Source organism: Crocuta crocuta, unplaced genomic scaffold (genome assembly GCF_008692635.1).
Source record: "Crocuta crocuta isolate KB4526 unplaced genomic scaffold, BGI_CrCroc_1.0 scaffold131, whole genome shotgun sequence".
In the NCBI taxonomy this organism is placed as follows: Eukaryota; Metazoa; Chordata; class Mammalia; order Carnivora; family Hyaenidae; genus Crocuta; species Crocuta crocuta.
The window spans coordinates 15,176,032-15,319,768 of NW_027528977.1; the positions used below are offsets into that span (position 1 = coordinate 15,176,032).

At 45.7% G+C, this 143,737-nt stretch overlaps 2 protein-coding genes and 1 long non-coding RNA gene across 4 annotated transcripts; 1 reads left to right on the forward strand and 2 right to left on the reverse strand.

Annotated features, from left to right (window-relative positions):
- Positions 1–50,869: 50,869 nt before the first annotated feature.
- On the forward strand, positions 50,870–95,727 carry LCP2 (lymphocyte cytosolic protein 2). 2 transcript variants are annotated; one of them, XM_077757333.1, is made up of 21 exons: positions 50,870–51,185; positions 55,504–55,566; positions 61,577–61,623; positions 69,831–69,896; positions 70,322–70,353; positions 70,990–71,027; positions 73,850–74,051; positions 75,504–75,601; positions 77,042–77,108; positions 77,213–77,296; positions 80,054–80,079; positions 80,183–80,202; positions 80,301–80,408; positions 82,497–82,527; positions 84,733–84,745; positions 85,425–85,554; positions 86,936–86,985; positions 90,331–90,425; positions 91,033–91,110; positions 92,532–92,687; positions 94,988–95,727. In XM_077757333.1, the coding sequence occupies exons 1-21, from the start codon at positions 51,108–51,110 to the stop codon at positions 95,108–95,110; spliced, it is 1,605 nt and encodes a 534-aa protein (XP_077613459.1). In that variant the 5' UTR covers positions 50,870–51,107; the 3' UTR covers positions 95,111–95,727. The 2 variants fall into 2 exon arrangements, with proteins under 2 accessions (XP_077613459.1, XP_077613460.1); XM_077757334.1 differs by lacking the exon at positions 69,831–69,896.
- On the reverse strand, positions 65,632–67,411 carry LOC144226006 (uncharacterized). The gene is made up of 2 exons (XR_013333498.1): positions 67,068–67,411; positions 65,632–66,184 (listed from the first exon to the last, which is right to left on the reverse strand). It is a non-coding gene; the product is annotated as an uncharacterized LOC144226006 (long non-coding RNA).
- Positions 95,728–97,147: 1,420 nt separating the features above from the next.
- On the reverse strand, positions 97,148–105,096 carry CUNH5orf58 (chromosome unknown C5orf58 homolog). The gene is made up of 4 exons (XM_077757338.1): positions 105,042–105,096; positions 103,621–103,693; positions 102,523–102,616; positions 97,148–97,428 (listed from the first exon to the last, which is right to left on the reverse strand). Exons 3-4 carry the CDS (start codon positions 102,614–102,616, stop codon positions 97,277–97,279), a joined length of 246 nt encoding a protein of 81 aa, XP_077613464.1. The 5' UTR covers positions 103,621–103,693; positions 105,042–105,096; the 3' UTR covers positions 97,148–97,276.
- Between the last annotated feature and the right edge of the window lie 38,641 nt (positions 105,097–143,737).

The following is a 143,737-nucleotide window of genomic DNA, read 5'->3' on the forward strand; positions in this document are numbered from 1 at the left end:
CCCTGGCCCCAGAGTACCTATCTGAGAGATGATAGTGACGCTGGAAGAGCGTGTATGTAGACGTCTTGCTGACCTTGGCCTGCAGAGTGTTCTCTTCCCCATAAAGCTCACTCCTTAACCCAGGTCATGCCACATTAAGGAATTTGTCACAACCCTTTAGAACACCGGTAGCTTCCCTGAAGAGCCCCAGCGGGTACAACAGTTCTTGATGAATCCGCCTACAAAATTAGCTGGAAGCTGAGGGCACTCTTTGCCAGTGACAGATCTCCTCTGGGGTGTCTTCTCCAGCTCTGTGGTGTGGAGAGGCAAGTACCTGGTCTTGGCCCCAGTGGGACCTGGGTTCCAATCCCAACTCTGCCACTTACTGCCAGCTGGGCCACCTGGCTTAATTAAAGGTCAGTTTCCTTATCTGTTAGAATGGTGATTGCAATACCTGCTCCGAGGGTCAGAATTGGGGCAAGACAGGAGAGATGCCTATGGCACAAAGGTTAAGGAGGGACTCATCCTCAGCTTCCTCCAAGTGCAGGGTCGCCACTTGCCTTGTCAGCTGCATTATCCTCACTGAATTAGAAAACAACCTTGTGCCATTGATACTGTTACTACCTCCAATTAAAAGTGAGGAACCTTGGCTGAGGGAGGCTGCGTACCTCACCCAAGCTCACACAGCTGGTAGATGACAGAGCCGGGACTCAAGCTGGGCCTGCCTGAAGGCAGAGCCAAGTTCAAGGTCAGTTTCTTGAGGGGAAGAGGCAAGAGGAACAGTATGTCTCTGACAGGTCTGAAGCACAGAGAGAAACAACCAGTCTGCATGGGAGAACAGAGTCGGGGCTCCAGGGCATTGTCCTTGAGATAAATCTTACAAGGTCAGCCCTGCCACCCCCTCCCCACCCTGCAGCCATACGGGTGGCCCGGACAACTAGAATCTCTCCTGGAGTGGATTCTTCCCTCCTGTTGGCTTTGGCTTCACCATCTGTGCCTGGGGTGACAGATGAGTTTCCAAAGTGCAGAAGGAGAAGGGCTTTTCAACCTCCCCAACCAGAGTGGAGCCTGAGCAACTTCTGTTCCCACCCGTGGCTTAACCAAGCTCTCAAGCTGGGCTTCTGCTCAATTAAAGAGCCGGGGAGGGCCTGGCTCTGGGTCATGCTATTAACATCTAATCTAGTAAGGTAATCGGCTGTGGGAAATGTCTCAAAGGTCAGTCTTAGCACGAGGTGGGGCCGTAGGAAAGCAAATTCTGGAGAGGGGAATCAAATGTTCTAGAGAGGCCACTCTGAGAGTCTGTGCCAGCTCTGAAGAAACAAGCAGTTAGTGAGATGGAGTCCGTACCCTGAGGCGCTCACAGTCCCGAGTATCGGCTAATAACTGCAGTCACATCAACAAACATTTCCCGAACACTTAATATGCAGGGAGCTTTATATACACAGCCTTGTTTAATCCTATAAGGAGGATTTTGATTCCATTTTATAGATTAGGTCACTGAGGCCAGAGAAGCCAAGGACCCTGCAGGAGACTTCCTAGCCAGTTTGCAGGGGACTCAAGGATGTCCCAGTCTGGCAATCAGTTGTTACTTCCTCTGCATAACTGGCTTGCAAACTTTTTTTTTTAAGTGAGAGAAACTCGTTCTTTAAATTTTGAAGAAATTCAGTACGTAAAACAAATCAAAGTAGGACTGAAGGGGCAGGGATGAGTGTCCCAGATCACCCCCCACACAGCTTCCCCTCATGGGGACAATTAAATGCCCTTCCTGAAATACCGAGAAAGCTCAGGGAGGTTCCAAATGATTTGTCTGGCTAGAGGCTCACCCTCCGGCCACAGATTCAGGTCCTGCAGCTGGACAGAGAGCCTATGCTGAGCACCTCTGGGACAGGGGCTTGCACAGTGAATTCTAGAAAGCTCCCACTCTAAAATCTTCTTGGGACTCTCAGCCGGTGTCTGTGCGCTGAGTTGCTGCTTTGTCCATTTAATGCTTTTGGTGAAGGGCCATGGCGGGCCAGGTGCTGGCACCGTGGTGAGCATGTGATCCCTGCCCTCACAGGTCTGACGTCCAGTGGGGAAGGCAGCCTTTAGCAAACATTTTTTTTAAAAGGAACAGGGATTACAGATTGTGGTCAGAGCTAAAAAGGAAAAGCTCAAGGTCAAGGAGATGAATGAACAAGAGGACCCGATCAATTCATCTCTGAAAAGGGCACCTTTGAGAAGTCTGGGCGACCCTCAGCTTAGACCAGTGGGAAAAGAATTGCTAAAGTCAGGGGCAGGTGGCTGGGGTCCAGGAATGGAAGGATGGGGAGGGGTGGTCGTGGGCGTTCCCTGTTCTCCAGGTATTTCTAAGGCAGGTAAGGAAATAACGAGTTGCCCCCACAACCAGCAGCAGGTACCTGGTCCTATAGAATCTTTACATTCCTCAGTTCTTTTTAAAAAATGTTTATTTATTTATTTTGAGAGAGCGAGAGAGAATGAATAGGGGAGGAGCAGAGACAGAAGGAGGAAGAGAATCCCAGGCAGGCTCCACATTATCAGCCTGGGCTGGACCTGAGCCGAAATCAAGAGCCGAACACTTAACTGAGACCCCAGGCACCTCTACATTTCTCAGTTCTGGAAGGGAGAAAGAAAAGTCCTTCTAAGGGTTGGATTATTGCAAATTGAGGACTCAGTACAATGAGTGATGAGTAAGGGAAATCACAAACCCAACAAGCATTAAACTAATGTAATGTGTCCACGTAGGGTCTAATCTATAGTCACCCAGGGCTGGCCTATGCATAAGAAAGACCTTTCTTTGCTCCCCTGCTCCAGTCCTGGCCCTGCCCCCATGGTTATTTACTTAACAAATATTTAGCAAACACCTGGGTTGGGCAGAACAGCAGTTTCTCAACGTGTGCCTGGCGAGAAGCCAGGCTGTGTAGACACTAGGTGTTCTCCGCAGACTGGAGAGACACAATCCTGCCCTGTCACCCACTGGGGACCACCCCCCTGACCTCTGGCTATAGGAAACTCACTAGAGATGCAGGTCAGAGAAAGGCCAAGTAGCCACTAGGTCCCCAGTGGGGGTCCCCGTGGAGCCCTTTCCATGTCCCATGGCTCTTAGTCTCTGGGATTCTAGGGGCATCCCACCCTGCAGTCTGGTTTCCTCTGCAGAGGCCGGCACTCCAGTGCTGCTCGCTCTGCTAAGGCCAGCCTGCTTCCACCTGCCCAGTCCTGCAGATGGCTGTGCATTCAGCCTGTGCCCCCCCAGCATGCACATTTCTTGATGGAGGACTTGTATCATATTCTCCATGTGTCCAGTGTCTAGCAGTTAACGTGGCACAGCGTAGGTGTTAAGTGAATAAATGTTAAACAAATGATTGTAGGCAAATATGGAGAAGACCGTATCTCCCTGCTCACTTATTCAAATAGCCATCTAACCACTCTCTCCTTCTCTCTCTGTCCCCCCCCCCACCACCACTTTTGCACATGCTCTCTCCCTGATTGATTCATTTTCTCACACTTACCCTTATTACTGGCATCTCTCTCTCCCTCGGGTGCTGCCTGGAGTGCACAGACTCACCTGTGGTCAGCTACATTAAAAGCCTTTTGACTTGAGTCCTGCAGATGGCATGGCCTGGGTCACCTTCTCCAGACCCATGCCCATCTCAGTCCCTGATGGCTCCCTCCCATCTGTGCAGGGATCCCATGTCTCAGCTTCCCTGGGTCCTTTCGACAGCGCTGGGAGGTAAACAGGTTGCAGGTAATGGACTCATTTTACAGATGAGGAAACTGAGGATCAGAGAGGCTGAGGCTTGCATGAGGAGCAAAGACGGAGTTGAGACCTAGGTTTCCTGAGTCCGGGCCAAAGCTCTTCCTTTCTGCTAAGCCTCTGGGACGCCGAGGTGGCCCCTTAGCCCTCCTCCCCGGAGATCCTGGAATCCGTGACGCAGGGAGAAAATCCCATTTCTCTGGAAGGACTGAATTTCGGCAAGAACCCTGCTCCATCCTCTAAGCCTGCCTCTCTCCTCCTCACCTCTGTCCATCTTCCAGGGGCCCTAGTGAATCTGCCCACGGCCTGGGCCTCGGCACTGGGCGTTCGGTCTCTGAGTGTCCTGGAGGGCAGCGCCCTACTTCAGAAGCATAGTGGGGACAGAGCAGGGATGATGACGGGCCCGAGAAAGGAGACAGGCAAACCTCACCATCTCCCTCCCACACCCACCTGCCGTACAGGCTGCACCTGCCGGGCCCGAGGTACCTGCCCCCTGTCATCAGAGCTGGCCACATGCAGCCTTTCTCTTCTTTCCTTGTCATTAAAAAAAAAAAAAAAAAAANCTGCTGCTTCCAATGCATCTCCCCTAAAGACTCTTTCCCCCTGAAAGAGGGCATGAATATTTAAAGGCTTTTTTTTTCCAGCCAGTGTAGCCACATCATGCTGCTGCTCTCTCTTTAAATTTTATCTCCAGAAAGTTTGCCAGAGTGTCTCTGAGCGCCTCACCCTCCCTGGCACAGTGTCATCCGGGGCCCCAGGGACAGGAACGGCCCTGAGAAGTCAGCTTTCCCTCTCCAGCCTGAGGCTGACTTGTGTACACACAGTCCGAGGTCTGGCTCACAGTCTCCCTTTCTGGGCTGCCTTGGGAGTCGAACCTGCCAACCCCCTGCCACCCCAGTTCTTGGAGAAGTAGAGGAGATAGACGTTGACATAGGGGACCTTGACGTTGCAGAGGAACGGGGGTCCCGGAAAGCAGAATGATGTTCAAAGCCCCAAAAACGCAGGACACTGGAACCCAGTGAGAGAAAGCTCTCGGCACACCAGACCCAGAGCTGATCCGAATCCGAATCCCGTGTTTGCTGGGGCGTGGTGGGTCCCAGCCCCGCTGCCGCCCCCGGCTGGCCTCCTCAAGCGCCTCTGCGCTGCAGAATTACTCACGGCCCACAGCGTCAAATCTCTCCTTTATCAACAAGACGCAACCCTCCCTGGATAACTTCTTGAAACTCTAGTCACGCCAAGCAGCTTCCAGTGCTCGGGGAACGGTTCTGTCCTTCTGCTCGCCTGCACCCAATCAGCCACACACCACCAAATCCATTCCCAAAGTTCCAGGCAATTACAGCCGGCTGAGCTCCCTGGCGTGGTGCCTGCCTGCTCAGAGCCAGGACCCAGGTTGTCAGCGCCCCCACATCCCAGCCACCCATTACCCCCCACCTTCCTCTGAGACCCCAGCACACCAGAACAACCACAGTCACCACACGACGGCACTTGCCACTTTGGCCAGCCACCACATTAAGACAGAAGATGAGGGTCAAGGCCAGGCTCCCTACCTTTGCTGAGGGTCCCAGTGATGAGCTTAAAGATGGTCTGGGCAAATTTCACGAACCCAAGCTTGCATCTTTTGGAGCAGCCGCTCATGGTGGCAGAGGGAAGGCAGGCTCTGCTGTCAGCGCCCAGGAGGGGAGGCACCCACCTTGCGCGGTCCTGGAACTTGGAGCCTGCCTAGGCAACCCCTGAGAGACGGATGGATCCCAGAAGCTCTGGGAACGGAAGAGCCGCCTCTGCAGTGAGTCCGGCTTCTGCATCCAGAAAGCCTGCAGGGCACGATGTGTGCTCCCTTCCTCCCTCCCTCCCGCCACCCCCCCTCCCCCCGCGCTGTCCACTCAAGTCCTCACCAGGGGAGGACCCCGGGATGCCAGGGCTGGGAGCAGGACGCACTGCCAGGGCACAGGGCGCTCCGAGGGCACCGAGGAGGAGTGAGGCTGAGCGGAGCCGGCGGGAGGAGTTGGAGCTCTCCCTGGCTTTGCTGTCTTTCTTACATGGCAGTGGTAATGTAGCAATTAATACTCGAGTCAGAAGGGAGGGGACAGCTACGCAAAAACACTCCGCTCAGCAGCTCCTGCTCGCTCTCCCGCTCTTTCCTTCCTGGTTAATCTAATAGATCAATTCTCCCTGCCTCGATCGGGATGTGGGAGAACTCCCCACAGAGCCGAAAGCCGAGGCTCGGCACTCAGTGGAAAGTTTGCAGGCGGCAGCGGAGGAGCCCAGTTTGCATCATGAAGTCAGGCTGAGTGAGGAGCCACGGGGGGGTGGGGGATGGTGGTGGCCTGTGCAGTTCCCTGGGCACCAGCAGCAGGGGTCGTCTGCCTCCGTGACTCAGAAGGCCAATGCCTCCAACGGCTTCTGGCTCCAGGTGCCCCGACTCAAAGTCGACTGCTCCAAGCCAGCTCGCAGCCCCGCACAGCAGGCCAGAGTCTGTGCGCTCTCGTTAGGACAGGAGTGCAATCAGGGCTTTCCTTGATAATGAAAGGCCACAGGGGAACAGGATTTGATTACAGTATAATACTCTGAGAAGTAAAACTGCAAGGCCATGTGCAAATATCAAGCCCAGTGTGCAAATGTGCTTAATAAAAAGTCTGGCTGCTGTTCAGTCCCACAGACTGTGTAGGTCAGAAGGGACCTTGGCGGAGGTCTCATCCCACCCCAAGTACCGGGCACAACCTCCCCCATGACATTCACACTTTACTTTCCTTGGGGACCCGGAAGGTCCTTCTGGGCCATCAGCATGGGCACCGTGAATGCACGGTGGCCACGCCAACAGCAGACAGGAAATCTACTTTCAGCTGAACTAGGCTATGCCCTTGGAAAGCCTTTCTCTTCTCTCCATCGGTCCTTCTCTCCCTCTCTTGTCTCCCTGTCACCTGCTTCTCTGGGATGCTGAGAGAAGAACAGATTGCTTAAGAGCCAGAGAACGGGCCACCAGTTGAAAAAATGCCAGATAAGTGGAATTCATGCTCCATGCCTGGGTTCTTCCATCTTAACATGAGTCTCGTGGAGGTGAATCTTGAAGCAAACTTCAGCCTTGGGGGGTGGAGGGGGTCACCATCCAAAGTCAGCTCTAAGATCAGGCCCTGGAGACAGCCCACAGCACAGAGCCTCAAAGTGGCCTGCGTGCTCTGACTCACCAGCATGGTATGAGTCACAACATATACAGAGAAAGGCATTGTGACAGAAAATACCCTATTGTGCTTGATGTCTCAGGGCTTGAAATTGCCACATTATTCACTCTTTGCCTTAAGGTATTGAAGGTCCCAGTTAAAATGCACATGGTATTTGGGAGTCTTAATGTCTTTTGTTCACTTCTTCATGTATCCATTATTTACCAAGCTCCCAGGATGTAGAAAACACCAAGCCAGGCCAAGGGGACACACAAAGTCAGTGCCCTCCCCACCTTACAGTGGATTCATCATCAGGCCCCAAACCCTTGTCAAGAATCCGTTTGTCTGATTAACTTTGTCCACTTTGCAGAATCTTAGTGGAATAGAGACACAGGGCAGGTAGGTGTGAAGGAGAAGGAGGGGCGCCTGGGTGGCTCAGTCGGTTAAGCATCCAACTTCGGCTCAGGTCATGATCTCACGGTTTGTGGGTCTGAGTCCTGAGTCGCGTTCTGTGCTGACAGCTCAGAGCCTGGAGCCTGCTTCCGATTCTGTGTCTCCCTCTCTCTCTGCCTCTCCCTGGCTCATGCTCTGTCTCTGTCCTCTCAAAAATAAATAAAAAATGTTTTAAAAAAATTTAAAAAACGAGAAGGGAAGAACTAGATCACAGAACACACCTGGTGGGCAAGGAGCAGGCAAAGAGCCATGCTACCTCCACCAGGGAGGAGGAGAGAGTTTAGAGAAAGACGGAGGAAGGCGGTGGTAGCTACCTGGTCACTTGCCGAGGAAAGTACTACCCTCTGAACTTCGGAGGACAGAGCTCCCGGCTAGATCCTCGTGCTTCTCTCTCCCATCCCACATGAGGCAGGGATGCCAAAGACTGAGAAGCCAGAAGAAAAGTGCCTATGACTTTAATGGCATGAGCTGACCCAAGACTCTGTCTTCGGCCTCAAACCTGGCCAGCAATCTGCGGGAGGAGAGACTCCCAGAAGGCCATGGGGCGCCTGGGTGGCTTAGTCGGTTAAGCATCCGACTTTCGCTTAGGTCATGATCTCGCGGTTCGTGGGTTCGAGCCCCGCGTCGGGCTCTGTGCTGACTGCCAGCTCAGAGCCTGGAGCCTGTTTCAGAGTCTGTGACTCCCTCTCTCTCTGACCCTCCCCTGCTCACGCTGTCTCTCTCTCTCTCTCTCTCTCCTAGAAATAAATAAATAAAAATAAAACATTTAAAAAAAGTTTCTAAAAAAAAAAAGGCCATGCGGTGCATCTGTTACTGAATGACAGGAGATGTGTGTGTGTGTGGTGGGGGGGGATTTGCTTTTGGGCTCCAGCTCCAAATTCTGGAATCCCAGAATTTGAAACGTAGCGGGGAATAAAACAACAGCACTGTTTGTCTGAGGGAGCTGGCAAATCCCAAGAACCCCTACCTCATTCCCTCCAGGTAAGACAGGTAATGGTTAAGAGCACCGCCCTTTGCCCCAGGCATTGAAACACGGGGTTCCACGCTATGAATGTTGAAGACTCACCACCTTGACTTCTGCCCCAGGCACTGAGCACACAGTGAGGAAGGAAACAAAGTCCCTGGGCTTACTGGGGTCACATTCTTGTGGCGGAAGGACATTGTGTCTGCATAAAAGACTGTGCTGTGAAGGAAAAGAGAGCTTATTGAGTGGGTGGAAACGGACAGGAGCTTCTAGCTTACAGAGTCATTGAGAAAAGCTTTGCTCCACTAAATGACATTTAAGCAGAGATCCCGAACCAGCCACAAAGCCCACAGAGTAATCACTCTTCCATCTGAAAGAACAGCAAGTACAAAGGCCAGTGACAGGCGTGAAATTCTAAGTTCTGCGATCTAAGGGCCTCAGTTGTTCCTTCTGGAAAATGGGAATAATAACCCTTATCTCATTTGGGGAGGCTACAATGAAATCAATGTGCTTAATAGAGTGTCTGGCAGAGTAAGCCACTCTGTCAGTGGCCGAGGTCATTATTACTGTGTCTATTGTGGCCACTCTTATGGTGCTGTCCCCACCCCTGCCCCCAGCCCCTAAAACAAGTCCATAAAAGTAGAGACCATATACATAAAGCTTTGGATTACCAAAAATCTGAGAGCCAGGCTCCAAGTTTTAATTTCCCCTCATAGTAACTCAAACACTAAGCATTTCAGATTCTCCTCTGATCTCAGCAAGGATCAAGTATTTGAACTCTCAGCGTGAGAGAAACGACGCAGGCCCAGAAGGGGTCAGCGGCCCCCAAACTGTCACATGGCAGAACCCCCAGAAATGTGGGCAAGGTGTTTAGTGTGCTAAGAATATTCCCCGCAAAGGAAGGCCAGTTGCATCAGTATTAAATTCATGATAGAAGAGTATAGGAAGGAATCGTTCTCTGCCCAAGGAACACACTATTCTGCAAATAAGGAACAGAAAAGGCCACACAGTAATGGAGCATTCAGGTGGCACCAGGGAAATTAGATCATCAGCAGGTGTGTAATTAGTCAGGCTCCCTGTCACAGCTGTGCATTAGCAGAAGGAACTTGGGAAGACAGAGTTATTGCCCTGCCTGATAGTGTTTACAGGAATCCTCACACGGCACTTCCAGGGGGAAGGAGGAGAGGCAGATGGGGGCTCCAGATGCCGTCCGTGCCCCCAGGAGTGCGCTGACCCGTCTGAGAGCAAGGCTAGAGAGGACAGACGTGCTGTCCTTTAGAAGGTTGGAAGACTGTCCTCACGAGGAGGAGAGTGACAGTAGTGTTCACCGACAGTCTTATGTGTGGAGTTATCTTCACATATGTAATCCTTACAACACTGTGAGCAAAGTATTATCATGCCACCATGCTGTCATGGGAGACGGGTCCAGAGAGGGAAAGGAACTTGTTGACGGCCACACAGCTAAGGCAGAATTTGAATCTAAGACCACTTGACATTTGATTCTAAAATTCATGGAAATTTAGGGCCCCCGGAGTGACTCAGTGGGTTAAGTATTTGACTTCAACTCAGGTCATGATCTTGTGTTTCCCGGGTTCAAGCTCCATGTCAGGCTCTGTGCAGATAGCTCAGAGCCTGGAGTTGGCTTCAGATTCTGTGTCTCCCTCTCTCTCTCTCCCCTACCTCACTCACACTCTATCTGTTTGTCTCTTTCAAAAATAAATAAATAAACATTAAAAAAAGTTTAATATTCATGGAAATTTACTTCCTATCTCACCAGGTCTCAAAATTAAAGCAACTGGCAGCTTGAGGAAGATGTATTTTGCCTTGATTTGAAAGAAACAAGCAGCTATTGTAATCATAAGCTCCCTGTTTCTGGAAGCATGATGGAGTGAGTTGAGACAAAGGTCCAGGGAGGAATTCTGTCCCCAGCCATGGCTGTGGGGGTGGGTGGAGAGGTGGAGAGGGGTGTCCCAGGCACAGACACAGTCACACGCAGCCAGGAGACACAGCCACACCAGCTAGTTTGACAACAAGAATTTCACATAAAGCCTTTATACGGGTATTGGAGGACTGACAAGACAGAAGGGGACACTGAGAAATCACAGAGGTGGTGACTAGAGGAAGCAGCTGCCAGGTGTAGCCCTGGGCAGGGGACAGACAAGGAAAAGAACTGGGATTCTCAGACCCTAGAAGCCTGGGGGAGGGGCTCCGTGCGGCCAAGACCCGTTCCTCCGAGGATGGGGTGCTGGCTGGCTGGTGCTGGTGTCTCTGAAGCGGAATTATGAGGTTGATTCTGGGAGTTTAAAAAATACATATCAGAAATGAACCAGTTTCTGGCACCGGAAACTGATACCACTGCTAGTTGCACTGGGGACATGGGCGGAAGCAGGAAGCCTCCTGGAAGGAACATGGGTCTCTCCTCCAGCCTGCAGCCACCTTGTTCCCCTGCTGGCAGAGCCTACCTTGGGGCTGCTGGCACAGCACGAATGTGGCTTGCAGGGTCCCAACCAGGCGTCAGTGAGCAGGACCGAGAAGGGAGCCCTTGAAGCTGCAGGTCAGTAGCTTAACCAGCTCAGTCTCGGTGCCTTCCCTTCCAAATGTGTAGAATCCCACCTTGTGCCAGGTACTGAGGATACACCTGTCAATAAGGCAACATCCCTTCCCTGGTGGAAATTTCATTTTAGGGGTGGAGTGGGATAGGAGTGCTCAGACTATAAACAAGCAATCAAACGTATAAGGTAAAGGATTTCAGAGCATGCAAATATTTGAAGCAAATGGTGACAGTCTGTATTTGCTAATGAGCAGGATAGAGTCCTCTCAGAGCTCACTGAACAGTTCTTGATAGAATAACCATTAAGATGAAAAGGGCAGATTCCAAGGGGGGTCATGGCCATTATAAAAATAATCACCATGATTTGCTAGTCTGTTACCAGACGCTGTGCTGGGTGTTGTATTTGGATTACCTGGGCATTACAACAAGCACTTGAGGTCAATATTATTTATTACACCCATTTTACAGATGAAGAAGTAGAGGCTCCGTCAGATTTGGTAATTTACCCCAAGGGAGGAGGTTGAGTCAGTAGGACTGGTGACTGATCAGAGGGAAGTCTGGAGAACAGGATGGGGTCAAAAGCCACCAGTAGTTATGGAAACAAAACCAGGAAAGATATAAAGAGGATCAGGTCTGGGGAGGGCGATGATTACAGATTTCACATGTGTTGGGGAGAGACACATCCAGATGGTAGGTGAAAATGAAAGTGAGGAGGAAGTCAGGAGAGAGGGCCGGGAGTCTATAATTCTCATAAATAAATGATTTTTTTGTTGTTGCTGCTCAGGAAAAAAAAAATAATAAATGTGTTATCCCAGCAGGCCAAACATATTAGCATTTAAATACGGGCTTATGCAGGTGGGTAAAAAGGCAATTTCCTAAGAATTAAATCAGATTTTATTTTTCCTTTAATTCTCAGGAAAAAAATTCCCTTCTGCTTCCGTGGACCCTCAGAGAGTGAGGGGCTCGCCTTGCTCTCGGGGCATGCCAGCCCCATGTTCTCTGTGGACCCTGCTGTAATTATGAGAAAATGATGCCTGAGGGCCAATGGAAATTCATCGATGCTGCTGGCTGGGCATCCTCGGGCTCATTTGCGTGGAGGGCAGGGCAGCTGGCGTCTGGGTCCGATGCCCTCTGCACTCATTGTGTCAGCAGATCTACAGGGCCCGGCTGTGGGGTGCGGGAGCCAGTTTTCTACAGAACAGGCAAGGAACGGTGTGCTTCTTGCAGGTAAAAACGGAGAAGAGACCTAGTTGGTCCCTGAAGCCACCGCTTCTCCCTCTGTGTCCCCAGTTGCTGCCCTGTGGCTGCCCACGGGCATGTCCTGCCCATTGTTGTCTTCTGCTCCCACAGTACACTACGCTCACCACTGGACTCGGTCCTGGAACCCCATGGGGACCCCTTTATTTTGTAATCATGGAAAGAGAACAATCAGTTGTAACCGGATACCGAAGGCCACAGGTGTGGGCTGTGTTTGCTCCAGGCTGACCAACAGAGAGCCCCCTGAGACAGGCCAATTTAGGTCTCAGGGCTGCTTCCCCACTGTGCCCCAGAGTCACTGAGAGCAGCCCCTCAAAGTGCAGAGATTAGAGCTCGGGACCCAACTCCTAGATGGGTCCTGGACGCTTCTGTTCTCCTACTTTCTCGTCAACGTATACCTGTCCCGTGTTCCTGGTAGTCAGGGTCCCGCTCTTTGCAAATAGCCCACAAGGCTTTTCCATCATTCTCCAGCTCAACAGACCACATCGCCAGCCTCTGGGACAGCTGGGCCGTGACACTGGGAATCATTCTCAACTCTCAGACCTCATCCCCTACCTCCCTGCATCAGTGTGCCGTGTCCGCTGTAACAAATCACCTCATGCTGAGAAGCTTAAAACAGCAGGAAGCTCACCTCTCACAGTTCTGGAGGCCAGAAGTCTGAGATTAAGGGTTGGCTTTGGGGAGAAACTGTCAATGCCTTTGTGGCATTGAGGTGAGGTGTCAATAATAGCAAAGGGGAAATCAGTCATGGTGCCTGGTCCCTTTTGTTTTTGTGATTCTTTCCCCCCTTCCCCCACAAGTCAGGTTTTATCTGGCCAGGTCCCCTGCAGAATGGTGGTGGGTGGGGGGGCGGGGGCTGGCCTTAATGTTCACAGCCAGGCCAGAATGTCTGGCCACAGGTCCCCTCTACCTTTAAGGCCCCACACCTAGACAGTGGAGAGAATGGTCACATGACCATTCAACAAGGCCAAACCACAGGCAGCTCCTGGTCGAAGTCAGAACAATCTTTCTAGAATCCATCCAGAGACAGTGATGGAGGGAATTGGAGAGGAAGCATTTGCCGGTTAAATAACAGTCCCTTTAAATATTCATCTTCTTATTGGTAATTACGTCAGCGTCCAGAGGGGCTGGCAGAGTCCTGGGTGGCTAATGGGCAGGCGGGAGACAGGGGGGCATTCGCATAGGGCACGTAGTGGGGTCCCAAGGAGGGGCTATTTCCCATACTCTTGTGCGATGCTCACTGCGGATCCGGGATGACCGCCCCTTGTCACTGTGCCCAGTGCCTCAGACAGCAAAACCAACTCAACTGTTAGAAGAATTCAAGCCAGTGCCAAGCTGGTGTGTTCCGGGAAGGGCAAGAGGCAGTAGCTGCCGGAGGTGACTCTAAGCCTCCTTGGGTGGTTTGTGTCATTTTTCTCCATCCAGCCTATAAGCTTCCTCATGCTAGGGAAGGTGTCTGTCACTTGTTTTACACACACCCTCCGCCATCCCGGTCCTCAGTCAATCTCCCTACTGCAGAATCAATACCCCTTACTTTTGCATCACCCTCATGCTCCTCTAAGCAAAAGAAAGGCAGGCAGACCCCTGTGTCTGTTTCAGCCTCAGTTTCTTGTCTGTGGTATGGTTGTGAAATACCTTCCAGGTTGGGTGTATCCAAATGAGGATAAATGAAATAATGCGTGAGAATTTCATTTCTAAATTGCAAATTGTACACAAGCATTAGAAGGCGTAGTGCTTAAGAGGTAGTGCCCACCTTCTACATCTCCAATTTATGTGACTTTAGATAAAGGAAACCATTTAGACCTCAATTTCCCCATCTGTAAAATGAGGGTAATAACAGTATTGACATCATATGGTTATTGTATCTAGTGAAAAATGTGGGTAGGATCTGGCACATAATAAGTGCTCAAATAATGGCAACTATTATTATCTGCAGTCACTGTTGTCATTATTGTTGTGATGCTAACCAGAGAGCACACTATAGAGATGAAGAAACTGAGACCCATAACTGGCCTGTATGGGGTGTTCTGATCCCACATGGAATTATCTGGAATCTTCAATTATTAGAAGTCTTGCCTCCTTACTACTCACAGCTCTTGTCTTTCTCTCTCTCTCTGGCCAGGAGACTGAGAGCTAGGTGTCCTTGGCCTTCCGAGTTCCAGAGCAAGTGGACAAAGGACTGGACGTAAGGTGAGTTTCCTGGGTCCCCTTCCTTATGTGACTTCAACTTAGGTTGGAAAAGGTATGGGTCCTGCATCCATAAAGTATCAGTGAACTATGTCTTCACAGGGTACTCCTTTAAGAAGATGCTGCCCTGTAGATGGAAAAATGCTTGAGTTTGATTCTCCGACTTTCAGATGGGGAGCAGAGACCCCTCAAAAATAACTGTGCAGTGGACCAAGGAGAGGCAATGGAGCCCATCTCTGGGGCCTTCCACATCTCCTCTCCTCTCATGTCCCTCCAGCCTTCATTGTCTCCTCTCTCCGGTCCACATGAATGGGGAGCCCAGAGAGAAATAAAAATGTAGCAGAGAGAAAGAAGTCATTATCCCATCAGCTGGCACCTAAACTCCTTTAAAGGAAGGACTTGTCTTCGTTGGGGTCTGGGTCCTGAATATCTCCCTGATAATCAAAAGTTGACAGAAGACACAGAAAGAAGTGTTTAAACTTCTCTGTTATAGGAACAAGCAGGAATTGGGATGGGAGAGAACTGATTGATGAGGGATTAGGAATGAGAAGAGGGAGGCTGACCTGAAGGTACCAGAAGTAGCCAGAGGAAGTCTTGGAAGAATCACGTCTGACATTCAGCTCCCGGTCGTCTGGGCGGCTCTGAGGTAAACTTCCTCTGTCTCTTATGAAGTTGGCTACACCCAAGGCACTTGTCAGACTTTTAATGAAAATTAGGAGAAGGGGCTATATTACAAATTCAGATAGATTTGACATAAAATAGGTCCAGGGCACATAGGAGACCAAGCAGGTCCCTAATCTGGCTTAATTAAGTGGAAGCAGGTGCTCTGAGGTCCAGGTGACTGGGCAAAACTCTACCCTACCCATAACCCCCCACCTCTGCATAATATCAGAGAGGCTGAGAGGAGAAGGGGTCTATTACTTGGTGGAGGGACATTCAGGCAAAGCCCATTTGAGTCTTGAAGGATAAGGCATCTGAGCTGACTTCTCTGTTTCAGACATAATAGGAACACCAACAGCTGCTAGTGTATTATCTTCCCAGAATGCTTTCCCATAATTTGTCTCTTTTAACCTCCATCCTTTCAATTTTTAGACAAGGAGACCGCAGCCCTGAAAGGTCATGTGACTCGTTCCCAGGTACCCTGGCCAGGGTCTGCTCCTCGCTGCTGTTGGGACCTCTGTTGACTCAGCAGAGCCTAGGCATCTGGTCGCAATAGTTTGCTAATCATTAGGATGCTAAATGGCTCCAAAAATACTGGGTGGTGGCTTCCAGGAGGCAAAGCTGAGCCTGGAAATGGGAGTCAGGACCAATCTTTGTCATGATCCATGCACCCCTGCCCCGAGCTCAGGGGTGGTAGTGGTGGTGGTGGTGGACAGGCTAGGGTCAAAGACCCCAGAAGAAGAAGGAGTATGTGTCTGGTGTGGCAAAGAGGAAGGTGAGGAGGCCACCTCCAGCGGAGGCCTGGGGGTTGAGCTTCACGTGGCTAGACCCAGGGATCCGTATATGTACAGCTGGGGAAAGTTCAGGTTCAGTCAGAGGCAAGTACCACAGAAGAGTGAGCATTCCCGACAGCTCCACTGCAGATTTGTTGCTGTCCTTGACAGCCACAGGAGGTGCCATTTTTGACCAGGACTCACTCAGCTGCATCATCTTGATGGGAAGGAAGTTCTGTGGGGGTTGCTTTGTGCCTAGGATGCTGGTGTTTTCTGCACTGCCCCAGTGGCTCGGTAGAGGGAGCCCAAGTTCCCACTCCTCACCTGCCACCCACCAGGTTGGGTGTGGCCTCCCTTCTACCCCAGAGAGGATGTGGGTCTGGGCAGCTCTCCCTCTTGTATTGGGGAGGTCGCAGCCAACTGGAAAATGTTTTCAGGAAGCACGGGCGGCAAAGGCTAGGTTTGACTACAAAATGAATGCAGTTTCTCCTCAAAGTTGGCGAGAACTTAGGACCCCACACTGAACCTTGTGGCCTTACCCTAAGCCTGTTCCCCCATCCCTGGATCAGAGCTCTTCTTAGCAAGTCCCACCAAGCACAGAATCCCAGAAACCCTAACACAGGATGGGGGATGGGAGGGGCTCGGCTGTGTGCTTGACAACAGTGATACAACCTATCACCTGTCAAGGAGGCAACTTGGTGGCCAGACCCATGGGCTCTGGAGGCAGACGATTTTGCTTCCAAATTTCCCCCAACTAGACTTGATTGCCAAGAGGCTAGGAACATTGTCTAGCTCATGGACCACAAAATCCCCGATGCCTGGAATAGAGTCTGGCACACAGAAAGCAGTCGATATTTTATGAATAAACCAGTGGCTCTGACCTTCCTGCTTCTTTAACCTTGTGCCAGCTACCTCATTTCTTTGAGCCTCAGTTTCTCCTTCTGTAAAGCGAGACAAAAACATACTAACCAGACAGGTGGTGATGAGGACCCATGAGTATGTGTGTAGTATCTAGTAAGCCTCTAACAATAAATGGCAGTGACTAGCAGTTCATATGTGCCGGCCACTCTCTGAGGTCCTGTGTGTGCCTGTGTGGCCTTCATGGGTGTACACGTGCTTTTGTGTGTGCACACAATCTCATGTTGTCCTCCCAGAAGAATGGTTCTATTATTATCTTACCTTTACAGTTGAGGAAGCTGAGGCATAGAGCGGGGCTGTGTGCGTCCAAAGTTCTTCTGCCGGTAAGTGGTGGTGGAAGAAGATTTCTAAGCTGAGCAAGTCTGACTCCACAGCTTGCTCTCACACTTAGAAATTGCTTGCTTCAAGTCCTTCTGGATCTGGCATTCTGTAAACAATGATGTAGTTTTTGGGTTATTTTGTGCAGGGGACAAGGCAAGTCTCTAGCCGTCCTTTCCTGCACCTGACACTTCTAAAGCCTGTGACCACAGGCACCCAAGAGCTGATGAATTGGGTTGCCCAAGGACGAGATGATCAATCACTAAGTGTCAGACATGGGACCCAGCCTTGCATCTTGCTGCTGAGTGGAGACAAGATGGGCTCAAGGAGTTTATTGCCGACTCTAGGGGCTTTCAGCTTTGGGCATCCATCAGAATCTCCCAGGATGTCAAGTGAGGATGCCAGTGCCCACGCCCAGCTGGCAGACGCTGATTCTGTAGGTAGACTTTGGAGCCTGAATCTTTGACAAGCACCCCGGGTAATTCTGAGCCAGTGTTCTTTCTACTTTGGGAAATCTGGAAAAAAAAAAAAGATCTACTAAATGGGTATGTACTCAGAAGGGAAGGAATGAGCAGGCTTGTTTTGGCTTTTCAAGAAAGAGGGAAATGCCAAAGAGATGTTAGTCTATGGATAGTTCCTCCTGCCCCCATCACTGCCAGCCCCGTCCCCCAACACCGCCCAAGCGCCATTCCCACGGCCCACCCTCCAGGGGAAGTGCTGAGTCACCTCCAAGGCAGCCACCCAGCCCTACCAACAGGCAGAGAACATTAAGCCCAGATGAAGGGACAGAGTGGGAAATCTGAGCTCCACCCTCTGTCCTGCTCTTCCACCTCCCTTTGCTTCCATTGGAAAAAAGAAAATTGCCAAGTAATTGCTCCTCGACAACCCCCGCTGGTCCTTGGTCTTCTTTCTTGCTGAGATTATAATTAGGGAATCAGTAAATTTAAATAGAAAATCCATGAGCAGCACAGAACTTTCATTTTTCAAATGCTGTTTCTTGTACCTTGTAAGTGCCACTTGCACTTGGTTGTGGGCATGGGGCAGGGAGGCCCCAGATCAGGTGGGGGCTGGGAGCTAGGGAGCCCCTTGGCTCTTTGCAAAGGCATGGGAGCAGCACCAGCAGCATGGGGACAAATTTGCTGTGTGCAGGAGGCTGGGCCAGGTGTCTTTCCAAGCTTTGTTATATCCAACCTTGGAGGTATCATTAATTTTATTCCCGTTTTACAGGTGAAGAAACCAAAGCTTAGAGAGATAATGACTTGCCCAAGGTTACACAGCTATTAAGGGACAGAACAAGGACTTGAAGTCCCATGCATCTGAGCCCTTAGCCTATGCACCTACCCTGAAATTTGGCCGCTTTCCCAGTGGAGTGTTGGCCTAAATTCCAAATTCTAGTAAATTCCAATTCCAGGTTGCATGGTCCCTCTTCTTCCCCCACCAAAGCCTGGATGCAGCCACAGCCTGGCTTCTCCCTTGTGCCCCTGGGCTCAAGTCAAAGCCAGGCTCCTGGAGGGGCTGAGACAGAGGAGAGGAATTTTGTCTGTCCAGTGAGTTGCAGTTTCTCCCTGGACTAGTAACACTGGGTCCTTGAAACAGCCTCTTTGAGCAGGACGACCCATCCTGCTACCTCCATCTCTAGTTTGGAAATGAGGGAATCAGAGAGCACAGCAAGATGAAATGACTTTGCCCAAGATGCTTTAACCATTAGCTACTGGCCAATGGAGTCGGGATTGGGTGCTGCCTGGCCCCTACCAGGGCCGAGACGCTTCTCCAGGGCTCTGTAGCTGTGCAGGGCTGGGCTCTGGTGGCAGGCAATGGGCCTGTCCAAACAGAAACCCGAACAGGTGACAGGCAGGGCAAGGAAAGGAAGCTCACATTTCTTGGTCATGTGCTAGCTGCTAATGAGAAGGGCTTTGGGAGCCATCCTGTCAACAGTAGCTTTTGGCTGTGACTTTCTATGTGTCGTGTAAACAGTGAAGGGGTTTTGTGGTCCTCACCTGGTGGAGATGATGTGAGGACCACTGGGATGATGGATGTAAAGCTCAGACTCAGGGCAGTGCTGAATACATGGCAGTTGGGTACAGAAACCATTAGCTGTTTCCTTGTTTAATATTATTCACAATTCCTATAATAAGGCTGTGAGATATTAATATCTCCATTTTCCAGATGGGAAAACAAGGCTCGGAAAGATTAGGTGATTTGGTTCAGACACATATCTGGGTTCCGACTGGGGGCTGTATGATCATGTCCCCCTTCCTTGACATCATCTCCAGCTTGGGGACAACAGTGGGGCAGGGATATGCAGGGACCAGGGGACCTGAGGTGCCCCAGACAGATCAACCCACAACTTGGCCTCCAGGACAAGCTTCTGTGTCTTGTCTACTATAGTTCTCAACCACCTTGCACCCCAGAAGAATGCAGAAGGTATAAGTCGTCTTATAGGACAGGAACAAAGGCCCTGGGGCCCTTGCTGCTGCTTAACTGGCCCTGGTTCCTATGGAACTTTCCTGGGTCGCCAGTGATCTGCTGCGAGGATTTTCTGTTTAGTAGTAAATAAGGACAAATCCTCCTTTAAATTCTGCTCTCTTCAAAACTTATTTATGATTTAAAAAAATATTTAAGAACTATCTAACATTTTTCTTTCCCTTTACCATTTTGATTTTTAGTCTTTCTCTCTCTGTCTGTTTTTATCATACGCTGCCTCCCACTTTCCCTCTTTGCTTCTGTCTTTGTTTCTTGGCTTGGGGACACTGAGTGAATTAGTCCCTGAAATCAGAAGGAGCGTCAGGCCTCCTCCTTTCTGACACTCCCCTCCCCAAGCCCAGCAGCCTCCTGGGCCCAGCACCAGCTCAGCACCTTGGTGAAGGCAAACCCTTTTATGTATGGCTGTAATTTTCCCCGGCCTCAGAAACTCACAGCTTAGCTCTCTCCTCATATTCCTAAATGTAAATAAACATCGTTCCCAGCTGGGAAGGGCAGGGTCATAAATTGGCTACACTTCTGCAAAGCAGGACTTCTTAACCAGAAAAAGGCAGACTCTGGTCTTCCTGCCTGGAGGGGGCATAGAGGAGAGAGGCCAGAGGACCCAGAGAATGGGAGGAACAAAGAAAGAGTAAGTCGAGGCAGGGAAGGAGAGAGGGCAATGAAGGGGTGGGGAGGCTCCAGAAAGGCCCAAGAGAGTCATCCCTATTTCTCTCGCATCAAAAATAAAGAATTTAAAATTAGCTTTTCCATTTCACTGATGAGGAAACTGAGGCCACGGGAGCCTCAGCACAACACCAGGAGAAGGCAGAGTTTTCTCCACAATTAACAGCGGGGCAGCAAGGCAGGGACAGAGGGAGTTTCAGAGCTCCCGAGGCCCCAGGAACTGAAAAACCACGTTCTGCATCCTCTTTCTTCCAGCGGAACGGAGCTGGCTCTCCTAGTCTAGACCTGCTGTTCTGCTGATTTAGCTTTGCATGCCAAACGCATCCGGGGCTTCCGCAGTCTTCCAGAGAAACAGCACATTTCCTAGGGAGCAAACACTGCCGTTGATTCTTGTTCTTTTCAGTTTGGGGATCCACCCAGCGAACAACACTCAGACTCTCTTTGCTGAGAGGTTGTGCAAGGATGCAGCAATCTTCGCAGGAAATGGTGACCAGGCAGGATCTAACAGGGGCAAGGGTGTTGATTCAGGGTTCAGGAGACACCTCACCATATAAGTGATGGAGGGAAACCCCAGGGGAGAGAATCCAGACCCCTGGACGTTCCTGTGCTTCTCCTGGCACAGTCAACAGCATGCACGAAGCAGTAGCATTGGGATCTTCATCACACAGGCCAGCCCAGGGCTCAGGAGCTAACCTGGCGTGCAGCTTGTGACCCCTGGAGAAAGGCCACATTTTGGCCAAAGAGCATTTCCTGTAGCTGTGGACAGGGTGGTGGCGGGGGAGGTGGGAGAAGAGAGGAGTGCTGCTCTGCCCTCTGCCAGAGTGAGCACTATCAGATCTCCGTGGGGCGGGCACAATCAGATCTCCACTAAACCATGGCCCGGGGAATAGGCTCTCGTATCTCTCGGGTTTCAGAATATCTAAGAGGAAACCCTTGTGAGCCCCACGTGTTGTGAGTGGAGGAACCTTTGAGACGTTGCCTGGCCATCGTGGAGTCTTGGCACTGGGCTTGGAGAAGACAATGACCAGAACTCAGAATGGCCTTGCAATGTTCCCTCCCCAGCTCTTGTGCTGTAAGAAGTTTTCTTTTCTGATCAACCTTCACTAACAATATCTGTCTGTCATGTTCTTTTTTCTCCTGAAAGTCAGGTGTAGGCATCTACCCCATCTCTGGGTTCAGTGAGGTGTCTTCTGTTTCCCGAATGACTATCTGGATTTCCCTTCTTCCTGTGATTTGTCTGGACAGTGCCATTTTGCATTGACTGCTTGTCTGGGGTGAATGGCGGGGCACCCGAACATCCTCAGCCTCAGAAGCCCTCTGTGACCTGTGACAAGTGCTGGGTTTGGGTCACCAGAACAGCCCTGTGGCAGCCTCCGAGTGACCTGGGACGGAAGGGCTGCAGGCAGAGCTGGTCCCCAGGGCAGTGCTCACCATCAGAGCTAGGGGTGTTTTCAGAGTCTGTTGGCTTTGCTTGGTTTGTCTCTCTCCTCTCTGTCTCTGTCAAGGACAAAGGGGAGCCTGCAGGTGAGTCAGAAGAACATGGGGGCATCATTTTCACCAGAGAAAGGAAAAGAAAGGAAGATGCTTGATCCAAATCTTCCTGAAGACTCATCTTCCCCATCCTTAAGGAGCTGTGGAAACATCCCTCATGGATTCTGGGGTTCCCCTCCTCAGCACGCCCCTTTCCCGCCTACCACCATGATGCTTTATGAAGAGAGGGTCCCTGCCCCACTTCTTTGATTAGTCTGAGCTGAGCTGAGGGGAGAAAACACTGCTTTGTAACACAACAGACCTCCCCACGGTCCCTCACGCACCGAGGGTGGGGGGCGGACTAGGTGGAGGGGGCGGCACGCAGGGCTGGGAGCATGCCATGGTGTTCTCATGTATCGTCTCCCCAAAGGGAGCAGCTCCTGAAGGAAAGTTTGAAAGCACCAGTAACCGGCTGTGGTGCCGGATATGCATGGCCTCAGTTTTCATTCCCGTGCCTTCCCTTTGCACTTAAATGCAAGCACATACATGTGCAGACTCCCCTCACCACCCGTGGAAGAGTCCACACGGTTTGTACCAGCCCCTTCTCCCATGCTCTGCCCCCGTCCATATGCCACCCCAGTGGCACCAACCCCAGACCTAGGGAACATGGAACCTTTACCCAGGAACAAGGGCATGCTTACCCTTTGAGAGAGATGAGCAAAGGGACCACGGTCTTTCCAAGCCACGGCACAGATGTGGGAATTTCCCTGTGGGTCAGAACCTCCTCTCCTTCTCAGCAACTCCTCTTGGCCTCAAAAGTAAGAGGGCGGTCTGATGCCCCCAAACAAAATGGAATTGCCTGTGACTCATATCTGGCCTTGTTGGTTGAGAAACCTACTTCCTGGGGTTGGTTGGAGGATGGGGGAGCTGTGAGGAACTGGGACCAGGATGTGTGTGTGTGTGTGTGTGTGTGTGTGTGTGTGTGTGTTCATAATTGGCCTCCTAGGAAAATGATCTGGTGAGGCCCAAAGTCTCTTGGGACATTTTTGCAAGAAGAAAACAAGAACTGAATGAGAATAAAAACTACTTCAGTGTCTTGAAGCCACGCTGTCTGCTCCCATTCTGTTGGGAGGGGACGGCACTTTAGAAGGCAGGTTCCGAGGGCCCTCGGAGGAGGCTCCGTGGGATGTCATCCCAGCTCCCACATCCTTCTGGGCCTCTAAAGCCCTGAAAGAGGCCACACTGCCTCCTTTCCTCTGCCACTTGTTTTGGCAGGCTGATCTGCTTCAAGGGCATGGGAACTGTCATCTGGATCTTGAGGGAACAAGAAGTGAAGCTGTTTCAGTTTCTGTTTGCATTTCTTTTGTTATTGTCACAAATGGGAAATATCAATTGACTTGGATATAAAATGGGGAACTGAGACACACTGCATGATTTTTGCCATTTTCTCACTCTTGTAGAACAGGAGTGAAGAATGAAGGTGCTTTCTAATGGTACAACTTCTAGGCAACAAGGTCATTGTTAAAGGCAAGAAAAGGAGAGCAAATGATGTTTGTTGAAATTATTTTACCAAACTATCTTATTTAATATTTCCCCCAGACTCAATGACAAAGGTACTTACGTCCCCATGCCATGGTGGGCACACTGAAGCTGAGAGGTGAAGTGACTTGTCCAAGGTCTTTTAGAGATAAATGCCAGAGAAAGGATTCAAAATCTGGGCTGACTATTGCCAAACATCATCCCTGGTTTCCCAAGTTCTCACATCATCCCTGGCTGTCTTCCCCTCATCCCCACCCCTTGCCTATGATCACCCTTCTCCCAGGATCCTGAAGAATTACAAGAGAAACAGCACTGGACCAGGAGCTAAGGGCTAGCCTTGGAATGCTTCTAGACAAGGCTGCTCTCTGTCCCCTTGTTCTGGTTCTGAGACGGGGCCAAAAATTTGTCCAGCAGCAACCTGAGTGGAGCTCAGGACAAAGGTGGTCTCACTGGAGACAGGTGGTCAGAGGAGAGGACCAGCTAAAGGTGGCACTGACGGCTCAATGCAGCGACAAGCTACAGACAAACTAAATTCAAAACAACACACATGTGCCGTGTTTATGTATTCACTTACTCTTTTGTTCACTGAAAAATTAGCTATGCCTCTAACTCAGAATGAAATCCAAACTCCTTTCCATGGCCTGCAAGATGCTACATGATCCTGTCCCTGTGGACTTCTTCAGACTCCCCTCCCTCCCCTCCACCTGCTTACTCTGCTCTTTTCTGTCTCTCAAACACACAAAGCTCACTCCCATATCAAACTTTCTGCCAGTCTTTGTGTGCTGCTTTCTCACTACCATTTGGGTCTCGTTACAAATGCCACCTTCTTATAAGGTGCCCTGCCCATTCCTTATAAAGCAACATCCCTGTGACACCACTCTGGTTAATTTACTTTCTAGTAAGTCTCGCTCACCTACCTTGCTTTTTGTTTCTCTTATTTCCATATTCTGTGCACCTCTCCCGCTAGAGTTAGGGTTAGTGAGAGCAGGCCTTCATCCATCTTATTCCTCTCTATATCCACAGAGCCTAGAAAAAAAGCTGATACATGGAGGATATTCAGAAATATCTGTTGGATGGATAGGTGGATGGATGGACACAAAGTTTGACAGATGGGTATATAGGTGGATGAATAAATAAAGCGATGAACTGATAAATAGATAAATGGATTGATAAATGGTATCTACTAGGTACCAGGTCCCAATGGGGATGTAGATATGAATAATATGCTGTTTCTCCCACTAAAGAGTTGACTGTGAAGTAAGGGAGATCTTCTCATAGTCAGGTAGATGTGACTAGGTAGAGTAGATGTTCTGGGAGAAGAAACAAACATATCTGGGATAAAAAGGAGGAAGAGATCTATTCTTGCTGGTGGATGATAGGGAGGTGACACTTCCAGCCATGAAGGATAAAATGGCGATTAACCAGGTGATCAGTAAGTTTAAGAGTTTTTTTTTTTTATACCAGGAAAAGGTAAAGAGGCTGAACCCAGTCTTAGGTAGCCTAGTAACTGCAAGCTGTTTGGTGTGGTGAAACATGGGGTGTGAAAGATCTTGTGTTGTTCACTGCCGCAACTGCAGTGCTCAGCATCTAGTTAGTTACTCTACTATTGGCACTTGATAATAGTACTCAAGAATAGGTGCTCAAAAATTATCTGTTGAGGAGAGGAACAACAGGAGAGCACAGTGAGAAGTAAGCATGGCAAGGCTGACCAGACTAAGGAATTTAGACCTTAGCGGGAGGACAATGGGAAGTCACATAAAGATTGAGACGATGTAGGTTTCTGATAGCTACTCACCCCGCTGCAGCACAGGAAGTGTGCTGGGGAAAGCCCGTGCTGAAACAGGAAGGAGGTAGACTATCGTAGTGGTCCAAGTGAGAGATGAGAGGTGGTCCAGGAGAGATGAGAGGTGGTCCAGGAGAGAGGTTGAGGAACTGAGCTATGAGAAGATGGTTAGATGAGGAGGTAGAGAGATGCCCCAGAGATGTGAGGAAGAGAGACTTTACAGGATTTCATTCTTGATTCCTTATGGATAGGGAGGGGAAGGAGGTGGGAATGGAAGGAGAGGAAGGCTCCATTCTCCAGCCAGGATGACTACATGCTGGTCATTGAAATACACAGTGTAGGGGGGGGGGGGGGGGGGCNGCAGGGGAGGGTCAGAGAGAGAGGGAGACAAAATCTGAAGCAGGCTCCAGGCTCTGAGCTAGCTGTCAGCACAGAGCCCGACATGGGGCTCGAACCCACAAACGGTGAGATCATGACTTGAGCCGGAGTCGGACCCTTAACCGACTGAGCCACCCAGGGGCCCCAGGATCCATCACTTTCATGGGCCACTTTAAAAACCCTGAACTTGATTTGGTATTAATTGCTTTAGTTTTCTCGAAGAGCCTTTCTCTACCCAATTATAGAAGCTCCAAGCCTCACCAAGCCTGGGTCCTCTTCTGGAAAAATAATGGAGATAATTTGGGGGATTATAAATTTCAGCTGGAGCATGTGGAGTTTGAGATGGACAAAAGGCCTCCAGGTGGAGGTGTTCTGCAAGGTGCATAGTGTGGTGGTTAGAGGTCAGGATTCAGATCCTGGCTTCAAGCTGAGTGAATTTTGCAAGGTGTTTGGGAATCTATCTGTGCTCAGTAAAGTGGGACAATACTATCGGTAGCACCTTCCTGAGGTTGTTGTAAAGATCAGGTGAGATAATGTATGTAAAATGCTTAACAGTGCCTAGGTCCTCCCTACAAGCTATGTGTCAGCTCTTGGTATTAGGTGGGGCGGTGCAGATCTGAGGGTCACCAGAGTGATGGAAGCTCTGGAAGCATCATGCAGGAAGAGTGTGTGTTAGGGCATGATAAGAAGGCCGAGGACAGAGCTCTGATGTTTATCAGGGTGAGAGGAAGAGGAACCAGCAAGAGAAGCTGACAAGGATCAGCCAAAGGGGGAGAGTTGGGGGGAAGGCTGAGTCCTGGAAGCCTGAGGAGGAGAGACTGTCCAGCAGGCACTTGGTCATGAGTGTCACCCGCTGCTGAGCGTCAAGGCTCTGGCGTGGGGTTTGGGGAAGTCACTGCTGAGTTTGTCAGAGACATTCAGAGTGGACACTGAGAAATGAACGTGCATGCAGATGGCAAGTGTAGACCATCCTCCAGAGGACCCTGGTCATGGGAAAAAGAGAACAGAGGGAAGGGGAGAGAGAGAGAGAGGGAACTTTGGGAGTGGTTGGTTGCTTTTGTTTTTGGAGGACACAAGTTATTTAAAGATGAAACTCACAGGCTTTGGAGGCTACGAAGAAAAGCTGGGTCAGAAGATTCGAAATTTAGGAAAACAACGAAATCATTGATGGGAAATGTGAATGATCCTGGAAGGATCGAAGACAAGGGGAAGGCTGAACCCTGAATGGCTCTCTGAGTCTAGAAGGAAGGGGGGTGAGTGGGGAAGTTATAAATAAGTGTGTATGTAGGAGGACAGGAAGTGGGGGGTTATGCCTGTTGGCCTCAGTTTTATTCTGTGATAACTGCAGGGCATTTAGGAGAAATTGTGATTAAGAAACGTAAAATCTCAAGGGGGAAACCAGGGCTGCAAGAACCAAAGCTGACGATGAAACTATTAATAATGTCCTTATAAATTATTTCATATCGAGTAATACAAAGCAGTAAACACCGCATACCAAGAGAAGACAACTTCAGAGGCAATTTGCACATCTTTATTAGTACTGCGCGGTTCTCTGTAATTTACAATCCTTTGTTTGCTTGCTGCCTGCTTGAAGCTTTTAAGGCTCTCCCTACCCTGCAGTTTAAACAAAATGCTTACAAATTTATTTTGTTAATTATGAATAATTTCAAACACACAGCAAAGTTGAAAGAATTTTATAGTGCATACCAATGCTTCTACCATTAACATTTTACTAAGCTTGTTTATTTAAATAAGCTTTTCATTTTAGGATAGTGTTGCATCTACAGAAAAACTGTGAAGAATAGTGCAGAGTACCCATATCCCATGTACCGCTTTCCTCCATCATTCACATCATACAATAATATAGTACATTTGTCACAATCCGTAAACTAAGAGTGATGCATCATTATTAGCTAAAGTCCACAGGTTTTTTTTTTTTTCCGGACTTCCTTAGTTTTTACCTAATATCCATTTTCTATTCCAAGATCTCATCCAGGACTCCACATTACATTCTATTGTCCTGTTTCCTTAGGTTTCTTTCAACTGTGACATTTTCTTAGGCTTTCCTTGCTTTTAATGACCTTGACAGTTTGAGAGATAATGGTCATATATTTTGTAGAATGTCCCTCACTTGGGATTTGTCTGATGAATTTCGTTTTTAAAACATTAATTAATAATTTATTTTTCTATCATTATTGAGATATAATTGACATATAACATTGTGGGTGCTGAAGGTGTACAGTGTGTTGGGTTGACACACTTACATACTGTGAAATGATTACCACAGTAACTTAATTAACACCCCAGCATCTCATATAATTAGCATTTCTTTTTTATGGTTAGAGCATTTAAGATATACTTCCTTAGTAACTTTCATGTATATAATATAGTATTGTTAACTGTTACCACCAAGCTATGACTGACATTTCCCTGATTTTCCCCATCCCCCAGATTCCAGCAACCACCATTCTACTCTGTTTCTCAGAATTCAACTTTTTTAGATTCCACATACAAGTGAGATCATACAGTATGGGCTTTCTCTGCCTGACTTATCTCTCTTACCAAAATGCCCTGCATGTTATCACAAATGGTGGAAATTCCTTATTTCTTTTTTTTCTTAAGTTTACTTATTTATTTTCAGAGAGAGAGAGAGAGAGGCAGAGAGAGAAGAAGGGAGAGAATCCCAAGTAGGCTCTGTGTTGAAGTGCAGAGCCTGACGCAGGGCTTGATCTTAGGAACCCTAAGATCATGACCTGAGCCAAAATCAAGAGTCAGATACAACCAACTGAGCCACCCAGGTGCCCCAGAAATTCCTTCTTTCCCATGGCTGAATAATTTTCGTGTGTGTATACCACATTTTCTTTATTTATTTGTCTATCGATGGACCCTAGCTTGTTTTGTACCTCACTTGATATGATAATTTCCCCATGATTACAATGGGGTTCTGGGTTCTGGGAAGAAAGATCACAGAGGGAAAATGCCATTCACATCATGTCATATCAAGGGCACACACTATCAACATAGCTATCACTGTGGGTGTTGGTCTTGATCACCTGACTGAGTTAGTGTTTGCCAGGTTTCTCTACTGTAAACTTACTCTTTTCCCTCTCTTTTCCTGTGTCCCCATTGGAAGGAAGTCACTAAGTGCAGCCCACAGATGGAAAGGTGGAAGCTGGCTCTATCTCATTGAGGGCTCATATTTTTTTTTTCTCATCCACCAGTTAGCCACCCCTCCATCCGTCATTCCATATTCTTTTTAAAAAAATATACCTCAAAATAAATTTGCAAATTTATTTTCTTTTGTTGCAGGTGATGCGCATGTGAAGAGATGATTGTTTCTGCACCCTGTCTGGTCCTTATCCGAAGTTTCAACTGTATGCACCTTCTGGGTCCCACTGGGATCCCTAAATCACAAAATACTGTCAATCATGAAAAGCAAATAAGCACAGACTGTTGAATGCATTTGTTTTCATGCCAAGTAGATGTTTCTCAAGGCCATTGCCAGTCTCTGCTCTGCCCCGGCACCATCTTGCCCAGCATGCATGGGCAGTACTCTACACACCCGCTGACTCTGGCCTGTTTCATTGCTTATAGGGCTTCAATGCAATAAATAAAGAGAAATAAGTAAAAGGAATACATAAGCCTCTGCTGACCTTCTTTCTGGTTTCATTCTTATGACCTAATTTCCTCTTTTGCTAATTATCCCCATCGAGAGGGACACTAGATTCACACACTGAAACTGAAATTCCCCAATTCCCAACACAGATGCATGCATTAGATTTTCATTTCACATGAAGTGAGCTTGAAGACAGATATGTTGTGTTTAATAAGATATATACAACAGAACATAACTACCACACATTTTGCAAATATGACAAATTAGATATTTTGTGCCATTGTGCAAATAGCTGCATGGGAATAGCCCCATGGGAAGAATAATTGAAGGCTGTCAGATTTGATATGAATTTGGCCAAATTCTTGCTTAAGCAGAAACTACTTCAGAATCTCTTCTGTCAGCCATCACTATACTCCTCTGTTGAGACTCATCTCACTTTGTCCTCTTTGCCATCTCTTCCATCTATGATATCCCATGAGCACTGGACATGTGCTGGTCAGAACAACCTCAGATGATTTGCTGGTTGGATGGATAAATGTAATTTCTAAATATGTTCTAAGAAATGCCTGATCTTTTGCTTATACCACTCGGTCTTCCTTCCTTCAATTCAGACGTATTAGTAGTGATGGCTGACAACCTTCAAAGTATATGGTTGCTTCTAGGATTTAAAACAAATTACATAAATGAACACACAGTAATACTGACATTTATATGTGTATAGTTCTATGAATTTTAATATCTAGGTGTGTGACAATCACCACAATAAGGACATAGAACAGGTATTAACACCCTGGAAAAAGCCCTTCTGCTACCCCTTTGTAATCTTACCCCCAACCCCACCCCCACATCCCTAGACCCTGGTCATCACTGATGGTTCTCTATTACTATGCTATGCCTTTTTGAGAATGTCATATGTATGGAATCTCATAGTATATAATTTTTTGGGACTGACTTCTTTCACTCCAAATAATTCCTTTGAAATGTTGCAGTTTTCAGTAATGGTTCACTTGTTCACTGCAGACTAGCCTCCCCTGGTATAGATGTACCGCCATTTGTCTACCCATTCACCAGTTGAAAGACATCTCGGTTGTTTACATTTCTTGACAATTATAAATAGAACTGTTATAAACATTGGGGCACCTAGGTGGCTCAGTCCGTTAAGCATCCGACTTTGGCTCAGGTCATGATCTCACAGTTTGTGGGTTTGAGCCCCATGTTGGGCTCTGTGCTGACAGCTAGCTCAGAGCCTGGAGCCTGCTTCAGATTCTGTATCTCCCTCTCTCTCTGATCCTCCCCTGCTCATGCTGTCTCTCTCTCTCTTTCTCTCAGAAATAAATTTAAAAAATTAAAAAAAAAAAAGAACTGTTATAAACATTAACGTACAGCTTTGTGTGAACATAAGTTTTCATTTCTCTAGGACAAATACCTAAGAATGGGAATGCTAGTTCATATGGTAAGGGAATATTTAGCTGTATCAGTAGTGGCCAAACTATTTTCCAGAGTGGCTGTACCATTTTGTATTCTCACCAACAGTATGACAGTTCCAATTGCCTTGCTGGCCAGTCTCTGATAATGGAGCAGGCTTTGGATCTGGGACTTTGTTTTGCCCCTTACTAGACGAGCAGTGCAGGCCCCCAGGATCGAAGCCAGCCTTAGCAGTGTGTGTCTGCGCATTTGAGAACTTAGTGCCCTGGCCCGGTCTCCTTCCCCCGCCTCATGGACGCCTGCACTCTCCCAGGAGCACAGAGCACTCCTTCTTGCTTCGGGACTTCTTCTGGACTTTTGCATGCACTGTGAGTTTTGATTTGTATTTGCATTATTTGTATTATTTGACTGCTACTCTTTGAGATCTCTCTGGCAAGCACTTAGCTGAGCACTGTCTTGCTTTTTATCATTGTTAAATATTTCAAACACAATACATGATGATAAATCCCAATGTACCCCTCACTCCAATTTGACTAATTAACATTTTGCCCATTTCACTTGAGAGCCTTTTGTTTTAAAAATTAAAACATTACAAATACATTGGAGTCTCCCTTCCCCAAGCCCATTTCTCTCTCCCTTCCTAAAAACAGTTGCCTGCCAAAAATTGGTAGGCAGTCTCCTCCCATGTTTTTATACACTTACTACAAATGTAAATATTCATAAAGAGCATATGGTATTGTTTGCTTTAAACCTTTCTCTTTTTTTAAAAAAAATTTTAATGTTTATTTCTGAAAGCAGAGTGAGAGAGGGGGAGGGGCAGAGAGAGAAGAGGCACAGAATCTGAAGGAGGCTCCAGGCTCTGAGCTGTCAGTACGGAGCCCAATGAGGGACTTGCTCACAGACCGTGAGATCATGACCTGAGCTGAGGTCAGACGCTGAACCGTCTGAGCCACCCAGATGCCCAAGCCCTTTCCCTTTTATTATGATACAAAACATAACATGAAGTCTATTAACAAATGCTCATGCATACCATACAGTGGTGTCAGCTACATGAACTTTGCTGTACAGAAGTTCTCTGGAGCTTTTCCGTCTTGCAGGACAGAAACTGCAGGCCCACTGATCAGCAACTTCCACTGCCCCTTCCGGACCCAACAACCACCATTCTACTTTTTTCTGTTGCTAAGTAGTACTTGACTACTTTCGATACCTCAGGTAAGTGGAATAATGTAATTTACCCTGAGGATGGCTTATTTCATTTAGATTAATGTCCTCAAGGGTCATCTTTGTTATATAATGTGACAGGATTTCCTTCTTTTTTAGGAGTGAATCATGTGCACCCCCATGTTTACCCTGGCATTACTTACAGTATGGGGCACCTGGGTGGCTCAGTCAGTTAAATGTCCCACTTCAGCTCAGGTCATGATCTCACTGTTTGTGAGTTTAAGCCCTGTGTTGGACTCTGGCTGACAGCTCAGAGCCTCAAGCTTGCGTCAGATTCTGTGTCTCCCTCTCTCTGTCCCTGCCTTGTTCATGCTCTCTCTCTCTCCATCTCTCAAAAAGAAATAAAAATGTTTAAAAATTAAAAAAAAAAACAATAGCCAAAAATGTGGAAGCAAGCTAAATGTCCCTCAATGGATGAATGGATAATGAAAATGTGGTATAGCCATATGATTAAATATTATCACATCTTTTCTCTGTTAATATGTTACCTAATTTAATCTCTTTGCATATTATTATTCCCATTTTACAGATGAGGAGACGAAGACCCAGTTAAATTAAATGATTCATCCAAAGATCAATAGTAAATAGAAGAGACTTGTAAATACTTGCTTGACTTCAACGTGGCCTCCCCCACCCCTCTTTACCTCTTTTGTCACACTCCCCCCCAACACAGAGAAAGGTCAGCACTCCTTAATTCCTTTGCCTATGCTAACCAGTGCCACTGCACCAACAGCAGTGAGCCACAGGGATGGATTCCCTGCCTATCTTGCTCAGGAGGATAGGGACTCGGGGCTAGTCTACTCTGTAGTGCCAGCACACAGCGCAGCGCCCGGCATCTGAGAAGCGGGTAAAAAGTTCTCAGTGAATGTTGCAAGAAAACAATGAACAAGCAGAAAGTGGCTCAGGTCTGAACTCCAATGCGAGGATAAGCTTCATCCATGACCTTGGGTTAATGCCAGCGGAACCTTTCATTTTCTAATTCATGGGCTTCTCAGAACTTCCCTTTACATACAGTAAAACCCCAACTTGCTTCTATCATTTGCTCGATAGAGCTCAACAGAAAAACCTATCTTTCTGGCCCAGCTTTGGTTTGGATGATCCTTCCAGGTAAAGGCTATTTGGCCAATAGCAAGTGGAAACTTAAAGATCACCCATCACAAGTGAAGAAGAGGTACCAAGATTCACATCCAGGACGAGAATCTGGCCTTAGACTCTTTCCCGAGGTTCTTCCCATGCTACTGGAGTCTTGAATTTCAGATCCTCATATCTACGATCATGGTTTTTGTTTTCTCTAAGATTAACCACAGTTACTTCTATTTATTTGTTTATGATTTTATATTAACACAATTAATTTTTTTAACTTTAAAAAATCTTCTCCTTTTTCTGAACAACATCCATGAAATCATGAGTTAGGTGAGCTCACGGTATTTTTCTAACAAATGACCGTACATGTGTGAGCACTGTGCACAATACTAACATCTGTCAAACACGTATATTCATCTGCGTCCTAAGTCACAGTGCTTTGTATGCCATGCCAGTAGACCTCTGCACAATACCAAGCCACCATTCTGGGGGTGCCCGGGTTTGACCACCCTGACTGCACAACTCAGGAAATAATCTGGTGTGTAGGCCTCAGTAGGGAAATTGAACCAAAGAGTCACGCTCTGTTTAGGTGCCAGGGCTCCAGACCCAGTATAGCCCAGGCTGTGCTACCTTTTTCCTGATATGTGAGTTGTCTAGGAGGGGAGTTTCTGCTAAAGAACTATAGCCCAGAGCTACATTTCCTTATCCGGAAACTGGGGTCAAAAAATGCAGAATTAAAAAAAAATCCTTCTTCTTTCCTTAGTGTTTATTTATTGTTGAGAGAGACAGAGGCAGAGCACGAGTAGGGGAGGGGCAGGGAAAGAGGGAGGCACAGAATCTGAAGCAGGCTCCAGGCTCTGAGTTGCAGAACCCATGCGAGGCTCGAACCATGAACCGAGAGATCATGACCTGAGCCAAAGTCAGATGCTTAGCAGACTGAGCCACCCAGGTGCCTCAAAAAATCCAGACTCTTAAATACAGAGAAAAAACTGGTGGTTGCCAGAGGGGAGGTGGGTAGGAGGTTGGAGAAAATAGATAAAGGGGATTAAGTACACTTAATGTGATGAGCACTGAGTAATGTATGCAATTGTTGAATTACTATATTATACACCAGAAACTAATACAACACTGAATGTTAATTATACATCAATAAAAAAACTTAAAAATTAAATAAAATTTCATAAAAAGAAGAAGAAGGATCTCTGGAGATCAGATTAGGTTTTTAGTTATAAGCAGCAGATACTGGCTCTGCATGAAGAACAAATGACTTGCACTGAAGAGCTTGGGGCGCTGGGGCTCAAAGAACTGAAGGGACTGGGAACAAGCTGGGAAGTGGGCAGCCGCCGTGGGATCTCAGAGGCCCAGGCGATGTGAGCCAGGCCAGGCAATGCATGCATAGTGCTCCAGATGGTCCGGCGGAAGCTATGTCTCTCTTCATGCCTCTAGCTCAGAGCTCAGAATCCCGGGACACAGCGTAGGATGGGCCGCATCAGTAGGGGAAAGGGATAGGGAAGATTGACCCCTGAGATTCTACAACATAATACATACCCCTTCCACTGTGACTGCCCTGATGGAAGTGGTCCCTGAGGGATGTGCTAAGCACGAATTGGAAGCAGGGAGGGGACCCCGGACAGTAAAAAGTGGCAACCAACAGACACTGACCAGTTTAAATTGTTTCAAGAATTTAAAATAATTTATATAAAGTGACTAACAGACTGCCTAGTACCTAAATGATTCATTCTATGGCCTGGGAAGATATATGGAAACCTGTAATGAAAGGTAAAGATAGGAACTCTTTAGAATAGAATAGAATAGAATAGAATAGAATAGAATAGAATAGAATAGAATAGAATAGAATAGAATAGAATAGAATAGAATAGAATATGGAATAAAATACAAAATAAAGTAACATAACATAACATAACATAAAATAGCATAAAATAAAATAGCATAAAATAAAATAAAATAAATTAGTAGTTATCTTCTTGGAAGGACGTGAAAGAACCAGTGTAGAACTGCACTTAAAAACTCCCTCCTTTCCAGGGGCGCCTGGAGGGCTGGCTCAGTCAGTTAAAGGGTCCAGCTTTTGCTCAGGTAATGCTCTCATGGTCCATGGGTTTGCAACCTGCATCGAGCTCTGTGCTGACAGCTCAGAGCCTGGAGCCTGCTTTAGATTCTGCATCTCCCTCTCTCTCTGCCTCTTCCATGCTAGAGCTCTGTGTGTCTCCTCTCTCTCTCCCAAAAATAAATAAATATTTTTTAAAAATTCCGTCTTTTCCAGACCAAGCCACCAGTTATGAACAGCGGTTTCTAACACAAGGCTTCTGCAGACAGAGCCAGTTGGAGGCAGCATTGATATTGCCAAAGGACAGTTAAATGGAAAACAGCACGCACTCCAGAATGCCTGTGTCCTCAGGGATGGAAGGGGGCTGGGCTATGCTGCTCAGCCAGCACTCTGAACCAGAAGGCACGCTTCACAGGCCTCCTGAGAGGCTGGTCTAGGATAGAAAGAAAAATATAACATCAGAAGAGAAGGTTTAAAACTAAGGGATGACTGGGGCATTGGGGTGGCTCGGTCGGTTGGGCATCCAACTCTTGATCTTGGCTCAGGTCATGATCTCACAGTTCATGGGTTCAAACCACATGTCAGGCTCTGCACTGACAGCATGGAGCCTGTTTGGGATTCTCTCTCCCTCTCACTACCCCTCCCCTGCTATGCTCTCTCTCTCTCTCTCTCTCTCTAAGTAAATAAACTAAAACAACAACAACAACAAATCCAAAAAACAAACAAAAACCAACTAAGGGCTGACCTTGTTAAAAGACCCAAAACCATGTTCTCTTTTGGATACAGTAGAAATGACATTTTGGTAAGTGTTTTTGCCAGAATGAAACAAAAATAGCATCCTTTTTTCTACAAGTTTCCAAACTTCCAGTTTATGGGTACCTTCTGGCATTTCCAATGCCAGTTTGCAGTCTGGGGCTCAGCTGGCTCTAAGAGTTACCTGGGAGTCTGCTAATGAGGCCGACCTCTGAGGTCCACCTGGACACCTGAGCTGGGGCCCTCACTGAGACCACAGGATCTGTGTTTCCCCAAGTACACCCTGCAAAGGAGTCTTTGACCTGGTGGCCAAGCTTGAGTGAGCTTTTCCTTTGCCATAGAGAAGTCTTGCTAAGGCAAGCTTTATGAAAATACAGTCTGTTAAGTCAAATAACATTTCATAGGGCATATTAAGGAACACTGAATTACACAACAGAATACAGTAAATATTCAAGGAAATTAACTTATCTCCTCCCATGAGAATAGTTGCTACATTAGTTAGAAATCATTCTTAACAGTTTAACAGCTTTCTTAAGGGTCTCAACTAAACAATTTATTATTTTGGTTCAAATCATTGTGCCTAGTTAATAATAGTTCCAGCTACTATGTGCTAAAGCCTCACTTGGTACTCTGTAGTATGGGTTTTAAACACCGGATTGCATTTAATTCCCAACTAAATGCATCATCACATAATGTGATATGACTCCATTTCACAGCTGAGAAAACTGAGGCTCAGTACAGTTTTGCTTAAGTCAAAGTCAAGATTCAAACCCCAGAATCTGTTAACCTCTATGCCGTGTTTGATAGTATCACTCTGGCATTTTAAAAATCATTGTTCTAAGTGTGGTGCTGATATTCCCACCAGCCACCCTTGGCATAAACCAGATGATTGATGTTTCTCTGCGGCTTTTCCCAGGTGGGCCCTGGGGCACCATCCACCATCCCACTGAAAACAGGTTGAGTGAACACCAAGGGCAGCCTTGGCAGGAGGAAATGGCATAAGATGATGATACATACCCCTCTCCCCTGCTGCCAGGAGCCAAAATGAAAACTTTCTCAGTAGAGATCAGTGGGTGAGGTGTAGCTAAATTATAAAAGTTCATATCCTCCACCTAAGCAAGTGTACATCTAGCAATTGATCCCAAAGAAATAATTACGGCTGTGTGTAGCAGTTTAGCTGAAAGAATGTTTGCTTCTGAGTTGATTATAATAGTGAAATTTGGAACCCACCTAAGTATCCAACCATGGGAAATTATTGAAATAAATTCTAGTACCTGCATATCACAGGACACGCTGCAGCCATTTGAAAAGCTGCTTTGGGATGATATTCAACCATATGGAAAGTTGCTCACAATATGTTGCATATATTTAAAAAAAAAACCCAAAGAGATTATAAAGAATTGTATGAAGAGTGTGATCCCGTTTTCACAGCGTGATTTTTTTAAAAAGGCAATAAATTCTAAGCGTTTAATTTTTATTATTTTTATTTCTTGCATGTATTTTGTTGTTTCCATAATGACTGTGTTTTAACTATGTAGATAGAAAAAGTCATAACTTTGTTCAAACAAAATAAAACATGAGGGCAACATGCAGTTTGAAGGGATTTGGGTGGTACATGTGTATAAAGGCACTGGCCCCGCTACGGGCCCCTCTGGCTACCTCCCAGCCCTCTGCCTTCTGACTGGCTCAGCACCCCAGACAGTGCCAGGGATTCACAACATTCTAAACAGGGGCACTCAGAGTCTTCCTGGAAGTGCAAAACCCCCACAGGCCATGTTGGTTGTGCCATAGGAAGTCTGGCTTCCGTGCTTGTATCACAAGGTGCTTGCGACACGTGTGCTTCTGACCCTACAGCCCTGGCTAAGCCTACAGATCCCCCCAGTTTTTTCACTTTTAGGAAAAGCCAAGGAGAAAGCAAGCTGAAAAGTCAGCTTCTGGAGGGATTCTCACACCTTGGATAATAAGAAATGGAAATGAACATGCACTCTGGTTTTCTATGGCCCCTGATGATAGGCTGGCGGCAGCCTCATACTTGGGCCAGCTGGACCTCATAAGGCTTGTTCACTTATGTGTGCCAAATACCCTGTCACTCCTAAAGACACCATGGAGACCTGCCTTCTCAGAGACCCTCTTCTAGTGGGAGAGAGGAGCAGTCAGATGACCACTCTGGTTGGTACTAATGAGGGGTAGGTGCAGCACACCCTGGAAGCATTTAGGAGAGACCTCTACCTCATATTCGGAGGCTCAAGGAAGTCTTCCAAAGGAGGTGATGCTCAGCATTGATAGGGAAGAGACTTAGGAGGGGACCCTTTACACATTTCATAGAAGGGACAGGATAATGTTCTTAATTTGCATTGAGTCTTCCGGAGTGATTCTGGAGGTACTTTCCAGACAAGTGGATTCGGGAGGCTCTAAGTCTGGTCACGGGGCCCTAGAGCTCTGGCCAGGTGATTAGAGAAGAGCTGAGAAGAACCAGTATGTCTGGGGGTGCAGGGGAAGGGCAACCAAGCTCAAAGCCAGGCATCAGGACCTACTAAGCTTGGATCTGAAGGGGGTGGGGCAGAGAGGGAGAACGGAGGCCTCTGAGGCTGGACAAGAGGGAGGGGGCAGCAGAGGCTAAGAGGCAAGCAGCTCGGAGGAAGGCCCCCAGGGGGAGCTCGAGGGAGCTATTGCTGTCAGCTCTCTCCACAGTGACTGCGGCTTTAAGCTTCCTCAACCTCTGGTGCCAGTAGGAGAAAACTGTTAGGAAGCCCAACCAGAGAAAAGAGGAACAAGGATATAAGAAGAGCTGATTGACGTTAAGCCTAACAGGGGAGATGGAATACACTACTCAACGAAGAAGGGCTGGCGATGAGAGGCAACAATGCCCCTACGATGTCAGTGGTTAAGGAGCCCTGCAACACCCTGTGATTTCCCCAAGGTCGGCCATGCACCGCCCCACCCTCGAGATGGCCTGACTCAACCCACAGCCGCTTCCCAGCCTGGCCCCGCCTCCCAGGGACTTGCTTCCCCCTGCTGTCTCTGGCACCCACCAGCATGAGGTAACCTTCCCCAACCACCCAATGGGGAAGATGCCGCCATTGTGCTTTCTCACACACTGACCTGTCTCCATGTGTCCACAGCATTCATCCCTCCCCAAAACGGTCTTCTTGCTGCATTCATTGTTTTCTCTCCCACTGTTCTCTGAGGGCAGGGCCCTGTCTGTCTCGTTCATCACCATAGTCTAGAGCTTAGAACAGTGCCCGGTACATACTAGGGCTTGATACAGAATTGCTGAATGAATGAATGAATGAATGAATGACAAATGAGTGAGTGGTGATTGCATCTGGGGGAAAGAAAACTAGCTCCAGGATCAGGCATGGACAGGCCCAGGACTGAACTCAACTCCATCACCGACCCCTGGGGTAATCTTGAAACCCAGGGTCCCAGTTTGTAAAATTGGCCATGCAAGGATTGTGGATTTGCAAAGTGCCTAATATAGCATAAGTGTTCTAAAAGGTAGCTGTTTAATTTTTTTACTACGATAAAGAATGAGGAGGAGAATTTTGCTGTTATACCAGAGGAGGGATGGGTAAGCGTCCAGAATGGCCAGTGAGTTGGGGAGGCACACTCCCTGCATGGGTCAGGAAGGGGAGGTGGGAAGGGGAAGATGCATGGCCAGCTCTAAGGCCATCACATAGTGGGAAAGAAAGGCTGAGCTGCCCGGTGTCTCAGCTCTCAAGAGCAGATTGAGTGTGGTTTCTTAGCACATCCCTGGGTGGGTACCAGGGCAAACTCATGCCCCACCATAATTGCTCCAAAGCATAAATATTTCAAGGGAGGGTGCTGAGCCAGCTTGGCTCCCCCACCACACGCCCCCATCAGGCCCCAGCCATGGGGCTTATCTGTGCACCTTCCTGTATAGGCTGCCACAAGAGAGAAACCAAATTGGACATCTTGGCGTCTTGTTCCCTTTCTTTCACATGATGCATCTGACTGTTCAGATACTTTCATTGAGCCAGGACTGCAGAGAAAGTAAAATTTAGCCAAACAGAAGAATACAGCCTGGAAAAAATGGGGAAGTGAGGAAAGACACTGGTGGGTCATTGGGAAAAGTGACAGCTGAGCACAGAGAGAAGAAATGCTCATCCAGAGCTCTGAGAACAAAGGGAAACTTGCATGAGGTGGTGGGGAGCAGGGTAGAGTATGGGACCAGTGTGGGAAGTCTGGGTTTCTGATAGGGACTCTGCCCTTAGCTGCTATGTGGGTTTAGAACAGTGGCTTCCCCTCTCTGTGCTTGAGTTTTCTCAGTTATTACCTGTTTCTCACTCCTTACCTTTATCATTCATTCACTGATTCACAAATACTTCCCAAGTACCCAGTTTGTGCCGGGACTGCTGTAAGCACTGGGGATTCAGTAATGAGCGAAGCTGACAAAAATTCCCAAGCTCACATTTACCCCTCACAGTAAAGAAAACCAGGAAAATATGCCGTATCTTAGTTTAGGGTAGGTGATAATGGGGAAAAAAGTAGGGAAGGGGGGCAGGGAGCCTCTTCTGAAAGGGTGACTTACTTCAGTCTAGGGTGTCAAGACCTAAGGAAGTAAGGGAGGCAGGATGTCACCTGGGCAAAGTGGGTACCACGCAGAGGGGACAGGCAGTGGGCAGGGATGCCTTGAATGTGAAACTCTCTCATCGTCATTTCTTTCACTGTTACTAGCTGGTTTGTTGTCTACAGCAGCCTCCTTTGGGGCCTCCTTGCCTCTGCCCATGACTAGGGTGACCCTTCAGAAAGGAAGTCAGACCCCATCACTTTTCTGCTCAAAACTGGCCAGGGGCTCCTACCACATTCAGAGCAGATGATGGTCCTTCACTCTCTCCTGAGCCTGGCTCTCTCCTCTTTCCTTGGTTCACTTCTTCCCGGCTACTCTAGCCAGGCTGCTGTTTCTGGAACACATCAAGCAGCTACAGCCTTAGGGACTTTGCCCATGGCCTCTGACTTTATGCAGATGCCACCTTCTTCAGAGAGCCACCTTCACCAACCTGCCCACACAGGCAGCCGTCCCTCACTGCGCTTTGTCTGTTTTATGGCATTTATCACTCTATCGATAATTTTTTATGTTCCTAGTAATAGCTGTGATTGATCAGATGGCTACTGAGTGCTGAACATTGTTCTAAACATCCAAGAATTAATTTAACTTCTCCCTGAAGATGGCGTTATTATTAACTACATTTTCTAGATCAATAACCTGAGATACAGAGAGGTTAAGAAATTTGCTCAAGGCTCCCAGCTGGAGAGTGTCAGGAAAAATTCAAACCCTGGAGCTTCCATTAGCCATGACACGCTAGACCAGCACTACCCGAAATAACTCTGTGATGATGGAAACAGTCCTGTGCCCATAATGGTAGCCACTGGTTATAAGTGCCTGTTGAGTGCTTGAATTGTGTGTAACCAAGGAATTGAAATTTTAATTCTATTTCATTTTAATTTTTAATTTAAATAGCCACATGTAGCTGGTGGCTACCATTGGATAGTGGAGCCTTAGAGCCTCTTATTTGTTCTTTTGTTAATGTCTACTTCCCACATAAGGAAGGAACTTCTCTGTGCCTCAGTTTCCCTATTTTACAGTGGTAAAAATACTATATAGGACTGTTGTGAGCCTGTTATGAATACATATATTACACAATTTTATTACATTTTCTGTCTAGGCAGGGAATGTAAATGAGTGAAGAGGGATGATCTAAGATAGTGGGGGAGGACTGGGGACTATGGCAAACTGAAAAGAACATGCTTTCAAGATCATTTTCTGGGGACGGGGACAGCAGGGAGCACTGTGGTCCCTTCAGGACACCCATAGCTAAAAGGCACACATGAGCTGCCACTTTGGGGGACTTTGCTGCTCTGTAATATAAGTGTCCAGTTCCCTTCCCCCAAGATTCCACTCTAGACATTCCAGTCTTGAGGCATTCTTTCTTTGTATATAAAGCAATCCTGGACCCAGGGCTCAGAAAACCAACACCAGAGATGGTTCTGAATGAAGACATATTTGTTCATGAAGGTTGTCTCAGAAATTACATGTGGTTGGAAAGAAAGAAGGAAGGAATGGAGGGAGGAAGGAAGAAAAGGAAGGAAGGAAGGAAGGAAGGAAGGAAGGAAGGAAGGAAGGAAGGAAGAAAGAAAGAAAGAAAGAAAGAAAGAAAGAAAGAAAGAAAGAAAGAAAGAAATGTGAATGGCCTGCAAAACAGGAACATCATTCTGGGAAATGGCAGCTGAGTTGACAGCAATGACAAGAAAAAGATTCAGCACAATGCCCTGTGTCTAGAAAGAAGTCTTTTTTGGGACAGGATCTGAGATCTGAAAACAGTGCCTGTAATCGGCCTTCTTGAGCTCATGGGGACATTCATTTCATTGTTGTTGTTGAACAGAACAGTCGGCAAAATGGCCTCCACCATTTGAATCGCCATTTCTTTCTCTCTACCAGCCACGTATAGTTGTGTTTATGGAAGGCATAAGTACATAGGACACACCCGAATGCTATCCTAAAAATGAGCATTCCTAGTGTGAGTCACTACCATGTGACCCTGGGCACCTCTCAGATACGAATTAGGTCAGCAGGCACGTCCAACATAAAAAGCAATAAATATATCATTCAGATTCTAAGTCAGAAGTTGCTTGCAGGTACTCTGCCTTCAACATGTGTGGTTTGTTTGGCCCACGTGGTTTTTTAAAAGTTAGTTGATATATTAGTTTTCTATTGCTGCTATGACAAATTATCACAACTTTAGTGACTCAAATCAATACAAATTCATTATCTTACACTTCTGGAAATAAAAACTCTGACATAGGTCTTACTAGGCTAAAAAGAGGGCTGTGTTCCTTCCCGATGGGTCTAGAAGAGAATCAGTCTCTTCCGCTGCCTTTCCCCGCTATCACTCATGTCCCGTGGCTTGTGGCCTCCTTCCTCCATTTTCAGAACCAGAGCATCACATCTCTCTGTGCCTTTCTTCCACAGTCACATCTCCATGGACTCTCTTCTTCTCCCTCCCTATGCCATTGTCAAGGACTCTAGTGATACATTGGGCCCACCCGGATGTTGTGGGATAATCTCCCCATTTAAATGTCAGTAGATTAGCAATCTGAATGAATTCCTCTTTGCCATGTAACTGAATATATTCACAGATTCCAAGATTAGCACATTGACTGAATTTCCTTTTTTTTTTTTTAAATCTTTATTTATTTTTGAGAGCGAGAGAGAGAGAGAGACAGAGTACAAGCATGAGGGGAACAGAAAGAAAGGGAGACACAGACTCCTAAGCAGACTCCAGGCTCTGAGCTGTCAGCAAAGAGCCCAATGCGGGGCTTGAACTCATGACTCATGAGATCATGACCTGAGCTGAAGTCAGACTTAGCCACCCAGGCACCCCCAGACTGCATCTCCTTTTTTTTTTTGACATAAAATCAAGTTTTCTAGCTTTTCCTATGTAAACTATCTGGTGACTGGTGACACTGGGCCCCATCTTGCACCATCAGGCCCTCATTGCAACAGGGCAACAATTAGCTTGCACCAAGCTGCTCCCTCTTTGCCCTAGACTTCACCCCTCCTTATCATTTTTCTGACTAATGTCCAGAGTAAGTTGCCTACCAAGCTTTTGTTACTGTTTTTCCTACCAAGCTTTTATTACTCACTTGCATGTCCCCCTGCCCATATCAGCCCGTGAACTTGCAGCACCTCTTCTTAATTATTAGGAAAGCTCAACTCTGTCACTTTTGCTATCTATCTCCATCAGAAGTATTACAGAGTAATATATGCAGTTCATCCCTGCTGACATGTGATAAGGGGGGCTTGGTGTTACATGCAACCTGGGGAACTCACGGCAAAGGAGAGCTAACCGCCCCTCTGGGCCGGCGCTGGGGAAGGGATGAGTTGAGTCATGTGAGTTCCCAACACTGGACAATGCCGGCAAGGACCAGCATCCACAGTGTGCCAGGGACCGCACTCTGTGCCTGTGACATCCTTTTGCTGAATGCTCCCGATCGCTCACGAGGTGGGTGTTATTATTTAGCTTTCCCTCTCCCCTTGTGACAGCTGTGGCATGGAGAAGTTAAGTAAGTTGCCCAACGTCACACAGCGGGAGAGTAGGTGTTGGGCTTCAGACGTGTTATTCTGACTCCAGAATCTGAGTCTTGACTCCCATAGCTTCTGTCAGTTGAGAGAGAGAGAATTGCATGTGGCGTCAAGCTTTTGAGGGCCTAGACTTGAGGAGAGGCTGGACCACAGGGAGCGTGCCAGCAGGTCCCCAGAACGGACTTATCTCACATTCACTCAGGACATCCTCTGTCAGGGGATGCTGCAGCTCGGGGAAATTGTGGCCTCAAGTTGCCTTGGTGAAGACTTCCTAAATCATAAGCCCAGTGGTATGGGGGTACGAAAGGCCTGTGAGAGGGAGGGAACTCTGTAACAGTTTAACAGGGAACAGATAGGGCCAGGGAGGGAGGAGGGAAGCTTGTTGTGAGAATCTAGCACTTCTGGTTAGTTTTTCACTCCACTAAAATTAGAGCTGTGAGCCTGTATAGTTTCCCGGATTTGAAAATAGAGTGGCCCCTCCAGGTTAAGGGAGTGCTCTGAGGAGGCCCCATTGAACAGCTGGGCAGTAACAGCCACGAGGTTCATGGCCATATGCTTGAACATACCTCAACCTAGGTTACATTTGAGGCTTCTGCCTGTGGCACATGGGACTCTGACTTCTTGCTAAATGCAAACACAGTCTCCATTTGCCAGGACAAGTAAGACATAGGAGATTCTGTTTGACCAGGGCAGATGACACTTTGCAGAAGACTGGCCAAGGCACCAGTATAACTGCGATAACTGAATAGGATGCCCATGTGCAGGATGGCTGCCAGTGATGGATGCCTCCTGTCCTGGAATAGTTGTTTTTCTTTAATGTTTATTCATTTTTGAAACACAGAGAGACAGAGCGTGAGTGAGTGGGGAGCAGAGAGAGGGAGACACAGAATCCAAAGCAGGCTCCAGGCTCTGAGCTGTCAGCACAGAGCCCGATGCTGGGCTTGAACTCACGGACTGTGAGATCATGACCTGAGCCAAAGTTGGGCGGACGCTTAGCCAACTGAACCACTCAGGAACCCCTGAAATAGTTTTATAGTGTCCCTTCCACTTTCAAAAAGTCCCAGTTTAGCTGATACTATAGATGATCATCCTCTGATGATCCTCTGTGAAGGCTTTACAAAATAAATCCTCTGTATCAGGTTATTGGTGTCTTCTTTGTTTCTGTCTCCAAAGAGAAAATGGAAAGGAAATTAATCAGCTACAGAGAAGTATCGTAGAAAGTTAGAGCTGTGAAGAAGCTCTAGAAAATGTATGGGGAAACGAAACAAGCATACAGCATCTCTATTATAGGCCAGACACAGTTCAGGCACGTACATGAGCAACTTCATTGCTCACAAAATTGCCAAGAGGAATGTTAAGTATTATTAGCCTCTTTTAAAGATGAGGAAGCTGTAAGAAGGACTCAGGGTCAGACACCTGGTTGATGGCAGTACTGTGATTAGAATCCAAGCCTGGGACCTCCCCACCTCCAAGCCCAAAGCTCTCATCCTTACCCCAGGACATAGCATTTTCCTCCTCTTGACATTTCTTTGGACAAATTAAAGAGGTTCATGTATCCTGAGAGAGTTATGGATTTTTTATTGTGCTATGACCTGAATGTTTGTGTCAACTTCATATGTTAAAATCCTGATGCCCAATACGATGGTATTAGAAGGCAGGGCCTTTCAGAGGTGCTTAGGTCATGAGGGTGGAGCTCTCCTGAATGGGATTAGCGCACCCCTACCCATCCCCCACTCAGCCCCACCCAGCTGAGCTGTGGCCCCATGTCATGTCTCCCTACTTTCAGGGTATGTTTAAGGGATTCGGTAAGCCTTAGAATTACCAAGGCTGTATTTTTTTTTTAACAGAGAAAAACATACACATATCAAGATCCATGATTTTAGGAGAACTGAAATAGAGAATAATCTCTCTTGCATAGCCTAATAAATATAGTTGGCATGACCTGTGCTGGGTAAATACTAATTATTCACCTAATAAATTTTCCATCCTTGGAAACTGTATCTTTCAGAGGAAAGAGTCTTAGTATCAACAGATCTGCTTTCAAATCCAAGATTCCACTTCTGATTATCTGTGAGGCCACAGACAGGAACCTGTTCTCTGCAAATCTTTCTCTGCCATCTGTAAAAGGGGTATATATTCTCCGTCTCCCTTTCCCAAAAGCATCACATACGTGTACGATTCTAGCATTCCTTTCTCTAAACCCTTGAGGTCTCATGGAAGAGTTGGGTAGATGTAGTATGTATTTTCTAGGTCTTCTTCTCCCCAGACTCCTAACCCACTTCTTCTGAGGGACACACTGGCTATTCCAGGAATGTGCTCACCGGGAGGCTCGGACACTCACACGAAGTAAGGAGTAAAGGACTGATAAGGACTACCAAAGTGGCCCTCCTACGACAGTGTATTGGAAGGTGCATTCTGCCTGAGTCAAAACTCTGGAAGGTTGGATAGAAGCTGGTGGCCAGGGCACTGATATTTTCAAGGCAGGTAATGCAGGCAACACCAGCAGCTCTAGAAATAGCAAGGGAGCCACAAGCACCAAGGCCGCAGGTGAAGCAGGAAAATCCAGACTGAAAGTAAGTCAACAGCTAAGTGACTTGCCCAAGACTGAAGGGACAAATTATAAATGTAGAAGAATAAAAGGAAATCCACCCAGTCCTGAGTTGGCATTCCTGCCCCACATTTACTAGCTATGGGGATGTGGGAAAGTGAATTTTGGTCTCTCAACATCTGTAAAATGGGAGCACTGCCTTCTAGTCATAGGACTTTTGTGAGGATCAAAAAAGCTGCCCTTCCCCCAACTCCGCCCGTCTACAGCATGCCCGATGAGGGGGGGCAACACCTTTTCTCTTTTATCGAGATGAGAAGCCTGCCTTCCCCTCTCCTGCCCATGCCCACATCCCACCCACCCCTGTGGGCGCTTGGGGAGTTTCCCTTGGTGGGGGAGCTATCTGAGGATAGGCTGCTGAAGTCAAAAATAGGGCAGATGAAGAAGGGAGGCTTGACAGGAAGTCCAAATAAGCACTTCCTCCCACCCACTTTCAAATTTCTGAGGTACCTCAGTGAAAACAGTGGAGAAAGAGATAGAGAGGATGAAAAAAAATACATGTATTCTTTCTGAAAAGAATGAAATTGTCAGCTCTGAGGAAGTGGAAAATATTGCTTCTCACTGTCTCTCATGCAGCAGCTGATTCCTGCTTTCCTCAGCATCTCCCGGAATGGGGGAGGTGACGACGGTATCCAGCGAGGGGTGGGAGAGAGGAGAGACCGGGGGCTGTCCAGACAGAGCACAGCATGACCTGGAGAAGGGCTGTGGTGCGCTGGCACCAGTCTCTGCCCACCTTCCCCACCCTGCAGCCTGTGGGAGCACTGGGGAGCTCAGGTACGTGCATCCCCGGAGGTTGCATGGCAGGCCCGTCCCTCCTGGGACAGGATTCGGTGCCTTCGTGTGTGGCCACTGGGTGTGTGGAGCTGCCCTGCCCAGGGAGGTGGTCAGGGCCCCTTCCTGGCTTTCCTGCTCCCCCTCCACACAGGAGGGAGGATTCCACACAGACGAGGCTTTCACCACCAGCCTCTGACAATGCAGGGAAAAGCTGTCCCCTCCTTGTGAAGGTGATGGCTGTAGCCGTGTTCCCCTTCCAGGCAAACCCGCCCAGGCCCTAAAGAAAGTTCAACAACAGTTCGCTTTAGCTGTACCTCACGTCAGGTGGTACATGGAGCCATAAAACGTTGGTGGAGGTGAGGCCGGGGTGAAGCCACGTGAGGGCATTGTCTCCACTGCCCACAGTGCTTCATGTCGTCACCCTCTCTGGGCCACATGCCACCACCATTTTCTCTCTCCCAGCCAAGCCTCTGTACGAATCAAATCCAAATAAGCACATCCTCCTACCCACCATCTAATGTCTCAGAGACCTCTCCTAGGCAGGTCAACACACTCTTCGCTCCAAAGTCCCTACCTTCCATTCTCTCCTGGTGTCTAATGACAGCTGCCCAGACCCCTGCACCTGCTCTACATGAGGGAAGTGTAGCTCCCAAGTCTCTTCTAACAAGTTGCTAATCTTTCTCACCCCTAAAATTAGCTGTGAAGAAGATAGTGATCTTCCCCACCTGATTCTGCTGTGGGTTAGTGGCGGGGGGTGCTTCAAGTCCGGATGGGNCCCACTCTGGGTTGTGGTATGAGGGTCATATATCTGCTTTTTGTCCCTAAGGTCAGAAATCTGACACACCGCTGCCTACAAGTATTGCTCTCTTGTCCACAAGCTCATTGATCACACATTTAAAATCCCTATTCCATGAGCCCGTGTTCCCCTATATCAGCGTGTCATTCTTACTGTGTTGTGCTGTGAGGCCGTTTGCCCCCTTCCTGGTCTGGAGATAATATCGTAAAGCTTTAAGAGGCCTCTGCTAAACTTCCCATTTGCTCCTTCATGAGTCCTGGGTTTCTCCACCTGGTTGAGGGAGAGGGAGAGAGGGGAGAGGGCATTCCCACCCAGGCCCTGGCTTTAATCACTGCGCCTTACCTGCCCCTCTCTCTGCTCTGCTTCGTGCTTGAAGCCAGGACTGATGTCCGTTAGAGGGTCGGCATGAGCTGGCCTGGCCTTCACCACACTGTCCCCTCTGCTGTGAGCTGCACCCAGAGGCTGCTATGATGCCTGCCCATTTCACAGGCAAGGAGGCTGAGGCTGGGCCAAGTGAGCCAGCCTGCACGGGATCACTATGGTCTTCCTGGCATCCTGAGCCTCTCTTGGGGACTAACTGGCCCTGTCCCCTGAGCTTCTGGAATCCTCTGCCAGAGACAAGAGATGTGAAATTCGGGAGTGTTGAGAAATCACCGAGGGCTGAGGAAGAGGAAAGTCGTCAGGCCCGAGGCAACTTGCTTCCCCTCATGTCACCTGCTCTGGCCGGCCCAGCTGCCTTTGTGAGGAAGGGGCTGTGGTTCTAGAGGGAGGGGTCACCAAAGGCCTGCCTCCAGAAGCCAGTGGCTGGATCCTCTTTCTGACTCGTCCAGATTGGCCACCTCCTTGCTCTTCTTTATGGAAAGGAGACCGATAGAGTAGGACAAAGCACAGGCTCTGGAGACAGAGCTGAATTTAAATCCCTACTCCCCCTGGGTGATTTATGTAATATCTCAGAGCCTTGAGGTGGCAGAGAGGTAAAGACCGGGGCTCTGGACCCAGAGAGGGTCCCAGCTGAGATCCGGCTGTACAACCGACTTGCTGGGTGTAAGGCAGCAAGTAGCTTTACCTCTCTGAGCCTCAGTTTTCTGTTCCATAAAATAGAAGAGATAATAGTGCCGGGATACCTGGGTGGCCCAGTCAGTTAAGCATCTAACTCTTGATATCAGCTCAGGTCATAATCTCACGGTTCATAAGATCAAGCCCCTTGTCAGAATCTCTCAGGATTCTCTGCCCCTCTCCTATTCACGTGCATGCTCTCTTTCTCCCAAAATAAATAAATAAACGTTTAAAAAAATTAGTGCCAATATTTAAATAAGACAGTTAGTGGCAAGTCTTATCCTACTCCCTGGCTTCTTATTGTCATCATCACTGTCATCCACGTTTCTTACCTGCTGTTCCTCTCTTCTAAATGGGCTCCATGGACTGTCCATCTTGACCACATTTAGTGGATATCTCTTTCAAAGGAGCCTAATGTTCAGCTAGACCCTAAATCATTTGCTGTGTTTCTGTAGATATTTATTCTCCTGAGTGGGAGTGAACATGTTTTGAAAATGCTTCTATTTGTAAGGATGATCTTAGATATTCCTTTCCACAGGTGCCATGTGTTCTGTTTACTCATGAAACACACCAACACACACAACACTCTCTGCTCCATCTTCCAAGGGTCTGCTTTAAATTCCAGCTAATTCCATGGCATTCCTTGACTACTCTACCTGGAAGTGATTTCTCCCTCCTTCTCTCCCTCCCTCCCGCTCTGTCTCTCTCTCTTTTAAAATAGCTTTGTCATTTGCCTCTATTCTGGTGATCTGAAACACCAAGTGACCTCTCCCACCAACACAGAGCTTTTGAATAGCAAGGCCGTACCCTGTAGAGCAGTTAGTTGTTGAGAGATCTCAGGTGCCAGGCCCTGGTGCAGAACACTGGCCGGGCTGCCTTGGTTGATGACTGACGACCCCAGCACCCCCGGCAGCCCATGTTACAGGCCGCTTCTCAGGTGCCAGTCCTAGAATGAAATGTGGATCCCCTCTAAGCTCACAATGACCCGGAGAGGCTGGTGCAGTGACAATGGGACTCTTTAGATTGTGTGGAAGACAAGAACTGTGCATGGCCAAAGCTACCCTCAAAATAGTCTTCAAGAAGTTACCTCCTCAGGCACCAACACAGTGTTACCCAGTTAAGTGCAACAGAGCTTGATCCTTTCCTCAAGCATCAGAACTGATGGCTGTGTGTGTGTGTGTGTGTGTGTGTGCACGCGCATGGAGCATTGGCTGAAGTGGGGAACCTGTATTTAAAGACTGTGATGTTGCACAAATATATTTGCTTTTATACACCGGATTCACCCTCTGCTGATGACATACTCATACGATGAGAAGAGCACAAAGTCTGAGACCAGCTAAGAAAGCAGCAGATTCCTCTGTCCTGTCACAGGGCTACTCCAGCGAATGTACTCTTTGGGTAGAAGATATGGAGGACTCAATGGTGACTACAATCTATGGTGGAAATAGTAGAGAACAGAATCTATGGCAGCATCAACAGCGACCATTATTTTTTGCTCTTAGTTTTTTTCCTTAAATGTTGTCTAGTTACCTGTATCTAAGGTTTATGTGTATAGGAAACGCTTTCTCTGTTTTACAGATACAGAAGACTGAGATTCCTAGATTGGTAAGCCCTTGTGTGAGTTGCACAGAGTGGGAAACAACCGCATCAGGAGTTAAGCCTGGGTGGCCAACTCTCTCACCGAGAATCCTCTAGTAACTGTAAGGAGGTGGCTAAAGGGATGTCAGTCAGCATTATCCTTTCGGCAGAGACTCGGGGATGGTTGGAAAGCACTAAGAGGCCATGCTCCTTCCCCCGGCAGTTTGCTGATATGGGAGATTATCTACATGTTAGGTCAACCGTCAAAATAGATTTTCATCTGCAAAGACCCAGCCACGCAGGACTGTGGTATAAACATCTGGGGGCCGGGGGTTCTAATGGAAACACTCTTGGACTCACACTGGAGTCTAAGTGCTTTTCACTGCCCCTCCCACGGGGCTGGGGTGGCCAAGACCTGGGCTAGATTACCAACCCTGTCGCTCTCTCTACCTCTCCAGCCCCCAGAGCTAGGCTTCCTTGTTTACTTATTTAGAGCCTAGCAGAGGAAGTGGTAAAGGAAACTTGCTGAGTCGTTTTCTGAGAAGAGACCATATTTGTTCTCAGAGGAAGCCGTTGCTTTCTGGGATCTGGTTACAGCAGAAAAGAGATCTGCTCCAACAAGGGTGTTCCAGACGGTACCTGAAAGTTGGAAGAGCCAAGGACCCCTCCACGCTCTGGATGTGGGATTCTCTGTCCATGGGTGCAGCACTCGTGCTCAGCTCGTGACTTCTGTCCTGGGAGAGCAGCCATGGCATTGAGGAATGTGCCCTTTCGCTCAGACGTCCTGGCCTGGGACTCCGACAACCTTGCGGACTATTTCAGGAAGGTGAGCCTTGCTCTTTTGTTGGTGGTGAGGCTGGCTGGATGTGGTGGGCTGGGCAGAGCTTGAAGAAGGAGCCAGAACGTGAAAGTGACAAAATATAGCAGAGGAACTTGCAGCCCCATGGCAGTCTTCCTAATTGAGCGGGCGCTGTGTAGATTTATGTACACCACTGAGTGCCCTGGCAACAAGTTCTGGGGAGAACGGGGGCCCTCAGATGGCTGTGTACCTACTAAGTGCCAGGGCTCATGTTTGTGTGCTGTAGGCACTGTCCCATTTAACACTCCCCAGTGCTGCTATCCTTCTGGCTCAGCTGCAAAATAGGCTCTGGGAGGTTAGATAACCCAAAGCCCCAGGGACTGCATGGAACAGAGGTAGGATTCCGGTCACACCTGCCTGGCTTCAACGTCCATGCTCAGAGACTCAGAACTACTGTAACCACTAATGAGATCAAGGCTGCTTACTAGAAAGGGGTGAATGGAGCCCTGGGCCTGGGAGGAAGAAACGGCAGGGCAGGGGGGATGGACGAGGTAGGATGAACAACGCCAGAGAGGGTGTCTGGGCAGTCATTGCTCATGACCTGAACGAGGGCTCCTCAAACCCTTACAGAGAACAGAATCTCTTTGGAGCTTTAGGAGGGTCTTGTGAAGCAGGTGGAAAAACTGCTATGAGCTCCAGCTGTGACTGGTTGAGATAGCTAGGGAAACTGAGGCCCGAGAGGAAGAGTTTTGCCAGCAGGGTCAGACACCAAGCTTGCGGCAGGCCTGGGACTTGATCGTTGCTGTCCTGCCTTCCAGCCTTGGAGGAGCTGCTCAAGGACCCCGGTGCTTGGTCATCTGCTGGGGGGACCACAGGTCACACATCTGCCGGGGCAGATCCGAAGCCACCCAACTCGGGGACTCCCTACCCCGTTTCAAGGGATAAGAAGTCTGGCAAGGGACATCTGAGCTTCTAACACCCCCATCCCTGGGATGGATTCAGTTGACACTCTAGACGGTCGTAAAGATGAGATTTTAAAGTCAAGACTTTAGAGTTCATTTAAGTCAACTTTCTGTTTTCCCTGGGGGTTGGAATGGGGCTCCCTGGGACACAAGACACATGCAGTCTATATAGTAGGTAACTGTTCCTTCTCAGCCTAAAGAAGAAAGATGTGAAGATATAGAATCGGGTGTGGCATGAGAAAGGCACAGCCCACAGATCCTGTTACTTGCTGTTTTGTGTGCATTGCATTTTTGTTCTTCTTTTCTCTGAAAGGTCACAATAAACTTAGGTGTTCAGCACTGTGGACGCAAAGATGATTGGGACAAATGACTTTTGAAGGATTTTTCTAAACATTTTTCATAAATGTAGAACAAATAAATTAGGGCAAGAAGGTGAAACCTGCCAAGATGCTATAAAGTGGCATGTTAGCTCAACTGAAGAAAGGGGAAAATACTTGAGAATTAGTGAGAGGATCCTGGAAACATACCAAGATGCACAGACAGGCCCCATCTTCCGTGGGGGGAGAACTACAGACCCTGGTTGGGCAACAGCTGGATCCACGGACAAATCTTTCCTTAGTGCAGGGAGACGGAAAACAGATCAGGGTGATTCAGGAAGATGGCCATCTGCTGGAGCTAGGGGATGAGAGAGAGCTAGGGGACATGTCTGCAGCACTGGGGCACATCCCTTCTCCTGACGTAAAACAAAAAGCAAAAAGTGATGATAGGATGAGGAGATGGCAGGGATTCTGTGATCCAGGAAATCCCAGCCTCAGACTCAGATGGACACCCTTCGAATCCTGAGCACCTCAGTTCCCCTGGAGAGAAAATTTCAAGTGAAATGACCATAGAGACATTTGGGGATGGATCTTAGTCATCAGATATCCTATCCAGAGGATCGATGAGCAGGTGCAATTTCTAACGAAGCAGAGGGGCCAGGCCCCACTGGAGACACCTCCCAGCCAGCTCTGGAGTCAGACGGTTTGGTTTGAATCCTGGCGCTACCACCTGTTAGCTTGGTGTCCTTGCCCTAGGTTACTCTACCTCTCTGTGCCTCAGCTTTCTCCTCAGTAAAATAGAGATACTAACAATAACTACCCTCAAGGGATTATTGAAAGAATTAAAGGAAATACAGCATGTGAAGCATTCCACAGATTGAGGGGCCAATTCATGTTTGATATTCACTTTTCCCTGCTCTGTTTACTGGACCCTGGCTGGGGAGGCCCATGCGGATTGGTGGGCCTTTGTGTCTTATGTGTTAGATATGTGTAGTTCATCCTCTGTCTGGAATATAAGACCCTGAGGACAGAGGTCATGCTTTGGGTTTTTTGAACCCCTCCAATTTCTTTGGAATTGGCAGGAAAGCATCCCTTGGCAATGCAGTGGAGAGGCACTGGCTCAGAGCCATGAATTCTAATCCCAGCTGTGCTCCCAACCCACTGTGGGACCTTAGGCCAATCCCTTCCCCTCTCTGGGCCTCAGCTGTCCCATCTACAACACAAGATACCTGCTCTAGACCACTGCCTACCAAAGCCGGGTGCTCATAAGAATCTTCGGAGTGCCTGCTAAAAATACAGATTCTAGCTCCCAAGCCCAGGTATTACTGGATCAGAATCAAACTTCTAGGGAGGCCCCAGTCTTCAGGGCTGTCTGTCTACACAGAGTCAAAGTCAGCAGACTGCAAAATCAGAGCTTATCTGATAACAATGACAGCAACAATGACGAATTAAAGGCAGCTGAATGTTATAAGAACTACCCTTCTCCTCTGCATGAAAATAGAAAGGACGCTCAGGGTGCCTCCGAGGCTGCCTGTGTTCCTTGCTGACCTCTAAATCAGCTTTTGCTGAGCTTTCTAACATTTATTCCATCCTTTCAAGCCAAGAGACTACAACAATTATATTCACGCTTTAGACTGGTTGACCATAAAAAAAAGACCATGATTTGCCCCCAAAAGAAGGCCACCACAAATTGTGAGCCTCACAATTGTGCTGAGAACAGAAGAATCTCTAGGACAAACATTTAACCTTAAATACTCCAGCCTGAAATATCACATTTGGAGATACTTCAAATGCAAATTCTTATGCTGTTGAAGACAAGGTGAAACAGAAAACTGATAAGATTGTCAATTAATGTGACTCTTTGGGAAAGCAACCAAGAGAATTCCTGTTGATCTTAGAGTCTACTCTGAGAATCCAGCTTAATTTATCTTAAATAGAGGTGTGCAAAAGGATATCCATGATAGTCTACAGTTTGATCTGGATGGTGTATTAAGATACACTAAAATCTATTCACTGGCTATAAGTTATACTGCTACTAACAAAAAGGAGAACATTCCTAACAGAGACATTAAAGCCTTGTTCTGAAGCCCAACTGTCCCCTCTGCCACCTGCAACCTATGGACCTCCTGCAAGTTACTCTCCGTCTGGAAGATGTGAGGGTTAAAGACTTAAGGCTGGTTTAAATACATAGAAGAGTGCCTGCCACGTAGCAAGCACTCAATAATTACTAGCGGCTTCTATTACCATTATTGGAACAGCAGTTTGGTAAGCAACCTAAATGATCAGCATTAAGGGAGCAATTTAGGAAAATAATTGTTTAAAATAAGTTTGCAATAACATGAGGCAGTGCCGATATTAATCACTTTGAGGCAATTTTAAGAGAAAAAAGCCAAGATAATAAGATTAAATATGAATTATAACCTCAGTTACATCTAGAAATATGTTTAGAATAAAGCATTATGGGGTGCCTGGGTGGATCAGCGGGTTAAGCTTCCAACTCTTGATTTCGGCTCAGGTCATTATCTCAAGGGTTATGAACTTAACCCATTGGGCTCTGTGCTGATAGCGTGGAGCCTGCTTGGGATTCTCTCTCTCTCTCCCTCTCTCTCTCTCTCTCTGTCTCATTCTCTCTCTCTCAAAAATTAATAAATAAACACCTAAAAAAGAATAAAGCATTGTAGGAAACACATTGTAATGTTTGCCAAGGTTGTCTTTGGGTGACAAGAAAATGGATGCTATTTATATTCTTTCTCACCTCTTCTCTACCTGCCTGAGGAACATGTGGCCGCAACCTGTATAGGCTTGAAGCCACTCCCTTTCTCTAAGGGCTGGGCCCCAAACCTTAGACTGAGACAGTTTCTCCATTTCAGAGAGTCCCAAGGGGCAAGTGAAAGCAGGGTTGAGGTAAGGTTGGGGCCCCTCTGTGAGATAGTGGGGGGAAGGGTGGGAGGGGGGTCTGGCTAGCCACAAGTACCACAAATTGCTAAGCTTCTGGGGCAGGCAAACGAGGGGAACCAATGGCCTGTGCCTGCCTGCTACTGATAGCACCTTCCCCTCTCTTTGCAGCTGAACTACAAGGACTGTGAAAAGGCAGTGAAAAAGCACCACATCGACGGGCAGCGGTTTTTGGTAAGTGCTGTCCAATCTGACACATTGAGACCAAAGCTGTTTCATAGGTTAACTAATTATAGCAGGGCCAGCTGGTCTACCCTCTTCCTGGGGATGCCCAGGGTCAATGCCTGTCTTCAGGACCCCTACACAGCCCTTTGCCTTCTTCTGAGGTTTTATATGTCCCCTGCTGTCATCACTTCTCAGGTTCCTACTATTCAGGATACCTCCCAGTGTTTCACTGATACCAAGGTACCTTCTATAGTCAAAATAGAAGGAGGAATCCAAGTATAGTCCTTACCCCAAATCTTGAAAATCTATTCAAATGCCATCCATACTTAGAGAAGTCTAAGGGGAAAAAAGACCATAAGGGAGAAGAAGAGATTCTTTTTTCTTATCTCATTCTGGAGTACATACTCACTGAGTGAAATAAAGTGTGAAAGCACCCTCGTTATTTCATTCCATCCCTCTTTCTCCGTACCAAATTCACATAGTTGGGTTTTTGCCAATGCAACACACATTCATTCTCTCTACTCCATTGTATTGCAAAGGGTAAGACTAACATGAAGCTCTACATGGGGCACTAAGCCATTAAATAGAAAGGGATGCACCTCTGACCATTAGTGAGTGGCTGGGAGGTGGTCTGAGCATTTCCCCTGAAAAAGCACCTTTGCCTATAGGCAAGATAGAAACTGACTGTAGCAATCCAGCCCTTCCCAACTCATGTTTCCTCATCCTTCAAAAAGGAGTGGGAACAAGACTTCAAAGGTCTGATGGGTAGGTGGTCCCAATTTGGATTTGGAGTGAGAAGGGCAAGATAAGTTGTGTTTCTCTGCAAGGCATGGTCAGTAGCAGTGAGGGAACTGGGCCATGAGACTTCAGGGTTAAAAGGGGCCAGAGAGGTCACGTGCTCTGGCTTTCCACCCAGCACTCTAATCCGTTTCTTATATAGTCTCCCTGCCACTAATATCTTCTTGAATTCTTTTAGTGATGGTGAGCTCACTACCACACATAGTCATCTGCCCCTTTCTAGGCATCTCTTAAGTTTCATGCTGAGACCAAACTGTGCCCTGTTGGTCTGAGTTTTGCTTTCATGTGTCATTTAAGACACATTTATGCACTGCTTCACCTAAATCATACATGCATTCACCCGTTCATTCACTTCACATGCATTTTCTTGGGCTTTCTTTACATACTAGACCATGCCATGTCCTGAGAATATAGAGGTGGCTAAGATGTGATTTCTTCCATCCAGAAGCTGGTTTTATAGCAAAAAAGTACTTTTGGAAGGCTCTAACCACCCCCTTTGCAAGGGAGGAAATGAATAAGGAGGTGTGATGTGAATGTGTATTGAGGTGTGATATGAACTTTCTAAGTCACATACCTAGTAATTGGACTAAAGCACACACTTGATGTACTCTAACATTATATGAGGGTTTTTTTTTAAGTTTTTTAAATGTTTATTCATTTTTGAGAAACAGAGTGCAAGCAGGGGAGGAGCAGAGAGAGAGGGAGACACTGAATCTAAAGCAGGCTCCAGGCTCTAAGCTGTCAGCACAGAGCCTGACATGAGGCTCCAACCCACAAACAGTGAGATCATGACCTGAGCCAAAGTTGGATGCTTAAACAACTGAGCCACCCAGGTGCCCCAATACTGCATGAATTTTTAACAATGTTATTTCCTCATACTGAGCCTTGAGTCTATGAAACACCTTGAGTTCTGTTGTTGCTTTTGCACATTAGTACTCAACGTGTTTCCTTCTGGTGCCTTCAGCACTGAGGACTGAGATTGAGACTTATCAGTGCTGAGTGGACGGGGAGTAAGACATCTTTGAGGATGGTCCTCCTGATAGCCCTGATGCTCTGGGTCACCCTGAGCAAGCACTTGACTTTTGTGAGCCTCTCTCCTCTCCTCTTGCGCACAAGCACTTCGGATTGGGTTGCAGTGGGTGACAGTCCCTTCCAGTCCCCGCAACCCTCCCTGTGTGAACTGCAGGCCTACTAGCACAGGGTTGTTTCTGCGGCTGAGAGATGCTGTCTGAGCAGTGATGTCTCCTCTGCTCTCATACCTAGGACCTGTCAGTCCCTGGAGACTGCTCTTTTATTTATTGTGTGAGCAGAAGGAAGTGGAAAGAAGGGGACCAGGAGAGCAGGGGAGCAGAACTTGGTGTCTGACCCCACAACTGGGGTATTTAAAGACAGCTTCTGCTGATACCCACCCTCCACCCCAGGTGCTCTGGGTATAGTGTGAGCTCTGATCTGAGCTCGAATTTCTCATCTATCACTCCTGGTTTTATAATATCCAGGACCATTCTGCTACTGAAGGCAGAAGCGGAAGGCCATAGTCTCTCTGTCTCTCTCTTCATTGTTGGAGCTAGGGTCCCTTGAATCTGTTGTGCTGCCATTTTGGTTTCCCAGTGAGAAGAGTAGGACCTTGTCTGGTGAGGAAGGGGTGCCACACGTTCAGAAGTTTGAAGAAGAGGATGAAATGTGTTCGGAACCCGTGTCAGTTTGGAAGGCGTGTGACTGCCTGTAACAGAAACCTGACCACAGTGGCTTAACCAAACAGGGCTTTATCTTTCTCAAGTGATAAAGAATCTAGAGTAGGCTGTAGGGGCTGGTGAGTTGCTGAAAGAAGTCACCCAGAACACAGGCCCCGTCTAGTCATGGAAAAAGCTTGTGGCTTCTGTCCTACTGGTTGTAAGTTGGCTGTGCCACCTCTAGACTTGACATCCACATTCCAGGCAGGACAGAGGGGGAAGGGCAAAGAATAGAAGGCAGAAACGTACATGGGGAACGCCTCCCCTTGTTTTCAGGAAAGTAGTAACTTTTCCGGAAGTTCCACCCCATAGATTTCAGGTTATATCTCACTTGCCACAAATGAGTCCTATCACCTCCGCCATCTCCAAAGAACTGTGGGGTATTAAATATTTTAGACTCGGCACATTTACTGCCCCAAACAAAATCCAGGTCCAGTCAGTAAGGGAGCAAGAGAGAGGGGATACTGGCTGGGCAGCAGCAGTGTCCACACACGGCCTCCCCAGGTGGGAGCCATCTCGAGAACACACTCGCCATATAATAACACTCCTGCAAGGGCACAAGTGATCATACAGGTAACCCAGACTTGCTGGAGGTTTCAGAAGGAGGTAGAGGAGGGGTTACATCACACCGCAGAGCTCTCTGAAAATCCTATTTAAACATCTCTCATCTTTCCACCCAGTTTCTGTCCTTGTTCTAAAGGCCTTTCTCTTTCCCAACATTCTGCTCCTCTGTGTCTCCAGCCCTGCTCACAATCACTTTCTCATTCACACTTTTCCTCAGATTCCCTCAGCTTACATCATCACCTTGGCCAAGCAGTCAGTGGTCAGCCCCCAGCTCTCTGGAGGCCCCCAGGAAGTCCTGCACTCTGCATGCCACTCTGAACATGAGTCTTGGTGCATCCCTGAGAGGGAGGAGAAGCCACTGCATAGGGATGTTAAAATTTAAATGAAAAAAAATTTTTAAGTTCATTCATTTTTGAGAGAGCATGAGGGGAAGGTGGCAGAGAGAGGGGGAGACATAGAATCTGAAGCAGGCTCCAGGCTCTAAGCTGTCAGCACATAGTGCAATGTGGGGCTCAAACCCACGAACCGTGAGATCATGACCTGAGCCAAAGTCAGAGGCTTAACCAACTGAACTACTCAGGTACCCATAGGATATTAAAATTTAAAAAAGAGAGAAGTTAAGAAGCTTAATCAAAAGCCTGATTGTCAAAATGGTGCAGCCACTCTGGAAAATAGTATGGGGTTTCCTCAAAAAGTTAAAAATAGAACTACCCTATGCCCCAGCAATTGCACTACTCCATATTTACCCAAAGCATACAAAAATACATTCGAAAGGGCACATGCACCTCGATGTTTATAGTAGCATTATCAACAATAGCCAAACTATGGAAAGAGCCCCAATGTCCATTGAGTAATGAATTGATAAAGAATTTGTGATACATACACACACACACACACACATGCACATGTGCGCACGTGCACACGCATGCGTGATGGAATATTACTCAGCCATGAAAAAGAATGAAATCTTGCCATTTACAACTCTGTGGATAGAGCTAGAGTGTATTATGCTAAGCAAAGTAAGTGAGAGAAAGGCGAATACCGTATGACTTCACTCATATGTGGCATTTAAGAAAGAAAACAGATGAACCTCGGGGAAAGGACAAAAGAAAGAGGGAAGCAAACTGTAAGAGACTCAATGATAGAGAACAAACAAGGTTGATGGAGGGAGGGAGGTGGGGCATGGACTAGATGAGTGATGGGTATTAAGGGTGATGAGCACTAGGTGTTGTATGTAAGTGAGGAATCACTAAATTCTATACCTGAAACCAATTTTACCATATATGTTAACAAACTAGAATTTAAATAAAAACTTGAAAAGAAAAAAGAAGCCGGATTATCTCAAGACTCTAGGTGAACTCCCGCCCCAACCCGCTGCCAGGTCTACTAAGGGGGCTGCGTCGGACACTGCTCCCGAGAGCCGGAGCTGATGAGCCCAACAAACATAGCTAAGATGGCCCCAGCCCTGTGCCCCTGGGCTCCAAGGGGAGTGTGCCTAGCTCTTACCCGTAGGCAGCAAACAGCCTGCCAGGCTCCCAGACCAGAGCAGAAGAAGCAAAAACCTCCAAAAGCCAGCCAGACCCCAGCTTATTATTGTTTATTTTCACATTAATTATTCACATAAGGTTTATTATTCATATGGGGTGTGTCAAGCCCTGAGCCAAGCACATGACACGTATCATCTCATTCAGTGCTCACAACCCCTGAAAGGTCGCTTTTATTAGTATAATGATACCTATTTTACGGATAAAGAAACTGAGGCTCAATGAGCCCAAGTGCATGCCCCAAATCAGACAGCTGTTAAATGGATGAACCAAGATGCAAACGCAGCCTGACTCCAGAGCCTCCACCCTAACCGCCCGGTTTTCTAGCCTCACTTAGAATATCTGTGGATCCCCTTCTCTGGCTCAGCATTCATTCCATGGAAAGTGTGCTCAACCTCTCTTCTGTCTGGCACCCTGACTCTCTTCCTCCCTCCAAAGCACCTTCTCCTCTTACCCTTCCCCCACCCCTCTCCTCCAGCATGGGTCACCGGGTCCCTCCAAGGGATCAGATGTGAGAAGAGAGAAATTTGTAGAAAGAAAATTGATCACAGATATCACAGAGCAGCATTCCAGTTGCAGCTCCATTACCTACAAGCTAAAATTCCCTTAACATCCCAGTGCTTCAGCTTTCTCATCCATAAAGTGGGAATGCTGATAGTTCCTAAATCACAGGATTGATGTGAGGATTAATCAAGGTGCTAGTAAGGCAGAGGCCCAGAGTCGGTTTTTTTTTTTTTTTTTTTTTAATTTNTTGAGCTTAAGTCGGACGCTCATCCGACTGAGCCCCCCAGGCGACCCCCAGAGTTGGTTCTTCACAAACATGGGTTCCTTTCTGCTTTCCCCTGTCTGTTCTCTCAGGCAAGCCTCTTTACTGCATCCCCACATCTAGAGAATCCTACCAATGACCCTGATGAAAGAGGCTTTTGGGTGTGATGGTGGTATCAGAGCACAGATTCCTTCTCCGGGCTGGCTTCCCACAGCTCCTGCATATGGAAACTGAGAGGGACCCTGAAGTCAGGGGTAAGGGCCTAGGCAAGAGGTCACAGCATGACCAAACTCAGCCCACAAGACAAGTGGTTTGGTTTCACGGGTTAGCTCTCCTGGTGCGTGCTTGTTTGCTTACTTTAAAGTTATCTGTCAATATTTGGAACTGAAGAACTTTCACATAAAATCCAGATTTGGGGGTTCCCTTTGAAAACATAGATCTGGCAACACCAGGCCCATGGGCTTTTATGCATCTAGAAGCTACGACTTTGGGTACAAGGAGAGGTGTACTCCAGTTTACCACAGGCCCCACGGCTCCCTCCCTGTCGGCGCCTCCCGCTCCTCACCCGCCCCAAGGCGCCTCCTGAGGGTTGTAACCTGCCCATGTCTTCGTTTCAGAACCTGACAGAAAATGACATCCAGAAGTTCCCTAAGCTCCGGGTGCCGTAAGTACTCCCCCTGAGTCCCAGAGTGTTTGGGGGGAACAGAGGCTGGAATGGGAAGTAGCCCAGGGACAGCCGAGTCAGGCAGTCTATCACTGTTGGTCTGAACTAGGAAAGAGAACAGGAAGGGTAGAGCGCAGGGTGTGGGAAAGAGAAGTAACAGATCCAGCCCAGTGGGTGTGTTGGCCTCTCTTGCCAAAGACAAGCCTAACTGTGGACCATGCTTTCATTTCCTCTCTCCAGTGGGGTGGCTTGGGCACCAGCATCACAAGACCCGTTTCGTGAAGGTATCATCACCAGATCAGTGATTGCTTAAGCTTTCTGGACCCCAGTTTCCAGCTCTACAATGAGAGAGTTGGACGAGATGAAGAGGGACAATGGCCATCATTCTGTCTGTCACTACTGCTTGCTTGGGAATGGCTGCCAGGGGCACTGTGCTGAGGAGAATCCTGAGGAAGGGGGTGCAATCCATCACTGAGGTCTGGCAGGGGTGTGGGTATGAGAAGACACATCATGTGCTTTGTGCTGTGTGTTTTCATACCTCTAGCAAAGGTCTCCCGGACTCAAAAATTTTACCCGAGCCACGTGGGTGATACAAATGTGTACAATGGGCCAGGTTGAACCACACAAAGTCCTATCAATTTCTCTTTCATTTTACCACCTTTGAATAGAATATGGGTGTGAAGAAATATTTCTCCATTATCAGAAAAATAATAGCATAATTATGATGGTAAAAGAAGTCATCAACATTAAACCTCATTGTCAGTGAAGAAACATGGAGTGGTGGAGATTGTGACAAATCAGAATATTTTCCATCCCAAGAGAGCTGCAGCTACTCCATGCCAGTCTGTATGGACCTGATGGTGCCCAATCTTTGAACTTATCAAAAGGCACTAGAAATATCAGTTTTATGTTAATATATTCTTTTTTTTTTTTATTTCTAGGAGAGAGAGAGAGACAGCGTGAGCAGGGGAGGGTCAGAGAGAGAGGGAGTGACAGACTGAAACAGGCTCCAGGCTCTGAGCTGGCAGTCAGCACAGAGCCCGATGCGGGGCACGAACCCACGAACCGCGAGATCATGACCCAAGCGAAAGTCGGACGCTCAACCGACTAAGCCACCCAGGCGCCCCTGTAATATATTCTTAGTATACATACTAACATATGTAATAAAATATATTTATGCAATATATGTATACCAGGTCCTTGAAAGCATTTGGGTTTGCACCTCCTGGTCCCCATACAATACAAATACTTCATTTATTTAATGAACTGCTACTAGATGCCAATATAATGTCAGGCCCTTGTTAATTACTCAGGCTGCAGCTATATAAGGGACAGAATCCCCACCACAGGACACTTACATTCTAGTGGGAGGGTTAGATATACAAAGCATTTTGATGCATGGTTAATGGTGCCGTGTGGCACATGCATGGACATGTTCAGCGGGAATAGGGAGGCAGGAGTCATTTTCCCCTTGGCATTCAGGGAAGATTTTGGGAAGGCAGGGAAGCTAAGCTGGATCTTGACATATGCCAGGAATGGTCAGATAAAGAATGGGTTGAAGGACGTTCTAGGAATGGGGACTGTATTGCAACAGCACGGGCACCAGGGAGTTTAATGGAACTACAAGAGGGTCAGAGCAACTGGGGCATGTGTGTAGGGTGCACAAAACATAGAGGCTGCAAGAACTAGTCACAGGTTAGAAGGGTCCTATGAGCTGTCCTAAGGGGTTGCAGAGGTGAGTGCAACAGGGAGAACACAAAGGTAAACCTGGTGTCTCAGCTTTCTCCAGGGCAGTGTGGAAGATGACAGGGGAGGGCCCAGCATCCGGCATGACATCCAGCTAGGAGGTGATAGACATGACCTGCTAACGAGATGGGAGCCTCAGTGAGGGCTGTGGCCCTAAAGATGCAGGGTGCAGGGTGGAGGGGATTTAAATCAGAGTAGTGGAAGGAAAAAGATAAGGAAGCCACTTTCAGCTTGGAAGATCCTTTTTTATCTTAAGGCTGAGCTCAGTTGACGTCTGGAGCTATGCCTGAGTGCCTGGAGAAGGAGGCGGGGTGAGAAGTGGTTGCAGGGTAGTGTGGAAGTAAACACTCGTGTTGTGGGTGCAGTAGGGCTGGGGTACTTCTTCAGCAATTTGAAAACTGAAACGAAATCCGTCTCCAATGAGTGCATGTGTGCCCCAGACAAGCTATGAACCTGCCCGTGGAACATGAAGGTGAACGGGGAGTAGTGTGGGAGCCATCTAGGGAAGATCCGGGCTGCCCTGATTAGGTGACTCTAAGCTTGACTGTCCCTCTTGGCAGGTGTGTATAAAAGGCACCAATCCCAGCTCTACTTTCTAATGAGCTCTGTGCTTGGGATGAGTCCCTAGTCTCCTCACAGTTTCCCAGGCTGTAAACTGAAGGAATGTGACTGTGGGGGCTCACTCTTTTAAAGGTTATAATTTTAGGTATGAACAAGCAGACAGAAGAGCTTAGTGAGTAAAAGTGCAGGCTCTGACGTCTGACTACTTGAGAGCCAATTCTTCCGTTCACCAGCTGTGAGTCTGTGGACAAGTTATCTGAGTTCCCTGAGCCTCAGCTTCCTCATCTGTAAAATGAGGATGATAATAAAACCTACCTCAAAGAGTTAGTGGGAAGGTTAGAGGAAATAATAATGTGCACTGAAGAAGTGTTAGCTATTCCTGTTATTTTATGGAAAATCTCAAGGAGTACAATTCTGTTTTTACGAATCATTCTATCCTGCAAAAGGGAGAGGATTAAAGACTAGAAAGGCATGGGCTTTGAAGCAAGGGAGAGCCTAGTTCCAAAGCAGACTCTGCCTCCCACCAGCCATGGGAACTGGGAGAAGTCCCATCAGCCTCTGTGCCTGTCTCTTCCTCTGTAGAAGGGAAATGGACTAACTCTCGAGAACTGCTGGGTTATAAAGGAGGCAGCCCGTGTAAGCTGCCCGCTGGTGCCCTTGCTGCATATAGATACTCAATACTGATTTGTTTCATTCCCTGGTACATAAGTTCATTTGCCATAATCATTACCCTAAAGGGCTATGGGGAAGAGATTGTGTTTATGCACAGCAGACCAAAACAAGATTATGCTCCTCTGAATATCTTGATTTTCTTCTTCCATGCTTAAAAACAAAAACAAAACTCTATTAAATAGATTTGTAAGAAGGCAGATTCTGGGGAGGAAGGCTTTGTCTGCAAGTACGGCTACCAGCTACTCTCTCCCAGAGACTCCTGAATACCGTAATGAAGGAGAGCTTTTAAATAAAACAACAAAGCTTCCCTCATAGGGATGGGCTTAAAATCCATGGTATAGCTGAGCACTATCTGGTTAAATCAGAAGAATACATGTTAAAATCTGTTGATGCCTATTTGGAGTTTATTTTTAAAATGTTATGAAGTTTATATTAAACCCATAGCATAGCCTTAAAAAATCAGGAGAAGGGAGTGATGGGGTGGCGGTGCAGGCAACACATAGGTGTTGGATGAGTGTCTTTGTATCATGAGTTCCCATTGTACCCATTACCGATAGTGGAATTAGGTTGGGGGAAAGCTAAGACCCCATCAGAGGGATGATGCGGTGATATCTGTTTATTCATCCATCCCTCTGATGATGCTGTGGGTCTCCTAACAGCAGGGACAGCACACCTGAGATATAGCGGGGAGGGGAGGAGGACGGAGGAAGGCCAGAGGCAGGGAGCCAGCCGTAAACAGACCTACTTGTGCTCCTTAAAGAATGTGACCAAGCCTCAGCTGAACTGCCAGGGTGACAGGCCTGTGTGCCCTGCTCCTTCCCTCCCACATTCATTGGCTAATCCCTGACCAGGCAGCCAGTCCTCCCCACAGGAGAAGGGCCTCCTCCTTCTCCCTGAAAGCAAGTACAGAAACTTGACTTCCTAGATCAGCCCCACAGTAAAACTGCTCACATGAGACCTTGACAAGTCCCTCTCTCAGTGCCTCATTTTCTTGGGTGGTAAAAATGGGAATAATCTCATTTGCCAAAATAATAATATTAAAAAATAATGATTTAATTTTGCAAAACAATTGTGAAGCTCAGGTAAAATACTACATGTCAAATTATCGGGGGGTCTGAGGCTGAGAAGCGGGGAGACCGGACGAGGCCCTCCAACTCTTGCCTCCCACCCGCCCGTGGTTCTCCCCTGAGGCCTGAGATGGTGGCGAAGGGCGCCTCCCTGAGCCCCAGGACCCACACCTGGCTTCTCACGTGACAAGGACAGACCTTGCAGAGGTCTGGCTCTCGGTTCAAGGAGGGTGAACCTCAGAGGTGGAATACCCTTTAAAGAGGGATGAAATGTGGAGCAGGAGCCGGAGGGAGAGTGCGAGTGTGTGCTGGGCGCCCTGGGGAGGGGCTGGCGTGGGGACGGAGGACAGGCAGGCAGCGAGGTGGGTGGGGAGCTGGAGATGAGGCTGCCCGACACGACAGAGCTGAGCAAAATGGTCCCCCTGTCCTGGGCCTCGGGGTGTGTTCAGCTGGGAGGCACCAGCGCGCCCTCTGGAATCAGAGTCAAGGGAGCGGGCTCTTCACCGTGGGAGGGCCTGGAAGAGAGGCGGAAGGAAAGCTCTCGAGTTCTTCCTGGGAGGGCTGAGGCGAACAGACGCATTTACATTATAAGCCCGTGAACTCCACNTGTCCTTCTTCCCTGTGACCAGCAAAGTTGACTTCAAAGCCCAGAGTGGGCCTCCACTTGTCCTTGGTCTCCCCCTCCCCCTCCTCCTCCCCATCTCCTCTCCCTGCAACCCCTCCTCCTCCTTCTCCTCCTCCCCCTCCTCCTTCACCTCCCCCTCCCCCTCCCCTCCTCCTCCCCATCTCCTCTCCCTGCAACTCCTCCTCCTCCTTCTCCACTTCTTCATCCTCTTTTCTTCCTTACCCTCATCCTTCTCCTGCTCCTTAAAATTAAAACATAATTCCAAGAATACAAAGAATAACAAGATTGATTTCACAACCTTTTTAGACTCTGGGAATCACCCAGGAAACTTGGCGTTACTGCTCCCAGGCCTCCCCCGTCTGGGTTCTGATTAGCTTCAGTCTACAGTGAGCCTAGCAGTCTGTGCTTATAATGGGTGTAGCCATGGAAACCTGACGGTCAGGCTGGTCAGGGACTGCCTAGCCAGGGCTCGCCCTCTTACTTGGCTGGTGAGGACCTGGAGCACAGGGAGGACAGATGTCTTGCTGGGGACAGATGGTAAGCACTGCTTACGGGACAGGATGTTGCAGTCAGACTCCGGACAAGGACCCGCACTCTGTGACAGGCCCGTGGCTGAGAAGTCAAAGACTGGCCCCCATCATCAGCAAGCCAGGGATGCCCCGGTGCTGGAAGGACCTTGCTACAGTGACTTGACTTCCTGTCAGACTGTTCAGCCCCAATTAAGCAGCCAGTTTATCCCTAAAACAAGGCAAAGCAGAGAGAATTATGCCTACCTGCTCCCCAGCCCTGGTGCTGAGTGAGGTCTGGCGTTTGTGGGGAGGAGGAGGAATGAGTCACCTCCGGCCGTTCATGGTCACATGGTTCTCTGAGGGTGTGAGAGTGGGGACAACTTTGAAGCCCACACACAGCAACCGCGCCGCTGCCTTGTCCATCAGCACAGCCACCTGCCCACACGCCCCTCAGTAGTGGTCCCAGCTGGCTTGGAAGGTGTCCTCTGCGGCCTGGAGGGTGCCGGCGGCCTGTGTTTTGCTGCAAGCAGGGCCCTGCTCTGCTCGCTGTCACCTCTTTGCTGCTCTTCTGTCAGGGCCTGCGGTTTGACATTTCCTTCCTTCGCCAGTTAGAGCCCCAGAAGCCTCTAGCCTGGCTGCTAAAGATACTGGTAAGACGAGACACCGCAGAGAGCAGGCCGTCTTTTCAGGACCAAAGCAGCCGTGTGGGCTGGTCAGAGCCTCATGAGCTCTGTTGGATGGGCACTTTGAGGGGCAGCCCAGCCCCCCTTCTTCAGGTCATTGCTGAAATGTCACCTCTGTGGGGAGGCCGGCTCATTTTCAGTTGCAACCCCACCCTACCTGCATATTCCTGTCCCCCTCCCCCAGCCCCCACCTACCTTGCAGGTATACACACACACACACACACACACACCACACACATACACACACATACACATAATACTTAGAATTTCACTTCCTTAAATGTTCATTGTTTATCTGTCCCTCTTCACTAGCACGTAAGCTCTTTGAGATCATGGGCCTTCACTTTATTCATTGAGGCTTCTTGAGCTCTCAGCAGACTTGCCAGCACTTTGCAGGCCCTCAGTGCGTTATTGTGGAATGAAGGCGTGCCTGTGTGGGAGTGGCTGCCACGGCCACCACTGCCTGACCTGGCCAGGAGGCAGGGCACCAGCAAGCCCTCCTTTGTGGCTGTGGGAGCCATTCCATCCCACATGTCAGAGAAGGGAGGAGAGGGACTCCCATCAGCTTCTCAAAATAATCGCTTAAAGGAAACAAGAGTGTCCCAAGCGCTCTGGTGGTGGGATCAAGAGGCCACTGTGATGTCCCCAGCCCTGCTTTAAAGCATCTCCCTGGTGTGGACAGCGTGAAATCCCAACAGTGACATTACAGTGGAGGACGAAACCTTGCCCTCTCCCCTTCTCCGTCCTCCTAAGTCCCCAGTGTGTTTACAGAATCTACCCTGGTATTCCAGTGAGGGAGAAGGGCTGTGAGCGGCAGTGCCTTGGGACCATGGAGAAGTGGGGGATTGAGCCCTTGGGGGTGCGATGAGGGAAGCAGGAAGTAGCAGATACTAAGGAGCACCTTTGCCAACTTAGCTACTTTGTTTTAGGCCAAACCAGTTACCTTGTGCTGGGCACTTAGCAGAAGGAATGTGGATACAGGCTCACTCTCAGATGGGCCACAGGCTCAGTCGTGTCAGCTCTGGGAAAGCTTGTAGCATAATGAAAATTAACACAAGGCTGTGGTGTGTTGAAAATATGCTGCTGGTAATTAGGGAGCCTGGCCTCAGGGGCAGGTGTGTTTTGTGGGGAGGGGGTGGCTTCCATCACTAACCCACTCCATGGGCCAATCCCTTCCTCTGTCTGAGCTTCTGTGGCCTCATCCATAAATTTTTTTTTAAATGTTTGTTTTTGAGAGAGAGAGAGAGAGACAGAGAGAGAGAGAGAGAGAGACAGAGCATAGCAGGGGAGGGGCAGAGAGAGAGACAGACACAGAATCTGAAGCAGACTCCAGTCTCGGAGCTGTCAACACAGAGCCTGATGAGGGACTCGAACTCATGGGCCACGAGATCATGACCTGAACCGAAGTCAGACGCTCAACTGACTGAGCCCCCCAGGTGCCCCGGTGGCCTCATCTATAAAATGAGATGCGATCATCTCTGAGGCTCCTCCCAGCTGCCCCCAAATCTCTCGGAAGTACTGAGCCTGTTTACTAACGAGGGCCTTCTTGGTCTCAGTGGTGGGTGCTCAGGGAGGCTGGAGTGCCCTGTACTGGAGATTTGAGAGACCCCGTGGACTGGACACCTACTGCTAGGGTGTGCAGGAGGTGCAGTCCTGTTTGTGAAGGCCCTCTCTGCTCTGGAGTTCGAGGATGTGCTAGCTCACAATACCCAAGGACTTAGAGTATCTCCGAGGGTCCTGGCCGAGGCCACGTCCTGGACATGGATGAATAAGGAGTCTCCCACTCTGTGCCCTGACTGGGAACGCTTCTCCAAATTTTATAAAAATCCATGTCACCAAGGAGTCAGAGAGGGGAGAATAAAAGGAGATACAGGTTCCCATCAGCTCTGTGACAAGCAGCTGGCTCCTCCAGGTTTCAGAGCTGCTTCGAGGGTTCCTGGAGGCTGGCCATCACCACAAGGATGTTAAGGCAAGAGCCAGGGGACCTTGGCCCCAGGAGCAGTAAGACAATCAAGTACAAGTAGTTGTGTCCAGGTGGTAAGGCAGGATCTGAGAGAAGGGGAGCCAGGCGAGGGCTGGGGGTCTTCACAGAGGGCCTCTGAGCCCCACTGAGGGGGTGAGCGGCACAGGGGCCTCCTGCACAGGAGCAGCGACTGCAAGGGGTGAAGTTGGCAAGTTCTGGGAGGAAGTGAGGAGCACAGGCCCCCGCGGAGGGGGCTGGCTGGAGGCCAGAGGAGGAGACTGGTCATGCTTGGCCAGAACGTCCGAGGTTACACAGTCGCGGGAGTTTTGGCTGGGGCGACAGACAATGTGTTAGTCACCTGATCTGTCATTCCTCTCACAGGATTCTCAGTAAGCTAAGTCAAGAGATCAACAAGAATGAAGAAAGAAGGAGCATCTTCACACGCAAGTGAGGGGGAAGCCAAGGCCTGGTGTCACTGTGACGAAACCCAAAGAGTTTCCAAACCCAAGCTGAGCCTTAAGTGGGAGGCACAGGACAGGTTTTGCCCGAATGTTTGCTCTGCGGCGCTCCTTCAGTCCCAGGGGCCTGAAGCTGGTGCCAAGGAGGGGAGAGACAGTGTCCTTTCTCTGCCCTGCATCTTGCCCCTGGGTCTGGCACTCCGGGGGAACTTCCCCTTGAAAGTTGAAGTCACATGCTCCCAGTTACACCACCAGTGTGACTCTGATCATTTGATAGCGTGGCCTGGGTGGCTAAGCAACAAGGACACCAGTTGGGGACCCTGCTGGGGTCTCCACTTGCAGGGCAGGACTGAGGAAAGAGGGAGGTGCCCCTAAGTCAGGAGCACCGTTAACGCAATGCCTTTTCCCTTGCAGACCCCAAGTCCAGCGGTTTCCTGAAGAGACAGGTAAAGGTGTCAGGGGTAAGAGGGATGCAATGGGAGGTGACAGATACTTCACTTCTTCTGTCTGCTGGTCCCTGGGGCTACTTGGGTATGGTGCAGGCGGCCTTATTCATTTACCTCCCAGGCAGTTCTTAGCCAAAAAGAGGTTGGGGTCCAAACTGAGAGCAGGAGCAATGTTACCGTGCCAGGCACCTGGGTGTACGGCCCCTGCCCAGCTGGGACCCTCTGCAGGTCTAAAATGAGGAATTCTGCGAGGCACAGGAGGACCCAGGATCTGACTGAGCACCTGGGTGAAGCCAGTGCCCCTGCTTCTGGGCCCTTAAAGCAGTTTTCAACTGTTAAACTGCACCGTGTTACAGGGCAGATCCCTGTGCCCCATCAAGTTCTGCTGAAATTTAGGGATAGGACTCCAGTGACTGTTATACAGTAAAAGGTTGAGAAACAACTTCTTCCTTCTGGTAGAACGAGCTGCTCAGGTAGAAACTAGAGCTGATACTAAACTAACCCCCAGGTATGTCGAAGGTAGGATGAAAGCCTGGGCTGGACAGTGGTGTGAGAGTACATCAGAAGGGGTGCTGCTCTGACTTTCTTTCTAGAGGCCTCCTCTGGTACTGATGATGGTGTTATCTCCTTCCACAGAAAGCCATGAAGAAGACAACGGGGGCTGGTCATCCTTTGTGAGTACATTGTGGGCTCTCCTTCCACCCTGACGGCAGTTTCCAGAGCACCTTTGTAATAAGGAACTAACACAGCGCCAAGAGGAGCGAGGCCTCTAACAAGATGCCAGCATCCCCCCTGGTGTGGGCAGGGCATAAGATACGTTCTATAAAGGCCAGAGAGTAAATATTTCCAACTTTGCCGTCCACATGACCTCCAGCTCACCCACTCACCTGTGCTCTTGTAGCACAACGAAAGCCATAGATGACATCTGAACAGCTGTGCGTGGCTGTGTGCCAACAAATCTTTATTTGCAAAAACAGATGGAGGGCCGAACTTGGCCCCTGGACTGCAGTTTGCAGATCATACCATTATTCACTATTATCACCCTCACAGCAGGGCCTTCCCCAACTCCCTCCCCTAGATGGTCTATACTAAAGTAGCTTTAAAATAGCTTTTCTTACAGGGGCACCTCGGTGGCTCAGTTGGCTAAGGTCCTGATTTTGGCTCAGGTTCTGATCTCACAGTTTGTGGGTCCGAGCCCCGCACAGGGCTCTGCATTGACGTGCAAAGCTTGCTTGGGATCCTCTGTCTCCCTCTCTCTGCCCCTTCCCTGCTCACTCTCTCTCTCTGTCTCTGTCTCCCTCAAAATAAACAAACATTAAAACTTTTAAAAAATAGCTTTTCCTATAGTCTTAAGTTCCCACTGGTGAAACAGAGGGAAAGGGATTTCAGAATCAATTATTAGCCCCCAAAAGATTTCAGGGAAGGTTTAAACCAAGTAGGTTTTATGTTTGAGGGGTCACAGTGAGCCCTTGGAGAGTCTGAGGAAGGCTGCATGTCCTCTCCCCAGAAGACTGCATCCACTGTCACTGCGTGAAGCTGGGCTCTGGCTAAGAATTCTATTATGGCCCATAGCCCACTGTGTTCATTCTACAGATGCAGCGGCCGAGCCCAGTGGACAATGGGACTTATGTAGAGCCACACAGCTAATTACAGGCAGCCCTGGGACCCAGGTGGCCTGACCCTCAGTCTAGGGGTCTTTCTGGTAAGCAGCTACCTCAGTGCCTTTAGGAAGCAGGTAAAACATTCCTTGTCCTATTGGGATTCTGGCAAAAGGAAGCACTGAATTTGAAAAACGCCAGCTAAGTTGGTGCCTTCTACAAGAAGACAAAGGAATTGGGCAGATTTATGTTGTACAAAAGGGAAAGTAGCCCAGAGATTCACTCGACTATTTACATTTTTGTACAGAAGCTGCATCTTGGCCACTGCTTGCCCTGTGGCCCCTCCTGGGCGGGAGCTCGGCCTGTGGCTCGTGTCCTTCACCCTCTTCCTGAACAGAGGTTGTTCCACTAGTGCTGCCTCACGCTCATGCGTTCCAGTCCACTCCCAGGCCTGCACAGGGCACCGGGTGGGCGGGGTAGAGACAGGGAACCCACTCCTGTGAGCACTAGACAGCACAGATCACACACACATATGGCACAGCATGATTAGGAACAAACCCATGCTCGCACATTTAGGAGACAAATCACGGGGGAAACCCACTGTTCCAAAGTGGAGAGGAAGAGTCTGCAGCTGAGAAAGACCTCCAGGGTAAAGGCTGGTAGCAGGCAGAGGCAGTGAGGCTGAGACGTGCAGGCTATACAGTCCAGGGACTCCTCTGTCAGCCGGGCCACGGTAGGGCCTGGACAGGGGTGGAGGCCACTACTCCCAGTTCCCCAACTCTGCGGTTCCGTTGCCTGCTCTCGAGCTACAGGAGCGCAGAAGATGGGCTGAAGACTCTGAGAGTTCATGCAGACACTCAGCCTCACTTTGCCTTCCACTATTTTAAACACTATTCCTCGATCAAACATGAACACAGCAATCTTTCAATAGAACAATGTAGACTGTCTTTCGTAAATCACCCAGTAAAGCTGTGAAGACCTCTAGGGTATTGGTTCACCTCTTTCCTCATCAAGATGCAACTTCCTGCCGCTTCTTTCCATACTGCCCTTGACCTTAGAGAACTGCCCTGGGCTCGTTTGTTACCCACCTGACTTTGGCACGAGAATGATAAGGCACATGCCGCTCGGCTCGGCTGACGGAGCCGCCCCTGCTTGGGAAATCACTACTGTGACTGTCCACTTTCATGAGCTCCCTCAAAGGCAATCATGCAGTCCCCAGGGCTCACTTTCGAGCACATATAAAATACAACAGAACGCTTAACATTTAGAAAGAGAGTCTCTTCCGAAAAAGCAGCTTTAAACTCAGTGTCAGGTGTCATGAATAATAAGCTGTTGTTTCTATACGTTCCGCTCTCGGCAAGAAGAATAGCACAGCCCTGACTCCCCTCTCTCAGACACAATTCAATCTGCCTTCTAATTAACAGGCTTTGGTTATCTGGTTTCCCCATTAGCATGGCCTCAACACCGCACTAGATTATAATGAGAAGAAGTGCTTTGAGCACAGGCACACTAAGAACAGAACTGACAATTAACTAGCGGCACCACAAATGCTCCAGGCATTTAGTCTTCCTCTTGGTGATGCCTGGAATAAAAAACATGTTTACTCAAAACAGAGGCGGCTCTTTCGCCCCTCTCTTCCAGTGTCCTCATTTCTTTTGCTTTTCTCTCTTGTGCAAAAAGGTGCAGAGGGAAATGCACTCGCCTTGTGGTCCTAAGGCCTTGACAGAGACCCCAAGTCCACAACCTGCTAGCCCTATGACTTGTACTCCCCAACCTCAGTGTCCTCATCTGTAAAATGGGAGTGACCATCCTAGTGCTGGCAGAGAGAGAGTCGATGCAGGCACACGGGTGCCACGGAGCCCCTACAAACTGGGCCGCCTCCATCACTGTGTTGGTAGGAAGAAGATGACTATGAAAGCCCCAATGACGATCAGGAGGAGGAGGACGACGGTGACTATGAGTCCCCCAACGAGGAGGAGCAAGGAGCGCCCGTGGAAGACGATGCGGATTACGAGCCACCGCCCTCCAACGACGAGGAGGCCTTGCAGAACTCCATCCTGCCTGCCAAGCCGTTCTCCAACTCTAACTCCATGTACATCGGTAAGGCCCTGGCAGCCTGCCTCACCCTGCAGCACAAGGTGCCCGCTAACCTCAGCTCAGTTCCTTACCGGCTGTGTGGCTTTGGGCAAGTGACTCCACCTCTCTGGGCCTCAATTTCCTCTTCTGTGAAATAGGATAATAACCATACAGAGACCACAGACCTTTGGTGTGAGGATTATAAATATTGCAGACAAACCATTGCCTGTGGTGGCTGATATTAGCAGACAGGAGAAGTGAGGGTGGATATTTTCAACAGTAGGAATGGCCATGCAGAGGCTCTGAGCTCAAAGGAGCGTGGCATGTCAGAGGAGCTGAGAGCTGGCCAGTGTGAGTAGAGTGGCGTGAGATGAGATCAGGCCTGTCCAAGTTCAGAGCCACACTCTCTGTGGAAGAGCAATACTTCTCCAAAGCTGGGACTGCGGGGAGGCAGCAGAGGCACCCGGGGCACAAAGTGTAAGGAGGACCTCAGTCACACTCCTGGCCTGGCCTTTCCTTCGCCAAAGGGGAGGGGCATTGCCAGCTTATCAACTTGGCCTAGGGATACTTCAGTGGGATCAGAGAATACTGTGGGTTCCTGTCCAAAGCAAGCTAAGTAACCAGTTTAGAGTCTGAGATTAGGGGGCACCTGGCTGGCTGCATCGGTGGTGCCTATGATTCTTGATCGCTGGTTTACAAACTGGAGCCCTATGTTGAGTGTAGAGATAAATTAAAAATGAAATTGTATCAAAAAAAAGAGTCTGTGATTCCATAAAAGGAGTTGGTGGCCAGCCCCTCCCTTTAAGGGAAGAGATGAGTAAAAGGAGGAAGTGGGAGGGGGAGGTCAGCTCAGAGCATTTGTGAGGGGAAGGAGGGGACCCAAGATAGGATCCCCATGAGCCACCAGCCGACTTAACCCTGTCTTGGCAGCTGTGTGTGTGTGTGTGTGTGTGTGTGTGTGTGTGAGGGAGAGAGAGACAGAGAGAGAGAGATCCAGGCCGGCTGGCGTTGGCGCTGGTGGAGGCCTGCAGGATGGGGCGCCCCTGTGTGTGTGTGTGTGTGTGAACGACCCAGGCAGGCCGGCATTGGCGCTGGTGGGGGTCTGCGGGATGGGGCGCCCCGTGTGTGTGTGTGTGTGTGTGTGTGTGTGTGTGTGAGAGAGAGAGAGAGAGAGAGAGAGAGAGAGAATGTTGCTGAACGACCCGACCCAGGTGGGCCGGCATTGGCGCTGGTGGGGGTCTGCGGGATGGGGCGCCCCTGTGTGTGTGTGTGTGTGTGTGTGTGTGTGTGTGCGTGTGTGTGAACGACCCAGGCGGGCCGCATTGGCGCTGGTGGGGGTCTGCGGGATGGGGCCCCCGGAAGGCAGAGGTGCTCAGAGCAGGGCACCGGGCGGGCTGCTCCAGGGCAATCCGCACCCACCTTACTGTGGCATTTCTGCTTTCACCTCACTGCCCTACCGCCCTTGCCCTTCCGCAGACAGGCCACCCTCCAGCAAAGTCCCGCAGCAGCCGCCAGTGCCCCCGCAGAGACCGATGGCCGTGCTCCCTCCTCCACCTGCTGGCCGGAGTCACGCGGTAGGCCTCTTTCCTTTCTCCTCTGGTGCTGTGTCCACTCTGATCCCTCCTTTGTCAGACAGAAGTGAAGAGTATACGTATCTTCACCCAATTCTGGCCAGTAAGAAAGGAGTATATACAGGCTGGGTACATGCAAACCCCAGAACTCACAGTGATTTTTATTCATGTCATAGTGCCTATCATCGGCATTCTCTTTTTATCACAAACAATTTAAACTACTTGTATAATAAAAGGTCTCATTATACTATTCATTGTGCTATTATTTTCCACCTTTGAAATAAATATAAACTGTGAAATAAACTCTGAAGGATCTAGGTGAGTCTATGTCCCCTACTGCTACTGCCTGGGTCCCTGGTGCCTTCTCTCGCCTAAGAGACGTGCGCCACCTGCTGGCCAGAGGTGGAAATTCCACCGGCAAGTGGGTTGAGCCACCAAGGTTTACAACGCAGTGAACTCAGTAGTAAAGAGAGAGGCAGCAAATCCCCTTTCCTCTTTCTTCAAGCTTACAGTGCCAGGTCCTGTAGGTTAAATTAAGAGAGACCCAGAGAAGTTCAGGTTAATGTGTCAATAGCTGGAAATGTGTTCTTTTCATAAGGGATCTGAGCACTTAAACAGCGGTGGCAAATGCCAAAGTGTTCAGGGCTAGTAGGAGGAAGAGAATGTATTTTCCAACAAGCTCAAAATGCAGACCACACCGCCGTTGGGCCTTTCATTCAAGCATAGATGGCTTCCTCCTGCTTGTGCAGTTTTCTTGCAAAGGGGACTCAGGGCTGAATTGATCTACAAACATATTTTGCTTTGAAATCTGAAGGCATCCACCTTCAGTATTGGGATGCAGAATTCACTCATTCAGTCAACAGATTAGCCACTAGTGTGTGCCAAGCAGTGTTCTAGCTGCTGGGAATAGAGCATGAACAAGGCAAATAAGGTCCCTGCTTTCATAAAGGTTCAACTTTGGCTGGGGGGAGGCAAGAAAACATGATGATGGGTAAGGAGGTAACACTGAGGGGGACAGAATGAGCCAGTTGTGGCAAGAGCTGGGGAAAGAGCATTCTAGGCAGAGGAAAGCACAAATACCAAGATGAGAAAGAGGGCATGAGCTTGAGATTTTGCAGGAACTGCAAGAAGACATTTAGAGTGGGAGCCCAGTGTGCACTGGAGAGAGGAGTCTAAGAGGGAGTCAGAAGGGTGGGCACACGACCAGTTGTTATTGTGTTCCCAATGTGATAGGGGCCTCCCGAGGGCTTGGCAGGGGAGTGACATGCTCACTACCTTGGATGAAAGAGTTTGGGATGGGAAGCTCAGGTAACAGGCTACTATCCAGGTGAAAAACGGAGATGAAGAAAGTGAACAGAGTGAGATTTGGGGGGATACGGTCACCAGGACTTGTGGATGTGTCATCATGAGGTGCTACCTAACGTGTGGCTCTTTTTTAAACAGCCACCCCCCCCACCCCAGGCCAACCACGAAGAGCCTAGCAGAAGTAGAAACCATAAACCAGCAAAGCGTAAGTACGGGGGCTTCCCTCTCTTGCCCACCAGCGTACCCATCCCCTCACCCCCAGCCAACTGCCTTCTTCTTTTAATTGACTTCAGTCTTTTTCCCTTCCAGTCCCTGCTCCTTCCATAGACAGAAGCACGAAACCTCCCCTCGATCGTTCGTTAGCCCCGTTTGACAGAGAGCCCTTCACACTAGGTTGGTATCGCTCTATATGATGCATTGTAACAATGTCCAGTATGTATAGAGTGCTTATGGCATGATTTACACATGTATGCCCACAATCATAATGATACTATAAAGCGAGACTATTAGAATCGTCCTCATTTCGCATATGGGGCAACTGAGGCACAAAGAGATAACTTTCCCAGATCACTAAGCTACCAAGTGATGGTGTAGAGACCCAAGTGGAGATCAGACTGACTGCAGAGCTCCCGCTGTTCGCCTGTGCGAGGCCTGCTTCTTCATGGCTGTGATGTGTACCCACATCTCATTGTCCTCCTGACAGACGGTGCAGGGGGCGTCGTAGTGCAGAAGACAGACGGTCCGGGAGAGCTACTGTCAGCTGCCCTGGCTGCTACCTAGCAGCTTACTGACCACAGGGACCGTAGGTTTTCAGTTGTCACCTTTGTAAGGTGGCTGTTCTCTAAGTAGAAATGCTTTATGAAACTCTAAGGTGCTATTCAAGTGTGAGGATTGTTTATGGTTGTACACGTGCAATTATCAAACCGGGGGTATCCTACAGTCCTTTCCTCCCAGAATTGACCCACAATGTTCTTGGATTACAGCTATCTCTATATAAAGCTATTTCCAATTCAATTCTAAAACATAGCTACCACTTATTGAGCACCTACTATGGGGCAAGTGCTTTACCTACCCCAAATAATTTACCTACATTATCCTTACTCCAACCCAACAAAGGAAGTGTATTATTACCCCCATTTTGTAGACAATGAGAAGTTGAATAATTTTTCCAAATTTACATAACTAGGTGCAGGATTTGAAGCCATGTCTTTCTGACTTTGATGTGGGTGCTCTTTTCTACCACATCGTGCTGCGGTTGGGAGACCCTGGATTTTCCTTGATATGGGGTAGAGGGTCCTGGGGAGGGAGCTACAAACATTGAGGGACAAGGAGCCCAGAGACCCAGCCCCACCCAACCTTCCTGGCCTGTACCCTGAGCAAGGCATTTAGGCTTTTGTGACCTAAGGTTCCTCTCTGCAAATGAATTTCAGTTCTTGGATTTGAGGCTCCTGCTTGCTGCTTTTCCCTGACCTGCACCACAGCTCTGATGACACGCAAAGCTGTGTGGGTTCCTTGAGATTAGAGTGGTCTGCTGCAGAGGGCTATTCAAGTTATGTGAAAAGGAAGGCGGACAGACTCAACTTCAGACTCCACGTGTGCTTACGCCCACAAGTCAAAGTGTCAGGAGAGTGGGATACTGACATCAAACCCTTCAGAGTCACCTCCTGAACAAAGGTTATCTTTGAAAAGGATTCTTTTTAAAAAATTGAAATACACCCTCTCTTGACAATACCTACAACTGAATTACTTCCTTGTCTGTGATGTTTTGAGAGAACTAACCTCTAACAGAGCTCTGATTCTTAACAAAGACTCTTAACAGAGTGCCCAAAGAATCTGTATAAATCAGAAAAAAAAAATTTTGAAGAAAATCTATGTAAGCCTAAGAATATAAACATAAGTTTTCTGGGTAACCCTTCAAAGTTGAGTTTTTATCCTAAGCCAAAGTTTTGTGAATAATATACATTTCTTATACCACCAAAATGGTCTACTCCTGGGCAGTGAATTCTTCACAGTAGGACAAAATTCTTGGGACTTCTTAATGGTGTGGGCTGTACCTCATGTTGTGAAAATCATATCATCATTCACCATCGGGTGTTAACTGTACAGAGGTCTAGGAGGGAGGGAAAGAGAGAAATACCTAGCAGCTTTCAGCACCCATGTATCATGTGCCTGACACTGCATATAAATTGTCACCTGATCTTTACAACAAACCTATGCATTTTAGACCTATAATCCTGATTTTACAGGTGAGAAACTAGAGACTCAGAGACTTTAAGGAACTTGTTCAAGGTGTACAGAATTTGCTGGTAGACCTGGCTGAATACAGTTAAGTGGTACTTCTACTGTACTGAAGACATAGGACATAATCTACTCCAAGGGACTTCAGACAGAATAAAAACAAAGTGCTTTGAATAGCTCTGCAATGCTGAGTTCTCAGGTACACCTAGCGTTTCTTCAGGAAGCCTGAAGCCTGCAGGTCAGCTCTTCTAAGAGAAAAAAAAAGTAAAAGGAAAAAAAACCCCAAAACCCAACACAATTAAAACAAAATGATTTGCTTTCTATCAGGACAATCTCCTGAAATGCTCTTCTCCAAATTAAATGTTTTCCCAGAAAATAAGTGCAACACTTTATATGATGTCAAGTGTACCACAGGATTGGAGAAAAATTAACCCCTCCATGGCAAATGGGTTTACTTCAGAAATAAACTTAGGCTATAGTCAGTAAAAGAGGCATAAAATCCCCAAGGGACATTAATCCTTCTTACCATCAGTCACATAAAATAAAATGTTGAAAAGAATCACAGAATACAGAATCCTGTTTCTATGTACACAACTCTGTATGATCTTGGGCAAGTCACTTCATTTCTCTGAGCCTGTAAAATTAGGTGCTCTACATTGGGATCTTCCAGAGAGAGAGAGCATGAGCGAGGGAGGGGCAGAGAGAGGGAGACAGAGAATCTGAAGCAGGCTCTGTGCTGTCAGTGCAGAGCCTGATGTGGGGCTTGAACCTACGAACCATGAGATCATGGAGTGAGCTGAAGTTGGACGCTTAACCAACTGAGCCATCCAGGCGCCCCCCCACACTAGGTTTTAATATTTCATTCTGAGCTGATAAGGTATTCAAAGCCTGCCTGCTATTTGTCATTTACAGGAAAGAAGCCGGCGTTTCCTGACAAGGTAAGATGTTGCCCTATTTTGTTTTGTTTTGATTTTATTTTCTATCTTGTCTTTATTCTGAGAAGTGCTAGGACACTCACATGTCTTCCCTCCTGTCTTACAGCCCTCGGCCCCAGTGGGAAGGTAAGGTGCCTTGATGCATCCGTGCGAGGGTACACGGTATATGCTGTAGAAACACAGTTCAGTTTCTTCCCCACACCGCCTTTCTCTCAACTCTGCAGGCCTCTCGGGGAGCATTTACCCAAGATGCAAAAGCCTCCTTTACTGCCAGCCGCCGAAAGGCATGACAGAAGTAGCCCCCTGCCAGGGAAGAAGCCACCTGTGCCAAGGTAATTGTCTTCTGTTGCCTGAGTCTGTCATTCAGAGAGCAGTGACGTCAATAATTTGCCTGGCATTAGCCTACAACAGAACTGAACGTCAGGGGTGTTCCCGGCGAGGAGTGGACTGTTTGCTGCTATGGCTTGAGGAATTCTGGCTTTTCAGGTTGGATGTCAAGTTCTGAGTCCCTCTGAAGACAGATGATAGTGACCTAGCAAAGAAAGAACTGGAGAGGTTCTCCGTCAGGAGGAGAGGAATGATCACTGTTGGTGGAGAACTCATCCTCAGCTGGTCGTAAACGTGTGCTTGTGTTTTCCTTCCATCTCAGTACATGGGAACTGCAGCTTCCACTTTATTTTTCAAGACAGGCAGCAGATAGGAAATAAGTGGGAGAAGTTTTTAGGTCGCTGTGGCTTCCTCACTATTAAACCACATTTTATAATGGCAGAATGCTGAAGTCTGCTCAAATATTTCTAAATTTATTGTAAAGTCTTTTGGGGCCTACGTACCAAATGGCATAAATGTATCTGGTGTCAGGTCTAACCTTATTACTGACTAAGGGCAGAGCCCAGGCTTCTGATTTTCCCATCAGGAATCCATCAGGATTCAAACTATTGCTGTTGCTTGGCTAGCGTGATGATTAAATCAGAGCCAGGACTAAAGTATACCAAAAAACCCTCAGTTATCAAGTTAACATTTTAATGTTAGGAATAATTTTATTTATTTTTATTTTTTTAAGTTTTTAAGGTTTATTTTATTTTTAAGATATATAGAGAGAGAAACAGAATGCGAGCAGGGGAGAGGCAGAGAAGGAGACACAGAATCTGAAGCAGGCTCCAAGCTCTGAGCTGTCAGCACAGAGCCCAACACGGGGCTTGAACCCACAAATCGTGAGATCATGACCTGAGCTGAAGTTAGACGTTCAGCTGAGTGTGCTACCCAGGCGCCCCGTTAATGGAATATTTTTAATGGAATTTTTTAAAAGTTTATTTGAGAGAGAGGAAGAGGAAGAGGGAGAGGGAGAGAGAGAGCGAGAGAGAGCGCAAATTGGCGAGAGAGGCAGAGAGAGAATCCGGGCAGGCTCCGTACTACCAGCACAGAGCCCAATGCGAGGCTGATCTCACAAAAGGTGAGATCATGACCTGAGCTGAAATCAAGAGTCAGATGCTTAAGAGACTGAGCCATCCAGGTGCCCCTAATGGAAAAAATATTTTTTTAATGTTTAATGTTTATTTATTTTTGAGAGAAAGAGAGAGACAGAGTTTAAGCAGGGAAGGGGTAGAAAGAGAGGGAGACACAGAATCTGAAGCAGGTTCCAGGCTCTGAGCTGTCAGCAGAGCCAGGTGTGGGGTTCAAACTCAGACTGCAAGATCATGACCTGAGCCAAAGTCAGAGGCTTAACCAACTGAGCCACCCAGGTGCCCCTTTAAAAATGTCAATGAATGTAAAAAATATCAACAATGAACAAAATATCAAAATTTCAAATGAACACATGATGGGATGATGACATGTGAAGCATCTGCCAGATAGGAGATGATCACCCCTCTCTCTAAGGGGAACACGATGAGGGCCCAGGCATAGAGCTGCCTGCCATAGCTCTAAGGCAGCGGTCACCACATTTGTCTGACTGGCTCGTGCAACTGGGAGAAGTCCCACAGCACTAGCACTTTCCAACTGTCTTCCCTTTACCCGAAGGGTGAGCCCTGAGATGGCTGTTTTAAAACATCAGCAAAGGAGAATATTACCTAAGATGTTTTCATTTGCTTGGAGAAACATCTACTCAGTAAAATTTAATAGCTACTAAAGAGTTAGTTTGCTGACTAAACCTTTTTTATATCTATGTAATTATTTGCTGCAGTAGCTAAAAGAATAAAGGTTTGCCTAGCTCAGCTCGCAATAGTGACAGAACATTGAGTCACCAAGCCTTCCCTCCACTTCTGCTCCCCTGCTTTTCTGCTGGGGGGGTTTCTTCCTGTTTTATCACAGCTCAGTGGGTTTGATTTCTCATTATTAGAGTAAGTGAAACCATCTATATTCTGAGGCCGGCTCGCTGAAACTCTTCATGCTCAGTTCTTCTTCTTTGCCCTAATTCATTTCAGGCACGGATGGGGACCAGACAGAAGAGAAAATGTAAGTACAGAATGTTACTTGGTGAATGCTTGGCACGGGAAGATCAGTGCAGGCTCTGTGGAATTTGGGGGCCATGCCAGTCTCAGACTTCACTGAAGCCCAGCACAGGGATCAAGGCCTGCACGCAGTAGGCTCTTAAATACTGGTGCCTGTGGGGCCTCCACCTCTTCCACCCACCCACAGTGCGCACTGCTTAGCTCTTGTTCCTCTGAGAGCTTCCAAGGTGGCTGGGTTCATTGCAGTCCCATCATCAGGTAGAAATTCACAAGGTAAAGTAATGGTTGAAGGAAGGACAAAAGGAAGGGTGCCCAAGAGTCTGGGCTGCACAGCAAAATTGACAAGGTCTCTGTTTTCCCTTTTAATAAATCCATGGCCTGAACAAGAGAGGTAACAGCAGTTATTTAATCCCCGCTAAGTGCATGTTGGCAAGCTATTTACTTTTGGGGAAGCTGTTTGCCTTGGAAACAGCAATGGAAGTTTAATGTCCACTTGAATGAACATCTTATGTCCCAGAAACCCCATCAGTCTCACACAGACTGGGACTGGAGCAGTTGGTCATCCCAGCTTTACACACGGTTTGCATTTAATGACATGAATAAGAAGAAGAATGAAGAATCATTATTTCTTTTTTACTAAGAGGAAATCGAAGCTCAGAAGGGGTAAGATATTCATCACAAGTTGCACAGCTAGTAAGTAGGCAGGACTGGCATCCAGGTCTGTCTGGTCTCCTCTGTGCTATAAGCCCTGAGAAGGTGATCACATCCCTGACACGATTCAAGGACTCAGCCCACAAGTGCCTCTGTGCTAGATGCTCTGCTGGTTCGGATAAAGTGCAAAGATATGAGGGACATGCGGACCCACACACAACACACAACAGACCCCCACGCAATAGCATGCGATCATGGGATGAGCTCCAGAGGCAGAGGGAAGAAAGTGATCCATGGGGCTTGAGGAGTCAGAAGTGATTTGTTAGAGGTGAGATTTATGGTGTCATTGGATGATGGGGAGAGCACAGAATAGAATCATCCTAAGAGAAAGCCCAGGCGCATTCCAGCCTCAGGAATGTCCTGAGCAAAGGCAGGTGGGTGACAATACCTGTTGACCCTGTGGGGACAGCAAGGACAGCAGCTTGGCTGCAGAGCCAAGGGACAAAGGGACAAAAAGGAGACAAACCGTAAGTGAAGGTAACTTTATATTCCTGAGGTTCCCAGGGTTGGGAGGGGTTGATGCTCATGTCATGAGAATCTGAGAGGTGCAGAGAGAAACATGACACGGTTGCAATGGTGTTAAAGAGGGATTTCATCGTTCCCTGAGCCCAGGTGTGTTTAACCATGCGGCCCTTTGCTGGGACGCCCGGCTGGCCACCTAGGATCAGTGATTATAGCTATGATCCTTCTTGTCTTGTCTCAATGGCAGGACTAATGATAGTGCACGTTTACTGAGTACTCCACATATACCAGGAACATGTCATAACGAACGTAATACTTGCAGCAACACTTTGAATAAGGTGGTCTTTCTTTACCAGTGTGCTGGCCTACCAAAACAAGCCCAAGTTGACAGCTGTGGTCTGCTTGTCAATGGCAAAATCGTTTCGCCTCTCCAAACAGCATTTCTTATCTGAGGAGTGTATCATATAGCTCCTCCCTTGCCTGTTTCTCGAAGGCTGCCTGAAGATAAATGCTAAGCAATGTAGACACACCTTGTAAGCCACATGATATATAAGGTGGAGTTGCTTTTAAGGGGAGTGACCGAAGAAGGCTGGCCTTGGCCTAGACAAATCAGGGGTCCAATCCATTTCTGTAACCCTTGGCAACCATTAGGACTCCTTTCTGAGTTCCGTGTTTCCATTTGTAAAAAGAGGACGTTAAATTTTTAAGGGGTTGCTAGGAGAATTGGATGAGATACCGTGTATAAATAATAGTAGATACTGCCATTATTATTGTGTCCTTAGGCCCTCTTGGACACCTCAGAACCTATTTTATATTAATTATGTAAGGAGAGTCTCAGAGTAGAGTGTCCTTAATGATTGTTTGTATTAAGAAATTATGAACCACTTAGCAAGTTCTACTGTTCTCCACAATATATTATGGAGACATACAACTGCTAAAGAAAGAAACAGACATTTATGTGATTGAGAAATGCAGTTCTTTTAGGAATTGTGTTTTGATGAAAGGTTAATACCTTTTTTTCCCTTCTCTTTACCAGGATGAAGATGATGGTATGTTCAGAAAAGCTTTCATATAACTTGTAACTCATTCCTTCATTTTCCTGCTCAAGAATTTACATGGAATTATTTAGTACAGAAGCCCCACAGACATAATTATAACAGATTAGTGTTAAGTAAACAAAGATCATTTGGTATACTTCATAACTATAATAAAATGGAATTGTCTGGGTTCCCAAAGAGAACTGTTACTTTCGTAAGTAACGGTGCAAATGACTTAATATGCAGCAAAATTAAAAATTGCATATATGGTTTGGTAGAAAAATGTCTAATGTTTATGCGTTCTAACACAGGAAAGGAGCACTAACTGCAGATAAATGAGATAGCATAAAATTTGGCTTACATAAAACAAAACTTGTGAATCATTTCTAACTTCATATGGTTTCCAACTGACAATTTTCTGCCAAGATAGTGTTTCAAAAATGAAAAAATAAAACAAATGCATATTATAGAGAATGATATAGAATGACAACATTTTAAAGCATTCTAAGGTAGTAAGTCATCTAGAAAAACCGTGAGGTGGGATTCCATTATACCGCTTCATAATTATGTTTGGTCCTTTGGATTTTTCTATCTCCCTGTAGACCACCTGTTGCTAACTGGGGAGCAGCTCTGGAATGTTCTGTGACACCTAGATGCTGACAATCTGTTTTATTTTCCTTTTCCCCCACAGCGCATCAAAGACCTTTGCCTCAGCCCACAATGCTCTCCATGAGCTCCAACACTTTCCCTTCCAGATCCACCAAGCCATCGCCCAAGCACACCCTCCCATCACCTCACATGCCCGGAGCATTCTCTGAAAGGTCTGTGGTAACGTCATTCAGTGCTAACTTAACATCACCCTCAGGTCCGCTGAAAAGAACTAATGACTGGTGGGTTGGGAAAGAAAGAAATGAGCCAGTGGTGGTCAGGCCTGAACACTTTGGGTCTTCAGAAACAAAATCAAGCTGAACATAAAGACCCACACGTGTTAATCCACTGTTATTATTGGGGTCTCTGTGCTTGGGGTTGGAGGCATATAGAATTGACTACCCCATGGTCACGGAGGCAGAATGGACCGTTGGGCAGGGATTCAAGGGAATGTTTTCACTTTGTGAATTAAAACAAACACTCGAGAAACCCAATTAATTTAGGTACTTGGAGTTTATCCAGATTTTGGATGCCAGGACCTAGCTGATGTGCAGATTCACTGCACAGGCTCTGTCCCTAGCAGGCCCACTTTCTCAATAGCAACAGTGTTTCTCAGGGCCCATGATGAGGCTGTCCAGAGGCAGAGGCACTGACAGGAGAAAGACTGGAGCTGTTCCTCCCTAACCAAGCCCAGAGCTGCTCCCTGGTGTCCCCAGAGCCACCAGACTTTTGAGTTTATTCCCTCCTTTATTTTGCGAAGGAAAAAGGGTCCCCACCTTAAATATGGGAGAAAACTTAACCACCAGGAGGACCTCACCATCCCTGCCAGATATCTGGAAAGTTTCTCAAATGTTTTTCATTTTCCATGGGTGCCTCTTGCTCTGATTTTCTGCTATTTCTTCTCATTCTTTTAGCTGGTTTTCTTCTGCCATTTTCCCATTCTGCTTCATCCCACACTGGGCCAAGCCCTGTCCTTCCTTCTGCTGAATACTACTCAGTGACATCGCTGAGTGGCGCTGACTTTTACAGGTTTGGACTAGTGGGCGGGGGAATGACTTCTCTGCACAGAGCAGGAAGCATTTTGGAGCCCCCACCGGTGTCTCCCCCCATCCAGACCCTGAAGATGCTGCTGCAGTGCCACCTGGCCCTCCCTGGGTGTTTCACCCAGCCACCTGCCCTTCAGGCCCTGGAATCCACTGTTCCCAAACCACACGCTCATTCATATATCTTCCTAACCAAAAGAGAAGTCCTCTCCCCAGAGGATGTCTGCCTTTCTCCAAACTCAAAAGCCTTACGCTGCAGCCAACCTTTAAAACAACCTTCCAGTACCCTTTACAGGTTATATTGTCTCAGCTTGCGGCATCTGTTAGAATTTGGGACAGCAGTGACATGTGCCCCAACAGCCCCTCCTCTTTGCTCAGCAGCTGCAGCATCAGGGAGGGCTGGCAGTAGTCAAGGATGAAGCAGCATTCTCCGCGCGTTTCCCTAGCCCAGCCTCCCCATCGGCCCCTTCAACCCAGCCCAACTCAACTCAGTTCTTTTCTGTCTCCGCAGTAACACTGGCTTTCCACAGAGTGCCTCCCTGCCGCCATACTTCTCACAAGGTTTGTACTCTGGGCTCTAGTGACCTACTCCAGGCAACATGCCTCCAAGACTGGATTCTAACCTGTCCCAAAGCCTTGTGGCAAAGGTTTGGTTATTTCCTAAAAACCAGACAATCTGCTTTCTCACTCAGTACTTGATTCAGTTTCTGTGGTGTGCTAAGGGGTACTGGAATGCTAGGATGTTACATATGTGTGCGTGTGTGCACGTGCAGGCGCGCACGCGCGCGCGCACACACACACACACACACAGTCCACTTCAGAAAGGCAGCTTGGCCTTGATCTTCCCACAGAGAGCTTTTCCTCCCTGCTATTTTTAGATGGTGCTCAGGGTAGTGCTTGACTTTCTCTGTAGCGTTAGGTTTCTATGATCCACCCTTGAGTTGTGTTGAAGAATATGATTAAAACAGACTAAAAGAACACAACACCCCAAGATTCTGACTCAGTAAGTCTGGACGAGGACCTGCATTTTTAATAATACCTTCTCTGGTGTCCATGACAAGTATCTGCTGAGAGTGCTCTCAAACTTTAATATGAATACAGATGACTTGAGAATTAAATTAAAATTCAGATTCTAATTCAGTGGATCTAGGGTGGGGTATGAGATTCTGCATTTCTAGCAAGTTCTCATATGATGCTGATACTACTGATCCACGGACCACTCTGAGCAGCAGCAAAGGCCTACAAAGTAGGACTAGACTGTGCTTACTTTTTAGCCTTAGAGACTTGTAACTGACTGGCACATACTAGGCACTTTTAAAAATGTCTGTTGAATGACTGAGTGTCAAATGACTGTGGAAAGTTACCCAACTCTAGTAAATAGATTTTCATCATACCAGGAAGCTTGCAGAGTGTTGCCAGATTTTCTGATTATTTTTTTCAAGAAATACTGTAAGTGTGGCCTTTAATATGAAATTACCTGATTTTTAAAGGTTGACTTAAAATTTTTAAAAAATTAATGTTTATCTTTGAAAGAGAGAGAGAGAGAAGAGAGACAGAGACAGAGAGAAGAGAGAGAGAGAAGGAGGGAGAGAGGGACAGAGAGAGATGGAGACACAGGTCCAAAGCAGGCTCCAGGCTCCAAGCTGTCAGCACTGAGCCTGACACGGGGCCCAAGCTCACAAACTGTGAGATCATGACTGGAGCTGAAGTCTGACGTTTAACTGACTGACCCACCCAGGTGCCCCCATAAAGGCACACTTAGTGAGGAACAACCCTACCCCCACCTTTTTGGTCATAGTACACATACAAGAACACAGCATGTGCTATAAATAGAAAAGTATATTAGTACTTGAAGTATAGCTCATGAGTAAAGATTATTTTTAGGAGCACCTCTATTACATTCAGTTGAATACATTATCCCATATATGCGTGAAATCCTTTTGTTGACATCAATGAAATCCATTATGTTTTTAATGTTTCCTAAGCATTTGAGAGTATAGTGAATACTGAGTGGTTTCTGCCATTGCCCTCACATCCCTCAATTTCCCACAGTGTCCACAATTCACTCTGTTTCGTGAACCCACATTGTGTTACCTGCCTGGCATCTAAGCTTCAGACATTTATAGCGGTGTCTCTCAAAGTATGTTCCACACACACTCAGTTTTATGGGTTGATGTTGGGGGTTATTAATAAAATAATATAATAATATAATTCGGGGAAGGAATGCTTACCTTAAGCAAAATTGATCCTTTTCCCCCTAAGACCACTAGGATATCTGGTCCTCAGTCTTCTCCATTGGTTGTCCCAATGTTAGGAACATAAAGAATGGTGTGTATATTATCCAAAAACCCACTCCAGCTCCTTTGAAGATCTCAATAGTAAGGGCAGTGTGTGGATGCAATAAAAAGTAGTATATTTTCTGCTGTATACATATATGATTTTATGGTGCTGACCTGCAAATGCAGAAGCAGAAAGAGAATAATTCCATGCAGCATAGGCCTTGGTTATATCCATAACTATATAGTTAGGTTTCATTCATTCAATACACTGTATAAAAGCCCCTGCCATGTTGGACCACAAAGGTGGTGACAAGGAACATCTGTTTAGGCCGTGGGAGTCTTAAGAAGGAGGATCAACAGTTCAGGGCAGTCTGATCTGCTTATTTAGAAGCAGGCAATGAACACCATGGTGAACAATTGTGCCAGCAGGGCTCAGGAGACTTCAGCCCTTCCTAGGTAATTCTCCTCACTTGGCAACCTGGGCAGGCATATTGTGGATGGCAGAACCCTGCCGCAGAACCGTGTGGAGTGCTTGTTAAGTGCAGATTGGGTGATTCAAATTCTCCCTGGGATTCTTACTTATGCCCAATAATGTTTGGGAATCATGGGTTCAAGTCTTGACTCTGCTGCTAGGAGCACATGATTCATTCAGACTCTGAGCCTCTGTTTCCTCATACTCAAAAAGAAGAGAATACCCATCTTGCGGTGTTGCTGTGAGGACTAAAGAAAGGGTACACGGGTGCCTTACTCAAGGCCTGGGCAGCGTAGTGCTGAATAAATATTTGTTGAATAAATGAATGAAATGACACATGAATAATTCAGAGAACATTCAGCTCACAGAATTTTTTAGTTCTTAACAGCTGTCCTGGCATATAGAAAACAGTCTTGGCAATTACAACACAATCAAACCTTTCCTGAGATTAGGAAACACATCCTCTGAAAATTTCAGGGAACCGTAAACAAGAAAATACCACGTTAGGTAAGGTGAGACATGAATGCTGGGTAATTTATAGGTGCCTAACAAAGACTTCCTCATTGACCAGGTAGTTGGTAGGGTCTTCTGTGAGAGCTGAACACTTCTACCTCTTTAGAAAATTCAGTAAAGAAAAGTAGGTAGCAGTCTGGTTCTAGAAGCTGACAATATTTTCAAGGTAATTTCACTTTGTCTTGGGTAACTTACATTTCCTTTTGTGTAAAACAATGAGAACATAATTATCTTTATTACTGCATTGTCACCCTATCAGTGGTTGGAAACCCCTTCTGGGTGTGCTGGAGTCGGAAAAATTGGTCTCTTAAATATTATGTTTGATGATCACATCAAACTACGGTGACTTTTTCATTAATGGACTAGTTATTTTATATGATGTAACATGCCCATTTAAGAAATCACTCATGTTGATGAGACTGTTCTCAAAATCTCACTGGCATGGCTACAGAACAGTGCCTGCCTGCACAGCCAACAGCCCTTGTCGTTCTGAACAAGTGACAATTATTTCTGAAGCTATGGCTTCTTCAAATGTTAATTGCTGGGAACAATTGCAAGGGCATTTTAGGGGGGAAATGTATGACAGAAAATGAAAAATAGCATACAGCAAACTAACTTTCAAAATGCTATGTACTTTTGAAGGCCTGAGCAACAGACCGCCTCCCAGAGCTGAAGGCAGAAACTTCTCCTTACCAGTTCCAAACAAACCTCGACCACTGTCTCCTGGGGAAGAAGAGGTAATAAAGCACATGTTTTTATGTTATTTTATTTTTTTCCCCAGCAAGTAACCAAAGCTCCCATTGCATACTCCTTTGTATTTTTATTGTTATTTTAAATTACCTTTAATTTTTTTTTTAGCGAAAAAAATTTAAAGGGGAGGGTCCAGATAAAAATTATGTTCTTTTTCCTTGGTATTTTTCCAGACTCTTCCAATAGCAAATGCGTGTTTTGTATTAATGAGAAAAATAATTCTATTCTTCATTTGTCTTCTAGCTTATGACCTTGAATAAATCACTTAACTGCTCATTAACCCCAATTTTTTATTAAATATATTCTACTAAACTGAAGAAATTATAACATCTCTATCTTTCCTGATTAAAGGTTCCATTATATACAGAATGCTTATTCACAACTACCTGGCAACCATGATAAAAAGCAGTTCAATCAAAATATCTTCTAGTTAGCCCCACCTAAGTGATTCTATATTCAAATTAAGAAAGCAAATGTTTCAAAGCTCATGGAACTGAGGTGATGATTTATGAAAATGATTACTTGGAGGCTTTTCTTTTCGCTTACACATATAACTGCAAAATGTATTCAGTTTTTAAAAATTTACATTTTCAGAACTCATTAAATGAAGAGTGGTACGTTTCTTATATTACCCGACCAGAGGCAGAAGCTGCTCTTAGAAAGATAAACCAGGTACTGTGCCAAAGTTTATTTTTAAGTAGTTATAAATATTAATGGAAGGAAAAAAGGGAGCTGGCTTTTATTGAGTGTCAGTTATGGGCTAGGAATTCTGCTAGGTGATATTCATGCTGTTATACCAAGGGGACCCATTAGTGGCAGCTTTACACCTACCAGCATCCATAGCAATGATTCCTAGGATCTGGGAAAAATCTAAATTATGGCAGTCATTCAGTTGGCAGAATCCAAGGAGCTTTTATTAACAAAAAAGGTCTTGTCACAGGAAGCATACCTTATCAAAAGGAGGCTCTTTCCCCCAAACTCCTAACATCTTACTGTTACCATCTTCATTTTTAATACACAACTGCCATCCACACTGATGTGAAGGGATCCATTGTGGAGAGAGGCAGCAGCAAGTTTCTGCCCTTTCCGTGGACATTTCTAGCGGTCCTTAGATTTCCTGTGGTCTGGTACTGAACCTTAACCTTAAATCTATGTATCAGAGAAAGAAGAGCAAAGATCCTTCATCTCTCACATCTTGAGTCTGTAAGAATAATTTGCAATATTTGCTGCATATTTAAATCACTTGGGAAACTTTAAAAATCCTGATTCTTGGATTTCACTTGGAGAATGAAGGATTTATTTAGTCCTGTGTTTTGTGTGGGTTCTGAGAGTCTTCAAAACTCAAATTCTAGGCTGTGAATCACTGGTCCACAGGTATATTTGTTGAACAGAAGATATTCTGAATGGAATTTACTCAACTGGAATAAAAACAAAGAAAAGGCATTGTTGCAGATTGACGGCTATTTAAAGCCATTATCATTTTCAATACACAAAGGGGGGAGTTATTTAAATGCTGCCTTACCAATTAATCCTATTTTAATATTAGATTTTTACAGTATTAATATTATGTAGCAATAATTTATGGAATGACATTTTAAAGTACACGACAAATCCCACTATTTCAGTAAATAGAAAAAAAGGTGGTAAGAACACAAGACAGTCCACATTTGTTTATGTTCAGGTACTTACTGATGTACATTTTATGTGGAGATCATGAGGTTTTAAAATGGGTGAATGTCATAGGCATTTGGGTATTTCCTGACTTTGGCTGTGGAAATAAGGGTTAGGGAATTAGCTCCCAGGAGTAGGAAGATAAATCTTCAGTTAACCAATAAAGTCCTTATTTTGTCTGGCCCTGTATCCACTCAACGACTTGTAATTTGTTTTATAACTGAAAAAAAGGGGACTTTTGCTGCCTCTTGACAATCAAGAAATCCATGACACATGGGACTGTAATGGTTCAGGGCGCTACATGTTCACTGACTTGTCAACTGGGAAGTTTCCATATCTCTCGAGGCTTGTCTACTGCTCTTACAGGCAACAGAAGTATTGCCATTTATTGCTCACATAATAATAAGAATTTATTATTTTAGGATGGCACTTTTCTCGTTAGAGACAGCTCTAAAAAAACAATAACCAATCCATACGTCCTCATGGTGTTGTATAAAGATAAAGTTTACAACATCCAGATCCGTTATCAAGAGGAAAGCCAAGTCTACTTGTTGGGAACAGGACTCCGAGGTAAAGAGGTAAGGAACCCTAGTTGCAAAATTTACCCAAATCCTTTGTTTATGACATTCTGCATACCTACCTATATGGAAGCTTGCTGTAACATTCTTTGGGGGCCATACTGTCTGGCAACTTTAGAGTTAAATCACATTGGTGAAGTCCTTCCTTTACTGGAAGGAAATAAAGTGACAATAGCTACCTCTGCCATGGGGTCTTTCTTGTATCTTCTCTTCCAACTAGTCTAAAATCACATGTATAACTTTTAAATTAAAAAAATTAACATTTAAATTGAAAAATATACAGTTAGACGGTATCAAAGATAAGCCCTTTCTTTCATTCACCTCTGTAACATAATTTTAACATTAAGATTGCAGCATTATTTACAAGGCTGTATTTTAAAACTGACATCTGGTGGCCAACACACACATGAAACGATGCTCAGCATCCCTCCTCATCAGGGAAAAACAAATCAAAACCACACTGAGATACCACCTCACGCCAGTCAGAGTGGCTAAAACGAGCCAATCAGAGAACTCTAGATGCTGGCGAGGATGTGGAGAAACGGGCACCCTCCTACACTCTTGGTGGGAATGTAAACGGGTACAGCCCCTCTGGAAAACAGTGTGGAGGTTCCTCAGGAAACTAACAATAGAACTCCCCTATGACCCAGCAATAGCACTGCTAGGAATTTACCCAAGGGATACAGAAATGCTGATGCATAGGAGCACATGTACCCCAATGTTCATAGCAGCACTCTCCACAATAGCTAAAACATGGAAAGAGCCTAAGTGTCCATCAACAGATGAATGGATCAAGAAGATGTGGTTTATCTATACCATGGAATACTCCATGGCACTGAGAAAGAATGAAATCTGGCCATGTGTAGCAACATGGATGGACCTTGAGGGTGTTATGCTGAGCGAAATAAGTCAGGCAGAGAAGGACAAATATCATATGTTTGCACGTATAGGAGGATTAGGAGGAACTTGACGGAGGAACAAGGGGGAGAAGAAGGGCGGAAATGGTGGGGGAAAGGGAGAGAGGCAAACCATGAGAGACTCTTGAATGCTGACAAAAACTGAGGACTGATGGATGTGGGGGGGTGGGGGGGATGGGCATGGAGGAGGACACTTGTGGGGATGAGCACTGAGTGTTATGTGGAAACTAATTTGACAATAAACTATTTGTTAAAAAAAAAACTGACATCTGGAAAAGTGTAAAAAAAATAGAATTCTTGTTGTGATTATTTAAATACTTGAGTCATTTCTCACTTAAGAGAAATTTTCCTCTCTTTGGTCAATGTTTACGCTAATTACTTTTTGGATGGTAATCTAAAAAACTGCTTTTGCAAAGGAAACTCACAGCTGAACTTAAGCCCCAAACACAGTCTTTAAGTTCAAAGGTCCAGGACGTAGATCGGTTGACTCAAACATTTCCAGAATGAAAAAGAGCTAACCCTTAGACTCCACTCCAAATATTTTTAAGTTGTGCATGTAAATGAGTAGGAAAAAACACATGATTCCGGTCCAATGTTTCAATCACTGGTTCAATGTGGCTAGGGCTGCTTGGTGCTATAGTAGCAGAGAGCTATCTGCTCTCCAGAATTTCTGTTCGTCTGGTGTGAAACCAGAAGTACAAAGCACAGGCTGCAGCCCTGGTGGGGGGCATCCAGTAGAGTGGTCTTGGAGCAAGTACATAATCCTGTGTGGGACCCTATGTGATTCTGACCCACGTCTAGAAGGCTGGATGGGTTTTACTCCAGTCTGGCCATCAGGGATAAGGTGATGAAGGCGATGGGTACAAAGACTTGGCTGCAGAGCCCTTGTGGGTGTGGATATGACAGTGAGGAGAGCAGAGAGATCATGAAGGAACCACTGTGCAATGCTACAGGTATCACCTCCAGACACCAGGACACTGTCCGACCTCCTGATTCCTTATAGCTCCTCACACTCTTAGTGATGAAGAGTGAAGTAGGAATACAGAAACTGAAATCAAAAACACAAGCAGAGCAATTCTAAGGCAAAGGTTTCATAGACCTCCTATATATTTATGACCCCTATGAAGTTAAAATATATATACACATACATATATTTACATTGTCTTTTATCCATAATTTGTTGGATGTTGAAAAATTATTTTTTCAAAGTTCTATAGACAAATCATGAAGGTATTTGCTGAATTTTATGTATATTTTCTTGCTATCCTCATAACTTGAAGAGGTAGAATCTTATGCAGATAAAAAATACTAAGAGTGAAATTCACATGCTTGGCTTCTCGACTCATTCTAATGTTGATTTATCTCCTTATTTTGAATTTTTAGGACTTCTTGTCTGTGTCAGATATCATCGAGTACTTCAGGAAAATGCCACTTCTGCTCATCGATGGGAAAAACCGAGGCTCCAGATACCAGTGCACATTAACGCATTCTGCAGGTTATCCCTAGCAAGTTAGCCAAGCCCACGAACCTGCCTTCTGGTTCTGCTGCCAGCATGGGACGCTCAGTCAACCTTGCTGAAAGGACAAACACTTAAGACTGAATCGAACCCCTCAAATTGAACACAGGGTTTTAACCTTTCGCATAAAAAAGTGTTTGAAATGAAGACTGTCAAATATCTCCTAATTTATTTATTCTTCTTCAATGTTTGTAAAATGCATGATGTTCACACTTGAAGTCTAGCAGTGCACTGTAATAATTCATTTTTAAAAATGTGTACTTTGGGATTGCCATTTCAAAGTACAGTAGTTTACATGGTGACAGAAATAATTTGGGGCAAGTTTGAAAACACTCAAACAGTAATAGTTTTTGGTATCGCATAAAACTGATTTTTTTTTTATAGCCAAACCTTTGTTAGTCCGAGGCAATCATCGGTGTTATGTATATAATTTGAAAATTTCTAAAATTCACTTTCTCGGCAGCAATAATTTAAGAGGCTTCAAACTATTTCATCCTTTCTTATTTGGTGTCTTTTGCTGGGGGGATTTTTGTGTACTTTTTTATGAAAAGATAAATGCATGACGGGATAACTTCCTAGGATTAAAATGAATTTACCTTTTGCTTTACTTCTGTGTTCCTAAAACTATTGACTTTTTTAGGCCCTACTATTGCATTTTAGTTTTAAAGCAAATTTAAGCTACAAACACCAGAAGAAATCATTTTAAATTTAGAGATGAGGCTTTGGTGTCAATAGATCTGATGTAAGTTCATCATGTACTGACACCCAACATCCCACCAGCCCTGCACCTCCCACAACTCCAAAAGCATTCTCAAGTGATGTGGATTTTACTAAAGTCTTACTGCAAAGAGGAAAGAGCAATGCATATACACAGAAAAATGTGATCAGACTTTCCTATTAGAGGCCTTTCTTCTATCTCTTTTATCCCCTGACAACTCTACCATAAAGGCCTTCTCATCATCCTTCCTAAAAAGGCTTTATAAATCCTTTGAAGCAATTCAGCCCTTTGCTTCAGCTTACGTATCTCACTTAACAGACAGTAGTAGGTGTTTATTTAGCACAACACAAACCAGGCACTTGGTTGTTCTTCAAGTTTTCCCCTTTGGGGCCTTGGTTATTATTCCACAACTTTTATTAACAACAAAAATTCTTGGCTTCTCTGCTTAATCTACAAATTTTCGAGTGGCAAAAAGTATCTTGCATGTTTATTTTCATAAGCTAATTAATAGAATATAAGAAGGGGGCTTAGAAGTCGCCTGGTTAAAACTGATGGTTTGCTAAGATAACAAGTATGTGAAGACTTTCATCCAGTGATGAGAATGTCTCTTCATCAAGCTTCCTCCTTACAAACTGAGAGTTCTCGGTTTAGGGTCCAGAGCTTGGGAGGTCTAAAGCTGAAAAATCTGCATTCATTTACAACTTTACTCAACAGGATTTCAACAAGCATTTATTTAGAGCCTATTCTGTGTTAAACAAGATGCTGGGTGGTGAGGATAGCAGACAGTGGGAACTGACTCTGTGTGCTGCTTTACTGTATGCTATCCTTTATGTTTGACAATATCTAAAACGAAGGAGGTAGTAGACTTTAAAGCAACTATTTGATGGTGAATCAGGTCAGCTGCCCGGCCTCTACCCTCTTCTCCCTGCCATGTGTAGGAGACCCGCCTATAAGAGAAGAGGATAAGGTCCACACACAGAAATAGAACCAGGCTACAGACATGTGATAACTTAGTAGAGTCCCTGAAGTCTATTTCAACCATGGACTTCCAAACCACATGACCCAATAAATGCTTCAGCTGGCTTGAGTTGTTTTTGATATTTGTTACCAGGAGAGATCTGATTAATACAAACTCTGTTTCCATCTACTTACAATTTGGCTAACTCTCTTTCAAAGTGAGCCAAACTCAAGCATAAAATGAAGGATAAGCAATGCCCATGGCCAATTTCCTATGTCGTATTCTTGTCACTAGTGCAACAGTCGTTCCTTGAAACAGTAAAATGATAAAACAGCCTTCAAGAATATTAAATGATTATTTACAACTCATATTTTTATTTTCTTTTTTATCATATTGAATATATTAGTAAACTCCATTCTCCCAGATATGTGTTAATTCCACCATAAATACAGTTATACATACACAGCAAACAAAAAGAAATCAGACAGAAAAACTGTTAGAAACAAAGGATACATCTGATATCTTAGATTCATCAAAGAGGAGGGGCCTTCCTTCTGTTTCCTCTAAGTCATCTGTCTTCACAGGATGATTAAAATGTAAAGTAAGGTCACAAAGTAGCAACTGGGAGAGTTCTATGTAAAACAAAATAATAGAAGATACTATCTTGGAGCACATATATACCAGAGACAACTATTATCACTATTTTTTTAAAAGATTTTATTTTTAAGTAATCTCTACATTCAACATGGGGCTCAAACCCACAACCCCAAGATCAAAAGTTGCATGCTCTACCGACTGAGCCATCCAGGGACCCCTATTATTACTTTTAGTAGCTATTTCTAATTCTTAAGTTTTCTCCTAAGTGATTATTGATCAGACAACAACCAAGTGTGCCCCATCAGGACTTAAGGTCAAATTTATGTACTATAAAATAAGCAAGACATAAAAATTAGCTAGCAGGCTCTTTAGTTCAACTTGTATACTATCTTACTAAACTGCAATTTGAGTTATACAAATTTGATTTATGCTTTTTTTTAACTTACTCTTTTTATGTTCTGTATGTATAGAGAATCAAATAGATCTATAAGGCATGTTACAAAAAACAGCAGTTCCTATCTGCGAGAGGCAAACACTTTTAACTTTTTTTCCCCACCTATACTGTTTTCCTTGCTTTTGTTGTTTGGTGTGTGTCTGTGTTTAGTGTCTTCTGGCTTTGTTTGGGGGTAGGCTGGTATTTACCTCCGTATCTCTAAATGACGTGTGTATTTTATTTTTTCAATTGTAGCTTTATCTATCTGCTTCTGACTACAGGTTAAGATATAGCTCTTTTCATTGACCCCGACTCCCCTAGAGAGTACTTAAGAATATAATTTTTGCTAGCTCAAAATTTAAAGGTTAAAATTTTTTGATTATTATAAATATGCTTCACAGCTGAGCTTTGCAGTACATTTCCCTTCCTGCACAGTACCACCCAATCACGGTTGATAATTTTCTTTTTCACTGCTTAATTATCATAAATATATTCCAAATCTTCCCTGGTTGGGCAGATCTTCTTTTGACATAGCCAGACGCCTTAGCTGTCTGACTGTGGAAAAGTTGCTCCTCTCCTACAGCCTTCTGATCTACTCTCGTGTGGACTGACTGCTCTCTCGGACCTCTGAACAGCAAGCATCTGGGAACTCCATTCACCACTAACCCAGAAATTCCTTTCACCCCTCCCTTGTGTGGAATATCCTTTTCCCAGAATCTCATTTCTTTCTCTTTTTGGTCTGCTACCTTGTTTGCTGGAATAGGACCTCAGTAACGTCCTGCAGGTGGGAAACTTAGTGTGAACATTTCTCTTTCTACCTCATGCTTAATAGATCGAGTGACTACAGAAATCTAGATTAGAAATCATGTTTCCTCAGATTTTCAAAGGCCTTGCCACATCTTCTTCTGGCTTCCAGTGTTGCTATGAGAATTTTCGTGATTTTAATTCTTAATTATTGTTTCTCTTTAGAAACTTCAAGGATCTTTTTGTTTTCCCAGAATAAAATTTCACAGTATTGTACCTTGGGGGTCTACTTTCAACCACTGTGTCGGGCTCTTTCATTATAGAAACTCCTCCCCTTCAGCTCTTTACATTTTTCTCAGATTATTTCTTTAATGAATTCCTCCCCATGCATTGTCTGTGTTCTTTCTTTCTAACACTGCTATTCACCAAATGTTGAACTTCCTTGACTGATCTTAAAATTTTTTCGCCCTAAAACTTTCCATCTCTATTTTTTTGCTCTATACTCTAGGTGATTGTCTTCATTTTATCTCTCAGCCTTTCTACAGTTTATTTCTATTATTGCATCTTTAATTTCCAAGAATTCCCTTCTCTAAACTTTTCTTTTTTTATAACATCATATTCCTGTTTCATGGACATAGTATCTTCTCTTACTTCTCTTTAGCTATTGACAGTTTCTTGGGAGTTTTCATCTCATTTCATGATTTCTGTGTCTTCATCCTTGACCGAATTGATGTACTGACTTTGTCTCTACCTTTCATATTATGCTTTCATCAAATACCTACTCCATCAGAGCTATCTGCTCATATTTAAGACCATGGCACTAAAGACTACCGGAAACTCTGTGTAGGCTATATTGGGGGGTGAGCTGGCTGGGTATTTTGTTGAGGGGAACATCTGCTATCAGTATATTTAGGTGGGTTTTTGTTTTTTGTTTTTGTTTTTTTTTTTTAATTCTCTTAGACTGGTGAGATTCCTGAAAGAAAAATCTTCTTGAGTGCATAAATCTGGTTGCCAATGTTTGTAGCCAAGTGGGAAAAGAAAGCTGGGGGTCTTATAATTCAATATGTAAACTTTGTCCTAACACCCTTGTTTTCAGTACAGCACCCTTCAACTTGTGGCTAGGAGCCCCAGGCCAGAGAGTGTCTCAAGGACTAAGCCTCAAGTTCTGTCCTAGAAAAGGAACAGGTGCCTAGTTACACACAGAGGGGAAGAGTACTTAAGGGTCTACAACTTCTTAAACATTTAACCAGTCTTCCTGCCCTGAGCTCCACTTTTACCCCAGCTTCCAGAGGATTCTGGTGCCACCACATATTGAGTCTTTGGGATTATTCATTGGCTTTACCCAGCCAGCTCATGGTTCAAATTTTTGGACATTAGGGTTCAGACTTTTGTTTACTTAACTTGCTTTCTATTTCACTATTAACTTTTTTTGAGAGCTCTTTGCCTTGTGGATTTCCATCTCTTTAAAATCACTTTAAATTTTAATCTCAAGTTTACTAGTGACTAGTTATATGACCTTGGGGAAGTTAGTTAACCTCTCTATATCTGTTTCTGTATTTATAAATGCCAATGGTAGTATTTCCTACCTCACAAGTTGTAATGACAATTGAATCTGTTTATATAGAGCTCTGGAAAGCTATCTGGATTATGGCAAATGTTATATGTCAGCTACTGACATTATTTATTTAGAGAAGGAAGTGTGGCTAAAAGGAATGTGGTTCATTTGCTCTTCCATGTTTACCAGTGTCCCATTTACTCTAGCTCCACAAGTCCCTATATCTTAACTGCCTGACCTACCCCACAGCTTCTCAGGAACACAACCATCATACTGACAAGTTCTATCTTACTTCACAAAAGAATAATCCCCAAACTAGAATGGCTAGATAATCAAGTTTAAGAGGAATCTAAAGCTTCTCTGTGTTAAATGAGTGCAAGCATCCAGAAAACAGTTATTTATTTAATAAACATTTCCAAGAACCTATTATATCAAGGCACTGTGTTAACTGCTAGGAATACCCTTAAGGAGCTTACTGTTGAGCAGGGATAGGAAAAGTAAGTAAACATGCAATTATAACAGAGTGTGATAGGTAATATGAAAAGGCAGGAGAGATAACACGTTTGCTTAAAAAAGTTTTTCCAGTGTAAGTAACCTTGACTAATAAGTAGCAGTTAACCTAGTGGGGGGTATAGCAGTGGGCATTTCAGAAGATGCATCTGTTATGGTACAGACATGAAAAAAGAGAACTATGTAGATTTGCAAATAGTTCCGCACGGCTGTAGCAAAGAATATGCTGGGATAAAAGAATGATAAAATACTGGAGAGGCAGACAGGGGCGTGATCTCAAGAGATCTTATAGTCCATTCTAGGAGGTCGGGACTTTACTCTGGGGCAATGGTGAGCTAATGACTCACATTTTAGAAAGAAAATTCTTGTTTTTATCATTGAGATTGGTTTTGGGAGATGATAAATTAAGCAAAGATAACCAGATTTCTTCAGATCAGATGCCTCAGTGCCTTTGTACTATGAATTTTTGAGAGAAACATACAGCATAAAGCACTTCCCAAATTATCTGACTAGAAGAACATGAACTCTGTTCTTACTGCACACCACCTATTAATCTCTCTTGAGACAGCAGGGTTCACAGATCAAAGTCTGGGAAATGCTGCCCTAGGAAGGACACGCAGGAAAAACATACTCGACATGCACTGTTTGGTGCCTAACTAACAACCATTTTCCTCTTCTTGGTGGCACAACTTGATTCCATTTGAGGTGATCCTCTCCCCAGCTCCAACAGTAAGTTCTGACTGGTCCAAACTGGTCTTGGCAGTCCCATTCCCCTTGACTCATTCCCCTTGACTGTGGCTGGTGCAAGCATATGCCTTTGACACAAATCTGGCCACGAAAGGATAGGGAAAACATGCTGGAGGGATCTGGGAAAAGGCGTTTATAGAGAAGTGGCAGATAGAGTGTCTGCAGATGGCCCCACCTGCAGGTAATGACTATGAGTGATAAATAGAGTGAACATAACAGAGCAGAAGAAATGGAAAGAGCCTGGTACAGGCAGCAGCTTTTAATATTCTGAATTAATTCTGGGCTGCCCTACCCTGAGTCCTCTTATTTCCTTACTGTATATGCCACATTAAGTTGGTATTTTGATATTTGTAGCTGAATTCCCTGTAAGTGCCAGTTACACAGAAGGTATCTTCAGATATCCAAGAGTTGTCCTAACAAGAATACCCGCATATTCACTGAAGTTTTCCCTTTAGAAATAGGACCAGTGAATGAAAGGAAGAGGGGAACAGATTTCAGCTAGTCCATAAGGAGGAGCTGTCTAAACAGGAAGAGACTGACTGGTGAGATAGGGAGTTCTCCAGCATAGGAAATATTTGGTCAGGGGTAGACTGTCCCTAGAAATATTCAATCATGGAAAGTTTACATGTCTGGAGTAAAATAAGGGTATGTCTGTGAGGTGAATGACTAAACATCATGAACTGTAAGGTCTAATCCTACTCGATGAATCTGTTTACAACGAAGAACCCGTAACTCGCAGAATCAAACAAACTTATAATTTTTAATTTGGAAGGAACCTTAGGGGCTTAGAAAGCTTAGTGGATAGGGACACTGAATGTTGCAGAATGTGACACCACTGTGCAATAGTATATTGAAGGGAAGGAAGGGAAATAAATTTAGAGGGGGTTAGTTAGACAACAGCATAAGCTTGTTAGTGTCAGGGATGGGAATTCAAGTCTGCTAACTCCCCGGAAAATTCTCAAACATAATTTTTCTTTAGAGATCTGGTTCATATTACAGTGTAAACATTGCTGAAGAAACAGAGAAATCCTAATTAGTAGGCAAAATTCAGTTATATCCCAGCAGAAGCACAATTTGGCTCTACTGGTAGTTTTATAACTATGGCATGCAAACATTTTAATTTAGTGATTCCACACTTACCTTGCATCTTCTTCAACTCCAAAGAAATCGTGTTAATGTTTTTAATTATGGCTTCCATGTTCAGCTTATGGTCAGTAACATTATTCTTAAACATCTGATTTTAAAAGACAAACAAGATTAATAAATCAGAAGCCATCTATGTGCACTTCGAAAACACTTAAATTTTCAGTATTTCTAAAATGAAAATCTGGGGCGCCTGGGTGGCTCAGTCTGTTAAGCGTCTGACTTCGGCTCAGGTCATGATCTCACGGTCCGTGGGTTCGAGCCCTGTGTCAGGCTCTGTGCTGACAGCTAGCTCAGAGCCTGGAGCCCGTTTCAGATTCTGTATCTTCCTCTCTCTCCGACCCTCCCCTGCTCATGCTGTCTCTGTCTCTGTCTCTCTCTCAGAAATAAATAAAACATTTAAAAATTTTTTAAAAAATAAATAAAAGGAAAATCTGTTATTTCAGAACTGAAAGAATTGTGAATGTCAATATAATGGTTAGAATTCTAACACAGTAAGGCATCAACTTGTTTATATTTTCCAAACAAGGACATCTCCAGCTAAGATTCATAGGGTGAGCTTTCTTCTTTAATGACACCAGATAACGTGATGGGACCCTTACAACAGAAATGCAGACGTCCCCTGTTCAGAAAGCCTCAGCACTTACAAACTATCTTATAATTAAACAGTCATATAAAATCTTCCCCAACTTTGTTTATGTAAGGCACTGTATTTTTCTAACTTATTTTTGAAGGACATGGTCCACAGTAAAACTCAAAGTAAGATTCAATTATAATTCATAAACTAAGAAGATGGTAAAATGGCCACTGTTATGTTAGCTTTGGGAATTAGGGCAATAGACTTTTTAAAAATTCTGGCTAATTGAAATGTGTAAATCAACAGGTTATAATGCTGTATGTAGAATACATATGTTTTAACCAATTGTGTCAGATACAAATACAAAAACAGGTTTACTAGAAACTAATCTTAACCATTCAAATCTCTCAAAATGACTTGAAATAATAACCCACAATTAGCACGCACAACTCCAGCAATGTGAAAGGTGGGCAATTACGAGTCAGGCTGCTTATCCACAATAATGAAAACAAACTAAACTTTAAGTCAATTTCTTGCCTCTGCTTTCTTCTGAGTCCAGGAATTTATCCTATTTCACTCACTTCAGAGCCACTACAAAGAAATAAAAATTTTGTTCTCCAAGCAATGAATAAAATATACTTTGCCTCCACCTATGAAACCCTACAAACCAAAAAGGGAATGATAGCTGTCTTACTTGGTTGGGTATAGCAAAAAAAGATTTATGTTCCAGGGGAAAAGATTATGGGAAGGGGAAGGAAAGAGAGGGAAGGGAGGGAAGGGAAGGAAGGGAAAGGAGGGAAAAAAGAAAGAAAGGAAGGGGAAGGAAAGGAAGGGAAGGGAAATATAGGGAAGGGAAGGGGAAGGAAGGGAAAAGGGAGGAAGGAAGTGGAGATGCTAGAATTAAAGAATTTTAAAAATGAAGAAAGGGGGCACTTGGGTGGCTCAGTTGGTTAAGCATCCGACCTCTCGAGGTCGTGATCTCACCCTCGGTGAGTTGGAGCCCTCACTGGGCTCTGAGCTGACAACTCAGAGCCTGGAGCCTGCTTTGGATCGTGTCTTCCTCTCTCTCTGCCCCTCCCCTGCTCATTCTCTGTCTGTTCCTCTCTCAAAACTTAAAAATGAACATTAAAACAAGTTTTTAAATTTAGAATGGTTTAAAAAAATAAAAATTAAAAAACCAATGGGCAAGTAGAAACTAAGTGGATAGAGGCATGCCCAGGAAAGTTGACCTTCCCGCCAGCGAGGTCTGGTTTTCCAGCACCCTTGCGTGCCCCTGGATGGGTGGGGTCAGGAGGCAGAGCTGGGGCTGGAGCCCGCTGGACTGGGGAGATGGGTTAGGCCATTGCTCAGAAAAAGGAGAGGGCGGTCAAAGGGCACTCCCCAGAAGTGACAAGTGGTGAGCCGGCCTTAGGGACAGAGGGAACAGGGGACTCAGAGGCCAAGATACCATAGACACTAATGCCAGCAAAGGCACTAACCTCCAACCAGGCGGCCCTCAACCTGACGCGGGATTACGCGCCACAGCTTCTGTCCTAAAGGACAAGCCCTCCTCCTCATCCCAACCTCCACCCTGAGGAGCTGCAGGGTGCCGCTGGCCCGCCCAACCGCCACTGTGACTGAGGATAGCCTCGAAGTTTCCACAACCCTTCTGCTCCCAAACCGGACCAGTACCACGTAAAACCCACTCAGCGTGACCCTGGCCTTGGGACGACCACCCGCACCGCCTGAATCCACCCAACCATCAGCCCATTCTGGATCCAACCCAGGTCTGTAAGGAGCCTCGGGCCTTTAGGGCCTGGCTGCTTTGACGATGACGACGAGGCCTGAAGCAGCCTGGAAATTTCAACAGCCTCCACCTCTCCCCACCCCAAACCTCATTAGGATTATCTGAGACCCAGGAACCTCGTTTTGCCCACAAACCAGCTCTGTCTACACCCACCTGGCCGGCCAACCCTCACCAAAGCTCTGACGGCAGGTGGGGCGGAGCTGAAAGCGAATGGTGGGAATGTGCTTCCTGATTGGCCAGCTTCTCCTGCTGGTGCATCCTGGGAGTTGTAGTTCCAGACAAAGCCCTGGCGGAGAAAGTTCTGGATTTGAGACTGGAAGTGACTGGCACTGACCCGTGGGCTGAGAGGGAGAGTGGAAAACGCACTGCCATTTTGCTTCCTGTGTGCCAGGCACTGTGCTAGGTGCTTCCCAGCCCTTAATCTGCATTTAATTTTTACAGTACAAGAGTGTGATTAAGGCCAGACTCTAGACCAAAACTGCTCAGGTTTGAAACTAATGCCAACAGTGTGTTTAGGTAGAGACGTGCTGGTAAGCACTTTAATCATTTAGAGTCCCAATGTCCTTATCTATCATGTGGAGGTAATAATAACTGCCTTCTAGTTTTCTTTTTTTTTATATTTTATTTATTTATTTTTATTTCTGAGAGAGAGAGAGCATGAGCAGGGGAGAGTCAGAGAGAGAGAGAGGGAGACACAGAATCTGAAACAGGCTCCAGGCTCTGAGCTGTCAGCACAGAGCCCGATGCGGGGCTGGTACCCACGAACCATGAGATCATGACCTGAGCTGAAGTCGGACGCTTAACCGACTGAGCCATCCAAGTGCCCCCTTCTAGTTTTCTTTTGAGGTTTAAGTGAGATAATGCTTCAAAGGTGCCCAATAAATGTTAGCTATTACTGGTCCTGTAAGTCCTTATAGATGAGTGAAGAGGCAGGAGAGAGGAGTACTTGCCAGTGGAGAAGCTGGGATTCAAGCCATCTTTGTTAGATTCTCTGGCACTACAGAGGAATCTCTGGCACTACCATCTCCCCAAAGGGGATGGGCCTTAGACTTACTAAACAATCCTTGCCTTATCTAAGCCTCCCCTAAAATACCCAGCAGCCTCTTGAACCAGTCTTTTCTTGGCAACCTGCAGCACATAGTCTGTTGTGTATTTTATACCCAGTTACTTTCAGTTTGACATCAGCATTTGTTGTCTGATACAGAGTGAGATGAAGAGGGACACACAGAACCAACTTCAGTCCTAAGGAGAACTACCTATGTAATCTTGGAAAGGAGTAACTGCCTTCCTCCCAACCTCAGTTTCCTTGTCTGTTTCCTTATGAGAGGGATTGGCTACATCAATGTGTCCCAAATTTCACTCACTGTAAGGCCAGTGTTATGACTATTTGCTCTAAACTATGTACTACCTATTTTACTACCTTAGTATTTTAAATTTACATTCCTTTAAAATTTAAATCTATTTAAAAAATTTTTATATATCATCAATGTAAACAGAAGGTGACAGGAAAAATAAAGACAATAGAAATAAGACAATATTTGTAATCATCAAGACTTTCTTTCCTCCTGATGGCTGTGTTCCTGCAGCTAGATCTTCTTTGTTAAAATCGGTTATTATGTATTAGAGAAGTGTTAAAGATAGTCTAGCACAAACTGAGGATTTTTTTTTTTTATGTGATTAGGACCGAAAGAATTGGACAGGAGATAATTCTCACTTGTGATTACGCGTTGTTTAATGCCTATGTACCATATAAAGCCATCTCTCATATCCCTCGTGGGATATGTCCCACCCTTTGCTCAACCTAGAACTAGGTGCTGTCCCTTTCTACGACACCTTCTCAACAAGCTTTGGGTGCCTTTCAAAACTCACCTCAATCCTGAAAGGAGTCTTCTTGAATTAACCCTACTCAGATCTGCAGTTTCATACCAGTCTCTCTGCCCAGGCATCCCTCGCTCATTTTAACTGAGGGCACTTGCTGGTGTCAGTCCTGCATTTTCTTATTTCTTATATACGCGCTGAGCATTTTTTACCTAATTCTTTGAGTGCTGAGAAAGGAGGGGAAAAGATCAGCTAACAAACATTTATTTAGCACTCACTGTGTGTTAAGAATTATGTTAGTGGAGCACCCGGGTGGCTCAGTCCATTAGGTGTCCAACTCTTGGTTTGGGCTCAGCTCATGATCCCACAGTTCAGGAGTTCGAGCCCTGCATCAGGCTCTGTGCTGACAGCCTAGAGCCTGCTTGGGATTCTCTCTCTCTTCCTCCCTTTCTCTGCTCCTCTCCTGCTTGCTTGCTCTCTCTCTCTTTCAAAATAAATAAATAAACTTAAAAAATTAAAGAATTACGTTAGAAGCATTTATCTTCTGACAACTCTCTGCAGTAGCTATTATCATCCCAACTGTGTGGAAAACAAAGCTTGAGATCAGAGACTAGTGCCAGCTCAAGGGCACAAGAACCAGATTCACATTCTCTCTGTGCAACTCCAGAGTCTTCTGTTCTTTTCTCTGCACCAAGTTGCCTCCCAGACCAGGATACCATCTGTAGAAACAAGTACATCATGGCTCCATAATGTCTGGACTTCACAGGTCATTGAACTTAAACACGCACATACTAATGCACATACAAGCATGAAAGTAACCAACACAGGGTAAGCAACATTTATTTTCGAAATTAAGGACATTAACAAAACAAAACTAACTGCCATCACTGTTTTTATAAAAGCAGAGATAATGTAACATCAAAAGAGAAAGGGAGAAAGAAGGAAGGTTATAATAATTTCAGAGTAAGACCAGCTTAATAAAAATCTTATTGGATGTGCCTTTTTTTTTTTCTTCCTCTTCCTTAATCTGATGTAGACTGCAGAAAACTGGACCTCAGACCTGCATCCACATGTCTGTTTGGGAACTCCACATAGGTTAAAGCAGGAGGAAATAAGATGTTTAAGGGAAGTAGGGTGAAAAGTGTAGGTGGGTTGAGATAGCATGAAGACTAAGAATCCTGAAAAGCCAGAGATGATGGGGAGGGATTGGTAGGATGTGGTGTCTGTATGGCTCCACCATCTCAAACACACCAACTCCTTTCACAGGATGCAGTAAGTGTTTGAAGTACCTGTCTCAGCTCAGATACCCGTGGATTAGGATTCTGCTTCTAGGACTCCTGATAGAATCCAAGAACTCCCACCCATCCTGAATGCTGATGACTTCTTATGAGTAGAAGCTGTACTTGGAATGCTATAATTTGGAAAAGATCATCATTAAGCCTTTAAAGAAAAAGGAGAAGAATCAATTTTGTGTTTCTTCAAAATAAGTGGCATAAGAAGAAAAAAGATGTGGACTCAGAAGAAGATAGATTGTAATAATGTATTTTCCTTCGTTAACATGTCTTAAAGCAATCATGACTGCTTATTGTAGTGCTTTAAGTAACTATAGATTCTTTTTTCTTCTCCTGAGATAATAAAACTTTATTTATTTATTTTTTAAATGTTTTATTTATTTCTAGGAGAGAGAGAGAGAGACAGCGTGAGCAGGGGAGGGTCAGAGAGAGAGGGAGTCACAGACTGAAACAGGCTCCAGGCTCTGAGCTGGCAGTCAGCACAGAGCCCGACGCGGGGCTCGAACCCACGAACCGCGAGATCATGACCTAAGCGAAAATCGGACACTTAACCAACTAAGCCACCCAGGCGCCCCGAGATAATAAAACTTTAAAAGCATGATCTGCTACTTCTTGAGACTGTTATAGATGAGGGCCTAAAAAATCTATCTTCCTTAATAAGTTTGCAATGCTCTACTAGAACTCAACACAGGTTACTGTTGTTGATTCTAATGTTAATCAAATAAAGAAGATTAAAGAGCTGGTAAATTCTCCCATAAAAAGAAAAACTGTTACAGAACCACAAGGGATTAAGCGTTTTTTGGAGTCGGATGTGAGTGCCTCAGTTTTATTACGAATTCTTGATTTAAAGTCTTTGCTTCCAGGAAATCAAATTGAGTAAAACATCTTACTTCTCACACTTGCTCTCAGAGTTCCCATTCACATTTCCCTGCTCATCGTCAATTAGAAATGCTGGTCGTTGTACCTGTGGACTGGCTTCCTGCAGGAGAGACAACTCCCATCTGAATATGGCTTTGCGCAACCTTCTTGCATACAAATTTAGAAGGTGACAAGCACATGCTTAGATCATAACTTGTGGAGCATGGCTAGGGTCTGATAGATCAAGGTCATCCCCACGTACAGAGCAACCAATGCTCTCCTCATAGCCAATCATGTAAAAAGGCCAGAAAGCACGTGACTTCCCCCACTGTGGTCTGAGGTGAAAGGTGGCTTCCCTGGGCACTGTTGTCTTCACACAGCTGATGTTCCATTGGGCAAAATCATTTTCTTTTTCTCCAGAAGAAGCACTTCTGAGCTTCAGAAAGGTGTCGTTAACGAAAATCCACATTGCTCGCTGTGGCTAAAATTTTTTCACTTCTAATTAAGAAATTACATAAAAGAAAGAAATCCTGCCATTTTAGAAAGTGGGATGGCCTATGAGGCCATTATGCTCAGTGAAATATGTCAGACAGAGACTTATATGTACAATCTAGAAACATGGAACTCATAGAAACAGATTGTAGAATGGAGGTTGCTAGAGGTTAGGGGTGGGGGACATGTGAAGATGTTAGGGAAAGGGTACAGATTTTCACTTAGAAGATGAATAAATCCCAAGGATTCAAACTGGTAACTATGGTCAACAATACTCTATTGTATATTTGAAAGTTGCTATGAAAGTAGAGCTTTGAAGTACCTGGGTGGCTCAGTCGATTAAGCGTCCAACTTCAGCTCAGGTCATGATCTCACAGTTCATGGGTTCGAGCCCCACGTCAGGCTCTGTGCTGACAGCTAGCTCAGAACCTGGAGTCTGCTTTGGATTCTGTGTCTCCCTCTCTCTCTGACCCACCCTTGCTCACACTGCCTCTCTGTCTCTCTCTCTCAGAAATAAATAAAACATTAAAAAATTAAAAACAGAAAGAGCTTTAATGTTTTCACCATAAAAATAACAAAATGCTTATTATGTGAAGTCAGGGATGTATTAACTAACCTTATTGTGGTAAACATTTCACAATAGAAATGCATATATAATCATCCCATTGTACACCTTAAACTTAATGTTATATGTCAACTATATCTCAATAAAGCTGAGGAAAAAAGAAATCACAGTCGGTACCAACATTTTCCTCTGAAATAGAAAGCTATCCAAATACAGCTGCCAGATAAAATACAGGACATCCAGTTAAATTCGAATTTTAAGTAAACAACAAATAATTTTTTTTGCTATAAGTATTTCCTGACTGTTGTGCGGCACATATTTATATTAAAAATGCATTTGTTTATCTAAGAGTCAAATTTAACTGAGAATCCTGTACTTTTATTTGTACAATTTGGCAACCCTAGGCCCCAAACACTTCAACCCTGAAAAGAAAAGCAAACAGTCTGAAGGCTTGTAGATTCAGTAGGTATGGAAGCCAAGAGAGAATATTGAAATTTTCCAACTTGATGCCAGAAATAATAAAATGCATACACTTACTGTGCAAGAATGTGGCCCTCTTCATCCTTGAACATTCCTGTGATGTAAGAATGAAGCTAGGTCTTTGAGAGAGCAGATGGGCAAAAGCTGACGCTATTCAATATGGTGCTGTTTTTGACAGTTGGTTGCCCGTTTATCTGAAAACTCTTTGTGCCCAGCTTTTTTAGAAAATGCCTTCATCCAGCAAGGCATATTCTTGATACGAGTTATGTTTATTTCCAGAGATCCACCAATCAGAGAAAACCTTTTCTGTCCCCAAATAAAATATGTTTCTAATTCTATCACGTCAGCCCAGCATTCCCTGATGATACTTCTCCTGCTTATTAAAGACATAGATCCTGATCAGATGCCTTCCCCTAGGCAATACCCTCAACTCCCTACGCCTCACCCACATCAGCCAGTCACGTACTGAAAAATGAGCATCTTCGTGAAAAAATTATATTATGTTCATGAAGTTAATTACAATAGAATATAAGTGGGTACTCACTTTTTTTTTTAATGAAACAATGTATATGGGCATAAAAAGCAAGTTTGGAAGAATATACACCCAAATGTTAACAACGATCTCTGGGTAGTGAGATTTACAGGTGATTTCATTTCTCTGGGTTTATTTATTTAGCCCAGCTGTGACTTTAGTTCCAATCCCCGTCTCTATATTTTACACTCTCCAGGGCATTTCTCCGCGTGGTACAACATTGATCACTGTAAAGCAGAGTTTCTCAAGCTTTATGGTGCACAACAATTACTTATGATGCTTGTGAAAATGCAGATTCCCAGGCTCCCCCCAAAGACTTTAATTTAGTACATCTAAGGTAGGGGTCCCTAAATCTGCATTCTTAATTCCTCCTTCTTCCATTTTAACCTAGTTCAACTGCAGACCATACTGAAAGGAATAGTGACTTAAGGCCTTCATTGGGGCATCTTCGCAAAACACACATACATGACCATTAGTTGAAACTTATTTTGGCCACTGATGCCAGAATTCAGTCACTATACACACACACACACACACATCATATATATATATATATATATATATACACACACATATATATGATATAAATGTACATTTATATATAATGTATATATAATCTTTAGGCATAAAGGCATAAATCAGACCTATTTAATTTCCCTTTAAGAGAGGAAAGGTTTTGGGTGGAAGCCCCCTTCTCCAGCACAGCAGTGGAGACTCATCATGTCTACTTGATTCTCGGAGGGGAGAGGAAAGGGATGCCCATTCCAGCTTCCCGTTCTTCCTAATTTAGGTCTTTATTCCTTCTGTTTCCTCGGCTTTTTGTTTTCTTGCTTCCAGTTTCACTTGCCATTGTGCCAGAAAGTCTAGCGCTAAGATTTGCGATTTCTTGTGGTTTTTAAAGACACTGACATGTTGATATGTAACTCTTGGTACTAGAGCCTGGGGCCATCCCCCCGGGTGTGGGGCCATTCACCAGGCCCTTCCTCCGCTGCTGGCAATGGCATCCTCCTTGGTTTTGCCAGCGCTGTTCCCACTCTGCTAGGATCTGCCCACTCTACATACCATCACTGGATGAGCTTTTTAAGATGTAAATTAGATCCTGTCATTCTCTGGATTCAAGCTCTCCAGTGGTTTCCCGGTAGCCCTGGGAAGAAATGCCCACCTGCTGACCCTGTCTACAAGGCCCTGAGCTTCAGTGTCTCTCCCCGTCAGTGATTCACTCCATGCCCATGCCAGCACTGTTGTGCAGTTATTTCCATCTGACTCCCACACCGGCTCCTTTTCGTGCTTTGGGGTTCAGAGAAGCCATACTCTTCTGTCGCCCCACTCTCCATTCCAGTCTCTTGTTTCCATAGAACACTCAATATAATTTGTAGTTTTAAAACTTATGTTTCTGTTTACTTTTTCGTTTTGTTTGGGTCACACGTATATACCTCTTGGAAGGGCAGGAAACTTTTGTCTTGTTCCCCATCGCCCACTCATTGCTATCGTTGTACTCTATGCATAGCGCAGCTCCCGGATGTAATAAGTGCTCGATACATCTTTGTGCCGTTGACTTCAGCTTGCGTAAATGAATCGGCCTGCTGCTATAGTGGTATCCTCGAGAGTCAGAGAAACCAAGTGGTGCCTTAGCACCTGCCGCTCTGCTGGATTGCCAGCAAAGCTCTGACGGCGGGAACCCCCCCCCCCCNCTAAGCAGAGAGTGGATGAACCACAGTGTGTGAACACCAAGCATTCCCTCTTTGTTCCGTCTGCTTTCTCACTCTTGTTCACAGACCAAACATCCCAGACAGGCATGGAAAGCAGACTCAGAAAATAACAGGCCTGAAAGCTTCAAAGCAGCCTTGTGTGGGAAGGATCACGAAACTCTGGTCCCTGATAAAGGAACCATCAGGGCTGTGGATCATCACTTGAATAAAAATCAAATGACTTAGGATCTGTCCAAAATGAAGGATGTTTTAATACTTTGTGTGTAAAAACACTGATATTTTGCTTCTTTTTTATTAAACGGATTTTATTATTTTTCAGAATCTTGTCAGCATAATCGTTTTATGGGTGGATGAAATACTCAGCCCCTGCCGCTGCAGGGGCTCTTTCGCAGCAATTACCTTGTGGCACTTTCGCTGTAATTAGGTTTTTGCTGAGGATTTTTCCCCGGGTCTCTGTAATAAATGAAATATGACCAGAATTTAAATTTGTCAATTACAAGCAAGCGTAGTGCATAAACAGACCACAGAGCCATGAATTCCAAACCACAGGCTGTTGCTGGGGGCAGATGCTCTGAAAATTAAAATGGAAATAAAACTACTGACTGGCAAGCAAAAAGTGGCCCCCAAAGAAAGCAAATCTCCCCTAACGTTCATGCATGATTCTATCCAACGGTGTGAGCTCTTGATTACAAATTCTTCAGCATGATACTGACAAGTCAAGGAATAGCAATGAATTTGTGTTTAAATAATCTACACAGGCTTCTGATCTCCTACCCTATGAATTCCTATGTTTCTTGAGGCCAGATCCAAAAGATCTTGGACGTGGCGGGGCAGAGCCCCACTGCAGTAGGCAGCCTGGTGGTGGTAGTCTCTCTGAGTGGCTCAAGGATGGACAGATTTGGGGACTGGGTCTGCTGTCTCCCAGCAGCTGCTATTTTCACTGACCTGACTTCCATAATTGCTCCTCTGGGGCCCTCTGCCGACCATCTCTTGTACAGGGTGAAATTCCAAGAGTTTGCACTGTTAAGGACCTGACAAATCATCTATTTCATTAAAACAACCATCAAACAGCACATTTTTAAAATTTGCATGTATAAAAGCCCTAGGCAAGGAAAAGGGAACTCATATTTTAAAAAGATGTGTATTTATGTTGAGAGAGAAAGAGAAAGAATCCCAAGCAGGTCCTGTGCTGTCAATGCAGATCCCAACATGGGGCTTAAACTCACGAAACATGAGGCCATGACCTGAGCCAAAACCAGGAGTCAGGTGCTTAACTGACTGAGCCACCCAGGCATCCCAGGAACTAACATTTTTATAAACTTAACTGAGTATGTGCATTAATGCATGCAACGAATCTTTCTTGAATATTTCTTCTTGGTGTCTGTTTCAGACATCAAGTTTTAGACATTTAGTGGTTGAGCCCAAACCCACAAGTCTCTTGCAGGTCTGGAACCAGACATGGACAGCTCATGGTCTTGAGGAGGAGATAAACTGGGGTCCACAAATGGCACAAATACATAGCAAGTGACAATTAATTAGGCATTGTGCAGGAAGAAGATATATCATGATGGGGACAGCTTTCAGGGAGGATGTCCCTGAGGTAGAAGCATTCAGGCTGAGATCAGAGGGGAGAAGAGCATTCATGGCAGAGGGAACAGCATGTTCATGGACCCTATGTCAGAAGATAGCTTAGTGGATATGCCGGCTTGAAAGCATGTCTGGCAAGGCTGGGGTGCAGGGAATGAGGGGATTCCCAGGGCAAAAAGAGACTGCCAGACCCTGGCAGGGCCCTGGGGGTTGTGTGGAGGATTATGGTCTCTCCTGATATCTGTGGGAAGCCACTGAGGTTTCTTAAACAGGTGGAGGATGGGAATGGTGGTGGTTGATATAATCATACTTGTGGTTCGGAAAGATGATCCTGGCTTCATGAAGGACAACAGGTAGAAATAGGAAAAGAATAGGCTCAAGAAGTCCAGTTATGAGCCTAGTGTAGTAGTCCATGTGAAAGATGGCAGTGAGTTGTTCAAAATGGCGGCTGAAGAGATGGAAATGAAATTAGAGAGTGTTCGGGGGGATAGAATCAGCGCTGACTTGGTGATGAGTGATACATAGTGATGGAAGGAAGGAGATGTTAAAAATGGCCTAGGTTATCTCATTTAATTGTTCTAGCCATGCAAAATAGCATTACCCCCATTTTACACATGAGGGAATTGAGCTCAGAGAGGTTTACTGTTGGGCTTGAGCTCATTCAGTTGGGAAATGGCAGGGCCATGTGCCTACTACTCCCTCATAGCATCTCTGATGTTGTATGGGGTGTTTTCTCAGGAACTCATCTCCCCCACGTCCTCTCAATGTATCCCCTACATCTATTTTTTTTTTTTTTACTTATTTATTTTGAGAGAGACAGAGAAACTGTGGGCAGAGAGGAGCAGAGAGAGAGGGAGAGAGAGAATCCCAAGTAGGCTCCGCATTGTCAGCATGAGCCTGATGCAAGGCTCAATCCCACAGACTGTGAGATCATGACTGAGCCAAAATCAAGAGTTGGATTCTTAACTAACAGAGCCACCTAGGCGCCCCCTAATATTCTTAAGAACACTCCAAAAACTTGCTGTATTTGTTTCCTTGTCTTTCTTTTCTGCTAGACTATGAGCTTGTTGAGGCCTGTATTGTCAGGCCTTTACTTGTCCCTGTATTGTCAGTACTTAGTCCAGTACCTTGCTCAGAGTAGGAGCCAGGAAGCATTTATTGAGTGAATAAGAAAATCTTCACCCATCTCCTAGAGAAGGGAGGTAGTTGGAGGACAATGTGTGTTTTAAACAACATTCTCACTGGCCTAATTCTCTTTTATACCAGGACCACAGTTTGGGAATTTTTGTTGGCATGCTCAAAAAGGACTTTTAAGAAGAATCTAGAAGTTTCTAGTAGCCTAGTGTGGTTACAGGAGAACAGGTTTAGAATCCTGTGGCTCTGGTTATATCTCAGCCCCTTGGTTTCTAAGTTGTACATCCTAGAATACTTACCCTCTCTGAGTAGTCAGGGTCCTTATCAGGTAAAGTGAGGAAATTTCAGTATTTACTTAATAGAGCTATTGTGAAAATTGCATTTGGTCATCTGTGCTAAGTGCTCGGCACATTAACATATAAATTTCCTATTTTTTGTAGAAAAAAGTGTCAGAATTTCATGGCTAGCCAGGAACATGGATGGGGCTGGTACTTTCTCTCCACCTGATCTCAAAGTTCCTGTCACTTACAGACTCCTCTTCCTGTGGTTTATACTGGAATGAGGAAAGAGGAAGCTGGCTCTCTGGGCATCCCTGACAAGCTGACAGATGTCCCCTAAGGCAGCTTTCAACAGAGAGCTCTTTATTATTATTATTATTCTTTGTGATTTACAGTGTGTGCCTACAAGCCTCTGGGCACGATCATGGAGTAGGAATGGAATTAATAAATTGGATCTGGTTCTTGCTTAATTCATGGCTCTGACAAAATTAAAAATGGAGACAGGCAGAAGAGCCTAAGCAAACAAAGTGTCCCAAAGCCTGGATTCCAGGACACATGGGCTACAGGAGGAACACTTCACAGCCAGAACTGTGGCGAAAGCCAGGCAGACATCCAGATGGAGTAGAGAAGCCTGAGAACACCCTAGAAAGCAAAAAATCCTTTCCAAAGGAAATCCAAACCTGTTGGATTTAAGCAACCTGGGACTCTGGGATCATATGTGCATGGGTTCAAATGCTTATTTTGAACTGTACTGCTTATTTCTATAATCTGAACAAATAGCTCAAGGTTACTTGAGCCATACAATAACTCAACTGGTTACTTGCAGAACTGGATTTCGATGCAAATCTGAACCCAAGCCTGAGGATTTTAGCCATTTTAAGACAGAATAAATAATTTCCCCTCTACCCTTCTAAGTTCTTGATTGAGATCCCCATAATAAAAGACAGAATAATAAGAGAAAAACAGACAGAAGTTTATTAACATTGTTTAAAAACAAAAGTTCAACTGAGTAGAATTTAATTTTTTTTTTTTTTTGAGAGAGAGTGAGTGTGCACACAAACATGGGAGAGGGAGAGGGAGAGAATCTTAAGCAGGCTCCATGCCCAGCGCCGAGCCCAATGTAGGGCTCAATCCCGTAATTGCGAGATCATGACCTGAGCCAAAATCAAGAGTCAGAGCCTCAACTGACTGAGCCACCCAACTGAGTAAATTTTGAAGATCTTACTGACCTCATTCAATGATTCATGAATCTGGCATCATCCCATCTACTTGATAGAAAGGAGCTCTGAGGAGCTGTACAAAAAAAAAACAAAAAACAAAAAACAAAAAGACTTATAGGCAAAGGGGAGAAGAAACAAGGAAGTTGGGGGGCGGGGAAAACAACCCATGTTGGTTATTGCAAGGTTTCTTTCCTTTAGGGGATGATAGGGGCCTATCAGGCAGATTACCTAACTAGTGCTGATCAAGTGATTCCTGATGGACTGGTTTAAGATTCCATTTTGGGGAGAGCTGAAACTGTAATTTAATTAAGTTTGGGTTTGGTGACATGAGGCTTAGCACAAGTGACTCCATTTTGGGGATGTGGTCTTGTCATTTTGTTAGCAAAATGTATGTATATGTCATGTATACATGGGAGATACCCAGAAAAACTGAGTACCTCTCCAAGATAGCCCCAACCACTAGTTTAAATACTATGCTCCTGCAGACAAAAGAAAAATGTTGGAAAGGGGAGGAGGATAGCCATTTTGGGGGAGGTTACCAGAAAAAGCATACAACATAAGGATAAGTAAGGATGAAGTCAGTGCCTTCCCCACTAATAAGGGTTTCTCGTGATTTAGAGTCATCTTTCTCTTCTTAGTAGGAAGAGAGAGAGACACTTAGAAATGGAGGCTTTCTTTATGAATATAAATGTCCCTTGCAAAAGGGTAACTTCTGCTCTGTTTTATAGCTTCTCCTATGTCTGCAGGTTCTCAAAAATAATCAGCTCAAAATAATCCTTATGCCAAAGAGGCATATTTTGGGGTGGTATAGTCTATATTCTGCCACCCTTCACTATTATATTGTTTATGAACATAGTATGGTATATTGTCATTGCTTAAATATTTACTGCATAATTATGAATTCCTTAAAATGAATACCTAGTATACAGAAGGGGTTCAATATATGCATGCTAGAAATTTTGCTGTCTTAGATTTTTTTCCTCCTTAAATTCCTCACTCTCTCAATACCCCACTCCCCCTGCACAAACAATTATATTGATCACTGGAACAAGCATCTTAGAGAGATACATCTTGAAACCTTCACAAAATACCAAATTCACAACATAAAAATAGTATCTGCATAGCATAAGGCTGTCTTTCAAATATCATTTCCCCCCCTAAGTCATGAAATCCCTGGGAAAATCCCCGCATCAGACATTAACCATTGACTTTTTTCCCCTATCACCCCGTGGGCCCACTTCACAAAGAAACACAGTTTCGATCTTAGAAGAATTGTCCCATATGTGCTGCAGAGTCAAGGGGTGATGCAATGGAGCAACAGGCATGGTGCTGCTCTCTGCCACCAGTTCAAGGTCAGCAGGATTCAAATTCACCCCTCAGCAAGATGGCAAACAGCCACGTGTCACTCAGTACCCTTTGGGTGCTGGCCCATAGTCAAAGCCAGCAAACACCAGGCCAGAGTCAGCAGTGTTGCGAAGCCCCCGAGGGCTACTCCTTCCCCAAGGCCAGGTCCAACCTTCTTTCGGACCACAAATACACTCTCCTACTTTGATCGTGAATTTTCAACATTTCCACGCTTACAACATATCATACTTGATGTATTGTTTTTAATGTAAATTTTTTCCTAGCTACAAAACTAAAACCATCATGGGCCACCCAGAAAAACACCCAGAAAGAAAAACAAAAAATCACCTGCCATCTCTCCATGTAGGGAATATAACTGCTAACATTTTGGGCAAAGCCTTCCTGTCTATTCCCCCCACTCCCCCACTTCACTGTACAGCTTTTGAAAAGAGTTATTCCCTCATATGTTCTCATGTTTAAGAAAAAGGGAGAAAAAAGTCCTTATGTTATCCCTTCCAGAAAGAACCCAAGTAATCCCTATTGTGTAAACTCTTTCAAAGAAACAGTCTGTTCCAAACTGTCGTGAAGTTATTTGTTGCTATAGCGATGCTTGCCCCAAGAGTGCAATAAACAACCACCCTGACTCCAGCCTCTAAACAGAAGGTGCCATTATCTCCCTCAGAGCTCTTTAGGGCGGCTCATTTTGCCAAAGTTATTCATTTAAATTAGCAGCTCCTTTCTTAGTCATTTGAATTTCTTTTGCTTCCTAGGAAGCCACACCAGGGGGCTGAGAAAGCAGTTAGGGCAATAAATTGAGAGTCTGAGGACTGGGGCACGGCACTGCTTTCCATGGTGACCTTCTGCGGACCTGAAATAGAGGCAGGTTCTTTTCTTCTGGTGCGTGCTGTCTCTGCCGGGACACAGTCTACCATCTTAGATGCATGTCACCCAGGGCAAAGTAAGGTTAGGTGTCAGGCTTAGGAGTACAATTATGGTGAACGTCTGATAACACCGTATTTAATCAAGCCCAGGTAGCTTTTCTGAACTAAAAATACATAGACAATCTCACAGAGAATATTCTGGAAAGCTTTTTGCAATCTTACGTACAATTGCAGAATATTATGGCTGTAGGATGAGGGGTAGGAGTGGGGGGAGATATTCAGCATGTTTAATATGCATGATTTCATTTGATTTTGACAACACTCCTAGAGAGGCAGGCAGCATTCCTCTCTTTCTTTCCTGTTTTACAGATAAGGAAGCAGAGACTTGTAGAGATTAAGTGACTTGCCCAAGATCCCTGACCAGAAAGTGGTAGAGCCAGTTTCAAACCCTTGCTCTTTACCTTGGAAACTGCTCTCTTGACCTTCACATTACATTGCCTTAAAGGACTGGAATAGACACATATGGAGCTCCTACTCTATGCACAGGATGCTAGAGACTTTACATACATTGTTTACATGGCATGATTGGCCTGTGTAGGTGCTATCTTTCCCATTTGTCAGCTAGGGAAGCTGAGACCCAGAGATGTGGCACACTCAAGCTTGTGCAGCCAGCTGTAGTACACAACGGTTTGCACTCATGGCTGCTTGGCTTCAAAGGCTTCAAAGCCTATGCTCCTTCCTCTACACAGCATTGCCTGGTACATAATCCTCATTAAGCCTAACACCCTCTTTTTACAAATGAGGAAACAGAGCCCTGGAAATACTAAGTGGCTTGCCCAATGTCATCCTTCAAGGTCTAGAGACTGCCAGCCTGAGCAGGCAGACAGAAGAAAGTTCATTTGCTCTAAGCTGGCCTGGTGTGCATTAGGTCAAGTCCCAGGGGTGGCTGTATGCAAAGGCCACTGTACTTGAAGAGTGTGTTCAGTGTGGGATCACACTGGAGTCTTGAGCCATTTTTGTTCCTGGCATCTCATCCCCCTAATCCAGCTTTGTCAAGCCTTGTGTCCAGGAGAATTCATCCTGGATTTAAAGCATTAAAGACTTTCCTCCAAACATTTTTGATGTTAGGCCTTAGTTATTAGTACTGTTCCCTCCCTGCTGGGTCACTGAGGCTGATGGTATGGCCTCCAAAGGTCACAGATCCTGTCAATCAGGCTCTCCAATGACCTTCTGTTGCAGGTTCTGGTAACTGCTCTTCCCCCTTCCCCTTCAGGCTAAGGGTAGAAATGGTGCCCGGCTGTTTTTGGCCACAGGGGTACTGCCCTAGAATCTTCTGTTTCACCCGATCTTGCCCACACTTTTGTAAACTGTCTCTTTAATAATTATCCAATTTGAGTATTTCCTGCTGGGACCCTGACAAATTCACTCCCCCAGTTATTCTGAGTCATCACCTAATTTCTTTCTTGTCTAATACTTACCACATTCAGTAATTGTTTCATTTATTATGTATTTGCTTTCTTAATGTCTTTTTTCTCCTCCAGAATGCAAACTCAGTAGGACTGGGACTTGATTGATTTATTATAAAACAGTGTTCCCTAAAGTCAGGATAGCCGTCTTCATGGCCCCACTGTCAGTGTTGCAGGGAATTTGCAGGAATGATTGGTTGCAATTGGTATAATGTTGGTGACTGTCTCAACTGAAAGGTCCCTTCTAGGACTCTTTTTCAGGGTGCAAGCAAAAGTTGCAGGTCAGATTATACCTGGCCCTGACTGCCATTTGCTTCTCTGGATTTGTCCTGGATAATTTCCACTGTGATGATGCTCTCAGGATCATAATTATCATCATGCCGAGGTCAAATTCATCTCAACCAGTAAGCCGTGGCCACCAAGTGTGTGCACTGGGTAGTGCTGCTGTGCCGTGGCCTGGATCCAGGAGTAAGGGAAACCCACCCGTGTGGAACCTGACCTGCCTTTGGCTGTGGTTCTCAGATGGATGCTCATCATCTGGCCGAATGCTCTTGGAGATGTCCCATGGAACGTACACTTAAAAGAAATGAAAACTCCACTCACGAGTACACCCAGATAATTTATCAAAGTACATTCAGGAATAGCCATCCATTTGGTGCCTGAAGGAAGACTCATATTTCAGACCCACAGGGACCACACTCTCAAAATCATGGGTGTCAGGTGCTGCCCTTGACTGCCTTCTGAGGATGGTGTCACCAGCCAAAGCTTTCAGCCTTGCATTAGCTGCAGAGGCAGACAGCACTGAGCTTGAATTTCAGGCTCTGGAGTCTTGTAACTTGGTTCAAATCCTGGCTTTCCCACTTGGGACCTCCAAGACTCTGAGCAGCTCACTTAACTTTCCTGGACCTCAGTTTTTCATCTGTATGATGGGAATGCCTACAACTTCTCCCGAGGGTTGTGAAGATTAGGGTGAATGAGATAATGCAGGATAGGCACTGAGTGCACACTAATGAAGGGACAGCTGCAATTTTAGGGCGGTGTCACATTTCCCATCTTCCAGTTCTGGGTAATTTTTAAACAACCCAGTTCCCAGCCACTTAATCTTGAACCCTTTCTGTATCCCATTTTCTTTGAGTGTCAGTGTTTTCCTAAAGTAGTCATTTGGATTGTTTTTTATTTCTCCTCCAACCAAAAGCTTAAAAGGCTTAGTTGTCATTCCTTTGAGAACTCTGGTGGATGGGTTGCAGAACATACTTAGTGATAAGAAGCATTTCCCCACTGGCTTCCCAATCCTGCCCCGGAGCTCTTTAGCCATCCCACCTCTTATGGGTTCATTCACCAGGGAGCATTTTGGGAGCCAGGGTGCATGTGAACTAGTGAAGGAAGCGCGGGTTTTGGGCTGGACAGGTCTGGGTTGGAATCCCAAATCTGCCACTACCTTAGATGTGTGAATTCATGTGCCCTACATAGTGGCTGTAGCCCCAATTTCCTCATTTGTGAATATTGTGTGAGAAACATTTGGGCCCAGGGCTCAGAAATGGAAGCTATTTCTATTATGCTGAGGGTTTTATTCTTTACCATGGAGGAGCTGCTAATATACTTGGGATGACAAAATGAGAATTTCTAAAATGCCCATGTTGGGTCAAATAGTGACTATTGGTTAAAATTCTTGAGGGGCTCCTGGGTGGCTCAGTCAGTTAAAAGTCCGACTTCGGCTCTGGTCATGATCTCACAGTTCATGATTTTACTGTTCATGAGTTTGAGTCCCACATCGGGCTCTGTGCTGACAGCTCAGAGGCTAGAGCCTACTTCGGATTCTGTGTCTCCCTCTTTCTGCCCTCCTCGACTCGTGCTCAGTCTCTCTCTCTCAAAAATAAACATAAAAAAAAAGTTATGGAGCCATTTCTGAGCTTTTAAATCACATTACAGATGGCAGCCTGGGACTTCCATATTAATCTGATCAAAGGCTAATTTCTTCACTTGTTTTCTTCCTTTTTGGAGAGAATATGCTGAGGTTCACAAGTAGATGCTCAAAACAGGACACTTCTTACAGATAGTACTGCCCCTGGCAGCTCCATATCACTCAAAAGACAGCACTGGCCTTGGCAGGTGCTTTTGAGGTGTGGGGCCTGCCCAGTGCCCAGTTCCTTCATCACTGCTGAGAAAGCTGCCCACTGGCCTTGCCCCTCCCCCTCCAGCTCTACCCAACACTCTGCCCTGCCCCAGACACACCAGGTTGTTCTGTATGGCTTTGCCTTGGCCGCCACAATATCCTCCCCTCCTGTTTTCTCGCCGTCTGTTACTTCTTCCAGAGGCAGATGCTGTGGCTCACCGAAGCTCTAAAGCAGTGCTTCTCAAAGCTTGGACTTTGACAGGGGCCAGTTTGCAAATGGGTGTTGGTCTGCGAGGAGGGAAGGGCGAAGGCAGCAATTCGACAGAGTAAGTTTACGTCTGCTGAATCTAATAATCATAAGCTTATGCTAATATTTAGTATATCTCAGCCTTTTAATTTTCACTTTTCTTACTTTTTTTCCTTTTTTTTTTTTTTTTTTTTTTTTCATANTTTTTTTTTTTTTTTTTACAGAAATATTAGTGCACGGGGGAACAGAGAAACAAACATAGAACTCGGCTTCCCGCAACTGGTCTGAGAAGCACTGCTCCAGGCTACTGTTTCGAGTTTTGGCTTGATGGACCCTCAGCCCTCCCCAGCCTCACCTTTCTCTCCACCTCCCCTTCCACCACATTCCTGCTCCTACTTGCTTCTGGCCTTGAACCTGCAGATGTGCCCTTTCCTCTGATGGCAGCTCATCCGACCTGTCCCCATTTAGCCTCTGCTCCCCAGGCATCTAGGGCACCTCAAATGTGACTTCCTCAGCCAGACCTTCCCAACACACCCTCAGTCTCAGGGCTCTCTTTTAACACATGTTATTCCTCTTTCTTCCTAGTACCTGATCCCAGCGGGAGAGTTCCCTAGGAGCTCCACCCAGCTCCATGAAGGCAGGCATCATCATACTGGCTTGTCCATCACCATCTTCTGGTTTCCGGGAAGATGCCTGGCACATATGAGGTGCCCAGGGAACATTTTTATTTTGGGCTCATTAAATGATTGAGGAAATGGATAATCAACAGAACTCCAAGATCACTATAGCCATGTTAGTGAACCATCTGCCTGCCTCTGGGAAGAGTTGCTCATTCCATCTTCCTGACCCCCCTCTTATGCTTTCCTAAGACTTCTCTAAACATTACATTTCTCCACTATATAATCCTCCAAAGGCAAGGCCTTGCCATCAGGGAGAACTGAATTTAAAATCCCAGTGTCTTTACCAACCAGCTAGAGAACCTTAGGCAAGTGTTCCGAACTCTCTGAGACTCAGTTTTCCTCATTTGTAAAATGGATACAGAAACGCCCACTGAGCGGTGTTGGAAGATTAGATGGGAGAGTAAAATTTAAAACACCGAGTAGACCAGCCCAGAGTAGATGCTCAATCAGTATGAGTTCTTTTCTCCTTTCCTCCTCCTCCATACCCTGCTATGACTTCACAAAACCACAGGCAGTGCCTTGGTCATCATTGTACCTCTGGAGCCTGAGGTACAGCAGGTACTAAATATAAGTGTGTTGAGTGAATGGATAAATAAATAAATATTAAATTATGACTATTATTAAATTGTTAAACAAAAAGTACTTCTGCCAAGTGACTAATATTTTCAGTTTCTTAATCCACAAAAGGTGGGATAGTAAGCTTTATTGCTAAGAGGATTAAAATAATGCATGTAAGTGCTTAATGCAGAAGCGTTCGATAATTTGTAGTTGTTATCATTATAAATAATAATAATAATAATAATACATTAGATGGTATCTCCCAATTCTCAGGACCAAGTTTGTTTGAAGTAAATCAAACAAGCAAGTTAAAAAAAAAATGCCGTGAACAGCGGTTTGGCTGGGCTCCCCACGGCGTAGTGAAGGGGTGTAAGTAGGTCCCAAGCACTAAAGCCAGTCTGGCTATAGTCAGGAGGGACAGCAGGGGGTGCTGTTTCCTCATTAAAGAGACAGCCAACTCTGGCCGGTATGGCTGTGATCCAGGTTTTGAGAATGGAGTTTGGTTGGTTTGCAGAGCAGCAAGTTCCAGTGGCAGGAATCCAGTAGGTTCTGAACAGAGGTTCCCTGACTTAGACTCCTATGTCTGGGGCCTTACATATCAGCCTCTGTTGTCTCTGGCTGGCTTTGGCCTGCAGGCTAGTCACTCAGCCTCTTTTGCATTGCCACCCTAAAGGGAGGCATCATGGAGTCTGGACGGAAGAGGGAGAGAAGCAGAGAACAGGACCCTAGCACCTCAAGGGCCTCCCCCTCCCCCGCTGCTGCATTTGGTTCCGTTGCCCTCATCAGCCCCCACCGGAGGCGGGTGGAGACTGGGGTGGTGCTGAGGCTGCCGAGGACTGTCCTTCCTTATTCTCACTGGCGCTAAGGCCCCCGTGGGCTAGCCCCAGCCTTTAAAGCACAGCCAGTGTCCATCAGGGTCCAAATATATAGAAATACTTATGAATTTAAAAAATAAGGTATTTTAAATTTGTTCCAAAATCCTGTTGACAATGGAGTGGGGAAAATATAAATGAAACAAGGTTGATCATGAGTTGAATTATGTGTGATGATACATGCATGTTCATTGTACTTCTCCTTCTACTTTGGAATGTATTTGAAATTTTTCCATAATAAAGTTTTTAAAATGGGATACATAGTTCTTTACCTAAGATTTAGCTTGGCAATATTAGGCATCTTTCCAATGAAGACAGAGGAGATAAGCTACAGAGTACCACTGGTAGGTGATGTTTATTATTCTCAAAAGTCAGCCACTATCAGAGCTGGATAAAAAGAAAGATGACAGGTAAGCATGTTTAAGCAATTCTTCCAGAAGAGAGAGGAAGATAACATTTGATTGGGCCTTGAAGGATGCACATAAGTTAGTCAAGCAGTTAAGAGCAGACTTACCTTGTACATTTCTTGCCCTACACCTGGAATCAGCCATTTCTCCCATGAAACCCTGTTTCTTTGTACTGGTTAATGGCATTTAGAGCCTACAGTCTGGAAGGGTTCCTCTTAAAAACATAACCCTACTGCCATTATCATACCTAAATATTTAACAATCATTCCTTAAAATACAAATCCTCTTAATAAAATTTTTTAGAGTTTATTTATTTATTTTTGAGAGAGAGAGAGGCAGAGAGAAAGAGAGAGAAAATCCCAAGCAGGTTACGTGCTGACAGTATGAAGCCTGATGCAGGGTTCGATCTCACAAAATGTGAGATCATGACCTGACCCGAAATCAAGAGTCGAGCGCTTTACTGACTGAGCCACACAGGCACCTCTAATTCTCTTAAAATAATACCTTTCATGTGAAATTTTCAAGGCACATTCACTTATCTTGACTTTCACATCCTATTCTCACAACTTCCCTTCAAAATTTATCGTGTGAGGCAGTAATACTAACAATATGTGTTAGTCACCATGTGAGGGCCTTCACATAACTCACTGAACACTTGCAACATGCCAAAGGGTAAGGAATATTATCCCCATTACAGAGATGGGAAAACTGAGGCCTAGAAATGAAATCACTTCCTTATGAATATAAGCTCATACAGAATAATATAAGCAGCCTAATTCTAGGCCCTCTGCTCTTTGTTCTATGGTATGTGAGGAATAGGGCATATGTGGAAGGCAGACATTATCATTTTTTTTGCAGACATTATCATTTAAAAGTGTTATTTAAATATGTTGTATTTGTTGCTGGTTATTATGAGTTGTGCTATCTTAGTCTATATTTAAACAACCCCTCATAAAATAAATTATCTTTGCCTTGGATGTAACTGGTCTTTCTAAAAAGTATTATTATTGGAAATAACAAAATTTCACCTCCGAGTTTAGAGAAAAACCTGTGTTTATTTTTGCCTTCTTTATAGAGGACTTGAAAGCCAAGGATCTTAGTGAAATCAATTTTCGGGATTTTCCAGAGAGGGTTGCAAACTGTTTATCAAATTCACATTGATTTCTCCCCCACAAGAATTGCCAACTATACAGATAGAACAAAGAGATTTTCTTTCCACCTCCTTCTAGCCCTCCTAAAGAAATACCTTTGAAACAGAAATGCAGAAATAAATACACACATCCATGGTCCTCGAGGCTCTGAGGTTACAATATGTAATTATTTCTCCTGTTTAAATTGACCGTACAGTGCTATTATTCACTCTGTTTAACAAATACCTAGGGTGAGGTGCTGTTCAAAGCACTTTACAAACGCCTACTCATTTAATCTTCCTATGAAAACCTCTCAGATAGATGTTATCAGCATACCCATCTTATAGATGAAGAAACTGAGGCACAGAGAGGTAAGCAGTTTGCCCAAGGTGGTACAGCCTGTAAGCTATGGAATCGGAGTCTGCGGAGTCTCTTCAGATGCGGGCCTCTTTGGAAGCAACAGTCATGCCCACGGGCCTGAAGATCCCCTAGCTAATAGCCCATTTCCTGTTGGTAAATGTACCTGAAAAACAAAGTACCATCCAGACTTAAGAATGATCTTGCCTGACTCCAGTTTCAGACCAGATTAGCAGAGCACTTCTCTCTTGGTTCTGGACAAAAGAGATTAGGAATATGAAACGACGTGCTTTATTTTTCTTAATCAAGTTTAAGTTGGACAAAGAAAACAGAAATCTTGTTTGTGGGGGTAGATTCTGCTTGAGGCAAGCCGCCCAGACGCTATGGGACATCCAACTTCTGGATGAAGAGTCCATCCAGGTACTTAGTCAGGTTTCCATGGCAGCGGCCTGCTGAACATCTGTCTGATTCTTTTGCTGTTGATACGACTTTAACAATAATAATCATGATAATAATTATAATAACAAGACAAATCACAATCACAGTGGCCAACATTTACCCAGTGTCTGCCAGTGGAGGGACAGTGCTGGAGCTCCCTGGGTCTAATGTGTGATGGTCCCAGTAAAGCTGTGAGACAGAGGCAGTGCTTGTGTGCATTTTACAGATGAGGAAACTGAGAAGCTCAGTTGAGTTAGCTCTCCGACTTGCCCTCACATTATAGAAACATGGGTTTAACTTAAAGCCCTCATCAATGCACGTGAGAATTCAGTTTAATGTTTCTCTTTAGTTTTCCTTTTGTTTTTCAATTCACGGACCAAAGATTTCCTGAGTCGCTGTTCTGTCCTAAGCTATGGTTAATAATGGGAAACAAAACATGGTTCTTGCATCACGGGACTGAAAAGAACTTAAAAGGGTGAGCGATGGGCCTTTACAAGGAGATTAAAGGGGAACAAAACAAGCTGGTATCCTGGTCCTGGAGATCTCTTAGAAGGGGCACTTCTCCAGCCTAGGATTTAGGGAAGGCTTCCTGGAGAAAGTGACATCGACGCTGTGACAAAAAGAACAAACCAGAGTTCAGCAGGAAAAGTTGGAATTAGGACAGGGGCATTCTGGGCATAAAGAAAGGCATTTGCTCAAAATATGAGACAAAATCAGACACTTTTCAGGGAAATGACAGAACTTCAGCATGCTCTGATCTGAATTGGGGGTGCAAAGGGGCAGTAAGAGATAAAACTAGAAAATTAAGGACTGATTTTTTAGGGACTTACATGCTCTGCAAGAGTTTATATTTGGTTCCTGGGGTGGTGGGGGAATTTTCAAAGGCAGTTCTCTCTTGGGATGCTCATGAGCCGTCAGTCACAGAGTCCAGCCTTTTCTGGCACACCAGTTAAGAGCTGTGGTCTGACAGTGGGACTGGCCATTTGGTGAGGAGACCACCCTGAGCAAGTCAGAATGTCTGCTGATGGTAATGCCAGCACCTGGTAAGCTTCCAGTGATTTCTAAATTCCCTGTGGTTGCTCAAAAGCCAGCTAATGTCCCAAGGCAGGAAGTCATTCATGATACCTTTCAAAGATGCCTTTCCAGAAAATGAAGGTTACCAACCCAGCACATAAGAGGGGTGCCTGGGATGCTGAGTAGAGATTAGGAAATTAGGTGTGCATCTTGGGGAAAAATGCAAATTGGTGTATTAATTGGTATCTAGTTTATTCTGTTATGAAAGAAAACTGTTTACTTGTTTCAATTATTACACTTTTCTAGAACTAAAAAGTTTGGACTTTTGATTCAGACATGTCTCAGTTCAAACCTGGGCTTTGTTTTCTATTTGCTGGAGCTCTTGGGGCCAGCTATGACACTCTTTGTGCCCAGGTTTCTGTGTCTCTAAAATAAGGACACTAAGACTAACTACTTTTTATGGCATTTTCAACTACTAAGTCAATTAAGTGAGACAATGTAGAGAAGGTATTTACCACCATGCCTGGCATGTAACACTCAATAAATAATGATGAGTATTAATATTTTGGGTAAGTCTCCTTAAGATCGAATGACAAATAACTCTCAAAGGTACATACATTCGAACACTGGCCAGGTAAAGCTGAAGGAATGAATTAATAATGGTAGAATTTCAGACAGAGAGGAAGAATTAGGACACAGAAAAGGATCCATCCATCTTTGGAGTAATACCTTTAGCTTATCATACAATATCTGACAATTCCTTTCATTCTACCTCTCTCTTTTTAATGTTTTATTTGGAAATAGTTTCAAACTTACAGAAAAGTAAATATACCCATTAGATTCATCTGTTAACATTTTGCCTCACTTGCCTTTTTTTCTCTGTACACACACATGCACTTGCACGCACACTTTTTCTCGGCCATATGAAGAAATTGCCTTTGACCTTCGCCTACTGTACTGTGTGTACCCTAAGGATGAAGGTATTCTCTTACATAATCACAGCAGAGTCACCAACATTATAACTTCAAGGTCAATACAGCATTTTTATCTAGTCTACCGTCCAGATTCCAATTTTGTCAGTTGACCACAAAATGTCCTTTATAGCACTTTTCCCTTCAGGGTAGTTTCCAGTCAAGAATCAAGCTTTGATTTAAGTTGTCATATTTGTTTGGTCTCTTTTAATATGGAATGTTCCTGTCCTGTTCTGTCTCTGTCTCTGAAATAAAAAAGGGGGCATCAGACATATCTGGGTTTGAATCTTGGCTTTCTCACTTTAGAGGCTGAGTGACCCCCAGCAGGCTATTTCATGTGCCGATCCTCGGTCTTCTCATCTGCTGGATGGGAGCAGTAATAATCTATGGTGAGAACTCCATGAAGCCATGTGTGATGCTGAGACACTTGATGAAGAGTCTCAGATCTAGTAAATGCTCAGTGCATTGGATTAATGTAATTAGCATACTGTGATTAATAAGGTGTTAGTGATGTAATGTTATCAGTACACATCTGCCACTTCTTTGCTGGGTGACCAAAGAATTTGCTTTGCCTCTCAGAGACTCAGTATCCTTCGCTATCATAATGGAGTTTTTATTTTTTTAAGTTTATTTATTTATTTTGAAAGAGAGAGAGAGAGAATAAGTGGGGGGAGGGGCAGAAAGCGAAGATGAGAGAGAGAGAGAGAGAGAGAGAGAGAGAATTCCAAACAGGCTCCACACCATCAGTGCAGAGCCTGATGCAAGACTCGAACTCAAGAACTGCGAGATCATGACCTTAGCCAAAACCAAGAGTCAGACGCTTAATGGACTGAGTCACCCAGGGTACCCATAAAGGAGCTTTTAACACCTTCCTCCTGGGATTGAAGGACACGTCAGAAGTGAAGTGTCCAATGCAAGGCTGGCGCATACAGGTGTTCAGGTAATGCCTGTCCCCTTTCCCCATGCAAATGCCAGCTAGCTTCCCTCAGCAAGAACGCCTCCTGCTGCCATTTCCCTTTTCATGCAGAATTCTCAAAAGGCAGAGTTTATGGGCATTAACTCCAGGGCCAAAACCCTTACAGCAGATACTGTCCTGTGAGAAGTTCTGGATCCCCAGAGATGACCGCTATGAAGGAGAAACTGGAGACACCACCCTCCCCACGGCAGCTCTTCATCCGGTGTATTTTGGAATAATCGTTTCTCTGTTGGTCAAACAGATTGCCGTCGTGGGTGTGGTGCGGGTGGTGGGGGTTGGAGGAGAAATGCCTACAGAGTCACTTTGATTCATTGTTGATTGAAATTAGAGTCTGGGGATCCTCGTGACCTTCGTGTCCCTGTGGAAACTCTGACGCGGTGACCACTGAAAACCGAGCTCTCCAGGGCTGCCCAGATTGCCCAGCAGTGTCACCTCCTCAGGGAAGCATTCTCTAACCTCTGCATCCAATGTTACCCCCTGTCTCCCAGTGTCACACCCCCTGTTTTATATCTTCTTGATTAGTGCTGTCTGATATCCAGTCTGGTTTATCTGTGCACCTGATTCTTACCTGTTCATCATCACTAGGATATAAACCCCAGATGTCAGAGAACATGACTGTGTTAGTCTCAGCTGGATCCCCAGCCTATGACATGGTGGTCACCAATTTCATTGGTCACCAATATTTGTAGCCTGAGTAAATGAATCTTCTCCCACTCTGATCTTCCTGTGATGATGGGACCCAGTAAAGGCAAACCGATGAAGCTCACCATGTATGGGGCCATGTCGTGACTTTGGGCTATATAGTGAGAGCTCAAGGGAGCTCTGTGATGGACAGGTTAGGACTGAGTCAGGAGGATCATGGCATTTGACCCCTGGGAGTTGGAAGACCAGCTTCCTCTCTGGGTTGGGATTTTCTCCTTTCCTACTTTAACCGAAGTCTGTTATCATGCCCCCTCCCCTGGCTCCAGCCCACCCTGGATGCAAAAACCCTGGGGACTGTCAGGGGCTTCTTTCTAAACCATCTTCTCAGACTTGGGGGACATTCCTTGCTCAAATGTACTGCAGGTGAAAAAAATGGAACTTCTTGGATGTGAAATGAGGTTACTGATTTGGCTGCTGACACTTACAAAACTCACAAGGAACGTGGTGGTCTGGAGAAGGGAGAATGACCATACCTTCTAGCCCTCACTTTGTACCCACGGGATTAGGAATCATGGCTTGAGGTCTGAATCTTGGTCACGTTCTGTAATATCTGTGTGACTTGGGCAAATGCTTTCTTCTCTTGAGTGTCAGTTTCCCCATCTGTGAGTTGAAATCATAATGCCTGCCTTACCTGTGAGGATCGAGTGACCTACCCAAGTGGGGGCACCCAGCAGAGGCTTTCCTAATGGGGGGCAGGTTAGCATGGAGTTGAGAACTGACATCTCTAGAGTTAGACAGACCTGAATTTGTATCTCCTTCTTACAAGCTGGCTGACCATGGATAATGCTCTTTACTTCTCTCAACCTCTGTTTCCTCATCTGTAAAGTGGCTATCATAACATTAGCACATACCTTAGGACTCCTGGAGAATCAGCTAAGAATATACTTTTACAGAAAATGTCATTCAGGTAGTAGTTACTGCTCTTTAAAGCCTTATAAATTCAGATCCTTCCTTCTTAGGCAGAAATGGAAGTATCACTATGGCCAGGTCTAACATGATACCCAAATCCCCCAATAAATAACAAATTTATTATTCAACCCAATCCACAGAAATACTTGGTCTCATTAGATGTCAGTATTCTGTGCAACAAGGGGGTTGACAGAGTGGCCTTTAGCAGTGAGTATGGGGGATACATCCTAGAGAAAAGATGAGAGGGAGTCACTGCCTCCTGTCTTCTCTCTGCTGTGAAGTCTCCTTGCCCAAAGCAACACACATCCCCCATTCACTCAGCATCTCACACATCTGTGTTTAGCTCCTCAGGAAGCCCAGTCAGCAACACCTCGTCCTGAAATGTGACTTGAATATGGCCTGCCTCTGAGTAAATCTATGTAATCTGGTTTGTTTGTGGACAGAGGTAGGCAGCCTCTGGCTCAGAGAGGCAGGCTGCGAGTGACCTTCTCTAACTTGATTCTCCAGGGTTTGTTTGCAAGAACACAGACGCCCAAGTGGCCACTGACAATATGTGTTCCGACATCATATACGGGGCATATTTTGTTCAGAAACATGCCCTGTTAGTTGTTGAAACCTTTTTTGCATTCCCTGAAACAAATGACACTATAGTGTATTTTCTTTGGGGGGGCAGTAAATAAAAGTCTTTTATGTTGACAATGATAATATTATATTCTACAATCTATTTGCATTTCTCTATCCTGTGGATTTTATTGCTTGGTATAAATCCCCAGGCTGAGGCACATTAAGCTTCACTCAGGGAGAAACTGTGCATTTTATCAAAGGGCTGGGCAGCTACATGCACAAGATGTCACCCGCAGGGACTTGTTTTTGCCCAGATGTGCAAGGACTATGTAGAGGGAGAAGGAAATGCCCATGCGTGTGCAGGCTTCAGCAGGTGCACATGGAGCCTGGAAGGATTTCCTTTGGATCCACAATCAAAATGGATTTCCAGGAGGGAGCTGGTCTGAGCACATGCCTCCTTCATGTGCTGCATATGGCCCCATCCCGCCAGGCAGGTCCTCAAGAAAGCAATCGGCACCTGCTTCAGCTCTGGCCAGAGCTCGTTGGCCCGTGTGATGGGCAGAAACCTGAAAGGAGGACACAGAAGCATCTCAGAGACTTGAGGAGTTGAGTCTCTCACCACCTTCCTGCAGGTCTTCTGATTACTTCTGAGCTTAGGAGCCTCTTCTTTCAACAGGCAAGTCAGTAGTCTCTGAGATAAAACCACGACACAAGCTTGAGCCAGGGTTAATATCAACCATCCGCTGTCCACTGAGCGTTGACTGTGGGCCATGCATTGTGCTAAGCACTCTCATTTAATCCTTACAACAATCCCTATGAGGTAGGTGCCACTACTACCCCATTGTGCAGATGGGGACACTGAGGCCTAAAGTTCCACAGCTGGTAACTTGCAGAATAGAAATTCATCCCCTGGGCCGTCTGGCTCCAGCTGTAGTTATTCAGGGCAGGAGTCCATATGCTAAGTATGTCTTAAGAAACCATCAGTGGTGGCCACATAGCTACTCCAGTGCCAGGGATAAAAATATGAAGATAAAATGAAAAAGGAGCAGCTTTAATGGGATAATGATATTATCCCGTTATGTTGTGGGATTATGTTGTTTGGTTGCCTGGCATAAGTTAATTTCCATAACGTTTTTCTATCTCAGTCGAAGCTGTCGTCTTCTTCTTTTCTCATCTAATGATGTTTCACAGGTGTAGGAAGTGGGACTGTATCAGGCAGCTATGTCTGAGAGTCTTGTCTCTATTTAATGGTTTGATTGTAACTTCACCCTGAAGCCCTTGGAAAAGAGCAGAGAGTCCCTGCCCCAGCGTCATTTAGAAGAACACCTCAAATGTGGTGGTTTCTGGGTCACTGGTTAGGTTAAGCAAGTGGGTTTCTAGATCCTCAACCTTTAGTGGGAAAGTTCTGTGGCTTGGATTAGTAAATTGAGTGCTTATTTAATTACATTTCAAGCCCATTTATCTGTTTTTGAGTCTAAGGAAGATGCACTCCATCAGAAGGGGTAGACAGAAGGGGACGAAAAAATGATTTTCTCTTTTTTCCCCTGACTCATTTGAACAGCTGTTCCCAAATTGAACCTTTAAGTATGGCATTTGTGAGTGAAATTGCCCCCTTTTATTTTCAAGGTAATTGAATACCGTTTTTCACTTTCCATTTTCTTTTAGAAGAACCAAAATGTTTTTTAGAACTTAGCTTCTCCGTGGGTAATGTTATAAGGTGGGATCTTCAATATCGTAAAAGAGACGGGCATGCTGATGGCATTCAAGAAATTCAAGACAAGGGCAGTCAGGTCTGTTCTCTGCAGCTGAACCAACCCCACCAGCCTCCGAGAGCATATTGATTTCACTGTGTTTGCACTTGAAACACCAAAGGAATGTCCACACCTTGTCCTTGGGTCAGGGCTGAGGGATAGGAGAGGTAGAACTTTGTCACCCTTGGAAAGGCTGAAGGGCAGTATCTATCACTCAGAGGCAAAGCCTGGAACAGCGAGCTAAATTGGTTTAGATCGGGGTCTCCAAAATGCCAGACAAATGAGTTGATTTTAGGTGGCAGTTGGACACGACTTTAAATAATATTGAATCCCATAGTAACATATGATTATCTTTCCGACTGTCTGCCAATCCTTCTGATTACATGAAGGGCAAAGTCTCCGTTTGATGCTCTGTCTTTAACATTTTTCTCATCTCTGTCTTTTTTAAATAAAAAAAATACCAGGCCTGAGTCTTGGGCCTCTAGAAGGTAACAGTTTCCCCCTTTCCATTTAATAACATTGTTTTATTTTTATTGTTTTGTTTTTATGATAATCTTTGATGGCACTTTTAATGGTTGGATATAAAGTTTTATTTTAAGACAAATGGGTTAAGATGTTTTTTGCTATTTTTTTTAAAGTTTATTTAATTATTTTGAGAGAGAGAGAGAGCTAACAGGGGAGAGGCAGAGAGAGGAAGAGATAGAATCCCAGGCAGGCTCCACACTGACAGCACAGAGTCTTGAACTCATGAACTGTGAGACCATGACCTGAGCCTAAACCAAGAATCAGATGCTTAACTGACAGGGCACCCCAGATGTTTTTCACTATTGAGTAAATAATGTTTGTGGTTTTGCAGAACTCACTTGCACAGCGTCTGAGTGCTAAAGCCTGGCATGCTCTGGTTTCAGCGGCCCAGCAGGAAATTGGGGAAAGATTGGTTTCTCCCAAATTCACAGCTATGATATCCAGTCATCCCTCTGCCCTCAGCAGCTGTGTGCTTAGCTTCCTTGAGCTTCAGTTTTCTCATCTGTAGAGTGGGTGTTATGAGCAGCTGGAGGAAAGTGGACAGACACAGACGCTGGCCCCTTGGCGGAGCCTCGAGAGGTCAGGTTCTCTTACTTCAAGGTGGGTTGTGTTCTGTTCCCTTATTGCTGGGGCTCTGAGTTTGCTGCTGGGTGGGAGAAAAAGTGAGTCACAGTTCATAACCCCTGCAGCCTGGGGCAGAAGTGTGCTCCTGAGGCCAGAGACGCAAGCAAACCCATCTGGCCAAGATGGCTCAGCAGCATGAAGGTTGAGGTTTTGTGCACGGGCAGGCTTTCCTCTTCTCAGGCAGCAAATCTTTGGCAATTGGAGGCAGGCTCTGGATTAAGCTTAATTAAAATTCACTCTTAATTAGGGCCATTACTTAAAATCAACTCTATGTAATGAAGCTGTATAATCATAATTAAGCCCCAGAAATGGAATTAGGAAGCACAGAATGTTAAAGCCAAACACAGATGGGCTCAGGGCCTATGAGGACTGAGACAGGACTTCTGGATTCAACAGGATTTCAAATAGCTAAGGACCAATGATTGCATTGATGAGAACCTGGATGGCCATCAGGACAATGGGCTGATCAGAAGGAGGATTTGGGATATAGGGGACCCCAAGATGCAAAGCTTGCATGACATTATGGGCAAGAGGATGGGCAGCATCAGGCAGAGGGGACCAATGTGTGGTGAGGAGGGACAGGGACACTTAACAACATTTTGTATTGAGAACTTACTCTGTATCCAGCACTGTTTTGGTGTGTGTGTGTGTGTGTGTGTGTGTGTGTGTGTGTGTGTTTAAACGTATGAGCTAATTTTATTGTCACAATCACTCTGTGAATAGGTATTATTATTTCCTCCAACTTACAGATCAGGAGCCTGAGGCTCAGGGAGGTTAAGTAACTTGCCCAAGGACACACAGCAAGTACATGGCAAATATTAAGGGCTGCACAAATGGTATTTATTATTATAAAGGTACTGTCTGTCTGTTTACTCTGTTGGTCAGAGTTAGTAAGACCTACAAGTAACACATGCACAGAAGCTATACCTAAGTTCCAAGTGAGATCACTTACCCATGATTGTCCCCAGATCCTAAGCCTATGTCTCTATTTTTTTTTTTAAGTTTATTTATTTACTTTCGGTGGTGGGGGGGGAAGGCAGAGAGAGGGAGAGAGAGAATTCCAATTTCCATGCTGATAGTATGGAGTACAATGCAGGGCTTGATCCCATGAACTGTGAGATCATGACCTGAGATGAAATCAAGAGTTATGCTTAATCAACTGAGCTACCCAGTTGCCCCAAGCCTATGCCTCTAACACTATCAGGATAGGCCAGGCATTTAGGTTTAAAGAGGAAGGTACTATTGGGTACTTATTCCAGAACTGCAGAGCTGGGGCGGGGAGGGGGGAGAGAAAGCAAGAGGGAGCTCCATTTGATACTTGTTTTTTGACTTAGCATTTTAGTTTTCCTTGCTCAGGAGACCCTGGGAATCAAAGTCAGGAGCAGTAATGGGATGTTTGCACACCTGTAGTTTCCCCCATAAGCCCCCAATTGTTCAGAGGATGGCTCATGTCTCATACCTCTTATGCCATATATACATACACATATATATGTATATATATGCACACATATATACACATACATACATATGCCATGTACAAATACTGTGCTGTCTCAGAGATACTGTCCAGGCTGGGGTGCCCTCCCTGACTCTGTTCCTGCTCTCAGTCAAGTCAGACAGCAGGAAGGACTTCTCCACGCCCAGATTTAGAACCCGATATGTCACTGGTACTGGAACTGTCCTGTAGTTCATATTTCCCAAACAGTCTCAGGCCCACACAGAGATTCCTCTCAGTGGGACTCACTCTACAGCGCTCGCCTCTACTAATGGGAATATCACTACTTACTGAGTTCAATCCTTCAGTTTTAGAAGAAAGTGTAGAAGGGGCATTTGGCTTAGGCCTAGGCCTAATGATAGTGAAGGCCTTCCAATTCCAGACTTTTTTTTTTTTCCAATTCCAGACTTTTGATATCATCTCTAAATGAGTGATACACATAGTCCATATGTGGAAGTATTCATCTGTTAAATGCAAATGCTTCAGTCATATCACACTTTTTTCCTGCAAGGATGTGTTAGCCTTTCCCCATATTTTCATATACGAGGAACCTGATTTGAAACAGACACATCTTGGCCTGGTCCACTGTCTGCGTCTAGGAGGCCCCAGGAATTATCCAAGACCTTTCCATTGCAATGTTTCTACTCTGTGTGGAGGGGTAGGGAACATTCTTTCGGTGAATGCCTTTTGCTTATGCCCTGGGTGTCCTTAGCATGGAGGCGTGGGACCTACACAGAGGTCTTGCTCTGATAAGAAAAGGCTTAAGTTTGCTGTCCAGCACCAACATTACGTAGCCAAGAGCCCTGCTGTTCTGAGGAGGAGGCTAAATGGTGGGAGGAAGAGATGTGGTGGCCAAACCAGATTTCTCAGAGGCCTAGAGGCCCTGCTTGGCAAGGAATGGAGCAGCTTCCTTGTGCACCTGCAGGCTGCCCCACCACACAATTCCAGGGGCATCCTTCACATGGCATTCGATGTAATTGTCTCCCAATGGGGTGGTGCCACAGGGAGGTCCTGATGCAAACCCCAGTCCCAAAGGGCACTTCCAAAGTGAGCTAGGGCTACATTAGGGGGTTGAACCCCGGATTGCAAGGTATTCACAGACCCTGGCCCATGAGGAGGCCACCGTCCCTCTCCTACCCATGACCTCTTTGTCCTTTATCCTGAGAGCATTTGCCTCTGTTTACACTAAATAGCCCTGGTGCCGTTTGCTGATTCCTGTATTTTGGGCAAGCTGAGCCGGAGGCCCCCGCAGCCGGTCTGAGCAGGTAGCTGACCTGGCGGTGGTCACGCGGAAGGTCCTGCTCTTCCAACAAAGTTTAGCAAACACCTTATCTCCCACAAAACAGGTGACGTAATGTTTATGAAAGATCTCTCTGTCCCTTTCCACCGGGCTGAGGGCTGCCAATGTGGCCGACCTGTGCCGAAAGGTGGACTCTCCTCAGCCACCTTGCTCCCACCCACCCCATTCTCCTCCTGCTCCCTCATTGGGGTGGGAAACCTCACTGATGTCCTTCCTCACCGCAGATGGGGGAGAGCAGGACCCTCCATTCTGGAATGTGAGTCCACTCAGGACTCACATTGGCCTTTGCGTCTCCACTTTCCAAGACACATTCACAGCTCCCTTAGATGAGGAAACTGAGGCAGAGAGAAGCAAAGCATCTTGGCCAAAGGTACAGGCAGGGTGATGGCTAGCCCAGGGGTCTGGAGTTCTACCTCCTGAAGTCCCTTCTGAACTGCTTTATTTGTGATCAACACTCATTTATTTATTTATTTAAAAAATTTTTAATGCTTTTTATTTATTTCTGAGAGAGAGAGACAGCATGAGCAAGGGAGGGTCAGAGAGAGAGGGAGACACAGAATCTGAAACAGGCTTCAGGCTCCGAGCTGGCTGTCAGCATAGAGCCCAATGCGGGGCTTGAACCCATGAATGGTGAGATCGTGCCTTGAGCCAAAGTTGGACACTTAATCGACTGAGCCACCCAGGCACCCCAATCAACACTCACTTAAAGATACCTTATTTTTTAGAAGGATGGATGGTTGGATGGATGGATAGATGGATGGATGGTTGGATAGGGGCTAGCCATAGAGATAGATTGAAGAAAGATAGCTCACAAGCAAGTAACAGGTAGAAAGATAGAGATGATTGTGTGAGTGTAGATGGTTCCTGAAGGATACATAAAAAACAACTGTGGGTAATAGTTGCTCTGGGAAGGCAATGGGGAATCTGGGTGAGAGAAACTGCTTTTTATTCTCTTTCTCCTTTGTTTCCTCTGAAGCGTTGAAGTATTTTTCTTGTACACATATTAGCTTTTTTAAATGTTTATTTATTTATTTATTTTTGAGAGAGAAAGTGAGAGAGAGAAAACAGGGGAGGGGCAGAGATAGAGGAAGACATAGAATCTGAAGCAGGCTCCGCACTGTCAACACAGAGCCTGATATGGGGCTCGATCTCATGTACTGTGAGATCATTACCTGAGTCAAAACCAAGAGTCAGATGCTTAGCTTTAGCTGACTGAGTCACCCAGGCACTCTTGTATACACACTGGTTTTAAAAATTTCCTTTTATATATATACATATATATTTTTTTCTGTCTGATTTTCACGTGTTTGTCCACAGGGGAGATTGGAAACTGACATTCTAAGAAAGTCCCAGGAGGCTCCTTGAGGGAACTCACCAAGTCATTTCCTTGTCAGAAATCTGTTCCTACAGATGAATCAAATCCATCGGCTTTATCAGGCCTACAGGGGCTCCGGCTTATACTGAAAAGAACAGTGGTAGAAGGTGGGTGGCACTCAGCCCTTGACATCTGAGAGCCCATGCGGCTGCACTGGTTAAGTCTGTCCCTGCCTCCGTTCCCGGAGAGCCTGTTTGCAGAGGAGCAGCAGAGATGTTTATTTCACGAGTGCTTGCAAACATGACTGATTGAAAACCACCTATATCCCCACAACTTAGAAGTGATTAATGATCTTCTGTTCACCTGCATAATGGAATCCCGTGCCGTCATTAAGAATAAATCAGAAATCCTATACTTTCTGCGTTCAGTGTTAGATTCCACAGTGAACAAACCCTTCCGCCTTATGCAGTCTGGTTTCATGGATTGCACGCTCCTTGGCTCATCTGAATGTCTGCCTGTGGGGTTGGGGGCGCTGCTCTCCTGCCGTTAGGGTTCCTCAGACTAGAACGCAGAGAAGTCAGGTCAAAATGTGCCAAAGATGTGACCAATAATCATCTCTTGGTTGTGATACTTTGAGTAACTTATATTATTTTTCAGTTTTTTTCCTCCCATTTCCGATGCGCAAATGTCCTTTTTAATGAAAAAAATAAATGTTTATAAAGAACCCCTTAGATAAAGAACAATAACAGAATCTCTGAATAGGAAGATTGGAAGGAAATAAGACAAAATGATACCTTTGGATGGTAAGATCATAGATGATTTATTTTCTCCTTATCTTGATATTTCTTTGAATCTTCTGTGTTTGATATGTTTACTTTTATAATGGAGCATTCATATTTAAGATGACTTCTTTTTAGTGGGTGGAGAGGGAAGAAAGATGATGCTATTGAAAAACCAGAGCTTGAGACTCTTCAAAGCCTGTTCATGTTCATTGGTTGCTATTTAATGAGCCCCTAAAATGTACAGGTCACTGCACTGGAGGATACAGAGGTGAAAGAGATGCAAATCAGTTAATCAAGAAAATTACAGTCCATTTGAGGAGATAAAACCCTTTCTGAGACAAGATGCAAAGTCTCATCCTAGAGCGTAGGCTATCAAAGTAATTATCATAACACTAGGGAGAAACTTCTCTGTATTTCTTAACTGTGCCAGTTTGGAGCCTCAGTGTCCTCTCCTGTGAATGTAGCCTGCCCCACAGGGTCACCGTGGAGATTAAATGAAGCTGCATGTCCAGGGCTCAGCAAGGTGCTTTGCAAACAGTCCATTCTCAACACGAACCATCATTGTCACCATGGCTCCGGGCACCATATCTGCTATTTAAAAGTCAGGCTAACACAGATGTGACAGAGCTGGGGTCTAAACCCACCTTTATCTGATCTCAAAGTTAATGGTCTTGCCCCAACCAGCCACTTTATTTCCCCTCTAAGTTTGACCTAAATGTCTTCACCCTTTGGTCTTGCTGGGAAGAAAATCTACATGTTCATGAAAGCATCAAAGGAGAAATAAATCAGCTTCAAAGAACATCAGGGGAAGATGGACTCACCTCTTGGTGCAAGATCCTGCAACTTTTGTCATTTTGCAGTTTGTGTCTCTTGGTGAAGGAGATTCCATCCACAGCCAGCAGTGGTGACACAACACTGTGGGGCCATTCCCGATTCCCTTGCCATGAGTGTGACAGAGGGTGCTGGTCCGCTCTGGCTGAAGCGAAGAGGGTCATGAATGGAGAGCAAGTGGAGGCAGAGGGTCGGCCAGTGGGAGAGCCCCAAGGAGCTGGACAACCAAAGCCAAGAGGAGCACACCGATGGCCGATGGGCTAAGATTGGAAGTCTGGGGAAGCTGAGGCAAAAACAACGGGGGCTCAGCAAGGAGAACACGGAAACTCAAAGCAGAGGGGAAATTCTGTTTATGGACCTTCATGTCATTCCCAAACTAGTTAACTCCCTGGGACAGGCTAAACATTGATAGTTTGTCTCCCTGTCCCTCTGGTCGACTGCCTTTTTTAGGGGTCTATGTAAGCCCCATTATAGCTCAGCCCACCTCATTCCTTCTTATTCTGTTCACCCCACTCTGTGCCAAGCACTGCTTAGCAACACCAGAGGACTGTGTGTTGGGACAAGGAAGAAACAAGGTAAACATATTACATGACAAGTGCTGTCCTATGGGCGGGGGCAACATGGTAGCTGATGGGCTGAGGCCAGCAGGAAAGGCATCCAGAAGAGTAGGTACTGAGCTGGGTGTTCAAGGGTACTGTGAGCCGTCTCCCAGTGCCTCTGAGATAGGAGGACAATTTCTGGCAAACACATAAGAGTGATGGATGCCCCTGCCATGTGCCTGGTAGAAGGTTGCATCTGAATTACAGGTGTGTTCAGAGGAGATCTGGGGCGGTGAGGCTACCACACGGGTGGAGTGGGCGCCAGAGGTCACCGACCGACCTGCTGAGGGATCTGTAACGAGGGGAAGAGACAGGCCTGATTTGTCCATGTGGGACAATATGGAGATATGTACCTCTCGGTACATATCTTCATTTTGGGGAGAAGAAATTCTAAATTTGTCATTTAATCAGATGACTTTAGAAAAGTAGATATCTAGGTCTGAGAAAATTGGTTCATTCATTCATTCTTCATTTATTCATTCAAAACAATTCTTGTACCTCAGTTTATATTTCCTACTGATGAAATTTCTGTGGTGGCTACACAGATGGTTAAGGCTTTGTTCTAATCTCAAGAACCTTATAGCCAGAAGGAGGGGAAGATGAAGATTAACCCCATGGTGTTAACCCATAAACTGAGCTGGTCACATCACCACCTCACCACTACTTAAAATGTCCCAGTGGATTTCTATTTCTCTCAGGAAAAGCACAGACTTTCATCTAAGCCAAAGCATTCCTCCATGGCCTCATCTCCTGAGATCCATCTCCTAGCACCTCCCATCTTTTCCGTCCATGCCAGCCTCATTGTCCTTCTTTATGTGGGCCTTACCAACCACAGACCCATGACACATGCTGTTCCTTCTACCACTGTCATCTCCCCGGGTTCATGTCCACTCATCCTTCCAAGTGCACATCAATGTTGCTTCCTTGGGGGAGGCTTTCCTGATGTATTCAAATTGACTCTGTCTTTATTATGCAACTCATACTCCATATAACATCCTTCATAAGTCTTATCCCAGTCACAAGCATTTTGCATTTATGTACTTGATAACTTTATTAACGTCTGTATTTTCCCCAGACTGTAAACTCCATGAAAGCAAGGACTGTGTCTTTTCAAAAAATCAACTTTACCGAGGCATAATTTTTGTACAACAAACATACCCGTTTCACACATACATTTCAATGAGTGTTGACAAATGTACACAAAAATGTATTCACTGTGTCAGCACCAACACAGCCAAGACGTAGAATATTCCCGTCACCTCAGAAAGCTCCTCTGTGCCTCATTCCAGTCAACTGCCACTGGCCCAGACACTGCTCTGCCTCCTGTGTCTATAGATTAGCCTTTTCCAGAGTTTCATATAAATGGAACCATGAGTAAGCATTCTGTTGTGTCTGGCTTCTTCCAGTCAACAAAATGTTTCTGAGAGCCATCCTTATTGTTGTGTGTGTCAGTAGCTCCTTGCTTTTTGTTGCTGATACTCTTCTCCAGTTGGTTCGCGGAAGTTGCCTCTGTCTCTTCAGGTAGGCCGTTAGCTCCTTAAGGACAGGGGCCACATTCTTTGACACCTCTGATACTCGGTGTGGGCCCGAGTGTGGGCACATAGGAAACCTTTGGGAGTGGCATAGTCCTTCTTCCCTGACCCAGGGCCTGGGAGCGACCACTCGGTATCCACATTCAACGGTCACCCCGATATTCACAGTCTTCTCCTTCATGCCCCCAGACTGACCTTCTTGGCCCAGGGCTCCCAAGCACATTCAGAATCAGTCTGATGCCTCCCACAACAATGGAGAGAAGTCCTGGGCCAGCCACAGCATTTGGGAGGTAAAGCTGGGAGCTCACGGGCAGATCCCTCCAACACGGTGCACCCTGATTTCCTTAACCACCAAGCAGAGACACTGCCGTCTACCTCACAGGGCTGTTACCTGGGCATGTGTGTGTGAGAGTGCTGCTTGAAGTAGAAAAGACGATACCTCACAGTAAGAGTGAATTTAATCGTTTAATGGCATTAACAATGGCCTGTGTTACCTAGGGC

What these genes read in the sequence shown, in the direction of transcription:
- LCP2 (XM_077757333.1), top strand. Translation starts at nt 51,108, where the DNA reads ATGGCATTGAGGAATGTGCCCTTTCGCTCAGACGTCCTGGCCTGGGAC. An exon ending in TGTCTCCTGGGGAAGAAGAG is followed by an intron (nt 90,426 to 91,032) that starts GTAATAAAGCAC and finishes TTACATTTTCAG; the next exon opens with AACTCATTAAATGAAGAGTG. An exon ending in CTCTTAGAAAGATAAACCAG is followed by an intron (nt 91,111 to 92,531) that starts GTACTGTGCCAA and finishes TTATTATTTTAG; the next exon opens with GATGGCACTTTTCTCGTTAG.
- CUNH5orf58 (XM_077757338.1), bottom strand. Translation starts at nt 102,616, where the DNA reads ATGTTTAAGAATAATGTTACTGACCATAAGCTGAACATGGAAGCCATA. An exon ending in GGAGTTGAAGAAGATGCAAG is followed by an intron (nt 97,429 to 102,522) that starts GTAAGTGTGGAA and finishes TGTTTTACATAG; the next exon opens with AACTCTCCCAGTTGCTACTT.